We start from the raw sequence: 144,179 nt of genomic DNA on the forward strand, positions 1-144,179 counted from the left end.
TAAATCCAGGCCCGGTAAAAATAAATAACAACTCAGCAGCATCTGAGCACAGATCCCTCCTGGACTTACCATCTCACCGTATGTAGTAACCTACATGAGATGTACACCCCCTCGAGCACTTCTCCCGTGACATGTCTACAATTATCAAAAACTTTTTTTTACTTTTTCTCTCACACTTTTAACTCCATCTAGGAGATAGTAAGCAACCATTTGATACCTCATACAAGATCAGGGCTCTCATTCTCGAGCTTGTGGGCTGGATGGGGGGGGGGTTTGCACATCTTTTCACCCTCCATGTCTGAACAAGGTGTCTCATACAATGTATAATGTACATGCCGACAGAGTGCATTATCGACAAATATGAAGCTAGCCATTTTTCAATTTCCGTAGAATCTCATGCTCATTAAGGTTTCATTGCTCGGATCGTTTTCCTAGAAGTCATATATTTCTTGCCGCCATTGGTTTCTCATTGTGACACATATAATTGTTTCAAAGAAAACTGAAAAACATTTTGAACCACTCAACCTGCTTTCCTTTTTAATGTAATCAATTTTTCCCTTTTTCAAAAGAAAGTCTGAAAAGGCGCAGCGAGCAGTGACAGATGAAAAAGGCTTGTTTTCTGCAATCAATGAACACTGCACAAATATCAAATGTCAACAAAGACAGTACAGTACAAGTAGTCTTAACAAGCGGTCTGAAGGGAAGAAACAAATACTGCCAAGTGTCTTTCATTGATAATAACTCCGCAGATAAGCTACAGCGTATCGGCCGCCTTTGTCAGGAAATTACACAGTTCTATTGTAGCTCATTTCCTTTATTGACATTATTTGAGAAGAAGTAGGATTCGACTAGATGAAAGGAAAGCTCAATTAACTGAAATCTTAATTAAAGTCACATTTGCATTGGCAAAAGAAACAGATAACGTTAACAACATGGCTACACGAAGTAGATGAGCAAAATAACAAGTTCTGAGTCGGGAGGGGATTATGGTTAGCTCTATGGAGATTCTAAGTATTAAAGAGGATGTACCACCTGGTACATCATCTTTAACCTAAACCCACTGATCGAACGGCGCCGGCACGGGAAAGCCTCCCCGGTTCTCCGGAATCGGCCGGTGCTTCCCCGTGCCGGCGCCGTTCGATCAGTGGGTTTAGGTTAAAGAGGATGTACCAGGTGGTACATCCTCTTTAAGGTGGTAAAAAAAGTTTTTTTTGTTTTCATTTAAGTTTAACAGTTTTATAACTTATTTTTTATATTAGATGGAACCTGTCAAGAATGAACGATTATTTACTCTGAAACACAGCAGGATTTCAGAAAAATCATAGTTTTAAACCCATTCGGAAAGTCTCTTTCTGTCTCTTTCATGCTGCCCGAACCAAAAGAATACCCCAGGCAAAACTTGACTTTTATGGTTGGGAATCCATCACACTGTTCTACATTTCAAAATGCACATAAAACATGCATATTTCAAGTGTTAATGGTGTTTTTGACATTTTGCACATTTTTCCTACAATTTGATGAAGCTCTATAGAGAAGCCTATGGAGTCATATAGTAACTCCATATAACGTAGATTTTTTTGGCAGTGTAATTTACGATGATGAAGATGAAAATAATGACCACAAAGTGAGGGTCAAACAGCAGAAGGTGAGCTTAATTCTAGCAGTATGGATGGTTAGAAAGATGCAAAAACCCAAAATAGACATAGGATGGGGCTTGTGGAGATCTTCTGGTCAGCTGTTCTCTAGAGATGAGCGAACCGGATTCGGGTTCGAGTCGATCCGAACTCGAACGTTCGGTATTTGATTAGCGGTGGCTGCTGAACCTGGATAAAGGTTGTCTGGAAAATATGGATACAGCCAATGACTATATCCGTGATTTCCACATAGCCTTAGGGCTTTATCCAAGTTCAGCAGCCACCGCTAATCAAATGCCGAAAGTTTGGGTTCGGATCGACTCGAGCATGCTCCAGGTTCGCTCATCTCTACTGTTCTCCTCTCTCTACAGTACATAGCAGGGAAGGGTGAACCATTCCGATGTGGTATCCTGCTCTTGCAACAGATGAAAACTTCTTCAGCCACAGGTAATCAAACACCGCACGCTCGGGTTCACTCATCTCTAGTAGTAATCTTATAAATGCCCTTCAGGCAACAAGTTGTCTTTTAGGACACTGTGTTATGCAGGTATTTTGTTTACAAGGATTTTACAAACTACAGGTATACTGTTGATAACTAGAACAGATTGTACATTTTATAATTAGAGATGAGCGAACCTCGAGCATGCTCGAGTTCATCCAAGCCCGAGCGTTCGGCATTTGATTAGCGGAGGCTGCTTAAGTTAGATAAAGCTCTAAGGTTGTCTGGAAAACATGGATACAGCCAATGACTATATTGGCTGTATCCATTAGAAGTTCCATCATATACTCTTTATGTTGGTCTTCCTTTGGAGAGGACAAACCCCACCCCCCTAGGCGGCCATTGTCGCTGTCATTGTAGGTGATCATTTCAAAGAGACGCTGAGATTCGGCATTCGGCATTTGATTAGCTGGGGCTGCTGAACTTGGGTAAAGCTCTAAGGTTGTCTGGAAAACATGGATACAGCCAATGACTACAGTATATCCATGTTTTCCACATAACCTTAGAGCTTTATCCAACTTCAGCAGCCACCGCTAATCAAATGCCAAACGATCGGGTTCGGATCGACTCGAGAATGCTCGAGGTTCGCTCATCTCTATTTATGATATCATAGGTGTCTCTTTGAAATGATCACCTACTGCTGCAGCCGGAAGTAAACGAGTGCCGAGCCGGGGACGGCGCCATCTTGGAGAGGTCCCCGACCGGCAGCACACACGGAGATCGCTCCTCCGGGATAACGTACCGGGGGAGCGATCTCCACCACTAGACACCAGGGATAAGCTGAATCCGGTAATCGGATGCAGCTGTCATATTGGACAGCTGCATCTGATTACTGTATTAGTGGGCATGGCGATCGGACCGTGCCCGCTATTACCGGCGGTCCCGGGCTACAAGCGGCACCCGGGACCGCTGCGAATCAGAGCGGGGTCGCCGCGCGGCCCCGCTCTGAACGCCCGCACCCGCGCGAGGATGTACAGGTACGTCTTCGTGCGGGAAAGGGTTAAGACTAGCGTATGATTACACCGGTCTTAAAAAATGTCCCCCATTGAGTGTCTACAGCTAATTTAACCTTAAGTTGACAGTAGTTATCACTGTGTATGCTTGAGCCTCTTTTGCTTCTTTATTTGTCCATTACAGTAATAACACAATTGTTCTGTGATGGATCATCCTGAACTAATGTTTGTTTTAAAATGTGGACTTTGTGTGAGGATAATCATTATTTTCCTTACTTCTCAGGAGGTTGATAGACCTGTAAAACTACACCCTGAACACAGTAATAACAGTAATTACCAACTGAAATAATTTCAGAAACACTGGAATGTTTATCTAATAGAAAATTATATGAAGCTAATTCAAGTCTTTTCTAGAAAGACCAACATAATATTTTATAAGGATAAAATACTCAGGAAAAGTATATTATAACCTATAAAAAATAAACAAAAATCAACACAATATTAGGAACCTTTTAAGTAAAATGCGACAACAAAATGAAACAAATTTATTTATACTATTTAGTTTCTGAACAGTTTAACCCCTTCAAGACTAAGCCTATTTGGGCCTTAATGACCAGGCTAATTTTTCAAAATCTGACCTGTCTCACTTTATGCGCTCATAGCTCAATGATCCTTTAACGTATGCTAGCGATTCTGAGATTGTTTTTTCGTCACACATGGCACTTTATATTAGTGGCAATATTTGGTCACTACTTTGTGTGTTTTTGGTGAAAAACATCAAAATAACATGAAAAATAAAAAAAAATTCCATTTTATGAACTTTTTAAATTCTCTGCTTCTAAAAAAAGAAAGTCGTATCACATAAATTAGTTACTAAGTCACATTATCAATATGTCCTCTTTATTCTGGCATAATTTCATAAACATATTCTACTTTTTTAGGGTGTTACGGGGCTTAGAAATTTATCAGCAAATTATCACATTTTCGTGAAAGTTTCCAAAACTGATTTTTTTTTAGGGACCAGTTCCTTTTTTAAGTTTATTTAGGAGGCTTGTATACTGGAAACCCCCATAAGTGACCCCATTTTGGAAACTAGACACCGTAAAGAATTAATCTAGGGGTATAATGAGAATTTTAACCCTACAGGGGCTGGAGGAAAGTATTCACCATTAGGCTGTAAAAAAATGGAAAATTAAAATTTTCCAATAATATATACATTTAGATTAAAGTTTCTCATTTTCAAAAGGAACATGAGAGAAAAAGCACCCAATAATTTGTAACGCAGGTTCTCTTGAGTACAACGGTACCCCATATGTGGGCGTAAACTACTGATTGGGCACACAGCAGGGGTCAGAAGGGAAGGAGCGCCAATTAGCTTTTTCAATGCAGATTTTGCTGAAGAAGTTTCTGAGCGCCAAGTGCGTTTGCAGTGCCCCTGTAGTGTCAGCAGAGAGAAAAAAAACCATAAGTCACCCCATTTTGGAAAGTACACCCCTCAAAGAATTCATTTTGGGGTGTGGTGAGCATTTTGACCGCACAGGTATTAGAGGAAAGTATTCAAAAGTAGACAGTAAAAATGAAAAACTCGAATTTTTCCAATAATTTGTTCCTTTAGTTTGAAATTTCTCAATTTCACGAGAAACAGGAGAGAAAACTCACCCCACAATCTGTAACACAGGTTCTCCTGAGTAGAACGGTTCCCCAATATGTGGGCATAAACCACTGCATGGGCACACAGGGGGGCTCAGAAGGAAAGGAGCGCCAATTAGCTTTTTCAATGCAGATTTTGCTGTAGAAGTTTCTGAGCGCCAGGTGCGTTTGCAGTGCCCCTGTAGTGCCAGCGGAGTAAAATCTCGCCATAAGTCACCCCATTTTGGAAAGTGCACCCCTCAAAGAATACATCTTGGGGTGTGGTGAGTATTTTGGCCCCACAGGTATTAGAGGAAAGTATTCAAAATTGGCCAGTAAAAATGAAAAACTCGAATTTTTCCAATAATATGTTCCTTTAGTTTGAAATTTCTCAATTTCACGAAGAAAAGGAGAAAAAATTCACCCCAAAATCTGTAACGCAGGTTCTCCTGAGTAGAACGGTACCCCATATGTGGGTATAAACCTCTGTATGGGCACACAGGAGGGCTCAGAAGAAAGGGAGCGCCAATTAGCATTTTCAGTGCATGATTTATCTGAAGAATTTTCTGAGCACCAGGTGTGTTTGCAGAGCCTCTGTAGTGTCAGCAGAATAGAACCCCCCCAAAAGTCACCCCATTTTGGAAAGTGCACTCCTCAAAGAATACATCTTGGGGTGTGGTGAGCATTTTGGCCCCACAGGTATTAGAGGAAAGTATTCAAAATTGGCCAGTAAAATTGAAAAACTCAAATTTTTCCAATAATATGTTGGTTTAGTTTGAAATTTCTAAATTTCACAAGGATCAAGAGAAAAAATGTACCCCAAAAATCTGTAACGCAGGTTCTCTTGATTACAACAGTACCCCATATGTGGGCATAAACCACTGTATGGGCACACAGCAGGGCTCAGAAGGGAAGGAGCGCCAATTTGCTGGAGCAAAACCGCAGCTAGTAATAGTTATTAGAATAGCACAGTTACTAAAATACAATAAAAAAAATGAGATTACAGGTAATGCGGGGTGGTTACGGACAGTCTGGGGTGGTTACGGGCAACCTGGGGTGGTTACGGGTAATCTGGGGTGAATACAGACAACCTGGGGTGGATACGGGTAATATGAAGTGTATAGGGAAAACCAGGGGTGGTTACGGATAATCTGGGGTGGATGCGGTCAACATGGGGTAGTCATGGGCAACCTGCTGTGGTTACGGCAACCTGGGGTGGTTATAGGCAACGTGGGGTGGTTACGGATAAACTGAAGTGCTTATAGGTAGTCTGAGGTGGGTACCTGTAATCTGGTGTGGTTACGGGCAATCTGGAGGGGGCCATTGGCAATTTGTGTTGGTAAGAGGCAACTTGCGGTGGTTAGAGGCAACGTGCGGTGGTCAGTGGCGACGTGCGGTGGTAAGTGGCAACTTGCGGTGGTTAGAGGCGACGTGCGGTTGTCAGAGGCAGCGTGCGGTGGTTAGAGGCAAAGTGCGGGGGGGTAACGGGCAATGTGCGGTGGTTACGGGCAACCTGCGGTGGTTACGGGTAATCTGGGGGGGGGGGTTAGGGGTTATTTGGGAGTAAACTGTAATTATTACTATAATAAAAAGTGTATGTTTTATTTTTTTGTGTGTTTTTCACTTTTTGTACTTCGCACATTCATTTTCACTGTATTACTATGATTACTGTGATATTTTCTATCACAGTAATCATAGTTCAGTGACAGAGACCAAATTTTAGTTAGCCTAGGCCATTGTAAGAATTTTTGCAATTTATACCAAGAAGCAAAACTGAACCGTTTTTTAAATAGATGCAGGTGAATGTCCCCTCAGAGCTGCTTTTTTTGCTCTAAGTTACTTGCTCAATCCTGTCCAGCACTCCTTGAAATCTGTACACTGCCTAAGCAGCAGCCCCCCTCCCTTCAGCCCTCCCCCTACTAAACATAGAAACATAGAAGATTGTCGGCAGAAAAAGACCACTGGGTCCATCTAGACTGCCCTTTTAGTATTCTCTTTCTTATCTTAGGATAGATGTATATTCAGTGTTTAAATTCTGTTATTGTAGATTTACCAACCACCTCTGCTGGAAGTTTGTTCCAGGTATCTACTACTCTTTCAGTAAAATAATATTTTCTCACATTGCTTCTGATCTTTCCCCTAACTGACCTCTCACTGTGTCCTCTTGTTCTTGAGCTCAGTTTTTTTTTACTAAAAACACTTCCCTCCTGAACCTTATTTAGGGTACAAACCCACTTGGCGGGTCTGCAGCGAGTCTCCATGCTGCGTTTTTGCAGCGAGACTCGCTGCAGATCCCGGCCTATACTTTTAATGGCAGACAAACACGCAGCAGGGATGTACATCCCTGCTGCGAGTTTGTCTGCAGCCCACCCCATTAACCCCCCGGCCGCCGGAGCTGATACTTCACCTGATCCCGGCTCCGGCGGTTCCCGATGTCTTCAGCAAGCCGGAGCGGGGACCAGGTGAAGTATATGCTCCAGCCAGCCGCCCGCAGCCCCGGCCGCCCGATCGCCCCCCCCGCAGCCCCGGCCGCCCGATCGCCCCCCCCGCAGCACCGATCGCACGCCCACCCGCAGCACCGGGTGGGCGTGCGATCGGTGCTGGGGGGGGGGCGATCGGTGCTGCGGGGGGGGCGATCGGGCGGCCGGGGCTGCGGGGGGGCGATCGGGCGGCCGGGGCTGCGGGGGGGCGTGCGATCGGTGCTGCGGGGGGGGGGGGGGGGCGAACGGGCGGCCGGGGCGGCGGGGGGGGGCGATCGGGCGGCCGGGGCTGCGGGCGGCTGGCTGAAGCATATACTTCACCTGGTCCCCGGGATCAGGTCCCCGGGATCAGGTGAAGTATCAGCTCCGGCGGCCGGGGGGTTAATGGGGAGGGCTGCAGACAAACTCGCAGCAGGGATGTACATCCCTGCTGCGTGTTTGTCTGCCATTAAAAGCATAGGGCGGGATCTGCAGCGAGTCTCGCTGCAAAAAGACAGCATGGAGACTCGCTGCAGACCCGCCAAGTGGGTTTGTAACCTAAGTCCTCTAACATATTTAAAGGTTTTAATCATGTCCCCCCTTTCCCTTCTTTCCTCCAGACTATACAGATTCAAATCCTTAAGTCTTTCCTGATGGTTTATGCCTCACACCCTCCACCATTTTTGTAGCCCGTCTTTGGACCCGTTCTATTTTATCAATGTCCTTTTTTAGATTAGGTCTCCAGAACTGGACACAGTATTCCAGATTTAGCCTCACCACAGCGTGAACCATAGCAGTGCGGGAACCTTGCCCCTGTCCTGGGCACTGTTGTCCTTGCTATATTGTGGGTTGGTTACAGGCAACGTGGGGTGGTTACGGATAAACTGAAGTGCTTATAGGTAATCTGAGGTGGGTACCTGTAATCTGGCGTGGTTACGGGCAATCTGGAGGGGGTCATTGGCAATTTGTGTTGGTTAGAGGCAACGTGCGGTGGTTAGAGGCAACGTGCAGTGGTCAGAGGCAACCTGCGGTGGTCAGAGGCAACTTGTGGTGGTTAGAGGCAACGTGCGGTGGTCAGTGGCGACGTGCGGTGGTAAGTGGCAACTTGCGGTGGTTAGAGGCGACGTGCGGTTGTCAGAGGCAGCGTGCGGTGGTTAGAGGCAACGTGCGGGGGGTAACGGGCAGCGTGGGTTAGGGGTTATTTGGGAGTAAACTAATTATTACTATAATAAAAAGTGTGTTTTATTTTTTTGTGTGTTTTTCACTTTTTGTAAATTACACATTCATTTTCACTGTATTACTATGATTACTGTGATATTTTCTATCATAGTAATCATAAATCAGTGACAGAGACCAAATTGGTCTCTGTCACTTTAAATTTTCAGAGTTGGCTGCTTCTGGAGCGCATGCTCACTTCAGAAGCAGCCTGGACACCGAGGAGGAAGGGGCTCCCAGGATCAGGTAAGTATAATGGGAAGGGGGGGGGGGGTGACTGGGGGACAGGGGGGTGACTTGGGGGGGACGGAGACTAACACTTTTTATCCCCTGTCACCAATCATTTATGGTGACAGGGGATGAAAAGTGCGGGTGGCACATGGCACAAGCGATCGGCGGAATATAGTATATACCGCTGATCGCTTGTACCGGGACCCCACAGGGGGGTCCCCGATCACTGCCCCATGCTCTCCGCTACCTCCGGTGGCGGAGAGCATGGGGCTTTGATTATTTATTTATTTTCCATTGCTGTGAACAGACATAAGTCTGTTCACATTGATGGCGGTGGCCATCTTGGATCCGATGGCCGCCGGGGGAGGGAGCGGGTTAGTGACCAGCCTACTAGGGGGGGCTGATCTGGGGTCTGATTGACCTATTTCATCTCCCCCCGCCGTGGATTCACGGTGGGGGGAGATGAAAGGCACTGCAGCGCCGGCCCATTAGTGACCGCCGTATCGGCGGTCACTAAGGGGTTAACTGCCGGGATCCGGGCACGGCCCAGATCTCGACAGTTGCGGCGAGGGCCCGGCTATCACTGACAGCCGGGCCCCGCCGGGGATGACAGGAGTGCAGCTCCTGCGACCCTGTAATCCCAAGGACGTACCGACACATCCATCTGCAGGAACGGGCTGCAGATTTGGACGTGCCGGTACGTCTTTATGCGGCAAGGGGTTAAAGAGAAATTATAAAAAAAATTTACAATTTATTTTTAGTTAGCCTAGACCATTGTAAGAATTTTTGCAATTTATACTAAGAAGCAAAACTGAACCGTTTTTTTAAAACATGCAGGGGAATGTCCCCTCAGAGCTGTGTTTGGCTCTAAGTTACTTGCTCAATCCTGTCCAGCACTCCTTGAAATCTGTACACTGCCTAAGCAGCAGCCCCCCTCCCTTTAGCCCTCCCCCCACTGAACATAGAAACATAGAAGATTGTCGGCAGAAAAAGACCACTGGGTCCATCTAGACTGCCCTTTTAGTATTTTCTTTCTTATCTTAGGATAGATGTATATCCAGTGTTTAAATTCTGTTATTGTAGATTTACCAACCACCTCTGCTGGAAGTTTGTTCCAGGTATCTACTACTCTTTCAGTAAAATAATATTTTCTCACATTGCTTCTGATCTTTCCCCTAACTGACCTCTCACTGTGTCCTCTTGTTCTTGAGTTCAGTTTTTTACTAAAAACCTCCTGAACCTTATTTAGTCCTCTAACATATTTAAAGGTTTTAATCATGTCCCCCCCTTTCCCTTCTTTCCTCCAGACTATACAGATTCAAATCATCAAGTCTTTCCTGATGGTTTATGCCTCACACCCTCCACCATTTTTGTAGCCCATCTTTGGACCCGTTCTATTTTATCAATGTCCTTTTTTAGATTAGGTCTCCAGAACTGGACACAGTATTCCAGATGTAGCCTCACCACAGCGTGAACCATAGCAGTGCGGGAACCTTGCCCCTGTCCTGGGCACTGTTGTCCTTGCTATATTGTGACTCATCTGCAGGCTTCTCTGTAGGCATGTGGGCACCAGATGCTGCTACTTTCTCTTCAGGGCTACCCAGACAGTGTTGCTGCTCCTTGCGGTGGCCCGCAACCCCCCTGACCCCCCCCCCCCCGGATCGCTGCTCCTTGCGGTGGCCCGCATCCCCCCTGACCCACCCCCCCCGGATCGCTGCAGGTGTCTCTGCCACTGCTATAGCCCGACCTCCCCCCTGATTGCTACCCATGTGTCTCTGCCCCTGCTAGTGACTGGCCCCCTTCCCGATCGCTGGTCGTTGTGTCTGGCTCCCCGCCCCAGGACAACAATCAGTATAAATGAATAATATCTGCCCTCCCTGTGGCTCTAAAGCTGTGATAAAGTGAAAACTCCCATCATACTGTGACAACTAGTGGATTTTCAGGGTATGATGGGAGCCGTAGAGTGACAACATGTGTAGGGATAATGGAAACGGCCATATATGTATGTAAAAATATATGTTTAGAAAATAGAAAAGTCACTATTAGAGCAATGATCAGTCTGCCCCTGAGTGTTAGAATATGTGCTGTGACATGTAACCTACTATCTTGTTTCTTTGGTACACTTCAATAAAAAGCAGGTATTTCAAGTTCAGTTATCGGTAATTTGTATGTTCATGAGTGAGTGGAGGGCGGGGTAGGAGAGGAGGAGGGAGGAGATAAGGAGGGAGGAGGAGGAAAGGGGAGGCCACGCCCACTTTCTATCAGCCAGGATAAAAATGTATTTATTCTTCTGAGCTGAACAACTGGGGATATCTCAGCAAGCGCACAAGATATCCACACAATTTACGGATCTTTTTAAAGGGTAACACTTAGGCTTTTTAACTGAGTAATTTCATTTTTTGGTTATCTAAATTATAGTTACGCTTTAAGTATGCAAAATTATAATGTATAGCACAACAGATGCAAGGGAAAGCCAACTATATCACATCATACAGTATTGATAAAGTTGGTGCAATTTAAAGGCATCTTTTTCAATCGTACAGAGTATTTTAAAAATGTTAAACAGAATTCCTTGTTTCAATTTGTCAGACATTTTATACACAGACCTTGTGTGAGAAGAGTTAGATAGCCTGCAACTCCATGACACCATATTGCAAATCGATAAGAGTTGAAATGAAGGGAGATAGGATAGGAGGCTATAAGGCTCACAATGTTCAAACACAATCAACTGCAGGAAGTATTGTCTTGGTAGTTTTTCTGATTGGAAGCCTATAATTTTTTTTATTGTCTTATTTTTCTCTTCGACCTATTTTTCGAAAAACATGGTATGCTCCTACACTGTACCCCACTCTATATGGTAGTATAGGTACTGTAGGTCTCCCTGTTGTATGTTTCCTGTACTATAAGTTTCCCTGTAGTTAGGACCCCATATAGTTTACCTTCCTCTCCCCCCTCTGTAGTTCTTCTCCCATACTGTATATATCCCCCTTTGTAGTTGTTCCCCCATACTGGATACCTCCCTATGTAGTTGTTCTCCCATACAGTATACCTCCCACTGTTCTTTGTAGTTGTTCCCATTACTGTATACAACCCCCCCCCCCCTGCAGGTAGTCCCCATTCTGTATACCTCCCTCGCTCCTCTGTAGTTCTTCTCCCATACTGTATACATCCACCCTCTGCTGTAAGGCCCCCCATACTGTATACCTCCCTCCACTATTTATAGTTGCCCCCCCCCCCCCACACTGTATATATCCACCCTCTGCAGTAAGGTCCCTTTGTAGTTGTTCGTACATGCTGTATACATCTCCACCTGAAGGTATCCCCCATAATTTATACCTCCCCTCTGTAGTTGCCCATGTACCCTCCATCTCCCCATATTTAATGTCCCCTATTGTATACTTACCCCTCCTGCAGCATATGTTAAGAAGGTGGAGGGCGGAGCATAACAAGTCTGGTACTGATTGGCTGATGCTCAGCCACCAATTGTCAGGGATCTGGTCAGCTGACTGGGGCTTATTTTTGGAACAGGGCTTATAATTCAAAACTACTCCAAAAAGCCTGCAAAATGAAGTTAGGTCTTATTTTCGGGATAGGTATTATTTTTGTAGAAACTTGGTACATTGCATTACATGTGAATGACCGTACCATAAACCTATATGGCCTGTTAATGGCAGGGATAGAAGCAGCTGTGCATGCGCCATTATGTGGGTAACTGCATGCCCAGCCATACACAATAAGCAATAGAAAAGTAATAGGCTGAACCTCCATTATAAAATATGGTCATTGGATTTATCATGACAAATTTATTGAACTCGGATATCATTTTTGGTAATGAAAAATACAGCAAGAAATCTAACAGCATCATAGAAAAGATGTTTTATTAAAGTTTCAGAATTGTACAAATGATAAAACAATAAAAAAGCTGTACACAAATAAGAACACATATTGTACAATGATATTTAAAGAAACAATTTGCCGTAATAACTACAATATTCAGAATACTCAGTAGTACTGACCAGCTTACATCATACACTGTAAACTGCATTCCCTATAGAAATTATTGTGCTTTTACCTACATAACCAGTACTTATAACAAGAAATGTGCAAATATTAGAAAATTAAAAAAAAGGCAAAAAAGGCTCATCGCTTATTCAAAGGCTATCAGTTTGCGTCCATTTGCTATCAACTTAAACTTAGCTACATATTAGATTATTAACAAAGATAAAGAACTGCTTTTCTTCAGAGTAAAAGATCTAATTTCCACACAAAATGAATGCAACATTTTACATTACATTTACTAAACATAGGATATGGTTTCAGAGTGATAACAGAATTTTTTGTATGGTGTTTGAAAGAAAGATCTACTTGCAAAATTTGGATAGAAAAGAGCATTGACTATATGCTAGAATATGTGTCAGTGGAGGCAGTGAAATAAAGTATGGTTGACTGCATGACAGTGGTAATTTATTTGTACTCCAAGTCAACCCAATGTCTAAAAGGACAAACTATCAAGACCATTTTTATTTATTTAATAAGCTATGTTGTCTGTAACATTCAACTTTCAGAGTGTCAGTGACAGTCTACAATCTCATCCAATGCTACATGTATTTACAGAGTATTAGGATCACATTGTATTGCGATTCCATTATACAGTATCTAAATTTTGGAATTTTTTTTTATATCTGAGTAGGAGGTTACATAGGGTGGGCACATTGTTCATATTGTGGGGTCACATAAGGCATAAAATACAATTCATAATGTATATAACTGGTTTTGCTGGGGAACAGTGTCTACAATCACTGACAGTCAAGTACCCAGTTACAGTACACGTAACAAGAAATACGGAAATTATTGACACAGTCATTATGCCACTTCCATGATATCAAAGGGATCTTAGGCATTTATGGCATATCCAGAGGACTAGTCTGGGACTCCCATCTGGTGGGAGAATGAGGATCGGGTGATCCTGTTTACTGATCGCCAGCCACCAGTTTCTATATACTTTAACAAAAGATGGATAAGTCCAAATCTTTCTGTAACACTCATCAACTTCAATGGATCGGGCCACATAAGTGCAGTCACCTCTATGTGAAATTTTGAAAACTAAGGCAATTTTTGAATAAGGGTATAGTAAATGCTGGTATAGTAAATGCAGGGAGAGGGGCAGCAACTAGTCATGTGGGCGGGGAGCCGCTAATGGCTAGTCACGACTCTCTGCCTGTCAGCACGTAGTTGGGGGAATGAATGACGGGCAGAAAGACTCATTTGTGGCCTCTCCTCCCGTCAATAATCCTCTCACTGCGGGCTGACAAGCAGAGAGCCGTGACTAGTCACAGGGGGCTCCCCGCCCACATGACTAGATGCCTCTCCCTGCCTTGCGTGGCATAATAACATTTCCTTTTTTGCTTTGTACCCCTACTGCTGCAGCTGGTATGTTCCGCAAGCTGCACAGTAGATCTATACTCTGCTGCTGGGAACCATATCAGCACAATCGTGATGACTGGTTTCTTTTAAATTACATTACCACTTTAAGATGGTTGTACCCCTCTTTGACACCATCACAAAAAGTCTTACAAAGGTTTAGGTCCTCTGATAAAGAGCTCTTCTGTAGGTTTTCACATTTTTCTAAGCAAAGTATTCTTTTTGCTCACTACTTTTGATTCTTACATTTTTCTACTTTTTTTTGTCACGTAAAGTCAGAATTAGGCTAAGTTCACACGGCCATCTTTCATAACAACGGCCGTCATTGCGCAAATTTAATGTCAGTTATTTTTTAAATGTTTTGCACAATGAGGGCCGTTGTTATGCCAGACGGCCATCATTTTTACATGATTTGACCCTTACCCTTACAGTGATGCACAATGTATTTCTGCAGATTGGGACACATAATATATATAGTAACAGTCTTTTGGTTGTGGGGGATGAGTGGGAAAATAATAGGGTCATTCAATATGAGTCTTCACCACCCTGAACTATCTATTGAACACCATTCTGATTTGTCAGTAGGTTGGCACTGTACAGTACTATTGTACAGTATAATAGTACATTCAAGTAAGCTGAAAGCCTTCTTTCTACTAGGAGTAGAAGCTGAATGGGCAGAGATAAAAAAAAACAAAAAAAAAAAACTAGTTTCTACAGGAAAGTCACCCTTTTGTACATTAAATTCTACATGTATTGACTAGAGATGAGCAAACCTCGAGCATGCTCGAGTCGATCCGAACCCGAACTTTCGACACTTGATCAGCGGTGGCTGCTGAAGTTGGATAAAGCCCTAAGGCTATGTGGAAATCATGGATATAGTCATTGGCTGTATCCATGTTTTCCAGACAACCTTAGAGCTTTATCCAAGTTTAGCAGCCCCAGCTAATCAAATACCGAGCGTTCGGATCGACTCGAACCCTGTTCGCTCATCTCTAATATTGAATTTTGAAAATGTTCCCTGGTAAAGAAAAGATTTTCACAGTTTTCAGAGAAGTCAGGGTGGCTTAAAAATATAGGCCACTTACTCGCCTGATCTCCTGCAGCTACTGCCAGTCTGATGATGCCCAGGTCCTCACTATTCACCATTTCCCAGTGACTACCTATACACAGGAAGTATCCAGACAGCCAATCGCTGATTGCAGCAGTGCCCCGCACTTGCCCGTGATTGGCTAAACAGAATTTCCTGCCTGTCAAGAATTCACAAGGACAGAGTGTGCAGTGGGGACCCAGAAACCATAGGAAAACATCTGTGTCTTCCTTTTTTTTTTTTTTTTTTTTTAAACTTAAGCTACCCTCACTACTTTAAAAACATTTTTGTTCACCTGATAACCCCTTTAAGCTACTTATTTTTCATTTAAACCCCTTCAATGCATTGCAGTGTGAAAATATGCAAAACCCCAAAACAGTGTGTGCACTTCTGGTTATTATCCGTAATTGGAATAGCATTGACAAAATATAAAGCTTGAAAGTAAAATGGGCTTATAAGCTATTTACTTATGTAACGTGTCCTACAAACTATCTGTGATAATACCAAACAAGGAAAATTGTGCTTTGGTGAAGATCAATTAAAAAATGAGTAAAGCTCAGAAATTAAAGCAAAGATGAAAAGTCCCCGCATCAATTTAAAGATTATCATCTGATTCAACCCGACATCTATCATATCTACAGTACATTCTTATTACAAGCCAGTCATGTGCAAACAGCATTGCTAATTTCTATAAAATCACATTATCACATCATTTAGTCAAAATAGAATATCCCTGTAATAAAGGAATATATGCCATAAATAAAAGGAGGAGGTGGACAAATCCCAGGAGCCAAATAGCTACTGTTACCTAATATATTGGGATGTATATTGCTTGGCCCCTACCTAGTTATACTGGTAACTTGTCTGCCCCCATCGGATGATTGTTGGACATCTTTAGGCTATGTTCACACAACGTTTTTTTCTGGTCCATTTAAAATTACGTCCATCATTTTGAGTGCAATGAAGGCTATTGGTACATTATTCTAGTTATGGCAGACTAATTGGCCTTTGGATTTGTTTTTAATTGAAAAGTCCATGGAATTTAATAGTAAAAATGGTGAAAGGATGGTGAAAAAAGAAAGACTGTGTGAAAAAAAAAAATAACGTCCGCTGTTTGCAATAGACATCCGAAAATAATTGAATGAAAGCGTGGAGACAGCACTCAGGTGAAAAAATGTGTGGTTTATTCACATCCTACTTCCCGCAACGTTTCGGCTGACACTCAGCCTTTCTCAAGCGTGTCAGCCGAAACGTTGTGGGAAGTAGGATGTGAATAAACCACACATTTTTTTCACCTGAATGCTGTCTCCACGCTTTCATTGGATTTTGTCCGGATGGTTGGGATCCCGTTTGGTGAGACACCCTTCTATTTTTGACTATTTTGTGCCTAACCTGTGCTGTTCCAATACTAGTTGGATTTCATCCGAAAATAATTGACATGATAGTTATTTTGACGTCCGTGCAGACAACAGTCGTTATTTTATACATTGTGTGCAATGGATGTCTTTCATCCCATTGACTTCAATGTATCACATTAAAGTAAATCAAATCATGGCAATAATGGACGTCTTTTTAAATAGAAAAAGCGAAAGCCTTTTCTTCGTTTAGGACGTTGTGTGAGCATAGCCTTTATTTGTAGCTGTCATCTGTCAAATATATTCTACTATATTATTTTTTTTTTTATTAACATGTAATGTAATATGCTCTACCTAAAGAGATTGCCCATGACTAGAAAACAGGGTATGAGTTTATGGTTCAACAACAGGGCAATTGACATGAATGGGCTATGTCTGGTATTGCAGCTTGAGTTAAAGGTCCTTATATACTTTTATACAAAAGTCAACTGACTTTTGTAAGAAAGCCGCCATGTTTTTCTAAGCCTGGATCTTAAATAGTGCATGGCCACCTTTAGATTCAGTAGATATTTTAAGTAATCTTAGGTAATCTTTTTAATACCGAAGTTAGCACATGATTTTAAAAGATAGAAATACTGAATTTTCATGCAAATATGTCTACTATGCTTATACATGCCATATGCAAAACCACTAATGAATGGGCAACTTTCGTGAAATGCCAAATATTTTAGAGAAGTGTGAGGCATCCTGGGAAAATCATGACACCAAACTGTAGATGTGAAGCAATGTTGTTTATAATTTGAAAAAAAAAAAAAAAAAAAGTGAAGTTGCCGATAGCAACAAGTCAGATTATTAACAGAGTAAGTTTTCTTTTTTATCAGATATCGGATCAACCAGATATTTTTAAGGTGATCGGCCCGGAAATGGCAAATAATTTTGCGCAAAACAAAAAGGAGAGTATTACTGATTTCTACAATGTAAGTCGTTTTTATGCTGTTATAAAAAAAAAAAATATTATAATAAGAATATGAAGAATTAGGAGATTCAGCTGAATCCTATTGCTACGCTCTCACATGGTTTTAAATATACCTGTATTAGTAGTATATCATTTATATATACCACAGAGGATAGGGGAAGTGGAGAAAATGTTCATATTCAACTCTTAGGGTTATTTAAAAAAAAAAAAAAAGTGTGAACATGTCATAAGGACATGTCAAAAATTTTGATCAGTCGAGGTCTGGGTGCTGAGACAGGAGGTGAAGGGCTCAGCTGAGTGCTTCTCTTATTCTAGCAATCAATAGACATTTTAGCACCCAGACTCTGACAGATCAAAACTTTTGATATGTGTCTAAAATGCGTCAAAAGTTTTTTTAAATAACAGTTAGAAGGAGAATTCTAAAAGAATATAAATGTCTGCTTGGATAATTTTATAACTTCTGTCATTTGTTATGTTTCTAAAGTCCATAAATTAATAATTAAGACAAACACGGAATCATATAATGAAGCCTGAGAAATTAAATCTAGAAGTTTCATTCTTACTAAAGTCATTCTTGGTCCTCAACGGTTCATAGGAGATAGTCATTAAACACCTAAAAAATAAGATACAATGGTGGAGAATCCCTTTCACTGAGCTTTTAAATAATATTAATTTGGATTTTTTTAAATTATTTTTTTTTCCCTAAATGTAGACACTGAACAAGTAGGCAGCGCTGAGAGCTCAGTACCTACAATTTGATAATGCGAATGTGGCGATGGTTTGTAAAGATCTTGTTAAGAAGCAGTTTTATGTTTTTCCATACATGCACTGACTTACTAGATCTATGTTTTATATCTGTTCTGGAACAGTTGTGTTTATAGGAAAAACAAATCTATAAAGCCAATCCTTTAGTAAATATGCATTTATGTGGAACAATATGGACACAAACCCATTGCTCCTCTTTAATATTTAAATAAACACTTAAAATGTGATAAAACTCAATTCAAAATAGAATAGTATCATAAACATAACTGATATATATAGATATATACTTCAGCAGCATAGCTTTGCAATACTTAATGTACATTAGATTAAAAAAAAAAAAAAATTAAAGAACACAAATATACGAAATCACTGAAATCTTTGGTACCAAAATTAAGGGCACCTATGTTTGGTAACAAAACGTTCTGAAATCACACAAAACTTAGAAATGTATTTGCTGCTCTACAGTAATACCAAGGCCGATCTGAGGATCAGACAGCACTAATGACTTTAGAACGGCTTCAAGCTCATTCCAGTACATTCCTTCTGTATTTCATAGAAGCCTCTTAACACTGAAATGTACAATTAAAACTAGAATCCTCTGTAAGGTGGACGGGTCACCAGCACTGGATGCAGAATTCTGTGGGCGAGTAATAGACTAAACATGGCTGCTGTCACAAGTCCCCTAATATGTTAGCGAATTAGCGGCCCACAAAATGTCTCCAATGCAATCTACTACGCTTGAAGATCCACTGTTGTATTGTCAGATGTTGTGGAGGTTATAACTAACTAATCTACCATTGTTTCATCTTATTCCCTTCTTCAAATCCTGCCCTTATCTGATCAGTCGTCCGCCATTTTATTCCGAATTACATGTTCTACGCATGGCAGAGTCACTCATATGTTACGTATCCACCTCTACGATCATGCTAGAGTTTACATCAAGTGACTGTCTGTCTTTCCCTTTCCGACATTCTTTTTGTTTCTACTTTACAAAAATGTTTAGAAAAATTACAAATTTATAATACAAGGGCAATCAAAATGATGGACCTAACAGCATTAAATGAACCTACATGAATACTGATTGAGAGGTGAATGTAAACTAGGTGCCTTAAGTTTCTTTAAATATAATGTTCTATCACTTGCACTTTCATCTCGTAACGACAGACGGCCTTCATCCTTCCAGTTCAAGTGATTGTATTTTCAGGTCTTGTAAACACTAGTAAAACATTCGAGTTTTCAACTCAGTGGCACTTACTCCGAACCAAGCATCTTCCCAAAATACTGGTTAATAGCACCTTGCAACTGGAACCCATCTGTGAGCTGGTTTTCTAAAATGTCACACCATTCTCTTCCATTTAAAAAGAGCACAGCTCTAAACATATCCCAAAAATATCTCGACGGAGATGCTTAACCGATTGCATTTTAGTAAACTTTATTGCTGTTCACATTTTCCGGTAGTGAGTTTTAACGCCCCTTTGTTATGCAATAAGTTCAGTGTCTTGAATTCCAGAGGCATCCTGTGTGGCCCGGCACTAGAGAAATATTTGTATTTCAGCTCATCGTAATAATGATATTTTACTAGGTTTCCATAAACGTCCTTGGGGAAAGGCCAAAATCCATAAAGGTGAATTTCATCACAAAACCGAGTCGCCAGTGTGTACATCAGAAGGCCAGTGCTGGGTCTCTTGATTTGAACCTTGTTTGTTAACCAGTATCTGGAAAGAAGAACAAAGAGCAGATATTGAATACAGACAATTGACTACAAGACCAGTCTATGCAGACATTCATGTTACTGTGTAGCTGCCTCCAGAGACCCCACAATTCCCTGATCTACGGTACTAGCAGACACAGTTTTTCACTTAGGATCAAACAAATACAAAACACATACAAGCAAAGTATTTGCAAATAAATTCAACATCCTACGTACATTTACACTGTGCAATATTGGGATTTTATTGTATGAAAGTGGAGCTTCCTATTATAGGGTAAAAAGAAGAAATATGGTACAGAATATTTGTGCCACCTATTCCGATACATTACTCCAAGCTGGACACTTTGGGTTTTATAGGAATAAAATAATCATCTCACTAAAAAGAGGAAATAAAACCTCTCAAAGTTTACAGTTTACACTAGGTCTACCTTGTTCTTTCTCTAAGCCGAAGCTCCATATAGTCCCAGAGCTGCAATTTCTAAAGGAAGCATAATTACCATTGTATGCAATATCATACATAGTAATAGCAAGATGCAAGCTGCGTAATGTGTTCCAAGAAGTTGTGTCAGCTAGCGTACATTATTAACAGAGACATATGAGAGTTTAAAGATCATCACTTCCTGAGTCTATGAGAATTTAAATGCATTGCTATACATCTTATACATGTTTAATCTACAGATAGTTCCTTAAGTCCCTCTCCACACACTCTCTTGGACCCCCCTTCTTGTCTGCTATGGCTCCCAAATGTCTACCAGGCTACAGTAACACTGTTCCCATAGTGATGTAATGTTTTAAAGCTGCCACGAAACATTAAGCCACTATGAATTAAGTAGGTTGATAGAAGAGCCTGGCACTCACCAGAGAAGTTATGCCTATTTATTCAGGTGCAGCATGCATCACAGGGACAGTAAGGATGTGTTTTGGCCAAGCATGGCCTTCATTAGCTTGTCTGGTGAAGGCCATGCTTGGCCAAAACACGTCCTTACTGTCCGTGATGCATGCTGCACCTGAATAAATAGGCATAACTTCTCTGGTGAGTGCCGGGCTCTTCTATCTACCTTCTACTGGATCTTTCCACGACATGCACTATCCACGTTTGGAGTGCTGTCCATTCTACCAATACTAGTATGTATAAAGAGTCACTGAAAACTAAAAATGTTGGGTTCCAGACAAACCTTTAAAGCGACTCTGTATCCACAATCTGACCCCCCCAAACCACCTTCGGATAGCTGCTTTTAATCCAAGATCTGTCCTGCGGTCCGTTTGGCTGGTGATGCAGTTATTGTCCAAAAAACAACTTTTAAACTTACAACCCCGTGCCCTATGGGAGTATCTGTGCCCTAACTTTGCACCACCCCTCTGTCCCTCCTCATCATTAGGAATGCCACTGGAACATTTACTCCATGCTGAACATTGCACAGGTCCTTAACGATCCAGCCCATGTGCCGCGCTGCCACAGGTGGGGAATAGGAGGCAATCTGCCTGGAGTATTCCTAATGATGAAGAGGGTGGGGAGGAGGGACAGAGAGGTTGTGCCAGCCTAATGCATACACAGTTTAAGCCACGGCCGTTGGGCACAGGGCTGCAAGTTTAAAAGTAAATTTTTAGCACAATAAGTGCATCACCTGCCGAATGGACCGCAGGACAGATCTTGGATTAAAAGCAGCTATCTGAAGGTACAAGCGGTTTTAGGGGGTCAGATTGTCGGTACAGAGTCGCTTTAAAAGTGGCATAGTGCATGCTAATAGGAAGGAGCAGGAGGGAAACTGGAGAGTTATGGGGTCCAAAAAGTAGTTTTCAGTGCTAAAATGCATAGTTATTGTCACTGCAGGAAATCTAGGTAGGCTTTTTGCCCAAAGCCTAAACTCAGTTGCCTTTTAAAAAACCAAGGCCTCTAGGATTAGCGACCATTGGCTGTCGGAGAGTGACACACATACACATAGGTTACGTATATAGAACCTTGCAGCTCAAACTGAGAAAAACTAGTTTAAAAGTGTTATTTCACAGTCAACCAATTAAAATCAAATGCTAGTATATCAAAAACAGAAACAATGGGGGTGATTTATTAAACATGGTAAAAAGTGAAACATAGCTCAGTAGCCCCTAGCAACCAATCAGATTGCTTTTCATTCCTCACAGACCCTTTGGAAAATGAATGGTGGAATCTGATTGGTTGCTAGGGGCTACTGAGCCAGTTTCACTTTACACCATGTTTGATAAATCTCCCTCACTGATCTTATGTAGATTGTAAAAATGCAATGGGCGGAAACAAAGCTTGCGGTGGCTGATGATAGAGTTTTTAGTGTTGTAACCTAGTTGTAGCCATCAAAACTTGCACAATCCTTCCTCATTTTCTAACCATAAAATTTCCATTTATATTTTGTAAAAACTTGCTTATGAAAAGCCTTTTCACGTATAATATATACATATATGCCATGAAAAGTATAGGTTCTTTATGTTTTAGAAAAAACATGAACACCTTTCGACACTGAAGTCACTATCACATACATAAAAGAACATCTTCTGAGGTCTCCTTTCTCTAGGATTACTGACACAGATACAGTACAGTGTTTCTGCCCATAGGATGCCATAATTGCTTTCAGATTATACAGAGCACTGATCAGCCCTGGCTGGCCCTTTCTATAGAACACTCCATCCGCACTCTGCAGTGACACCACTCCAGCACTTGTCACTGCAAAGTGCTGCCACATTATTCATTAGAAGGAGCGGGCTGGCTGAGGCAGATTGGTGCCTTGAGGGTGGTAGTCCTTCCTCTGGTACACCAGATCACCCAATTAGCATATGGATCAAAGTACACGAAACTCTGCTGAAGATGGAGGTAAGAAATGTACCTTCATCCTCAGCGACCCGTGCACTATTGGGACATAGCATGTTAGATGCTTTTAATCTGCTGGTAGTTTCCCTTTAAGGCCCTATTACATGGAGCAATTATCTGACAAATCAAGCAGATATTTCCCTGTGGAATAGAAAGAATAATCTGCCTCCATGTAATAAGAGATGTATGGCCGATGGGCGAAGCAAAGATCACTTAGCCATGTACAGACCTTGTAAGCGACTGCCGATCTAGCTGATTGGTGTCTGCTTACAACATGCCTTGTGTTGTAAAACAGCCTGTATTGTTCTGGACCTCTCCCAGGCCTTCATGGGTGTTTTACAGCCATCCTCTGACTAGCTATATGTCTATATTGTAAGAGATAGTCCTTGACACAGTACTCTGAGGCCTGCTTCCCAAAAAGAGGAGCTGTCCTGGTGGAGTATATTAGGAATGGAGCCACTGTAATAATTTGGGGACCCAGGTAAAACTTAGTTTATAAATTCTGACCATAAGATTTCTTTTCTGCAACGAAGACTAGGTCAGCAATGTGCTGACAGAAACAGCAATAACTCGAAGCGAAGCTTTTTCCTACATCTCACTATTGTGCAGTCTTTTTCATATTCAGCAATACATCTACAAAGCACGAGAGCAGCAGATCCTCTGTACACCAAACCAGCAGGAGAGCATCATGGAGATGTGAGGTCATACAGCCTCCGAGAAACCAACTGAATATGACTACATTATAATTTATTATGGAATATGATATTAGTACATTTGATAAAGCATTTACAAATAATAATGCAGATAGGAAATTCATTATTAATTGCAGATCTATACCAGCGCTGCGGAATCAGCGCTATACAAATAAATATTATTAAATAATAGAGATGAGCAAACCTTGAGCATGCTCGAGTCCATCTGAACCCGAACGTTCGGCATTTGATTAGCGTTGGCTGCTGAAGTTGGATAAAGCCCTAAGGCTATGTGGAAAACATGGATATCATCATTGGCTGTATCCATGTTTTCCAGACAACCTTAGAGCTTTATCCAACTTCAGCAGCCCCAGCTAATCAAATGCCGAACGTTCGGGTTCGGATGGACTCGAACCTGAACCCGGTTCGCTCATCTCTATTAAATAATAAATTTATAGATAGACATGAACCACTTTAATTTAGCATATGAAAAAGGTCATAAAAGGGAGTTTTGGCATTTTTAAAAGCCCAGGTATACATGTATATCGCTAAGTCAATCCTCTGCCACTTCCTGACTGTTAATTTTTGATATGAGTTTGATGGCTATGGCATACCGTGCCATGTGCAGCATCGGGCTGTCACACCTACAGCTTGATCACGGAAAACACAGGAAATCACAGGAATCACAGAGAGCTGGGATCACACACTATGGGAAGCATGCAGAGGCTCCAACAGGGAACGTCAGGACAGGTGCTTATTTATAGGGTAGGTGATTGGTGCAACATCCAATTAGGGACTTACTGTCCCTTTAAATCTGTGACAGCTGGCGCACGCACCCTAGGTGACGTGGAGCAGAGAGGGCCAAAGCAGCAGTGCCGGCCCCTGCATGTGGGCTCCGGTGTCTGCAATAGGCAGCTGGGGGGAAGAGAACGGGTGTGGCAGCGGCCCGGAGCACGGGATGCCGCTGCAGCCCTGACACATATCTATGCTGACAGTTTTCTTTTATCGTTGCTGGCCGCACATAACCCTGTTTACACAGGACGATATGTGGCCAGTAACAAAATATTTAAAAGCCTGCTCTAAAGACACGATCAGCAGAAGATCAGGCGTTTTTCCTGACCTTGGCTGATTGGTGTTACTTTTACATGGGCCGCTTATCGGCCGCAGGAGCGTTTCTAGCAACACTCTTTGCCGATAATTGGCCCGTGTAAAAGGCCCCTTACCGTTCGATCCTTGTTATAAAAAATTTGTATGTTGGGATAGCATAACTTAATAGAAAAAAATAAATATGTACATACAGAAGAAAAAAACACAACAACAAAAAGTGCACATTTCTATGTCTAAACGCACAATCATTTTTTAAATGAGGGCATTTTGCATGGGTATCAGGTGCTAAGGAATTAATAGGTTCCTTAGGTACATTACCCAGAACATAATCATCCCCTGGCAACACTTCACATCTCTTCCACCCTTGTCTTATCTGCTTTTGCACCTTTACTAAAAACTTTCTGTACATGTATGATTATCATTTATATACAGAGACTGTGACTAAATCTAAGGGAAGGACATACTGTACAATAAAATTGAATGAGGGTGTTTTTTGTAGGGGCTTAAATCGATAAGATATGTTATACAATGTACACATTTGACATTGCTTTGCGTATTATTTTTTATGAGTAAATAGTAATACACAAGATAGCAAAAATACAGCAAAATACAGCAAAAATTTGGACATACTCAAATTTCTTCTGTTTCTAAAGATTTTTCCATATAAAAAAGGCCAACAAAACAAGACACACCGGTCATAGAACAGTTAATGGACATGTAGCAGGAAAAAAAAAAGTTAAAATGCCTGCGATCATTAAGCCACAATGAGAATATTAACAGAAGTGATGAACTGGAACAATTTCACACAATCCCTCGATATGGAGTTAATGCGGTTATCTGTGCTAACACATACACTTTTAGCAGAACATAAACGAAGATAGTTTCTTCTAGATCATCTTAAGAATTTCATTTACTTGCTGCCTAGAGAAAAATTCTTGACTTTTTCTAACATCCCTATCTTGAAAGCTTATTTAATGAAATGCCCTGAGAAAATGATACGTTTGTCTACTAAAAGGTGTAATAACCGACAAAAGGCATCTTTTGTACCCCAGAGTCTTTTCTTCCAGTTGTATGGTTACAAAAAAAAAGTGAAATTTAAGCTACATAGCTGAAGTGGGAAGAAAACAGACAACTGTAAATCCAGGAATAATCCACAGCGCAATACACAAAATTGAAAACATTAGCCACTTTAGAAGATGAGATAGCAGATAGTAGCATCAGGAAGCTCATCCTTTCACCCAGGGTATCGTTATATGTGATATTTGGACAAAGTTATCTCCGTTTTCCAGCTGCCAATAATTTTCAGGCAACACATGAAAAAAAATACCAAGGTTTATAAAACTCAGATTGGCTTTTATATACCTTTTCTAAACCTTACAGCCATACTCTCTCAACCTCTTGCCATAGTCCACATTTCTCGCATCTGTCCCAAGACAACCTAAATGTTAGTGTGTGCATTTATCCTAGCAGACTGCAGTGTCCTCCTTGGTCTACCAATAAAACGGACTAACAACTCCATCTACCATTGAAGCAACTGTGCACCTGTCAATTTCCTATTTCATAGACCTAAGCTATGTTCCTACGATAAGAAAATGACGTCCAGCTATTGACAATGACGGTCACAAATCATGATCATGAACATTAGTTGCAGCCGTCATTATTAGAGATGAGCGAACCTCGAGCATGCTCGAGTCCATCCAAACCCGAACGTTCGGCATTTGATTAGCGGTGGCTGCAGAACTTGGATAAAGCCCTAAGGCTATGTGAAAATCATGGATATAGTCATTGGCTGTATCCATGTTTTCCAGACAGTCTTAGAGCTTTATCCAAGTTCAGCAGCCCCCGCTAATCAAATACCGAACGTTCAGGTTCGGATCGACTCGAACCCGAACCCGGTTCGCTCATCTCTAGTCATTATCAATAGATGGAGGTCATTTTCCCAATGTGGGAACATAGCCGTAAGGCCCTATTCCACTGAATGATTATCGACCGATACGGCTGATAATCGTCCCTTGGAATAGAAGGCAACGATCAGCCGACATAGTCTGCCTTTCAAACATATTGAAAAACAAACAACTGATATAGCAGAGATCTGCTGCAGTCACTTTGTTGAATAGGAGTGGTGGCAGCAGACCGCCACTATCCTCTATGGGCTGCCCAGACAATCTAGCGATATGCAGCCTCTATATTCAAATAAATATGGGTGTTTGAGTATCTGTACTCTCTTTTGGGACATGTTTCAATGACATATCAATCAATGTGAAAGTTGTACACAAAATTAATATTAACATAAACACCCTTTAATGTCATCCGCCAGAGATGAGTGAATCTCGAGTACAATTGGATTTTTTTTTAAAGCTAAACCATTGGATGAAGAATTTGGATGCAAACCTAGAGAGTCCTGAAACCATGCCTATGGCTGTATCCATAATTCCCAGGCAGCCTTAGAGCTGCATCTAACTTCTCTAGCCAATGGTAATCAAATGCTAATTTGTTACACCATGGGTTGGACCACTGGAGGTAGACATTGGCCTCAAATTTTAGGATTTAATTATTCTACCTAAAACTTTAGACAACACATCATAATATCGCAATGAGATGACTTTGAATTCATAAAAATGCAATCTTAAAAACTTATTGTATTCTTTGAAGTAGGAAAAAAAAAAGTTATGAAAAGGCAGACTAAAAGTGAAAGAAAGCAAGCTGAGAAGGCTGTAATATAGCCACAGGTGGCCACAAGTCTGAAGTTTTCATCTATAAAGTCCAGGTTACCTGCAGCAGTAGTAGGGGGTGGCACTCAACATTTAGTGCTCACTTCCTATGCTATAAATAGAACCCATAACATTTACCCATAATATTAAAACCATTGACAAGGTGACATGAATAACAGTGATCTTCTCCTGACAAAGGCTCCAGTCAGAATGAAACCTATATATATCAGCAAGAGAAAAGTAAGTTTCTAAAGTTGATGCGATAGAGGCAAGAAAAATGGATATCAATTTATAAAGAAAACAAAACAAAAAAAAAAACCTAAAAAAAAAATATATATAGCTTTTTTAAAGATTTTTTTTCATAAATTTAAAGTATACACAAGACTAGATTGAATGTGATGAGAGTTGGTATAACTGAGGCAGAAGATGCAGTTCAGGAGGGAGACCTCTGGTGGGGTGTTTCTACCCATTGGGAAGCAGCCAAAGACCTACATAACACTAGATTTCCATTTCTAGGGAAATACATAGTGCTTGAAAAGAGCGCCCCTTTAACAGGGACTTCCTTTTAAGAAAAACTTTAACCCTGGGAACCGTCCCCTTAAGAGCGACTTGGGCTCGGTCCCTTTAAGAGCGACATGGGTCCCGTCCTTTTAAGGCTGCATTCACACGTTCCGGGAAGTTGTCCGTGCTCACGGATCCGTGCGCACGGACAATTGTACAGCCCATTGCTTTCTATGGGGCTATTCAGATGTTCTGTGATTTCACAGATCCGTGATCCGTTCCGTTGAAAAATAGGACATGTCATTACTCGGAACGGATGCACGGAAAGGATTCCCCATAGAAATCAATAAGATCCGTGTTTTTCACGGATGTGACATCCGTGAAAAACACGGATGTGATGTAATCAATGTCATTTAAAATGCTGTAAGACAGATCCGTGAAAAAAACGGACACTGATACAAAACGGATGCAAAACGGACTGTTTTGCTGCACGGATCACGGAGTCAGCTGCCGGACCACAATCACGGACCGGGAAAAACACTGAACGTGTGAATGCAGCCTAAGAGTGACTTGGGTCCCGTCCCTTTAAGAGTGACTTGGGTCCCGTGTCTTCAAGAGCGACTTAGGTACTGTCTCTGAAACGCAGTTTGAATGGAGTGAAGAGGTACAGTACTTCCTGAAGAGAGCAGTGCCCAGGTGGGCTGTGACTGTCCAGGAGGGCCCTTGGTGTGTTAATAGAAGGAAAGAAGTCTCAATGTAGATGTTTATAATGAAAAGTGGAAGAAGAGAGGAAATACAACATATATTTAAACCTAAGTACATACTGTTCTTGTAGGTCTGAATGGGCCTCGAGGGCTCGAGGAGCCTGCTGGTGGGACATCAGTCTGTGGGGATGTGGGGACGTGGCTGTGCTGTCCCGATTGGTTCCCAGCTAGCCAGCTGCCGTTTATTTTTAAATAACAATTCTAATTTTGATTATAATAGTAATTAGAGATGAGCAAACCTCGAGCATGCTCAAGTCCATCCGAACCCGAATGTTCGGCATTTGATTAGCGGTGGCTGCTGAAGTTGGATAAAGCCCTAAGGTTATGTAGAAAACATGGATATAGTCATTGGCTGTATCCATGTTTTCCAGACAACCTTAGAGCTTTATCCAACTTCAGCAGCCACCGCTAATCAAATGCCGAACGATCGAGTTCGGATGGACTCGAGCATCCTTGAGGTTCGCTCATCTCTAATAGTAATATAAACCAGAGATGGATTTGTGTTGGCGTCGAGGGGGAAGATATCATTAAAAGATGTAAATGGACTGTACTAGATATATTCTGAAGTGTAGAGGTTATTCATACATACAATGGCATATTTTATGTATTTATTATGTATACTTTAATAAAGTAAAAAAATTATAATAATTATATATATATATATATATATATATATATATATATATATATAAATTTAGCTATTTATTTGTCTGTCAGTATTTAATCTGACTGCATTACCAGTAAAGCTCTTTAAAAGCTTTACATTATGCCACAGCTCCGTGCTATTTACTCCTTAATGTATTACAAAGCCTGGATGGTGTTAAACAATACAAGTGGATCTATGATTACATACATACAACCCAAATGCTCATTATATATAGATCCAGCATTCCTAATAATATCAGAAAATGTAATGGAACAATGTATTCTGCAATGTTACCATCCGCCGTATAGAAAAGAAAACAACTAAAGGCAAAACTGCTTTGTCAGCTGAAAGGACTGGCTACGGCCTATGATTACGGGAGCATGCGAATGTATTCTCAGTGGGATGAAGGCTTTGAAGTTGGCCAAATGTCTGTAACAATGTTTGAAATTCTAAGAGACAAGCGCGGTTCTCTGCTCTTTCAGGCATGAGCTCCTTACTTTGTCAAGCATATCAAAATATATAGAAGGAATTTGAGAAAGAGGATATGGAACTTGTAGAGTAAATACACACATGACAGACAATTGTGGGGTATAGCTAATAAAGAATTTGTATACAGGAAGGCGACATATTGGATTAATACATGAGCCGTAGGGAAAGAACAGGAAACTGGAAGAGTATTGAGCCTTATTTCTTATCAATAGTTATGGCTGAATAATTATCAAGAATAAAAGGAGGAATAAAGCATTATGGGAAAGACTGATTTAAGTTACCATTTTGTTCAAGGTTCAACCAAACAGAAGGAACCAGAAGGCTTTTGTACGCATCGGAATCGGTCAAGACTGAGACATAAAGAACAGAGATTTTTTTTCCAATTTGTAACTTGTTATTCTTTGGCAGTATTGTGTTACATGTTATATGTATAAACCTTGAGATTCAGGTAATATAAAGATCATGAAACGAGCAGGGCAGTCTGCTTAAAGCGCACATTCAGAGAAAAATAAAAACTTCACAGCGCTCCTAGATCTTCATTTGAAGCCTTTCCCATCAAAGCTCAGCAGTTTGTGCTGCAGATCTCGCCCTCCCTTAAGTTACCACTGCCATATTATAGATACAGAGGAGAAGTTACTGTTATTACAAGTTGGATAGTGTATATTACACCTGCCCCTTCTCCCTCTGCCAATGCTGCTGTAATCTCAGGACTTCAACACCCTTGAAAGGGGTTGTCTGGGAGCAGAAGGCTTCAGCTTACTTCTTAATATTGCACGCCTCAGAAGTATCCCGTGGAGGGATGGGTCTAAGTTACGATCATCATCGACATTGCGACAACACTGTGCAGCTATTGAACATTGATAATCGAACCATTGGTTCAACTTTCAGTGCCTAGGAGCAGAAGGCTTTAGCTGTTATCTGCTCCCTAGAAAACCCCTTTAAAGGCCCTATTCCACCAACAGATCTGACAACAGATTATCTGCCAAAGATTTGAAGCCAAACCCAGGAACAGACAATAAACAGAACAGGTCATAAAGGAAAGACTGGATTTCTCCTCTTTTTAAATCCACTCCTGGGTTTGGCTTCAAATCTTTGGCAGATAATCTGTCGTCAGATCTGTTGGTGGAATAGGGCCTTTTCCCTGGGTGTGATATTTAAGTTACCTATTAGTAAGCCTGTTGTCCCCAGTAGCTGCTGCCACATTGGGTTACACTGCTCTGCTCCCAAATACACAAACTTCTGACCTTTAAAGGGCTAGGAGCAATAATTGCTGCCGTCAGACAACGTCCTGGTCACCCTACCCCATTACTTTGAGTAATAAGGTCCATTTGCTTCCTGCTGCCTGCAGGTGATCTCTGGCTGACAGGGTGTTAACAACTGGAAGCCCTGCCCATCAGCTGTTTAGTGTCTGCACTACAGTTAAAAGGGGTTATCCAGCGCTACAAAAACATGGCTACTTTTCCCCCTCTCTTGTCTCTAGTTCAGGTATGGTTTGCATTTAAAGGGGTACTCTGGGCCAGGGGGTATTTTTGAGGATCGCCGGGGAGGGGATAGAAATTGAAGCCGGAGGTCACCTACCTCCCCCATTCCAGTGCCCGCGGCCGCTTCCTGGTCAGAGCTGCCTTGAGACGTCACGTCTCATGCGGAAGCTCTGACCAGAAAGCGGCCGTGTGACGGGAGTACCGGGCAGCGCAATCCGGGGACCGGCACTGGAACGGGGGAGGTAAGTGACCTCCGGCTTTAATTTCCACCCCCTCCCCGGCGATCCTCAAAAATACCCCCCCGGCCCGGAGTACCCTTTAAGCTCCATTTACTTCAATGGAACTAAATTTCAAACCCCACCCAATCTGGAGACAAGATAGGGGGAAAAGTGGCCATGTTTTTGTAGCACTGGATAACCCCTTTAAATGAGGCCAATGTTTACTTGGCCTGCTAACAGCAGCTCAGCTCCTGTACACTTCTGCCACAGTAGTGTGACACCAGCACTATACAGAGAACAGAGCCAACTACTTCTGGTCCTGTGTAGGGTGCTAACAGCTGATCAGAGGTGGTACAAGGTGTTGGCACCCTACTCCCTGTGATTGGGCAATTGTCATCTGCCTCATAGGGGTTTTTGCCCTCCCCTGGATTAACACAGTACAATTTCTCTAGGTTGAACCTGATGGACTCTTGTCTTCTTTCAACCTTATTAACTATGTTACTGATCAGTGATTGATGGCCTATGTCCAGGATCAGTTTAGTCCAGGAAATCACTTTAAAAAGGAATTTAACTATAGTCCCTATTACACCAAGCGATTATGGGCGGTATATATGGCCAATTATCAGCTGTTACGGCCGACAAATCGCTTGGTGTAATAGCTCCTGTTAAAAGGCAACGATCAGCAGACATGCACGATGTTGGGTAATCCTTGGAGAAAAATTAGAACAGCGTCAGGCTGATGGTCGTCACTCCATACAATAGGAGCGGTGACAGCAGAGGACAGCCACTATCTCCAATGGGATCCCTGTATTATCTTTAGATAGGGCCCCTCCGGCAGTTCCCCGTGGCCCCTCAGCCTTACCCACTTGCTGCCGGTGGGTGTAACAGCAGCGGCAGACAGCGTGCCACGAGGACTAAGCAAACCCTGATCTGACAGGTCGGCGCTCGCTTAGTCCTCCAGATCGTCCTGTGTAATAGGGTCCTAAGAAAAGATTTATTAAATCAGAAGCTGAAGCAGCTGCAAAACTTTGGTAATTCTGTTTTTTTTTTTTTTTTTTTACATAATAGATTTTGGTATTTTTTCAGTTTTTGTAGCCGTAGATCTTCTTGCAAAACAGAAAGGGCAGCCGTTCTGGTTGTCACTCTGAATTGGCTTCTCAGCTAGGGACGTGTTACTGTCATTTTGTCAGCATCATCAATCATTAATGATCATTTGCCGAGAGGATAATTCACAGGTGACACCCAACATGGCTGCGCCTACTAATGTCACAAATGAGATTACCATAAATCATCATTTCTGCTGTATGATAAGGCAATTGCATTCACATTTATTAAGAACACGTTATTCCTATTAGCTGTTACTTTTCGAGAGCTACTAATGCTGCATTTAATTTCCAACCTTGAATTTTTCGTTCCCTACATACAGGCATTTCTAGCATAATGTTCATCACTGCATCAAGCCTTTAATCATTTCTGTCTTCTAGTCTTGGAGTCTGCATAACTTAACCTAAAAGCTATAACGCCTCATTGACGGGGATTGATCTGTAGTACAATAACATTAGATTACATTTACAATTATATTACTGCCAACAACAAAGCTTTATGCAAATATTACTGAAAATGCTCGGAATGTCTAGCAATTCACTGTACATTATTCCTGATACTCTTTTATTGTAGATAGATAGATAGAAAATTCTAATGCTCAGAATACAGCTGATAATACAAAAAAAGTGTCCAACCATGGATATTAGTGCCAAATACTTTTGTTATCTATATATCAGATATATGAGATTGAACCATTTGATAACTGGCCTATATGCTGCCATCATAACCTAGCAATATTTTTCATGGATACATTCCTGTCCAGAGCAGTAGCAAATCCCCATAGAAAACCTCTCCAGCTCTGGACAGTTTCTGTCTCAGACAGAGGTGGCAGCAGAGAGCACTGTGTCAGACTGGAAAGAATACACCCCTTAATGCAGGGCATACAGCAACTGATAAGTACTGGAAGGCTTCATATTTTTAAATAGAAGTAATTTACAAATCTGTATAACTTTCTGACTCCAGTTGATTTGAACACACAAAAAAAATATCCAGAGTACCCCTTTAAATATAAATACATTTTATTTGTTTTCGTGACTACTCATTTTTCTTTTACCAATAATTTTCTATGTTTTTATCTAATCAATTAGATGCCGCAGTTATTATTGACTGTAGCATCTCAAAGGTAAATGGGTGGGATTGGAGTTATCACCCACCCTAGCTTTTGTAATACATTTGGAAGACAAGGCCGCTTTCTTCCAAAAACAGAACCATCGCTGTCCTTAGGTTGTGTCTGATTAAAATTCAGCTTCACTCACTTCAATAAAACTGGGTTGCAAACCCCACACCCAAACTGTGTAGAAGAGAGGCTGGAAGAAAGCAGCCATGTTTTTCTAATTCAAGATGAGCTCTTTAAATCACTATACAAGTTCCACTTACAGAGTTAGATGCCCCAGTTAAGGGGAACTATCAGCAGTTTAGATGAATCTAACTTGCTGATAGCTCCCTATTGAGCATGGGGTGCTGAGGATGAAGGTATGTCTCTTACCTTTAACCTCAGTGTCATGCTCATGCAGTTTAATGTAAACCTCACTATGGCAAGGCTGTTTGGAACACTGCCCCGCCCCCAGAGTTCCAGTCAGGGGGAGTTCCGGTCGGGGGAGTGGTTGGTCGGAGATTGGTGCCTTGGGGGTGGGGCAGTGCTCCAAGTGGCCTTACCAAACAAAGGACTACATTAAAACTGCACAGGAATAGTGCAGAGGTAGGTAAGACTTACCTTCTTTTTTAGCACCCCCTATAGGGAGCTATAAGCAGGTTAGATTTATCTAACCCGTTAATAGTTCCCCTTTAAGGATCAATGGTACAAATGTATGCCACAGTGATGATATTGTGACAGACAGCTGTGCTTTGCAGCAATGGCAGATGCAAGAAATAACTCAGATACCTCTTTAACCCTACATATGCTGCTCCTTTTGCCCTACCATCCCAAGGATAGGAGCATGGTGCTTAATCAGCACTGCAGAATTCCCAAGACTGGTGGGGTCACAGAGGTGAGCCAACACTGTGCTATAGCCTAGCGCGATAAGTCATGGCTTCATGAGATAAGAATACCCCTTTAAGAGACAGCGGTAGAAATTATAATGAACTAATGAGAGTTTCTATAACTGTTGTTCGCTGTCTTTGCTTGAGGTCAGGAGAATCTTCGGAAGTGGGAATCTGTACAAGTCTCGGGTTTCCTCTAGAGTCCCAGCTATAGGAAGTGTGCAGTGTTTCAGCATTAAAGCTCCAGACTGAAGGAGCAAAATCAAATGTAATGGAGGAATAAGAAAGATGTATAATCTGACACAGTTTAAGGCTATGTTCACACAACATATCTTTTCGTAAAAATTGCAATCGGCAACAACAGCCGTGCTTTTTACGGAAAGATATGTTGCGCCCGTATCTGAACTCTGCGGCTGCAAAGATCATCCATCCGGTACTGCAGTGCCGGCCGAGATGTTCTTTTCAGAGACCGGACGTTCCATGACCCGTGGAACGGCCGGTCTCTTACGATGTGTGAACATAGCCTAATAAAGGAAGGTGAGACAAATAATAGGTATGCAGGAAACAAAGGGGTGAGGTACACAGGAATGTACTTACACACAGAGGGAAACACAGGTTTATAATGTGCTATATATTCTACTGGTTGTAGACTCATTTACAGGAAATAGTTAAGATATAGTACAAACAGCCTGCAGCCAGTCATTTTATGGGTTTTCGTACTGGCAGCAGAATTAGGTATGATGAATCATTCCATCTATCTTATCTGTGTATGTATATTTTAAGAAAGCGCTATTTGCCCACATTCCATATGAGCAATGGTAGAAACAGAACTTTTGGCAATTAAAGAAGCCAGCAAAATTCTCCTCTCTCCATTAAATATGCTAATCTCCTGGTATGTGTAGTGGCCTTGTGATTAAGCTTTTCATTCCCATTAGACTAGTGTCAATTGGAGTCCACAGCATTGGTTCTCCATGGGGCTGATGAGTTGCTTGATGTTTTTAAAATTGTTTGTAGGCTGTAGTTTAGAGGACTGGTACCTTAGAGAGTCCTCCTTGGTACTGCTAATGTGGTTTACTAACTTAATTTTACCCCCTCCCCTCCAGTCTTAAAGTGTCACTGTCCTTAAAACTTTCGAAATCTAAAACAGTATACGTGAAATAAAGCAAATTTGCAACTTACATTCATTTTTTTTTTTTTTAGTAATCATGCTTTATAACAAAGCTGAACTTATGTAAAACCAAAATCCAGTTTCCTAAAGCTTTTTAGACTTGTGCTGGTTGAAAAAAAAAACAGACTGAACACAGATATTCCGGCCAGTACAGAGAGTCACGGTCCAATGTGTCCATTAGTCACATGGTCTGTGAGCGCTCAGATGGCCTGGGGAACACTAGACTCTTTGAAAAAAAGAAAAAAGACTAAGCACAGGAAGTGCCTTGTTTTTCCAAATAATAATAATAATAATAATAATAATAATAATAATAATAATAATAATAACAACAACATGTTAATTGCTTTATATCACTTTTATCTACTTTTGACTTGGTTTTGAAAGTTATAACAATAGGTACACTTTAAGATTCCTCCAAGATGCAAATCCCTTGAAATTACATGCCAACTATATTTTATTTTGGTCAGTAAACTAATGAAATACAGGAACTGTACATCTCAAGCCTTAGGCCACATTTACACAATGTATTTTTAATTTAAATTCGTTTTTTAAATCAAAAAATACATTGCTTAGATTTCAATGGAATCTCAGCTGGAGTGTATACACTCTTTATACACTCCAGCCGGGATTCCTTGCGGCCACACAAAAAAACTGACGTCAGTTTTGTGCAGCCGCTATTCACTGATTTGCGGCCGCACAAGACTAACAGTGCAGACAATGTAAAGTGCGGCTCCGGCCGCACTCTACATTGTCTGCTATGGTGAATGGGAATGCAGGCACACCAGAATGTGCCTGCATCCCAATTTAAAGGAAATTAAGTTAATCTGGTCAGTACCGCAGTACCAGCCAGGATGGACTTTACAGACACTGACCAGTCTCTGACCCTGCCGTGTCAAAGAATGGCCAGTGTCATTCTATGTTTGAACCTGGCCTTATACTGTGAACTGATAGGTTTTTCATTGATATATTCTCAAACTTTGAAACACCAACAAAACTGTCTATATATGTTAGGTATGAACTTGCATCATATTGAATGTGTCACTGTTTAAATGCTGTATATTCAACAAAGGACAATTGCTTAAGGGTATGTTCAAAATGAGTAAATGAGAGTCCCGCCTGCCTCAGTGTGCCATAGCCTGTCTATGAGAGGGCTCACGTGCCTCCGCTCCAGCAGCTGCAAAGAATTGACATGTCAATTCCGCCACATTTACTAAGTGTGAACATACCCTTATTGTGGACAGTGCATGTTGAGACCAAGCAGGTCTTTTCTTCATGTCCATGCACAAGCAATAAATATCCATCTCAAATAACCCTAAAGACTGTTCAAAGGTGTTCTAGAACGTCTTACAGTTATTTGCAACTTGCAAATTTAAGTGCCCTGCTATGAAGCGCGCTCTGCTCCGGAGCGCTCTTTATAGCTCCTTAGAGACCCATGGCATACAGTTACGTCCAGGGTCATCAAGGGGTTAAAGGGATATGCAGGCTTGGAAAAACAAGGCTACTTTCTTCCAAAAACAGCACACTCTTGTCTCCGGTTTGGATGGTGTTTTGCAACTCTGTTCCTTGAAGTTAATGGAGCCTAAATGCAAAACCTCCCCTGAACTGGAGAGAAGAGTCAGGGTATGTTTACACACCACTGTGTGAACATACCCTCATGCTGTTTCTGGAAGAAAGTGGCTATGTTGTTATAATCCTGGATAACCCCTAATAATCCATCTTATTCCGCAACTGTTTCTTTTAGTAAAGCCACTCAAAATCCACAACTAACAAGCAATATACATTAAAAAAAATGTCCTGTTGAACCAGCATGTCCTGGAAGTAGAAGATGTGTGAGCTGCAGTCTTGGCTCAGTTCTGTTACATTAAGACTGTTCAATGCCTCTAAGCAGTTATCATCCCGTCATTACACTGCCAGTAAATATCAGTGGATACATTCTGCATACTGTGCTTACTTCCTCATCCCTGAGCAGCACATTATCCTGTGCTTACACCCTAGGCCCTGATAACATAATAACACATGAAACCCTATTACTACTAAAGAAATAAAGATTCATTGGCCCATTTAGTTTGCCCAATAATGTGTTTTCTTTCTGTTTAATGACTCTTTACTATTTAATCTGAGATAAACTATATCCCATGCTGATGTATAAAACTTACATAAAAGTGCAAACTCACACAATATAGATTGGGAGCATAATGTATACACCAACTTGTCACCATCAAATTATTGTCACTATGTACCTGATCCACACCTATAAGCTGTGTTAAATGTGGAACAGTAATGTCCACATCGACTAGTATATGGGGTATGGGTTATATTTGTTGATAAAACTTTAAATGACTTGGTAAAATACAGTATACAGTGGTGCAAATAAGTATTTAATACACTGCCAATGTTGCAAGTTTTCCCTCCTACAAAGAATGGAGAGGTCTGTAATTGTAGGTACACTACAGCTGTGGAACACAGGTGGGAAAATGTGCAAAATCAGCAGTACATACTAATAAATACTTCGCGGTTTTTCATGAACATTATTTTTGGCTGTCAATATCAATAGATGGACATTATTTTGGGCTAAAATCCTGTAGTGGGAACATAGAGGGAGATTTATCAAACATGGTGTAAAGTAAAACTGGCCCAGTTGCCCCTAGCAACCAATCAGATTCTACCTTTGATTCCTCACAGACTCTTTGGAAAATGAAAGGTGGAATCTGATTGGTTGCTAGGGGCAACTGAGCTAGTTTCACTTTACAACAGGTTTGATAAATCTCCCCCATAGTCTTAAGCTGTTCTGTACACACAAGCAGATGTAAACTAGCACTTTAAAGAGACTCTGTCAGTAGGTTTTAAAGGAGTTATTAAGCGCTACAAAAACATGGCCATTTTTTGCCCCACTCTGGTCTCCAGCTCAGGTGTGGTTTGCAATTAAGCTCAATTTACTTCCTCTCCATTATGTGTGTGAGCCTAGTAGTCCTGGATATTCATGAGAAGAAGAAAACTCCCCCCACCAGCTGCTGATTGGCAGTTATCTATCCATGCTGGGGGGAGGGGTGTGGCAAATATCCTATTCTCCTGCATATTAGGAGAACAGCTGAACAGAATTATGTAACTAATACACCGATCTGTTCAGCATTTCGGTCACTAGTTGCCCTCATTTAAGGCATCATAAACCTAGCAACAGATTCCCTATAATGTACTGTATCCAAAACTGACTAGCCAAAGGGAGATTTTCTCTAGTCATGTGAGCCTTTGACCCTTTAGAAAGCTCCTCCCAAGCCTTAGAAACAGCCACATGAGTAAACTGCAGAAGTGAGCCGGTCTGTAGATGACATTTAACAAACTATGGCATTTCATGCTTTGAAAGGCTTTTGCTCCTGTTCATTGAGCGATACAGGTCAAATCTAACATCTTTTAAGTGGCTGATTTTTATCTTCTTCAAAAATGCTCTATTAGTTCAAGGTCATTAAAGCTCTGTGGCTTGCTTACTGGAATTACTTTGTAATTATTTTTCCTGGCATCAACTAGAGAGAGAGAGGCAAATGGTTTTAATCAATTACAGCCCTCATTTCAACTCCGTAAGTCTCAACTGTTATATTGTGAGACTGATTATCTGGCATATCTGTTTCTTTGTCAATACATCTGCATTTACATGAAAACTGTGAAAAAAAAAGAAGCAATTTAGAGTGATGCATGATAATGAGAGCAAAAAGCTACAGGAGAATGGCTCATAGATAAGCTAACACTCTACTCTATAACAATAGAAAAAGCACTAATTTCCTTTCCCCGACCAATAAATCCTAATAATTCTCCCCATACCCAATGCCACAAAAATATGAATACAGTCATGAAGATGTTTGATAGTTCCAGAAGATATTTTAGCTTTCATTCAGGAGAATTTACAATAAATACATCCTACTATTTATTTATACATTTATTGTAATTGCATAATTGAATTGTAATATTAAAATGAAAAAAGGAAAAGTAAAATTTATTATGGCCGTTGTGTGAACATGGCCTTACTGTTATTTTGGAAGCTAAAAAGAGGTTTATAATCCAGAGCTGTAACTAATCATTAGATTAAAGGAGAAGTCCCAACAAAATTAAAAATCCCACACAGGTAGGGGGGGTGCAGGAACATAATAAAGAAAGTATACTTACCTGTCTCCATGCCCCTGTCGCACCCACTCTCACCTGGTGTTAACAAGCGCCAGATGTCGTACTTGGCCAGCAGTTCCCCTGCTCCCCCAGATGCAACATCATGGCTTGGCTGAGGAATTGACCGCTCAGCTAGTCAGTGACCTTAGTGGTGTCCAGTCCCAGACACTGATTGGCTGAGTGGCCAATCCATCAGGTGGGTACGGGACGTTGCAACTGAAAGAAATGCAGCACCTTCCGCCTGCCTGAGATTTTTAACTTTGGTTGGACTTCTCCTTTAAAGTGTCATTATCGTTTGTAAAAACCTTTGACGTGTCAAGCACAACCTCTACTGGCCTGTTGGTGCACCCATTGGAACCCAGCAGATAAGGAATATATCTTGCCAGCCTCCACTGCATGGTGTTCATTCAAACATACACACCTACCACCCTAAAAACTAGAGAACAGTAAGTTTTAGGCTCTGTTCCCTCTACGGCCATCTTATTGTAGCCACAAATAACGCTCATGCTTTTAATTTGCCGCCATCATTATTAAAATATGCCGTTGAATGATAGCCGCCCAAAAACTAGCTGACATTTCAATGTTGTGTGAACATTAGGCTGACCTTACAGCAAAGTTAAACCTGCAAATTCATGCTAACCAAACTGCAGACAGCTCTTGGCAGGTACAGAGTCCTTTATTATAGCCATCTATGATTCACTCCATAACACGGAAGCATTTCACAGAAGTGGTAGTTTAAAGGGGCGGTTCATGCCTGCTTTCTTCCAGAAACAGCACCACTCATGTCCATGTATATAGGAGCACGGTCTGTCTCGGCCGGGCCAACAAAAAAGGACCGCAGCACCGTTCTATTCATGTGCAACACTTAAAGCAATGTACCTGATGGTACATTCGCTTTAAGTAACTCGCTAATATTGTTTATGAAGGCGATCTGTTATAATAAATACAATGACTATACTTCCATTTATTTTATTATTTATTCTAATTATTTAACTGTGTATTATGTAACATTTGTACTGTATAAATTAAAAAAAAAAGCTCTGCGGAATCTGTTGCGGCTATACAAATAAATATATTATTATTCCATTACTATAAACAATGTATGAGTCTATTTATACATATATATGTACTGGAAACAGCAGACACGGGTAATTTTTTTCCTTGTCCATTATGAATAATGTGACTCATATTCCCAAACGCTTTCTCATTTCCTCATCTAGAAGTCCCCCTCCTATTTCTGCTTACAAATAGGGAAGGGAAAGCTGGTGGGGAATACGCAGAATTTGTTAAATAAAATTGTTAGCCGCCACTGCTGTCTGGAACATAGCTGACATATTGAAGGCAGGTATAGGTGCTATAGGATTCTGGGTTATTCCACATTCATTCCATACCAGGATATCATGTTAACCTACCACAATGATTATAATGATCAGCAATAGTCCACAGTCAAGTAGCTTGACCACTGTCATAGATTTTCACTGGTCGGAGCCAAATGCTCTTTCACACAAATTCATTAAAGGACAACTCCGATGATTTTTTTTTCTTTTAAATCAACTGGTGTCAGAAAGTTATAAAGATTTGTAATTTAATTCTATTAAAAAATTTCAAGTCTTCCAGGACTTATCAGCTGTTTTATGTACTGCAGGAAGTGGTGTATTCAATCCAGTCTGACACAGTGATCTCTGCTGCCACCTCTGTCAGGAACTGTCCAGAGCAGTGGAGGTTTTCTATGGGTATTTGCTACTGATCTGGACAGTTCTTGACATGGACAGAGATGGCAGCAGAGAGAATTGTTTCAGACTTGAAAGAATATACCACTTATTGCACGACATACAGCAGCTGATAAGTACTGGAAGGCTTGATATTTTTAAAATAGAAAAAAAATCAAAAATCTATATAAACTTTCTGGTAACAGTTGATTTGAAATATTTTATTTTGCCAAAGTACCCCTGACACGTGAGTGGCCACTCTTCTGTTCTAAGAAGTAAAGCAGCACTCCAGGAAAACTTTCATGCAACTTTATCAACAATTTTATGATATACAAACTCTATTTGGTCATATCTACAGATTCTCCATGATCTATTGATTTATGTCATTAAGTTTAACGTAATACGTAAGAGTCTTCAGCGTAATGTTAGACAACATAGCATTGAAGCACGTAATAGGACAGTACAACTAGAAGATAACAAATCCAGCTTTTAGATGAAGGGGCAAGACACAAAGAAGAGCAGTCTCCCATCTGTTCCACAATCTGTAGTGTATCTATAATTTACAGAAAAAAAGGCTATACACTAAAAGCTCAATGTTAGTCACTGACTAGATGTTCATCTAGTATATTGGCATTTTGCAATATCGGAATAAAAAAAAAAAACTTTATTTTTTTTTAACAGCTGGAAATCACCTAATAAATCCCACAGACTTCCCCTTTAAGAAAACAACATTTCACTAGTTTTGATTTAAGCCGATCTACCTTGTTCCGCTTGAAAGGATGAACAGTTATAAACAGGGAAGGTCAAACAAACCCTTCTCCTGCATGTAGAAGTGAAGGAATGCCTGCGTCTCAGTCCGGCTGTAGCTAAGTTCAGTAGTAATGCTAAGTACTCCCCTGATGACTTGTACAGTATTATGGTATCAGAAAGAGCAGCTGGCACAGACACACATGAGTAGTGGCCAAGAAGTCATTGAAGCAAATATAAAATTCAAATCTTAGCACCGTTCACTGCCACAAGAACACGAGCCCTGTGTATCACACACGGAAATAGCTGCAGAATGTGTACACGGTCCAGCCCTGCAAGTTCCAGCTCACATCTCATTGTTGTGCATGATCCAGGTACACATGCTCCCTATGTATATACCCCTGTCTATAGGGTATAATGAACCTATGGGCCCTATTCCACAGGACGATTATTGGTCAGACTATCGTTAAAGCGTTCGAATCTAAACGATAATCGTGCGTTTAAATAGCAGTTAATGATTACTGACCGAATGAGAAATCGTTGATCGTTTAATAAGACCTGGGCTTATTTTTATCGTTGCTCATTCGCATTGAATGAGATGTCGTTCGGTCGCTCGCAGTAGTGACGAACGCAATAGCGACGACAAGACGACTGCATGAACGATCATAAGTAACGACTATCCTTCAATGTAAATGGGTGAACGATTTCAGGTCTTTGGCAATAGCGGTCATTTGGATCGTTTATTGTTAATGATTATGCGAACGATAATCGTCCCGTGAAATAGGGCCATATCAGATGCTAACGTATACTTTCTCGATACTGAGTGGTATACACCGGGAATATGATCAATGCTATTATGCAGTTAACATGAATTTTGGTTGCTATGGATAAGAGTAGTCATGCAGTGTTTCTTAGGATAAATTTCTCTCTTTAACCCCTTCCAACCCTCAGATATTTGGCTCATATTTTCTTACTCCTAAACCCATAATGTTTTTTTATTTTTTGAGGGGGTAATTAGTTGCGGTTGCGCTATTACTCTTTGTTTTAATATATAATATATTGCAAAGTCAGAAAATAACTTTTCTAATTTTGCACCTATGGAGCGGTGTGAGGGCTAATTTTTTTGCACCGGGATTTGTAGTACAAATGCATGGCTGGTGTAAAAAAAAATTCAAAATTTATCAATCTTTTCAATCAACTGGTGCCAGAAAGTGCCATAGATATGTAATTTACTTCTATTAAAGCGACTCTGTACCCACAATCTGACCCCCAATACCGCTTGTACCTTCAGATAGCAGCTATTAAAGGGGTTATCCAGCGCTACAAAAACATGGTCTTTCGCCCTACTGTTGTCTCCAGCTTGGGTGGGGTTTTGAAATTCAGTTCTATTGAGGTAAATGGAGCTTAATTGCAAGCTGCACCTGAACTGGAGACAACAGTAGGGGGAAAAGTGGCCATGTTTTTGTAGCGCTGGATAACCCCTTTAATCCAAGATCTGTCCTGGGGTCCGTTCCGCAGGTGATGCAGCCCTGTGCCCTACGGGCATGGCCTAGATTGTGTGTGCATTAGGCTGGCACAACCTCTTTGTCCCTCCTCCCCACCCTCTTCATCATTAGGAATTCTCCAGGCAGATTTTCTACTATTCCTCACCTGTGTTAGCACGGCACCTGGGCTGGATCGTTTAGACACCTGTGCAATGTTCAGACAGGAGGAAATGTGCCAGTGGCATTCCTAATGATGAAGAGGTTGGGGAGGAGGGACGGAGGGGTGGTGCAAAGTTAGGGCACAGATAAGTTTAAAAATAGTTTCTTAGGACAATAACTGCATGTCAGGGCTGCGGCGGCGTCCTGTGCTCCGGGCCGCCGCCGCAACTCCCCTCTGTCCCAGGCAGCCGCCGGTGTCCGTTTGCAGGGACCCGGTGCTGCGGCTAGTGCGGCCCCCGGGGGCGCCTTACCTCGCCCCGCTCCTGTCTCAGTCTGTTGCGGCCCAGCTCCCTGTCATTCCTGCCCCGTTGCCCTAGTCCGTTGTTCCTGTCCACTGCCCTTGTCCGTTCTTCCTGTCCATTGCCTCTGCCACCTGCGGTTACGCCTAAGACCACTCTCTGCCTACTGCTCCTGCTCACCTCGCCTGCCGTCACTAGCAAACCAAGCCAGGGGTAGCGACCTGGGGGTCGCCTGCAGCAGCAAGCCCATCCCGCCTTGCAACGGGCTCTGGTGAAAACCAGCGGCCCCTTAGACTCCGCTCCCTGGTGCGGTTTATGCCATCGCTGGTGACGGTACAGAGGATCCACTACCCCAGTCGTGACACTGCATCACCTGCCAAACGGACCCCAGGACAGATCTTGGATTAAAAGCAGCTATCCAAAGGTACAAGTGGTTTAAGGGGGTCAGATTGTAGGTACATAGTCACTTTAATGAACCTCAAGTCTTCCAGTACTTATCAATTGCTGTATGTTCTGCAGGAAGTAGTACTCTTTCCAGCAGAAGAGGTTCTCTATTAGGATTAGCAACTACTTTGGACAGTTCCTGACATGGACAGAGGTGGAAGCCGAGGGCATTGTGTAAGACTGAAAAAATACACCAATTCCTGCAGGACATACAGCAGCTGATAAGTACTGGAAGACTTGAGATTTTTAACAGAAGTAAATTGCAAATGTCTGGCACTTGCTGGGACCAGATGACTTGAAAGAAAACATTTTTTGGTATTTAAAACGTACTTTTGAACTTACAGAAAAATTTTGAACTTACAGAATTTTTTGCGGTCAGGGTTCAGAGCCTTAGGCTATGTGCACACTACAGAATCCCGGCGTAAAACCCGTCCCGGATTCTGCAGCTCGCGGACTCTGGGAATATCACAAAGCCCGGAGTATGGAATGAAAGAGCTAAGAGTGTAATTTCCCCGCCTATACTTGCGATTGGTTGGAGTCTGAACACTCAGACCTCAATACTGATAAAAATTATTCGGATGTCTATATGACATCCACACACGTGGCAAAAGGCAAGGGATTTTTATTAAGTGCAATCCTCAAGAAGCACTTATTCCAAGTTTTACTGGTACAAAATATGCAGTTATTAATAAATGTAGGCCAATGGCTCTCATGTTGCCTTGATGGTGTCCTAGAGCCTTAGAGATAGCTATGTAGCAGGAAATTGACCTACTTTTACACACTTGCTTTTTTTTAATCTCCTTTCGTTGTGGAATAATATTCTTATAGAAACCCTCTACTGATTCTCATGGTAAATGTGTAGAAATAGTGAGGTTTATTAAATTATAGAAAGCAGTAAAGGGGTATTCTGGGAAAAATGTACTATACACAGGATAGGGGAAAAGTAGGAGATTCCGACCCCTGAACCCTCCGATGATCTCTGTATCGGACCCCACCATCTCTGTTATGACTAGAGCCCAGGGTCGGCACATGACCCATGGCTCTATTCGTTCCTTTGGAGCGACAGAAAGAGTTGAGTATGCCGAAAAAGCGCTGTATCGTTCCCTCGCTCCATAGGGATAAGTAGAGCCACGGGTCGCGCTGGCCCGGGGCTCAATTCCTAAGAGAGTCAGCGGCGTCTGATACGGAGATCCCCCCCGCGCGATGTCCTACTTTCCCCTATCGTGTGGATAGGGAAAGGTGATTTTTTTTTTTTCATGGAATACCCCTTTAAAAGCAGGAACTTTTTTTTTTTTTTTAAGGAGGAGGGGGAGGGGACAGTTTTTTGGTTGATGGCAAATACTTTTCTGCTGCAAATAGAGTTCAGTGACAAATCATAAAGAACTGGTGACATCCACTAGGTACAAGCTGTTCACAACACTGTGAAAATAATTTAGTAACAATATTGAAAAAAAGCCGATGAATATCTGAATCCTGTGACCAGTGTGGGACACGATAATGTTTTCAGTTAGTGTTATCAGAATGCAGCAGATACAAGTTATCACAGCAGTAATTTAGGAGGTTACACCCTCCCATCACACAGCGATGCTGGAGGATGGATATGTGTGTTCAGACCGTGAGAGCTTAGATACAAGCTGATGCAGAGCACAACACCCACAGTGCAGACCAGCCTCTTCATATCTGATTTTAGGCTATGTTCACACTATGTATTGAACCAGCAGTTCCGTGACCCAGGTGGGTCACAGAACGGCCGGTCTCTGCAAAGATCATCCCGGCCGGTACTGCAGTACCGGCCGGATGATCTTTCCAGCCGCAGTGTTCTAATGCGGGCGCATCAGTAAGCGCCCGCATCAGAACTCCTCATAGGACACAATGAAGCAAGCGCTCACTTTGTTCACTGAATTGCGGCCGCAGAAAACTGACATGTCAGTTCTTTGCGGCGCGTATGGGATCCCGGCCGGAGCGTATACTATGTGTATATGCTTCAGCCGGGATCCCATAGCAGATAAGGCAGTGTTCCACACTGTACAAAGTACGGCCATTGTTGCCAATGGCAACAACGGCCGTGCTTTTACGTAGTGTGAACATAGCCTTAGTCTGTATAGTATAAAGTATTGTATACTATATGTATAGTAGTTTAGTATAAAGAATAATATAATGTACAATGGTATATAGGCACAAATCATATTCTTAAAGTGACTGTACTCACAATCTGCTCCCCCCCCCCCCCTCAATCCGCTTCTACTTTCAGATATTTGCTTTTAATCCAATATCTGTTCTGGAGCCTGTTCGGCAGGTGATGCAGTTATTATCCTAAACCACTTTTAAACTTGCAGCGCTGTGTTGAATTGGCGTGACCTAGAGTGTCTGTGCCCTAGGCGTGCACTGTCTGTCTGCCCCTCCTCCCCACCCTCTTCACCATTAGAAATACCCCTGGGCAGGATTTCTCCTAGTCATCACTTGTCTGAACACTGCACAGGTGCCTTAACGATACAACACAAGTGCAGTGTTCAGACTAGTGATGACTAGGAGAAATCTTACCCGAGGGCGTTTCTAATGGTGAAGAGGGCAGGGAGGAGGGACACAGAGGTGTCCCAGGCCTAGAGCACAGACACACTAGGCCACACCAATATGACACAGGACTGCACGTTTAAAAGTTGTTTTTTAGGACAATAACTGCATTACCTGCCGAACAACCCCAGGACAGATTAAAAGCAGTACAAGCAGTTTGGGGGGGGGGGGGGGTCGAATTGTGGGTACAGAGCTGCTTCAAGTGAAGTACTGTAACTTTGTAAACACATCTTGCATTGATCTTTAGGGTGTGTACAAATAGACATTTAAGGGGTATGCCAGTGAAAACATTTTTCTTTTAGATCAATTGGTTTTAGAAAGTAACAGAAATTTGTAATTAATTTCTATTAAAAAGTACTAAGCTGTTGTATGTCCTGCAGGAAGTGATGTATTCTTTCCAGTCTGACACAGTGCCCTCTGCTGCCACCTTTGTCTATGACAGGAACTGTACAAAGCAGTAGCAAATCCCCATACAAAACCTTTGCTGCTCTCCAGACTGAAAAGTATACACGACTTCCTGTAGGGCATACAGCAGCTGAAAGTACTGGAAGACTGGAGATTTTTTAATGGAAGTAAATTACAAAGCTCTGACATTTTTTGACACCAGTAGATTTGAAAGGATTTTTTTTTCTTGTTGGAATACCCCTTTAACTGTTGGTCCTTGATGTGGAAACCATGTTCATATCCATGTCAAAAACCACATGGTTTCACCTAAAACAAACATCTCCCATTGTTTTTAATGGACAACTGTGCAGAAGAATGGACATCACTTCTTTCCATGCAGTGGAGCTTCAGGACAAGACTCCACGCAGTCATTTACATATCTTGCGTGCAGACCATTGGGCGGTGATTTCTCCACTGTGGGACCGGCTTTTGGAGCGGGACTAGTAGGACGGGGGTAAGTATGTGGGGCTCTACCGGGTGGGGTCGGGCAGGCTCTGCCCCAGGTGCCGGGATTAAAGGTTTTTTAATGGGAAAAATTAACCAATTTGCCATCCCACCAATGGTATTTACTTCCTAATTTACAGTAAGTGAGTTAAGGTCCTTAGATACAAAAGATGATTGGAGGGCTCTCACCATAAAACTTGACTTTTATTTTCAATTCATTAAAAACATTCCAGTCCAAACGAGGGACTCGGACGCCAGCACCATGTGGTAAACGTACGTGATAGCTGTTTCACATGCGTCAGCACGCTTCTCCTTGTGGTCTGGAGAAGCGTGCTGTTGCACACTTCTTCTGGTCTGGAGAAGCGTGCTGACACACGCGAAACAGCTGTCACGTACGTTTACCATATGGTGCTGGCGTCCGAGTCGCCCGTTTGGACTGGAATGTTTTGAATGAATTGAAAATAAAAGTCAAGTTTTATGGTGAGTGCCCTCCAATCATCTTGTATCTATTGTTATATGACTGGAACCTTTCATCATGGAGAGGAGCACCCTGTTATTGATTATTGGCAAAATTCAACGGGGCATACTAATAGGACTGTATTCACATTACGATAGTGCCAATCGCTCTATGTTTTGGATGAGTTAAGGCCCTATTACTCAAAGCGATTATCAGCTGTATTTAGCTGACTATTGGCCATTATAGCCGATAATCGCTTCATGTAATAAAAGGCAATGATCAGCCGATCGTTGTCTTTCAACATGTTGAAAGAGAAACAAGGTGGAGAGCAACGGTCTCGTGCTGGTGTCGTTGAGTATAATAGGAGCAGCAACAGCAGACCGCCTCTATCTCCTATGGGCTCCCTGGACGATCCCCCCACAACTCCCTGAGCCCCCCCACCGGCAGCGAGCGGGGAATGAGGCACAAGCGACAACTGACAAGGCACTCGCTTGCTCCCTGAGATCGCTGCGTGTAAAAGGGGCTTTAGTTTCTCCCTACAACAGATTAATGTACAGTGCCCATTTCAAACATGAAAAGTAACAGAATCCAAATCACCAAAGAAAGCTCTGGGCAAACATCAGGCACCAGCAAAGGATATGTATTCTGCTCTGAAATATATATGTATATATTTGTTTATATGACAGGGGATGGTGATTTCGGTTGTAGGGGCTGGTCAGAGCTGGTGGGCTAGAGCTCAGACACAAGATCCAGCCAAGCCTTCTGTGACGTTAGAGCATGATGGTTCGCCTACAGAGAGAGGGAGGAGTTGCTGGAGACAAAATACATTTTATAATTCTTCTATTTTCTACTTCCTGCCAGGGGTAAAGCACACCTTGTTCAATTGGATAGAAACATTTTCTGGGCATGTCCTTAGTGGCCAGAATGAAAACTGCAATATTTCAGGATTATTATAATGCAGATTGTTAAATGGGAAATTTGACAAAAAAAAAAAAAAAAAATTAAAAATTTTTGATGCCACATTACCTTAAAGGAGAAATCCGGTGAAAATTTTTATGAAAGTATTGTATTGCCCCCCAAAAGTTATACAAATCACCAATATACACTTATTACGGGAAATGCACATGAAGTGCTTTTTCCCCTGCACTTACTACTACATTAAGGCTTCATTTCCTGGATAAAATGGTGATGTCACGACCTGACTCCCAGAGCTGTGCGGGCTGTGGCTGCTGGAGAGGATGATGGCAGGGGGACACTAAGGGACACTGGGCACTGGAGGGACACTGAGCTTCCCCCTGCCATCATCCTCTCCAGCAGCCACAGCCCGCACAGCTCTGGAAGTTGGGTTGTGACATCACCATTTTATCTAGGAAGTGAAGCCTTGATGCAGTTGTAAGTGCAGGGGGAAAAGCACTTTATGTGCATTTCCCGTAATAAGTGTATATTGGTGATTTGTATAACTTTTGGGGGGCAATACAATACTTTAATTAAAAATTTTGCCAAACTTCTCCTTTAATTAGCAGAATTAATCTATAGGTAAATTAGTACACTGGTGTTGAGATACCATATAAAACTATTTTACCACTCGCAGTATATGGTGGTAGAAAGTATACAAACCAACACAGTTAAAAACGATCCTCTTCTAGTCTACCATTCGTGCTCATTTTTCAATGTTACATTGCTTTAGACCAGCAGTGTATCTAAGGCTACATTTTTGTACTTTATAGGTATAATAAATCATGTATCTAGGGAACAATGCTGTAGTGAAGGTAACGGGAAATATGAAAACTATGAGAGAAAATGTTAAAAATGAAGGACACATAAGGACACACGACAATAAAATAATGCGTGTGTGTGATGTATTCCATATTTCACTACTTTCACAGTCTTTCACATTTCAGCCAGACATAATGAATAGCTGTTCGGTCTTGCACGCTGTGATGTACCACAGAGAATAATTACTCATCCCATGTTGAATACACCTTAATATATTGAAATCTTTCGTATTATGGTCATCTTTCTTGAGAGAACGGCAACTATAATAAAAGGTTAAACACAAATGCACGGTATAATGTACCTTTATGGCACGGGTTCACGCGTTCGGCATAAATCATTACATAGCATTGTTCTCAAATGTAGAGTTATTCTACAAAATGAACACACACCACTAGTCAAATTACATATTCTTTTTCAAGCCTTGCCATAAATCATTCTTTTAGATAAAAATTTACTTGAGAAATCAATTGTCACAAGAGAGCCTAGTCATTTTCAGGTACTTACCCTCTGACAGCGTGAATGAGCCTTAGCGATGGATAGGCAGTTCGTACTCGGAGTTTGTTCTTGAGAATTAAAGCATTAACCCATTCGACATGCTTCTCTCCACCTTTAACCATGAAAGCTGGTATCCAGAGAACGCTGTCATTAAGCATAGAGAGTCTATGAACAAATTTTGCCCGGTCACTTTCATTGCGAAATCCTCCAAATGCTCTTTGCACTACGGATGGGTTCATGGTAATGAAGTCTGATTTGGTTCCGACGTCGGCAGCGAATTCGACTACGGGGGCTAAATTGCACCTATATGAATAAAAACACCAACAAGTATAAACATGCCGTCGTAAAAGTAACACTTTTCTTATTTCATTAAAAAGATTCAAGCAAGGCAGGAAGATTTTCATGCATATACATGTCTGTCTGCATGTGATTCTGGAGACCAAGCTTTACCCCTTGGTACTGGTATAGTAACCGCTGCATTTGGCATACATGCAAAGAGAGGAAATAGGGCACTTGCGGTGTAATGAAGCACTGTAATCTTTGCGGCACTGTAATGAAGCACTGTAAACTTTGCGGCCGCGTTGCTGTGTCATTACAGTGCCGTGAAGATTCAAAAACTTAACCCCCCCCCTACTACAGGGCTTCCCTATCCGTAGGATCCATGGATGGAATACGGGACATGGGACTAAGCGCTTACCCTGATGCCAAAACTATATGACCATGGACTTAATGCAAGAGTTACCTGTGGAAGGTTTTTTTGTTTTTGTTTTTGTTTTTTAAATGTCACTGCAGTTTTTGTGCCAAAGCCAGAATTGGATTCAAATGGGAAGGAAAATATAAAGGGAGGACTTGCACCTCTCTTTCCTGTTGGATCTACTTCTGGTTTTGGCACAAAAACGGTCATGTTTTTTTTTTATATATATATTGCTGCCCTGTTGGTAAACATAATAAACATATTATGCTTACCTCTCTGCACTCCACCAATGTCCTAATCCAGTGTCACCGGTGTCCCCAGCTTACTGCAGCCCTACTATTTCAGAGACAAACAGGAGTGATGGGGCAGAGCTGCGGCCAGTAGTTTGCTGAGCAGGCTGTCACTCTCAAGACGAGTTTCCAAAGGCCATATTGGAACATAGGGGGAGTGCGGAGAAGTAAGCATAACATGTTTATTATGTTTACCAACAGTGCAGCAATAGATAAAATTCTTGTGGCTGGAAAAGATGGGTGCAATCAAAGGATTGCCTGGAATACATGGTTACATCTTTTGCATTTTTTATGCCGTCCTTGGGCTGCATCCAACTTTACCAGCCCCTGAGATTCACATGCTGAGTGATCAGGGGTTTATGAACCTGAACTTGCTGTAAGTCTGCCTATCTCTAAGTTTAATCTGCAGAGATGGTCTAGTGGTCATAATGAAATGAGAAAAATGTCAGGAGAGAGCACTAATAATTGTAAAATATTATTACTGGTGGTTTGTTTGAAAGACATGCTATTTAAGAACAAAGGGCCCTCATATTGTACGTGCAAAGGAACCTTCTGTGGTTTGTTTATGGAAATAAATTTTGTCTTCCTTGTTAGAATATACGTTAAAATCAAACCATATGGTAAAAGCAGTAGAAGAGTAAAGTACGGATTCCTTTATTGCAAGAAATTATATAAATAGCTATGTAATTCACATTACAAAAGATTGATCTAGAGAAATAAGCAGCTTGGCCTGTTATAGAATTTAAGTGGACCACAGGAGGAGGTGCTTAAAGTAACTCTGTACCCAAAAACTGTCCTCCCCAAACCGCTTGTACCGTCAGATAGCTGCTTTTAATCCAAGATCTGTCCTGGGGTCTGTTCGGCAGGTGATGCAGTTATTGCCCTAAATAACAACTTTTAAACTTGCAGCCCTGTGCCAAACTGGTGTGGCCTAGAGTATTTGTGCATTAGGCTGGCACAACCTCTCTGTCCCTCCTTCACACCCTCTTCATCATTAGGAATGCCCCTAGAACAATTTCTACTATTCATCACCTGTGTGAACACTGCACATGAGCCAGATCGTTAAGGCACCTGTGCAGTGTTCAGACAGGTGAGGGATAGAAAAAATCCTGCCCGGGGGTGTTCCTAGTGATGTGGAGGGATGGAGGGGTGTTGCAATCCTAGAGAATAGAAACCCTAGGCCATGCCAATTTGTTTTTTAAGACAACAACTGCATCACCTGCCAAACGGAAGCCAGGACAAATCTTGGATTAAAAGCAGCTAAGCGAAGGTTCAAGTGGTTTGGGGAGGCATATTATGGATACCTGTCATTTCAGGTGACTTTTCAGAATAAGCTGCCTTGTGAGTACATGAGGTGCAGCATTATATCTGGCCATATAGATCTGCTTTGCAAGCGGAATCTGTCATTTTTAGTTCTTTCAGAGCTGGTGGACAGAGCCCATGGTGTCTGCAATACACAGAGGAGGATATCCTGCACTATCTTTGTGTACAGCCTAAAAAGAAGCAAGATGAAAGCCATGACAAAGCTGTAGTGAGCAATCTAAACCGCATTTAAGCCCTGGGGTGAGATCTCTTAGGGTGCGTTCACACTGTGGGTTGTTACCCCCCAGATTCCTTTGCTCGCTTCAGCGCACTCTCGCTTGACTCTCCACCTGCCCCAAACACTCCATTCTATGCTCGGGCAAATTCCGCTGTCCACCCAAAGAATGGACATAGGGTGAACGCACGATTACTGACAGAGCCGTCTCTTAGCTGTCTCTTACTCTCTTCCTCTGCCTGTGTACTCCCATTTTTGCCTTGCATATCCCTCCTTCCCCTTAATAACTCTGCCTTAAGGCCCTATTCATCGGAACAGTTATTGGCCGTATCCGGACGATAATTATCGTCCCATGTAATAGAAGGCAACAATCAGCCGACATCGTTCATGTCGCCTGATCGTTGCAGTCGCTTGTTTTTCAGCATGTTGAAAAACAAGCGACTGATATAGCAGCGATCTGCTGCCGTCGCTCCGAGGAATAGGAGCCTATCCTCTATGGGCTGCCCGGACGATCTAGTGATCACCTGGGCAGCCCCTCCTGCACTCACCCACTCGCTGCAGCAACGTGGAATAGTGGTGGCAGCGAGCGGGGATTGAGGAGCAAACGAGCGCTGATGGCACTTGTTTGCTCTTCTTCGTCGGCCCGTCGGCTTTACTTGTAACCTGATCCCTGAGCTAGTATGGTATGGAGTTGATTTTTATTATAATGAAAGATAGTCTAGGAGGGGGAGATGCGTAGTAACGGGGGCAACAACATTTTTTTCCTAATAAGACATTACAAATTTTGTTATATTCGCTTGTACTATTTATCAATGTAAAAGTTCACTACCAAATCCGAAAAAAAATGGGCACTAGACATTAAAGGGGTTATCCAGCACTACAAAAACATGGCCCCTTTCTTCCAGAGACAACACGACTCTTGTCTCCAGTTCAGATGCAGTTTGCAATTAAGCTCCATTTACTTCAATGGAACTGAGCAGCAAAACCCCACCCAAGCTGGAGACAAGAGTGGTGCTGTCTCTGGAAGAAAGTGGCCATGTTTTTGTAGCGCTGGATAACCCCTAATCATCTCTGAATATATTAGGCTATGGAAAATTACGTCCGTCTTTCTGGACGACCTTCATTTTAGCACAACCCCCTCCCTGCTGTCTATTGATAATGACGTCCGCAAATAATGATCATAGATTATCAATAGATTATCATTACATTTGGTGCTAAAGTAACAGCCGCCCAGAAAGACGGACGTCACTTTCCTGTTGTGGAAACATAGCCCAGCACTGTCTTTTTTATTAATTTAAAAGCTTTTACTTGATTAGTATTTAACATATGTTCATGCAGTACTGAGACGTCAGGTCTGTGGACAAATAATCTCATTCCCCTAATAAGGTTTAGTTATTAAAATAGGTAATCTGTTGGTCTGGCTCTTGATTGCCACTATTCTTCAAACTAGTAACATTTTGTAACTTTTAACTTAATTGAGTCATAAAATGTGAGCACAATAAATGAAGCATAAAAAGGCAGTTAAAACAGATTGAATCGAGCCGTTTATGTGCTACAGTTAATTGATAATTTACAGTGTGTTACAAAACGCAGATCCTTATTACTAATTAAAATGCATGGGACATCCGTATGGCATGATATGTTTCACAATATGCAGCAACAAGCTATTTGTATGAAAGACATCCTCCTTTATATCATTAAAAATATTGGGGGTCATTAAAGGAATGCAGGCATAGCACTAAAAGACTTAAAGGGGTATTCCACTCAAGCATAACTTTTGATATCTTGCTGCCCATGGTGAGACTAACAATTCATTCCATACTTGTTATCTATTTAGTCTCCTTATCCCAGTTCCGAGCTGCTGCTTTTTGCTGAAAACACAAACATCTGTGTGCGAGCTTTTTTCTCTGTCTCTCCTCCTCCTCCCTCCTTTCTGAGACAGTTGATGTAAACAAGTCCCTGACTGGCTTTATCTGCAACACTGTAGCTTCTTTGTAATGCTGGGAGGGTTACTCTGAGGTCAAGTTGCTAACGAACTGTGATTCACTCTCCCAGCATTACAAAGAAGTTACAATGTTGCAGATAATGTAATAATCAGTGACTTGTTTACATCAGCCGTCTCAGAAGGGAGGGGGAAGGAGGGGAAGACAGAGAAAAGCTCACACAGATTTTTTCGTTTTCAGCAAAAAGCAGCAGCTCAGAGCTGTGGAAGGAGACTGAATAGATAATAACAAGTATGGAATGAATTGCTAGTCTCACTATGGGCAGCAAAATATCAAAAGTTATGTTTAAGTGGAATACCCCTTTAATTTACACTTTTTGGCTATGTTCACACAATGTACATTTTCTATTAATCACTGCCATTGTTGCCAATTTGTGAGGGTAAGTTTATCAGCTGAGACCGTGGGGGAGACAAATACAAAGAGGGGCATTTATGAAGACCGCCATATTCGTGTGCTGGTCTTAAATTAGACCCCCACTGGATTCAATAAGAAGCAAATGCCTCTGCAGGTGCAGAAATGTACTCCTGCTCCTAAGCAGGTGTAGATTTCTGCCATGATTTACATCTGCGAGCAGGTGTTAATTATGGTAAATCTGACTCCAATTTGACCATCAAACATGGCAACTCTGTCAGCTACATAACTAAAGGCCCTATTCCACGGAACGTATATCGGCCGCTACGGACGTAAATCGTCCCGTGGCATAGAGTGCAACAATCAGCCGACATCGTTCATGTCGGCTGATCATTGCAGTCGCTCGTTTTTCAACAGACGCTGCTATATCCTATGGGCTGCCCGGACGATCAGCGATCACCCGGGCAGCCCCCGACGCAACTTCCACACTCACCCGTTCGCTGCAGCCGAAACAGCTCGTGGAATAGGGCCATTAATCGTTTCATATTATCTTTCCTTTTGGTTATCTAAAATTCTTATCTTGACCTACGTGTGGTGAAACCGTATTACTGCTATCTAACCACAATGGCTTCGTTTTATTTCCTGTTTTGTACCGTATTTAATAATAACATAAACCCTCTACTCACTTGTCATCTGTATTTAGTTGGTCACACAATGCAAAGTAATTATGTATCTTCTGTATATAAAACACACAAACGCACTAGATACATAAATACTAATTTTTTAGCCACGGTTACTAACACTGGGCAAGTTTGCTATAACCCAACATTTAAAAGCCATGTTTTTTTTTTCTTTTCATAAATGTAAACTGATTAATCTTTCCATCTGTTTCTAGCCTTGAATATTACATTCAAAATAATTATGCATAGATATTCTATTAAATCCTTCTTATGAGGACACCACCTGTCCATATGCCCTATCGGAGCATATGGACGTCATAGAGTGGGAGCTCCCCTTCTTAGAAACCCCTTTTAGAACCCCTGATAAGAACATTGCTAAAATCATCCACTCTGAATTTGGAGTTGTTTCTCTCGTCATAGCAGATGATCACAGGGGATCCCAGTGTTGTAAACCAACCCCCATACGTTAGATGTAACCATAGACTCCAATTAGCCAATTGGTTCCATCAAGGTTCCCATTTACTTTCTAAATGGAATAGTAGGGACTTCTATTCCATACAGTAAGTAGATCACAATAAAGTAAAGTAATATAGTTACTAAATAAAAGATAGGTAGTTAGGTCTCCAGTGGGTAACTAATTCCACCCATTAGGTAGATGCCCCCACTAGGCAGAATCCTTTCCCAAATAGGTAAATGCTCCTAGTAAGTAGGCAACCCCCATTGGGTAGAAGACACCAGTAGGTAGATAAACCCCACCCATGAGACACCTCCCCATCAAAATACAATACAAATCCCACTCACCGTCCCCTTGATCCAGCTCAGAAGCTTGGTTCCCCCATTATAGGGCGCAGCGGATTTCACGCTGTATCAGGAAAATCAGCTGCGATATGCAGTACAGTTATACCCTATAAGACTGCATTCTTGGAGCAAACTTTCAATGCATTGCGAGAATGTAGCCACGTCCTACTAAACTAATCTGCCTTTAAACAAGATAATACATTACCTGCCTGCGCTCCCGCCTGCTCCTCTGTCTGCTAGGTCCCTGACGTCCTGCTCAGCCAATCAGTGCACTGTCCCGCCACAACTCACTGATTGGCTGAACGCCACGTTGGTCACCTAGGAGTTGGAGAAGCAGGCATAAGCGCAGGCAGGTAATGTATTATCTTATTTAAAGGCCATAGGTCATACCTGTACATTTTGCTGCAAGATACACAGCGTGAAATCCGCTGCAAATGCAGTACGTGTAAATGCAACCTTAATGTGGCCAGAATGGGAAAAAAACGTAAGTGTACTCACCTCCACAGATCCCTCGCCACCACCATTCCAATAGTGACTGGCCCTGCTGTGCTAATTCTTCTTTTGTTGAACGTAACGCAATGTGTCCTGCTCAGCCAAAAAGTTTTAGAGTTGACCTGCCTTAGACGCTGAATTGCTGAATGGGGCAGTTGTGTTGAGACCAACTAGGAAGTACGGCACAGTGGGACCAAGCACTGTTGGAAGGGACCAAGGGAGGTGAGTACATGTTGTTTATTATTTTTCCCTAGCCTGACCACATTGAATTGTAAAAAAGTATTCCCAGCACAACTCCTTTAATTATAGACACGTAATTGGATTTCTACACGTTAGACCTGATGGGCTCATTTATGACACATCATATTGTTCACCATATGCTGTTCCTAAGTCTAATGATTTACCAGATGATCATTTATGTAGCAGTTATGGTTGATGTCCATGTGCTGCTTCTCATCGGTGACAATAATCATTTATGTCTTTGTTTGGCAAAAAAAAAAAAAATCTTGAAATTTAAAAAGTTAGGCACCTTTCATTTGTTTGAGATGTTTTACGAAGCCAGAATGATCTGTCATATACCTGACATTGGCTCAAATTTACTCAGATTGGAAAAAGGCCACCAAGTCCATCTAGTCTACCCCTTTAGTATTTGTATTTGTAGTATGTGTTGCTTTTGCTTGCAGATTGTGGCATGAATTCTGAAAAAAAAAATTGGTCTAAAAAAAAATTATAGCACCAACATTTATCAACAAACATGCGTCAAAATAGTAAATACACTGTATTATGAAAAAAATCATTCAGTAGTTATAAAACCACAGCGAATAGAAAATTCCTCTCGTTGTTTTATGTCACATATGATTTGTGTGCAAAGAAAAACAGAGGATGACCTTCTCTATATATGTGGTAATTCTATTATTTTCACCAGGGCTTGTAGGAACTTGCAGTTACAAGTTATAGTATATTTTGCAGTAGTAGTACTTCTAACCCATAATAGGAGAATTTAAATGGGTATTTTGGAGCTCGGATGAAGTCATGCAGAGTAAGGCTACACAACGTTCACACAACGTAAGACACCGGCCGCTCTGTGACCCGGCCAGGTCACAGAACGGCTGGTGTCAGTGAAGATCATCCCGGACGATACTGCAGTACCAGCCAGATGATCGTTGGCTGGAGCCACTCGCTTCATAGTGTGCACTGACAGGGTATTCAACAGATAGCGGCCGCAGAAAACGGACAAGTCAGTTTCTTGCGGCGCTGCTAGGGATCCCGGCCGGAGTGTATACATTCCGGTCGGGAATCCATAGACCGCAACGTAACGTATATTTTCGCATTAATCACGGCCGTTGTTGCAATCGTCAACAACGGACATATTTTTAAGAAAATATACGTTGTGTGCACATGGCCTAAAAGTGTAACAACAATACATCATCCTAAACATGTACAATAAAACATTGTTGCCCTCTATGTGCTCTTCCATGCAGCAGTAGTTAGCTTGGCTTCAGCAGTAGCACATGTGGGTAGTAAACAATTCCCATTGTGTACTGCTGACACCTACTCCAGGTTGACCTTCCCAACTTTTATTCCCTTGGTTGCTGAGGACAAAAGCTGGCCATACACCTTCAATAACGCACGGCCAAACGATCATTTAGCTATCAGTAATTTTTTTCTTATAGGATAACCGTCCTCCCCATACGCAGGAATGTTACTGTGTTACTGTGTTCTCTGTGGGGATGGTTACTCCGCACTCAGAGAGAGATTGATGTGGCTTATCTTTTAAAGAACAAAAGGGGTCAGGCTATGATTTTCCATCACGCCTGACCCCTATCTCCATTGACATCATGTCGGCGGTCAGTTGGGAGAGCCCCAGCAGTGGGTTGCAAACGCTGGGTATGGCCAACAAATGTATAAGGTATATAGGGACCTTAAGCCTTCTTTGTGCACTTGATATTGTACTCCCTTACTGCTGAGCCTCTAAAATTAGTTCCCATGTTGGGCTGTCTCATAGACATATAGCTCACCCTCCTGTAACTTCTGATGCTGCAACTAAGCCTGTACCACCAGGAAGCTAAAGCTGAACTACAAATCATAACCCTAGGCCATAAACATCACATTGTGGGGCATTACTGTGGTAAATGAGTCTATGGGACAATACTGAAAAGACTGAATGACTATATACTGAGGATTTCTACTTTATACCACACACTTTTACTAGGAGTCAATCTCTGTTTACAGGGAAAATCCCTTTAATGACTTTTCTGGATGAAGTGAGAACATGTTTTGTCAGTCAAGAAGAGAAGCGAGAACCTTCTTGTATACATGTAAACATACCTGTTCCTTCCTACTGTTCTGTGAGCTTTTAAAATTATTAGTGTGGCCACAGGGGGCTTTGAGAATTGTTGTCAAGGCAACCAACAGGCTGGCAAATCCCACGATTTTCTTGTTTTAACCGATTCGTGTAACCCTGAGACGTTGTTTAGTCTACACGTCGTTCCTATTCTCCAGCTTTCCCTATAGGGTTTGTATCCCATGTCTTTACTGTTATGGCTAACTGGGTCATATTGTAACCCCTTGTATGAAACAAATCATCTATGTTCAACCAGAAATAACATATATTTGTACATAATAGCAACCTAGGTAACAGAGAGCTATAGAGTGTAGAAGAAATCGCTTTAAAAGGAGAATTACAGGCAGGGATATTTTTTTTAACTGCCTGAGAGGAGGAGGATGAAAAAGAAAACAACATGCACTTAACTCTCCGGCTCCAGCAATGGTGGACAATAGGCTCTGCTCCGGCCCCCTCCGCTTTCTAGGCTAGAGAGGGAACTTGGGTTGTGGTGTTTCAAACCCCCTCAGACACCCACTGCCGCTGACTGGGCCTGACATGTAGTGTCCCAGGTCCCCACTCAGTGGCCAAGGACTGGAGTGGAGGACAATGGCCACTAGTGTAGGAGCTCAGGAGGTAAGTGCATGTTGTTGTTTTTACACCTACACTCTTCCTGAAAGTTTTGAGGATATATTCCATATCTATAGGGTATGACATGACATATATGATATGACATAATAGATACAGATCCCATTTCCAGGACCCATATACTGGGAGAACACCATGAGCACTATGGCTGACTTGAATACATTTTCTAATTGATGAGGGTTTTAAGCCCCTATTACACGGGACGATCAGTGGGAGCATGCGGGCGCCGACCTGTCAGGTCATTGCTCTCCTTATTCCCCGTTCATGATCATGATGATCCCCGATCATGATCATCAGGCATCGGACAAACACGGACAATAATTGCTTTATGTAATAGGGCCTTTAGAGGTGAAACGCATAGCTACCTGCTATAGTTAATGATATGCGGGAAAAAGAATGATCCATAGGGATGATTAAAAAGTGTCACGCTCAAAAGAAAAACTTTTGACATGTCGAAGATACACATCCAATGTTTTGATCAGTCAGGGTCTGTTGGGATCTCCACCGATCCTTAGAACAAGCGGCCAAGCACTGTTTTTTCTCTGTCTTTAACATTTCAAAAGTATTCTTTAAGTGTTTTTACATTAACTTCAGATCTGACACCTCATGTATTCACAAGCATACACATTATGAATTCTGATTTACTCATTTTAACACACATGTTGCTCTCAGCATTTTGCCTGCTTGTAGCTCATCTGCTGCGCTACAGTAGTTTTTTCCATTTCCGTTATTAATGAAATGAGAAGCTTCTGACCACAGAGCTACGGTTGACAGCTGACAGATTATTATTTAGTAGTAGAAACTTTCTTCTTCTTCTTCTTCTTCTTCTTCTTCTGTGAAGCTGGGTAAAATCTTTGGCAGTTTTGTTATTTCTTTATCTTTAAACAGAAATGTGAAGTCAACCAGTATACTGCACGGTCTATAGTGCTTACTAGCATATTACCAACCTAATTTATAAAAGCTGGTATCAGAAACCACCTACTCATTTACAGAACACAAACCCTGTAAAAATGCACATGTAACAGTATAGTTATATATCATGCAACTTTCCTTGTTGTACCAAGAACCAAAGATTATATATATATATATATATATATATATATATATATATATATATATATATATATGCGCAATTCTTTTCCCCCATGGTTCTGATCACCGTCTTGTTTGCCCTCTAAGCCAGTGGCGTAACTACCACCATAGCAGTGGTTATGGGGCCAACTACATCAGGGGCACATCCCTGCAATACACTAGGCCTCCTAAGATATCATACCACCAAGGGAGATACCTACCATAGGAGACAATATGTACTGGGGGAGGGGGATTAAAAGAGGAGATGTCTATTTTAGGGGACACTATGTACATGAGAGATACAAGGTGAGATGTCTACCACGAGAGACACTAGGGGAAAGGTCAACCATAAGGGGCATTATCTGCTGGGGGGGGGGGGAGAATACCAAGGGAGATACCTAAAAAAATGCTATCTACTGGGTGGAGGTCCAACAAACAGGGGGATTACCTACAGTGGGATGGGGGAGAGGAGGGGGGCCCAATCAAACATTTGCTATGGGACCCAGTCCCTTCTAGTTACCCCCCTGCTCTAAGCTGTGACCCTGCTGTTGCCATAAAACAGTGCACATACTTTCCCACAATCCCCCTTGCTTGCATGTGAAGTGGAGACCAACTGCCAGCACTAATAGGAAAGTCTAGTGGATGCCCAAAGTCTGGTCATTATCAAAGGCAACAGGTTATTAAAACAAGACAGGCACATGGGGGTTAGTAAGTCTATATCTCTCAAATGGTACATTCACAGAAATGTGTGATCATCAGTTGAAACATATTTATCTTTGTAGGGTTAACCCCTTGAAATTTATAGGAAATAAATACATCCTATAATAGTCCGACATCAAAAGATTAAAGGAGAAGTCCGGGGGATAATAAAATGCTGCAGCTGGCAGAGGAAGCTGGGAAATTGTTCACAAGTACTAACTTACCTCTGCCCGTGCCTGCAGTAAGCGTCAGAACAAGCAACAGGACCCCCACCGGAAGGAATTTCCCCCCAAGTTGTGATGAGGCCATGACTCTCGGCTGATGGACTAGCCGCTCAGCCAATCAGTGACTGGAGTGGCGTCCTGCCCTAGTCACTGACAGGCTGAGCAGCCAGTCCATCAGCCAGGTCGAAACATGTCAGCTCCGGAGATCCCGGAAACCGGTGGGGGTCCTGCGGCCAGTCCTGCTGCTCACCGCGCGCACGAGGTGAGAAAAGTAAGTACTTTTAATCAATTCCCCTCCTGCCAGCTACCAGATTTTATCATCTGCAGGACTTCTCCTTTAACGTGAACGTGCTTAAATATATGGTGAATTTTTTTCTTCTTTGCTCAGGAGAAATACACAGTGCCCCTTTAGGATATAGAGATTTGCATAACCTGGATTGACAGGTATTTTCCATTTTGTTTTGTTGTACTGAATTAGTTCTAGCATGCAGACTTTAGGCGTTTTCTGTAGTTTGTAGATAGGGTATTCAAGTTTAGAGAAAAGAAAGAGGAACATTGTAACAAAAATACAGTCGCTGTATATAGCACCATGATGCATGAACTTACATGAACCTAGACCCATAAACTTACATTCCTAGCACTTTAATCTTCTATTTGCTAATTTTCTGGGTAGTTTGCAGCATTTGTCACTCCACTTTTTTACCTTGCCATTTCTCTCTTATGCTACAAGGATTATCATTTATATTCCCCATTTCAGAGTTCCTCTTCAGCTCCCTGTGATTACATACCAGGCACCAGAGATCTCCTTGTCCTCTGCTTATTAACCCCTTTTTTTGTGTTGCAGCATGTAAGTAAACATTGGGTCACTTACATGCTGCAGTACATAAGGGGTTAAGCAGAAGGATGCCTACTCTCCTGGGCCCCCCTCCTGCATGGGCCCCAAAGCAGCTGCCTTTCCTGCCTCTATGGTAACTACGCCACTGCCAGGCACAAACATGCTGATGCTGCCAGCATATTCTAGTTAAGCCCTTCCTCAGACACTATTATTTTGGCAGTACACTATTTGAGGGCAGTGTTTGGGTAGCACTATAGGCACAAGTATTGGGAAAACCTAAAAACATAGAAGATTGTCGGCAAAAAAAGCCCTCCCTGGTCCATCTAGTCTGCCCTTCTAACATTTCCTTTCTTATTAGCTTAGGATAGACATATTTTTATCCCAGCATTCCCAGTTTATCCCAGCATTCCAAGCATCTACTACTCTTTCAGTAAAGTAATATTTTCTTGTGTTGTTTCTGATCTCTCCCCCCCACCCCAACTAACTTTAGATTGTGCCCCCTTGTTCTTGTGTTCAGGTTTTTTTTTTTCTTAATTAAATAAATACACTTCCTTCTTGAACCTTATTTAGCCCATTAACATATTGATAGGTTTTGGTCACGTCCCCCCTTTCCCTTCTTTCCTCCAGACTATAAAGATTAAGATCATAAAGCCTTTCCTCAGTGAACTATAGTATTTAGATAATGTCGTCATGGAATCCTAGGCTGGATAAGTCATGAATAGAATGCTCGATATTTGATTATCAGGGGCTAAAGAAGTTGGATGCAGTCCTAAGGCTGCCTAGAAAACAGTAATACAGCCATAGGCTTTGTTCAGACCTTGTAAGAGACCGGCTGTTCCGTGGAACAGCCGGTCTTAGAAAAGATCATACCGGCCGGTACTGCATCCCGTCCAGAGCATATACTATGTGTCGGGATCCCATAGACAGAAAGGTAACGTATATTTTCGTATTAATCACGGCCGTTGTTGCAATGTGCAACAATGGCCGTGGTTTTACGAAAATATATGTTGAGTGAACATAGCCATAGGCTGCATTCATGTTTTTCAGCGCTCCCTAGTGCTGCATCCAACTTCTGCCACCTGTCATCAAAAGCCGAGCGTTTGGGTTCAGACAAACCCCAAAGTGCCTGGGGTTCGCTCATCTCTAGACACACAAAGAAAAGAAAAAAAAAAGCGCGACTTTTTCTACTTTTCCCTGGATTTTGAGCCTGGATCTGCCCCTGGCATTTGCTGCAGCAGATAAGCTGCTGGAAAAGGACTGCAGGCTGAGACATGGAGCTTAACGTTGGGCTTGGCTAAAAAAAGAGGACCCCATAAAAGTGCTAAATATCTAGATAGATATATTAAAAGGCTACGGTAAGACATGGAAACATGACTTACATAAAACTATATGATTATGTATTGTAGCCTTGTACAGAAGTGACACCAGTACAAGTTCTGTCTGCATGTATATGTACCAAGAATTACAAGTTATCCGTTATTGAATTTTCCCTTGTATTTCCCTGCAGTCACTCTATTCTCAACCTCGGCATGTCCTTGAGCTTGAACATTCATTTCTACTCATAGAATGATTACTCTTATATCTTCGGCCCATCCTCTGTGGTGCATTTCCCCATAGTCTGAGAGCACAGAAGAATGCCCAACAGGCAAGGGCTCAACCATCCATACAGTATTTACAAGCGCTTAAGTGGAGATCAAAGAAATCAATTTGGGCTGAAAGCCAGAAAACCCCAAACTCCAGAGACAAATGAAATCACTTCAGTTCCAGAATCAGGACTTTGTCTGACAGCACAAAAGCATGAAAAGCAGAGATGTTGTATAACTATACAATGTGCCAAAAGCATCATCACATGGCATAGTATGATAACATCTCTATGAAGAAGTCTTATATCAGTAGCGGTATTGTATTGGGATTTGTGATTGTAGTTGTGATATACGTATGCAGGTGGAAAACTCATCGGTCACTATTGGTCAATGTGTTCATACTAGGGGAAGAACACACTTTATATGCAGGATTCTTATTGGATTATCTCCTCAAATTAACAGAATAATGTCAGCAAAAATGTTAAAAGGGAATGTATCCTCTGAGAATGATCTCCTTTTTTTTTATTTTGAACATTGTTTTTATATATTTTTGGAAAGAAGAAGAAGAAAAAAAAAAGATATTGAACAATACATACAGTTCATGTTGCGCAGGTTCCTAGTTTATAAATTGCCAATTTACATATAATCTGCAATTAGTGTATCCACCAATCCAACCAGAAGGTTTATCTCGCATGGAACTTACCTATACTACTGAATATAACATGTTCATGTACATCAGGATAGCGAGATATACATTAGTAAGACAAAAGACTTCAAAGAAATTAAGTATTCTTTCTACGTAAACCAATCCAACCCAACCAAGCCCATCCCAAACCTTCCCTCATTTCAGCTCATGTGTTCCTCACGTCTGGTAATTTCAGTTTCCCCAGGTTGTCCTTCAATGCCTCATAATTAGAGATGAGTGAATCGCAGATTTAAACAAAGCAAAGAGCTTCGTTTCATCACTGCTCCACTCCCTGCTTCTCCACCCTGGGTGCCCGGGGAAAGCTGGATCCTAGGGCTGGGAGAAGTTTTCCAGGATTGGATCCAGCTTTTTCTGAAATCCTGAAAGGAGTGGCAGGGAGCGAAGCAGTGCTGACAGCCCGGTGACTTGATGAGTGGAGTGGAGTGCAGATCAAACTAAGCGCTCCGCTTTGTTTAAAGAGACTGTACCCACAATCTGCCCACCCCAAACCGCTTGTACCTTCAGATAGCTGCTTTTAATCTAAGATCTGTCCTGGGGTCCGTTTGGCAGTGGATGCAGTTATTTTCCTAAAAAACAACTTTTAAACTTGCAGCCCTGTACCAAACAGGCGTGGCCTAGAGTTTCTGTGCATTATGCTGGCACAACCTCTCCATCCCTCCTCCCCGCCCTCTTCATCCTTAGGAATGCTCCAGGCAGGTGTTCTCCTATCCATCAGCTGTGTGAACACGGCACATGGGCTGAATCGTTAAGGCACCTGTGCAGTGTTCACTGCAGAGGAATAGGAAATATCCTGCCAGTGGCATTCCTAATGATGAAGAGGGTGGAGAGGAGGGACGGAGGGGTGGTGCAAGGTCAGGGCCCAGATACTCTAAGCCACGGCAGTTTGGCACAGGGCTGCAAGTTTAAAAGTTGTTGTTTTTTTTAGGACAATAACTGCATCAGCTGCCGAACGGACCCCAGGACAGATGTTGGATTAAAATCAGCTATCCGAAGGTACAAGTGGTTTGGGGGGGGACAGATTGTGGGTACAGAGTCACTTTAAATCTGCGACTTGCTCATCTCTAGACCTATTGTTTACATCAAGTTTTTACGTTAAAAAGTTAGTAATGTATTATTTTTTTAAATTCTCCATTTTACAATCTATACAATAAAATGATCCTGAAGTCTTGCAAAAAAAAACAAAAACAAACAACATCAAAATGCCCCGTAAAAATGGCAAACACAAAAACATTTGCATTTCATATTACCTTACAATCGGGCTATAGTATATTTGAACCAAAAAAAAAAAAAAAAGGACATGCCCCAATTTTTATTTGCATTTATCTCGAGGTGTGTGTGTGTGTGTGTCTGTGTCTGTATTTATTGTACCTAGTAGATGAGGGTCCCAACAGGCTATGTAAAAGTTAGATTTCTACCCTAGACAGAACAGCTGTGACCAAATAGTTTTGATTTTTACATTACATTATTCATAGTCATGTCAGGTTCTAAGTCAAATCACCTTAGCATCTGTTCTGCAATCATAACTCAATATACAGTTATATATCTAGCTTTCTTTTGTACAACTAATTCATGTTTCTATTTAACAGACAAAAATTAATTCCTGGCAATGATTGGAGCTAGTGGCCATATACTGTAAAGAGTATTTGTTTTTCCAAAATGTGAAAGTTACCAGGAAGGGCGGTAAAGTTCACACACTCCGAACCGTTTTCTTTCATTTTGATTTCTTTCACAGATAAAATTTGACAATTAATCTAAAGTAAAAAACTTTCCGTCATAATTAGAGGTCAGTAACAGATTAAATGGCATATGCGAGTCACGGCATTCTCTAACGGTAGTATATAACCATCCCACGATTAGAAAAGCACCAGACTGAGTCACTTCAACACTAACAGATCACATTTACAGTGAGAATTTCAAACATTTTCTATTTCCTTCTGTTCGTCCAAATATAGACAGACGTACGATTGGTCTAAATATAGCCTCTGGGAAATTATAGTAGTCATTTATTGCTAATCTAATAAAACATAGATCGAAGAGATGAGCGAAGCTGAAACTGGACTGACTGATGAGTTAAGCTGGTTTTGCTGCGAATTTAGCAAAACTTCAATTATTTAACAAAGTTAATTCTTGCTAAATTTGTTAACAAAATTTGTGTCCATGCTCTACCGTTCTCCTCTTCCGTTTCTTCAGCCGCATGCTCGGGCAATTACTAATTGAGGGACAGCACCACAGCCAGTGATTGGCTGAGTAGGCTGTCACTCTCAAGGCCTGCTTAGCCAATCAATGGCCGCGGCACTGACCGTCTTCAGTCAGTGATTGGCTTAGTGGAGTGTGAAAGCCAACTCAGCCAATCACTGACTGACTGAGCAGTGGCTGGCTAAGCAGGCTGTTATTCTCCACTTAGCGTAATCAGCTAATGGGGAACCTTCATTCCTCCTATAGAAGAGCCAATGATCAGTTGATAAATAAAAAAGTGTGTTGGCTGCAGGAATCATTGTTATTAGTAACACAGGGCTGCACAAATGAGGCAGCGATCCCCCACGAAGCCCAACCAGCATGGTCCCTGAACTGTGTATAGGCTCTTCTAACAAGTGCTGATCAAACACTGTGCAGCCATCAGTCCCTAATGCTCGCATGCTTTTAAAATAGAGTTATACTGTATATGTCTACCAGTTGGAGAGTTACAGTGGGGTGGGGGGGCCCAGGCTTGGTGAACAGCCCGGGGCCTATGGTAAAGTTAATCCGCCCCTGCCTCCCTCCTCATTATAAGGAATCCTACAGGCAGATTGCCTCCTATTCCCGACCTGTTTAGTTAAGGACCTGTGCAGTGTTCAGCATGTAGAAAATGTTCCAGTGGCATTCCTAATGATAGAAAGGGTGGGTAGGAGGGACTGAGGGGTGGTGCACAGATACTTTTAAATTTGAAGCCCGTGCCAAACGGGAGTATTTTTTTTTAGGACAATAACTACATTACCTGCCGAATGGACAACAGGACAGATCTTGGATTAAAAGCAGTTATCCGAAGGTACAAGTGGATTTGGGGGGGGGGGGGGGCAGACTGTGGGTACATAGTTGCTTTAAGTGTTTTTAAAGAGACTCTGTACTCACAATCTGCCCCCCCCCCCCCCAAACCGCTTGTACCTTTAGAAAGCTGCTTTTCTGAGATCTTTCCTGGGGTCAGTTCGGCAGATAATGCAGTTATTGTCCTAAAAAACAACTTTTAAACTGGCAGCCCCGTGCCAAACGGCCGTGGCCTAGATTGTGTATGCACTAGACTGGCACAACCTCTCTGTCCCTCCTCCCGCCCTTCTTTATCATTAGGAATGCTCCAGGCAGATTGTCTCCTATTCCCCACCTGTGTGAGCATGGCACATGGGCTGGATCGTTAAGGCAACAGTGTAATTTTCACTGCAGAGGAATAGGAAAAATGGAGGAGGGATGGAGGGGTGGTATAAAATTAGGGCAAAGATACTCCAAGCCACGGCTGTTTGACACAGGGCTGCAAGTTCAAAAGTTGTTTTTTAGGACAATAACTGCCGAACGGACCCCAGGATAGATCTTGGATTAAAAGCAGCTATCCGAAGGTAGAAGCGTTTTTTTTTTTTTTTTTTTTTTTTGGGGGGGGGGGGGGGGGGGGGGGGGCGCAGATTGTGAATACTGAGTCGCTTTAAGCTTGGAGGTTTTTGTCTAAGTATAATTGTTAATAAAGTATAATGATATTTTAACATTATTTTGGTTGTGCAAATCATACATAACAGTTTCCCTTTTCCTTTTGGTTGTTAGTAGCAGGTAGACTAGCAAGCCCTTTCGGTTATCTGTGGTGCCAGCCTTGACTTTTGGTGTTACACCGTCATCTATTTCCATCATGATTTGGTTTCTGTCATCTATTGTCAAATTCCACTTTTTTTTTTATTCACTACCTACTTGCATAGTTTTCATACATTTTTCCCCCTACACTTGTTTCCCTCATAGTGTGTGTATACATTGCAAGGTCTCTTCTGTCAAGTTACTGCATTACAGTATTGTATATATAGTACAGTAATACCTCGGTTCTCGAACGCTTTGGAACTCGAACTGCTTGGTATTCGAACGAAAATTTACCCAGAAGTAGTGTTTGGAATTCGAACTTTGCTCGGTTTACGAACTTTTTTCGAACGTTTTAGCGAGCGTGGATGGTGGGTTGTACCTGGCGAGTTAAGCAGTGGTGAGGCTTCACATACAGTACAGTGCTGTATAAGAATGCTGGAGTACATATACAGTGCAGTAGTAGTACGGCAGTGCACCACCATCTCCCATACATTACAGTGCTTGGATGGGGGGGGACGCTATACAGTAAAGGATGGGTGAGGAGTTGGTGACTACTGTACTATAATTGCTGGTTCTGATGAACATTTCTTATGTTTAATGTCCTGTACAGTATAGTGCTGTACTGTACTGTACTGTAGTGATTATACTGGGCACTTAGTGTAATAAATGAGTATTGTAGGAAATTATTGGTGGCTGCTGGAACCAATTAATCACATTTACATTATATTCTATGGGAAGACACTGCTCGGTTTTCAAACTGCCTTCCGGGAACAATTAAGTTTGAGAACCAAGGTACCACTGTATACTATAATAAGACCTATGGAGGGGGCTTGACCTTTTTTTAAACAGATATCAAATATGCCAAGAATGGAGATATCTATATCATAAAAATGAAAGTCTGTCTGTCTGTCTGTCTGTCTGTCCCATATAGACTTACAAACGCCTGAACCGTTTGACCCTAAATTTGGCACACAGATACATTGGGTGCCCGGGAAGGTTTTATCGAAGGTCCCGTCCCCGCCAGATATACAGGAGAGGAGGGGGAGGGGGAAGAGCGGCGCCCCATAGAGATGAATTGGAAAATCTCCACACTGCACACAGGAGATATAATTAGCTGCAGCTGCCCAGAGAAAACGGCAGTTGGGAGCCTTAGCAACCAATAGGATTTCTACTGTCATTTTCACAGGGAGTTGTGGTTGCTAGGGGAGCTGCCTCAAACAGGACCTCCTACTCCATCTATACAGGACATGTATACAGGACCTCCTACTCCATTTATACAGTACATGTATACAGGACCCCCTACTCCATCTATACAGTACATGTATACAGGACCCCCTATTCCATCTATACAGTACATGTATACAGGACCCCCTACTCCATCTATACAGTATATGTATACAGGACCCCCTACTCCATCTATACAGTACATGTATACAGGAGCCCCTACTTCAACTATACAGTATATGTATACAGCATCCCCTACTCCATCTATACAGTACATGTATACAGGACCTCCTGCTCCATCTATACAGGTATACAGAGCAGTATTACCAGCTGCTGCTGCCCTAAGCACTAAACCTGAGGATGCCCCATCCTCACTCACCAATTAGCATCAGGACTGGTAGGTAATAGCTCCACACGTCACATTTAACACCGCCACATCAGACCTGACCAATACCGCCATACTGTGACTGGATAACACTGCCATACCACACCTGACCAATACCGCCATACTGTGACTGGATAACACTGCCACACCAGACCTGACCAATACCACCATACTGTGACTGGATAACACTGCCACAGCACCTCCATCAACTCTATACTACAGGTATACAGAACCCCAAACTATACACTACAGGTATACAGGACCCCCGAACTATATACTTCAGGTATACAAGACCTCCACCAACTCTATACAACAGGTATACAGGACCCTCTATACACACTGACACCTTATATCCGGGCAGCACCAGGTACATTTTCTAGTGGTGAATAAAAGTATAAAAGACAAAACACATTATATTACAATTTCCTTTGCATTAAAAACAATGGGTTTGTATTGTGAAAATAAATAGTAAGCTTTACAGTAATTCTGAACCAATACTCGAAAGAATTCATCAAGTGCAACGTAGTCTATGAAACAAATTTAAAAATTCTCTAGGAATAACCACATATATCACTGATGTTACTGATCCCTAGGGAACGGATAGGCTGCGTTCTGAAAATAATTGCTTTGCCCACAAAATAGCTGTTTACACTTTGTGTAGGCGCACAATAGACTTTAATGGATATTTAATGCTACAGAGAGAGATGTCAATCTGGATACCGCAGCATTTTATACTTTGTTTTGCATTTTTAGCAAAAGCGATATAATTAAAGTGCTATTCCAGGGGGCTCCGGAGATGCGGCACTGTTTATAGGTGATAATCACATTCTTTCACGTATATTACCATTTGAGGTCAGTGTTTTTCTCTGTTTTCCCACAATTTCATATCCTGCAGCATATCCTAATCTAGGTGAACATCAATCACAATGTTTATTATGCAACTCCTGATTCATACATAAAAAATGCCAGACATGCAGATTTAGGCTATGTTCACACTACGTAAAAGTATGGCCGTTGTTGCCCTCGGCAACAACGGCCGTACTTTTCGCGGGGTAGAACAATGCCTTATTTTCAATAGGATCCCAGCCAGAGCATTTACACATCGTATACGCTCCGGACGCGATCCCGTGCGGGGCCACAAATAACTGACATGTCAGTTTTCTGCTGCCGCAATTTAATGAATTGCGACCGTAGGAAACCCTGTCAGTGCACACAATGAAGCAAGCGGCTCCGGTCGCTTGCTTCATTGTGTGGTATGGGAAGCTCTGATGCGGGCACGCGCTAATGCGCCTGCTTCAGAGCTCTGCGTCCAGAAAGATCACCCGACCAGTACTTAAGTACCGTCCGGGATGATTCGGGCAGAGACCGGCCGTTCCGTGACCCGGCCGGGGTCACGGAACGGCCGGTCTCTCACATAGTGGGAACATAGCCTTACTATAAAACTAAGCCATCCTTTTTCTAGGTCCTTCTCTGGAGGAACATCTGGCAAGTCTTCTTTTTGAGAGTCCACGGATCTCCCTGAGATCAGTGATCTGTTTGATCTATGTTGGTCTACTAGGCATTGCTCCCACCTAGCCAGAATCCTGCTCTACACTGATGAGGGGCAACACCGCAAAACAGCTGTCTGTGGATGGATACCTGGCTTTGGTATTTCCCTGGTCATATCATCAGATTTGTAATACTGACTGAACCGGCCATGGTGGTTTTGGTGGTCTCCGTAAAGAAACCATCCTTTTGCTAGGAACTTCCCTGGAGGTATATCTGGCTAGTCCCATGTTTTGTGACTCTTAACTGATGCTCTGCGGACCTTTCTGCACTACAAAACTACAGTGCTCACACCTGCATTGTAACCCCCTATTGTAATAATCACAGACATCACAATGGAACTTGATGGACCCTAATAATTCAATGTGGACCCCATTATAATGGTATGATATCCTGGTATCCACAGAATGGAGTGGGCACCATGCCATGGCTTTTGTTATATATGAAATCACAAAGCAGATGTGAACAGTGTCAGATCAATAGAAGAAAAAGAATGGTAGGGGAAATATTACTCTATGTACCGATATAGATTTACAAGCCACTTAGGGTCCATATGGCATGTAACAGCTGCCAGAACAGGGCACCTTTGAAAATCCACCATCTTTTAGATCAATAGAGAATATTAAAAACTGCACTTATGAGGATTTATAGTCAAGTCTGTCATTTTTGTTAAGCTAATGTGTGATGGTTTTCATGCTCAGGATTTCTAACTACATATTGGTCTCAGAGCTAAGTTCTGTGGGACCACCGAGAGCTATAAACACAGCAAAGTCCTTGCAGCATAGATATGCCGCTATCTTTTTCCATTTAAAGGGGTTATTCAGGATTAGGGGAAAAAAACACAACTACTTTCTTGCACCTACACAGCATCACCCCTGTCCTCAGAGTGTGTGGTATTACAATTCATCTCTTAAATGCACAGAGCACAGGCTTATTATATGCCATGGAGAGTCCAAAGTACAGGGTAGGTCTATCCTGGCATGAGGCCACCTTATCATGGTGGGATGGTTTACACTATTTTCAAATGGTCAACATAAGCCTCATTATTCTTATGGAGATTTTTTTGTATGAGTCGGGGGGGGGGGGGCTGTTTTCAGTGATTTTCATTTCATCTCTGTATTGGTTCTGTATCTTGCCATTAGTGGTGAGCTGTTGCCTTTTTTGTGGTTTTTGTGCGATTACAATTCAGCCCCATTCACTTCAATGGAACTGAGCTGCAAAACCCACACCCAAACTGAGGAGAGGTGCTGTTTCTGGAAGAAAGCAGCCATGTTTTTCTAAGCCTGGATAACCCCTTTAACGCACAACAAGATCAATCATAAGAAAAAAAAAAAGTGATTTAAAAATAATAATTCTACTTTAATTTGTTTTAAACCCTATGATTATAATACTTCAAGTAAACCTGCCACAAAATGCGGCACTTCTGAAGGTGAAAAATAGCATTAAATACATCACTTCATCTAGTCCAGGTTCTTTTCATTTTGTGACTTTGATATATCATCGTCAAGCGCCAGAGACTGATAAGCTCCTATGATACATATGAAGCGATAATCTCTAGAAACAGACAGCGGCTCACCTTATTACAAAGTCATGGCTGTCAATCTCCTTGCCACATCCACTGTTGAGAAGGATTCCAGAATTACCCACGACTGCACAGGTCTGAAAGCGGCGGCTCTTCATCGGTGATACTTCGGGCAAAAGACTGTGCAGATTCTGGGAAATATTTAGAGTACGGCGTCTATCCAGAACATAATGGATTACGTCCCCCGGCTTGAAGCTGCTTTTAACTACAGATACATCTCTCTCTGCATCCAGAAATCGGAGGATATCTTTCCTACAAGAAAAGAAGAAAAAAAAATAAAACCTATGATTTAAGGCAGGCAATACCTACACCAAAAACTCCATCGGAAAAACAATGCAGCTATTTTATGTTAATTTGACTTGGTTTATGCAGACATTAGTTTAGCTCGCGCCATCACTCATACTAATACCTGAAATACGTCGCAGTTATCTTACTGATAGCACTGAACAAAGAAAAATTATTTTTGAAAGCTTCCTGTGCAATTCCTTTAAGGATTACTGGACAAATAGAAAAAAATTCCAAATCAACTGGTGCCAGAAAATATATAAAGTTGTAAATTACTTATAAAATAAACCTATAAGTCTTCCAGTACTTACCAGCTGTTGTATGTCCTGCAGGAAGTGGTGTATTCTTTCCAGTCTGACATGGTGCTCTCTACTGCCACCTCTGTCTGTGTCAAAGAAAACTTACCTAATTCTCAACAGTTCCTGAAACAGACAGAGGTGGCAACAGGAAGCTTTATGTTAGACTGAACAGAATATTCTGCTTTTTGCAGGGCATACAGTAGCTGATAAGTATGCAAAGGCTTACTTTTTTAAACAGAGGTTATTTATAATTCTGTATAAATTTTGGGTACTTATTATTTATTTTTACAAACTACCACGTATAAGCAGTAGGGATTTTCTACTGCTCCGTGCAGTTCCTGACACGGACAGAGGTGACAGCAGAGAGCACTGTGTCAGACTGGAAAGAATACATCGCTACCTGTAGGACATACAGCAGTTGATAAGTACTGGAAGGCTTGAGGTTTTTTTTTTTTTTTAAGAAATTTACAAATCTGTATAACCTTCTAAGACCAGTGCCCTTAACCCATTTGCATGAGGAAAATACATTCAATATTTAAAAATCTTGCAATCTAATTTTTTTTAGCACTCCTGAAAATCTGGGATCATGTCGTCAACAATATTGTATCTGGCAAGTTTTTACAAATTAAAGTGATCGAAATCAGTGTACAGACACATAGACACTGTAAGAAAGTGAGCGTTCTGTGACATGGCCGTGAGCCGTACTTACACAGTGAATAGCGGCCGCACAAAATGAACATGTCAGTTTTCTGTGCGGCCACACCCAACAGCAGCCGCAGTGTATACAGATTGTTTTCTGTGGAACAACAGCCATAGTGTATACAATGTTATTTCAGACTTTCAATAAATAGCGGCCGGGGTTACAATCTGCAACAATGAATGTAATTTGCTGAAAAAAAAAAATCATTGTGTGAACAGGGTCTTAAACTTGTGGCCAGCACGGTGGCTCAGTGGTTACCACTGTGGCCTTATAGCGCTCGACAAATAAAAGTATTATTAATATTATTTTTATTATTATCACCATCATTGCTATTATTATTACTTTAATTCTTTCTGCTCTAAAATCACTTCATTTCCCTCTCCCCGGCCCCAAGTCCCGTAAACCCCCCCCCCCCCCCACCAAGGTGACACCGGTGAAATTAAGCCATTTTTAAGCAGAAAAAATATTCAGTCAAGTGTTATACAGGTATATATAAAATGTATGTACATTAAGGGGAGGGGTGACAAGTTATAAGGCAAGCTATGAGACAAGGGAGCAATAGACGCAGCTCAGAATAACTCCCTTGCCCTTTCCCTTAGGTGGTATGAACCTATTGAGCCTTTTAAACAAAGAAATGGAGAAGCCTATTCTATTATAGATGAGGACAAGATGCAAACACGCATGTGCTCACCTGCCTAGGGACTGGGGTTCTCCTACTCTGTGGACCCTATGTACACACTTTTATTCCAGGTACAATCTCTTAAAGTGCAACTACAAATACAGTGGTACCTTAGTTCTCGAACTTAATTGGTTCCGAAAGGCAGTCTGAGAACGGAGCAGTGTCTTCCCATAGGAAACAATGTTAATGTGTTTAATTGGTTCCAGCACCCACCAATAATTACTTAAAATACCCATATATTACATTAAAAAGTGCCCAGTTTCATCTATACAGTATATTACAGAGCAGCACCATATACTGTACAGGACATTACAGAGCAGCACTATGTACTGTGCAGGACATTATACACAAGAAACATTCAACAAAACCAGCAAGTATAGTACAGTAGTCACTAACTCCTCACTCATCCTTTACTGTATAAAGTCCCCCCCCCCCCCAGCACTGTAACAGATGGGAGATGGTTGTGCCCTGACTGTACTACTACTGTACTGTATATGCGCTCCAGCAGTCTTATACAGTACAGGATGGGAGATGGTGCACTGACTGTACTCCTACTGTACTGTATATGCACTCCAGCAGTCTTATACAGTACAGGATGGGAGATGGTGCACTGACTGTACTCCTACTGTACTGTATATGCACTCCAGCAGTCTTATACAGTACAGGATGGGAGATTGTGGTGCTATGACTGTACTATTACTGTACTGTATATGCACTCCAGCAGTCTTATACAGTACTGTACAGGATGGGAGATGGTGGTGCCCTGACTGTACTACTACTGTACTGTATATGCACTCCAGCACTGTAAGGGATGGGAGATGGTGGTGCACTGACTGTACTCCTACTGTACTGTATATGCACTCCAGCAGTCTTATACAGTACAGGATGGGAGATTGTGGTGCTATGACTGTACTATTACTGTACTGTATATGCACTCCAGCAGTCTTATACAGTACAGGATGGGAGATTGTGGTGCTATGACTGTACTATTACTGTACTGTATATGCGCTCCAGCAGTCTTAGTACAGTCAGTGCACCACAATCTCCCATCCTGTACTGTATATTACTGTACTATATATGCGCTCCAGCAGTCTTATACAGTACAGGATGGGAGATTGTGGTGCTATGACTGTACTACTACTGTACTGTATATGCACTCCAGCAGTCTTATACAGTACAGGATGGGAGATGGTGGTGCCCTGACTGTACTACTACTGTACTGTATATGCACTCCAGCACTGTAAGGGATGGGAGATGGTGGTGCACTGACTGTACTACTACTGTACTGTTTCCTGATTCTGAGGAGTGAATGAAAGAAAGGAGAGGAGGGGGGACCTGGGAAAAGGCTTTTTTACATAATGGCATATTTGGCTAATAAACCCAATTACCAAGTTTTTTAAAATCGCCTGGACTATTGATTTCTGTAAAAAAAAAAATTAACGACAGTGACACTTAACAGTACAGGATGGGAGATGGTGGTGCCCTGACTCTACTACTACCGTACTGTATATGCACTCCAGCACTGTAAGGGATGGGAGGTGGTGGTGCACTTACTGTACTACTTCTGTGCTGTATATGCACTCCAGCAGTCTTATACAGTACAGGATGGGAGATGGTGGTGCCCTGACTGTACTACTATTGTACTGTATATGCACTCCAGCAGTCTAATACAGTACAGGATGGGAGATGGTGGTGCACTGACTGTACTACTACTGTACTGTATATGCACTCCAGCAGTCTTATACAGTACAGGATGGGAGATGGTGGTGCACTGACTGTACTACTACTGTACTGTATATGCACTCCAGCAGTCTTATACAGTACAGATATATAGATAGATAGATAGATAGATAGACAGATAGACAGACAGACAGAGACAGACTACTAGAGTATTCTCCTAAAAGGCAAAAAGACCACCTGCTTATTTATTTATTTTCCAGTTTGGGTTATGAAATTCTTCAGAATATGGCAAGAAAGTAAAAAAAAAAAAAAAAAAAAAAAAAGAAGAAGATGATTATATATACATTTACGGCTTCTCAGAATCAAAATAATATGATCCACATTTAATGATGTTATGGATGTAGAGGTTTTTAGACTAGGTGAGCATGTGCTCAGGTTTCGCCTACCTCTTTCATCTATACACCCGATGGCAGCGTTCAATCCCGCATGACAACCTATAAGATAATTGGATGGGACTTGTTCCATCACGGCAGCTCCCTCTGCCTTTATTGTCAGACAGTTGCTTGCAGCAGGGCCAATTTCTGCTGGAGTACTGGTGCATGCCGGGTGTTTGCTGTGTCTGGTTCTGGGTTATGCCCTGAGTCTATTTGAGGGTCCTGCTACGAACCTAAGATACTGAAAATATTGAATGCTAGTCGCTGCTGCTGCCATAGCTGTTGGTCCTGTTCAATCTGTTTAGTTTTTGAGTTCTTCTGTTCTTGTTGTACTGATGTGTTTTTGTTCTTGTAATTATCCTGCAACACAACCACTACTACCTGCAGGACTACGACCTCCTATAGCCAGTGACATCTATGGGGAGTTGTCTTTTTTTGACTTTTGATACTAGCCTGAATGATTTCTTTTTAGGAACTACTATGTCTAACTTTTCTGCCCTATCATAGGGGATCTGAGTACCAGGATCCATTGTTACGACCTTGGTGATGTGACTACTAATGGTGAAGCCTACAGTATTTTTCCAGTCTAGTGTACGGCCATTGTTGTTACACCTAATATAATATGCAAAGTCAATCTACTATCTCTTTTTATTATACTTCTAATTAAACAAATAAAAAAAAAAAAAAAAAAAACTAAAAAAAAAAAATTATATTTCAACGAATAACAAATGCACAGTACAAACCTGACTTGTTGGTCACCAGATCTTCCAGCTGTTGAACGGCTTATTTTCTCTGTGCCTTTGAATAACGTTTTGAACTCATAAATGGATTATATTATATAAAATCCGATGAGAAATATCACCTTTAGTCATTTTAGATGCACATGACAATGTAATTGTTATCTGTTTGCATCAGAATTGGGAACAGACGGCAGAGCAAGCGTGAAAGGAAAAAGGTCCCAAAGGAAATATTTGAGAATATTTTTGCTCTTTTGTCCCGGGAACCATTAGCATTTTTTAATGGAAAAAGAGACAGTATGGAGAGTGGATCTCTTATTCATAGTGCAAATTCGATTGCTGCCACAGTATCCATATAAAGTGTAACACAATGTTAGTAACACCTATGTTAGGACACAAAAGTTACTTGCGGGCACAGCCAAGCTCCTACTGCAATGGTTAGGATCAGAGAAACATTGGTTTCTAACCATTTACCCCTAAGTTTTTGCAATCAACAGTGAAATCTAAGTTTAGATTGGCAGAGTTTAATCTGCCACTATCAGCATCCCACTGGTAGCCATTGAGGGCCCCATGGTCAGCTATCCTTGTACTTCTATTAGGTCTTGGCAGACCTACTCAGATATTATCAGTGCAATTGAACATATACATATACAAGTAAGTATTGTTAAAGCGACTCCATACCCACAATCTGTCCCCCCCAAACCACTTGTACCTTCGGATAGCTGCTTTTAATCCAAGATCTGTCCTGGGGTCCGTTCGGCAGGTGATGCAGTTATTGTCATAAAAACAACTTTTAATCCGGCAGCGCTGTGTCTAACGGCCGGGGCTTACATTTGTATATGCATTAGGCTAGCACCACCTCTCCGTCCTTCCTTCCCACCCTCCTCATCATTAGAAATGATCCAGGAACATTTACTGCTTTTTGAGCTTTCACAAGTGTATTTACGATCCAACCCATGTTCATTATACACACAGGTGAGAAATAGGAAGCAATCTGCCTGGAGTATTCCTAATGATGAGGAGGGTGGGGAGGAAGGACATAGAGGGTGTGCCAGCCTAATGCATATACAAATGTAAGACCCGGCTGTTAGACACAGCGCTGCCGGATTAAAAGTTGTTTTTATGACAATAACTGCATCACCTGCCGAACGGACCCCAGGACAGGTCTTGGATTAAAAGCAGCTATTTGAAGGTACAAGCGGTTTGGGGTGGGGTGGGGGGGGGGGGTCAGATTGTGGGTACGGAGTTGCTTTAAACACTTATTAAAGTGTTCCTGTCATATTGAAAAGATATGTCACAATGTTTGATCGGGTGATTTCTGACAGCTTTAAAATGAGTCACCAGTGCAACCAGGCTGCAGAAAGCAAATCACATGCTGGGCTGTATAGCTAGAGGTATAACCAGTAGGAAGAGGGAGATTGTAATCCCGCTGTATAGAGCTCTGGTGAGGCCACATCTGGAATACTGTGTCCAGTTCTGGAGACCTCACCTACCAAAGGATACTGATAAAATAGAACGAGTCCAAAGACGGGCTACAAAAATGGTGGAGGGTGTGAGGCATAAACCATCAGGAAAGACTTAAGGATTTGAATCTGTATAGTCTGGAGGAAAGAAGGGAAAGGGGGGACATGATTGAAACCTTTAAGTATGTTAAGGAATTAAATAAGGTTCAGGAGGAAAGTATCTTTAGAAAAACTGAACACAAGGATAAGGGGCACAATCTGAGGTTTAAAAACAACACAAGGAAATAATACTTTGCTGAAAGAGTAGTAGATGCCTGGAACAATCTTACAGCAGATGTAGTCGGTAAATCTACAATAACAGAATTTAAACATGTCTGGGATAAACATACATCTATCCTAAGATAATAAGAAAGGAAATACTAAAAGAGCAGAGTAGATGGACCCTGTGGTCTTTTTCTGCTAACAATCTTGTATGTTTCTAAGAAGGCAAGTTTGCAAAATGAATGTATTTGCACATTTATTTAATTTTTGGGGGAAAAAGTAAAATAGTGACACGGCCCACATTGTTTTGTAAGAATGAACTTCTAATTCCTCCACTGAAAACAGAAGCACTGTCCTTATCAAGTTATTACAAATGACTGAATTAATTATATTATATCATGTTGCTACTTTATCTAAATTGAACTAATAAAAACTGTCAATATTAATTATCAAGCCCAGTCAAAAAAAACTATTTGTGTGAACCGAGAATAACAAAGGAAGTGTAATAGCTGCTGGTGGCATGTAAACATGATCCATTCTGTGTTAATAAGAGATATAATGGAATCGCTCACTGTTACTTTTCACTCATTAGCGCCATTAGATTCTGTTTGCTGCTGAGCGATAACACATTGCATACAAAGCTATAAATGTTACTCTCAGAGATGCAACATGTTAATAGGATGTGACTTGATGGAAATATTAATGAGGACATTAAAATGCCATGCTCGGGTCTCTCTTCCTGGCAAGAACACATTTCAAGATACTGTAAACTTAACATGAATGTTAGACTTCAAGGTTCTAGTACTTGGTTTCTAAGGGATGATATTAAAATTGATGTCCTTAGGATGGGCCATCATTAATATACAGGCAGGACAAAGCTGCCCAGACACTACTGAAATAACGGGGCTGTGTAGTACCAACCAATGTAAACAGTGAAGAGGTTATAATTTTCGGTCTATATAACCATCTCTATATATTTTATAATAAGCTTGCTGCTATGGGAACTGATGACAGTACAATAATACCTCAGTTTTCGAACGCAATGGGTTCTGGAAGGTTGTTCCAGAATACAGCAGTTTGAGAACAAAGCTGTGTGTTCCCATAGGGAACAATGTAAATGTGTTTATTTGTTTTTTTGCACAGCACCCGGCCCACAGAGTGTAAAGAGTTAAGTGATGATGCAATAGCATCACCACTTACCTCTTCTGGAGTAACAGTTAGTGGTGGTGCATCATGCACCACTACTTACTGTAAAGGAGCGGGGAATCCTGTCATAATGACAGGAATCCACCACTCTAAATTGGTGGGTGTCAGCCAGAGAACGGCTCCCCTCCAGGCATTTATGATGTCCTAGAACTCCAGCATAGTGATGTCCTCCCTCTCCAGGCAGTTGGCGCGCTCAGCTTCATAGGTGACAAGCCGGCTGCCTGGGGAGGGAGGATGTAACTGTGCACAGAGCTTGGGTCACCCCCAATACACAAACAGCATCCACCAAATGCATCCCTCTTCTTACTACCAGCAATCACATGCAGGAGGAGAATGAGAGCAGCCCAGGAGCTCCTGCACAGTGACATCCTCCCTCTTCAGGGGCCGGCGCACTAACCTGCATAGGAGATGCTGTTGGGGGATGCCATTTGTGTACTGGGGTTGACCCAAGCTCTGTGCACAGTGAGGTTCTTCCTCCCCAAGTGACAAACATGTCTCCCATGCAGCTGAGGATGCCAGCTACCCGGAGAGGGAGGACATCACCTTGCAGGTGCTCCAGGTAAATAGAAATGCTCGGTGGGAAGACCCTCTCTGGGTGCAGTCCACATGTTTAGAGCGGGGATTTCTGTCACGGGAATCCCCGCTCCTGTAACCTTGGTGCCTGAACATCTTAATAACTTTTAGCTGAATAGTTATCTGATTTTGTTGATACCAAACAATGTTCGAGTACCAAAAAAAAAACTTCAGGGGGGGAAATGTGGTTCGAATACTGAGGTATTACTGTACATGCATATTTTGTCTAGCAGTTTCAGAAGGAGGATCATTGAAAATCATTGAAGTGTGTGTGAACATGGTCCTAAGGTGATTCCCTAGGGCAGGGAATGGCAATTTTTCAGCACTGTAGCTTGTCTTAAACAAAGCTTGCAGTCTATAGATGGTGCAAGGTCATTGATACCAGTCTACCATGGTTAAGACACAAACTGTAAAGGGCAGACCCTGGCAAGTGATGGTGAAATAACAGCAATATACTGTACATAGCGGTGCCAATGTAAGTGGTTATAATCTCAAATCGGTTGTCAATGTTTATTACAATTGCTATGTCCCGTTTTATACGGTATTGTGTCCTGTTTTTATAATATGTTAATATTAAAAGGTTCTATGAAGAATAAGATAAAATATATTAAGGCTGTGGCTACCACCTTCCATTTAAGCCACATAAAAGCCTTTCATCACAGGTTTTCTGTCAGAAACAGAAGATCATTGGGATTTTGATAAGCTGAAACCTGCTGGTGAATAGCAGCATCAATGCTCAAAGCTTGACGGTCACCCATTAAAATCAATTTCCGTCATGTCCAGGGAGTCTAAACAGATGTTAGTGATAATTTACAATTATAGTCACTCAAGTTAGCCTGAACCAGTTCTCCATGGGTCATTTCTCCCACCTTCATCTGTTACTGATGCTTTACTGACAGTTCTTTTCTGTCACTGTTCTGCTGCTTTTATTCCTAAACATGGATGCTGAAAACTCTTAACAATAGGGTCATGTAGGGGCCCTACTATTCCTCCATATACCTCTATTATCATATGAATCTGAGCTGAAGATTTTTCTTGGTTTCTATAGAAATCTGATCAGTGTATGTGTCTTGGAAGGCTCCACTCAATGCCACCCAGATCACATTTTTCACTTTAGCCATAATGATCCCATTAGCTTGAAGCACTATGGCTGCCCGCTACTCTCCCACCCCTACCACTGTCACAAGCTTATGCGAGCTGGCGGCATCTTCGAATCCCTTTATATAGTGACAGAACCAGGTCCTGTCATTGCAATAGAAGCATCATAGGAGCCTCTATTGCAATGACAAACGATCGGGTTCAGTCATTGCAGTACAGAATTTAAATATGCTGCCAGCTCAGGGGAAGGTGTGACAGCAGCAGGAGAGAGGGGAATGGGCAGAGATCCTGGCAGTGCTTCTCAGGTAATAAGATAACCTGAAGAGGACTGCCACAGTTTCTGCCCTCCACTCTCACCCCTTCCGATCAGCTTCCATAGCAGTACATCAGAGACCTCAGTGAGGCCTATGATGTCCATGGCTAGAGGATCAGGATTTTGTGGTCACTTCACAGATTTCTCCCTCTGTCCACACTGCTAGATGCTGCAGTTGTGGGGAGGCCACGGGGAGCTGCAGGACGGGCTCCCCGGATGATCTTTAGATCGCCCAGGGAGCCCATAGGAGATAGTGGCAGTCTCCTGCCACCGATCCTGTTACACAATGGTTACACAGCAAGTGGGTAAGAGTGGGGGGCCTTTGGGAGCTGCAGTAGGAGACCATAGGAGATAGCAGAGGTCCTATTACACGGAGCAATGGCAAGCAGACTGCCATTATCGTTGTAATACATGGATCAGCAGACATTGTGCATGTCAGCTGATCATTGCCTTTCAACACTAGCTATTAAACCAAACGATTATTAGCAAATAATAGGGCCTTAAAGGGGTACTCCAGCTAAAAGCTTTTTTTTCAGTAATTGAAACACATTACAAAGTTATATAACTAAGTATTATGCTTTAATCACCTATCTGCCCTCTTACCTATCTTTTCCCCCCTCAATCCCCCACAGGAAGTGAAGAAAACTCATTCTTACCTAATGACTGTTAACCCCAGGCTGCTCTGTGGCAGCCATTTTGTGACAATGACATCATCAAGAGGGAGGCTGGTCTAAGCCCTGTTAAGCCAACCTTCTTTTGTCACATGACTCAGGTTGCTCAGCTCTGATTGGCTAAATAAGATGTAAGCCATCTAACAGTTCTACAGAAGCAGTTAGATATCACAGGAGTGCATCATGGGAAAGCCCAAACCAGGAAGTAAAGAAAAAATGAAGCCATCAACTGGAGCTTCAGGGACCTGCAAACAGCGGGAAATTTAAACGGAGACAGACTCAGGAGGGATGGTAAATGTAAAAACTATGTTTATGATTGATTGATTATCAGCGCAGGAGTACCCCTTTAAGTGTTGTCCTTTTTTGCCTTTGGACCCCCACTGATTACTCATCAACTAACCTGCGTATGTTTTCCGGGCACACCCCTATAAAGCTAACAGATTTCGTTTAACAGATGTAAGACAATAAAAATTCATGTTACCGTATAAAGAATTTGGAGAAGAAAATAATCCATCTTTTATTTCTTGGCCATAGAAATACCATCCACTTACAGATATCCATCATCAAGATGATGTGCTAATAAAAAACAACTGCACATAGCGGGATCATATAGTAAAATGCATCTCTAGTAATACTACAGATATAAACGAAAAAGCTGCCTAAGCAATAAAAAAAAGGATAATGTTATTAAAAAAAATGGTAACTTGCTCCATATGTTCTTTATGTCAGTGCATTAGCTGGAAAACAATTCGCATGTTCAGACGACTGAAATTCAGACATCAGCTTTCACATATGCCCAGGATGGCAGTGTTACAATAAACAAATCATTACGTTTTTCATGCACCCACACACAATGCATACAGCGTTAAATAATAAATGCACGTCGCTCCCATGCACAATATTACAGAATAAAATGGCCCTGAAGACGTTTCTATTTTTATCGACCCCACTGCCACCGAGACCTTTCAGATCTTATTGTTATGCAGGTTCATACAGTGCACACTTCTGTACGGCTTCATAGGTTGTCTGTAAAATTGTATTTTAAGACTTTAGTGAAGTACTTTTCAACTTCACGTAAATCTTGCTCTTTAAACACAATCTTAAAGGCTTTTCCCCATCTTAGATACTGATGCCCCTGTTTTTTTTTTTTTTTTTGCATATAAGACTACTTTTTAACTCAGAAAAATCTTTTCAAAAGTCAGGGGTCGTCTTATACGCTGAGTGTTGTCTTATAGGGCGGGTGCTAAAAAAATTCGGAACCAGAAAGGAAAACCTGTGGTCGCCCCATACGGTGTGGGGGGGGGGGGCTCAAAAAAGGCCACATCCCCGCTGTATGCGGTGACCGTATGAAGGGCAGAGCAAGCTGCAGGTGTCCGGGGTATGGAAAAAAAGACGGTAGAGTGGCGCTGTGCCCAGAAAAACACACCTCTTTCACCTATCTGGCTGCCCTTGTATCCTGCCGGTATTACTGGACCTTCTTCTTGGCCTCTCAGATCTTACTGCTGTCTGATGCTTTTTATTAATTTTTATTTGATGTGCACGGGAACAGCAGTAGTTTTATATGGCGAGTATATTCCAAATTCTATATTTTAACTGGAAAAGTTGGGGGTCGTCTTATACACCCAGTTGTCTTATACGCTGGAAAATATGGTACATAATAAAGTAAATGCCCGATAAGTGCAGGCTAAGACTTTCATACACATTTGATATGTGATAACCGAGCCCAACTCTCCAATGACAAATAATGTCAAGGAAGAGAATGGTTGGGCATGCAGAATTTTTTTGTTGGATCGCTTTGTTCTTGAGGATAAAAACCGCCACCAGAGGACACTCAGAAGAGATAGCAGTTAGTTATAGCTTTGGTCCAGAGATCCCTGTTTAGCAGTACCTGGCCACTGCAATTCCCATAGACTTTAGAGGTAAGGTGGCTGCACTTGGCTTACAGAATGAAAAGAATAATGATTGCATGTCTATGGTGCTGATAAGTAAAGAAAATGCAAAAGGAAAATTCCTCTTTGCTATTATATAATGAATTGCTCTACTTTATTTTCTTCTTACAATTTGAGTCAATAGGAGGCGTATGCAACTGTACACCTTTGCCTGCCTGGAAGTAAAGGCCATTGTGAACTAAACCTCAGATACACTCATCCTTATTAGATATAGAGGTTATTCATAGTAGATACAGTAACTACTCAGTTTGAAAGAAAAAAGGCACCTGCACAGAGATTCTATCCCTCTGTATAGTTAAGCCCAGGATTTTGATTCCTTTAAAAGACATTGTAGTCAGACTTCCAAGGATTTGCGCTGCATAGAAACGTGTGAAAACTTCAGAGCACACGTACAGTCTTCTAGGCTTCCATGTTAGGTACCAGTAGACTTGCTGCACAGCTCCTGTTTTTTCTTAAAAGGAGAAGTCCGGCTAAAATTTTTATTAAAGTATTGTATTGCCCCTTAAAAGTTATACAAAGCACCAATATTCACTTCTTACAGGAAATGCTTATAAAGTGCTTTTTTTCCCTGCACTTACTACTGCATCAAGGCTTCACTTCCTGGATAACATGGTAATGTCACTTCCTGGATAAAATGGTGATGTCACGACCCGACTCCCAGAGCTGTGCGGGCTGTGGCTGCTGGAGAGGATGATAGCAGGGGGACACTGAGGGACACTGAGCATCTCTCTGCAATCGTCTTCTCCAGCAGCCACAGCCTGCAGAGCTCTGGGAGTCGGTTTGTGACATCACTATTTTATCCAGGAAGTGAAGCCTTGATGCAGTAGTAATTGCAGAGAAAAAGCACTTTATAAGGATTTTATTGTACCAAGTGTATATTGGTGATTGGTATAACTTGGGGGGGGGGGGGGGGGCAATACAATACTTCTCCTTTAAGGAAGCTTCACACCAAGGTTGAGATTCTTGGAGACAGTATGAACATAACAATCTATGAAATGAGTGCTTTATAAACTGCTTTATGAAACAGAAGTCTTGGGAAACCCCTATCCCCATCTAAACAGGGGTACAAACAAGCCTATGGCTACATGGAGTTCTCAGCAGGATTCTGGGTGTAATTCTGTATCTCCATAGTATGCACGGCTCAGAGATGGCCGGACCATCTCTTTTTGTTCATCCTCATTCATACACATTGGAGAAGAAAACACAAATAAGGACTAAATTTAGCCTAATCCATTACCCATCACTAATAAGTAGTTTTCTACTATGGTAAAACTTTTTGCTTTACTTCTCTGAGAACCAAGGGTGGAGGGAGATGAGGCACCAAAACAGGACAACAAAGTTAATTTACAGCTACATCACCGGGCTATCTCCTCTGAAGTCTGCACTGACCTCTCTGACCTCTGAATACCGGCTTTCACACAACTCCCACTGTGTAATCCTTTGTTCTCTGCTGGCGACTAATCTCCCCCCTCCCCTCTCCATAGGTTACACAGGGCTTGACTGATGTAAAAGAGTGGAGATTTCCTGATAATGAGCAGTGAATGAGGGCGAAGGTCCTGGGGAAAGTCTTTTTGAATGCAGATAATGGCATATTTGCCTAATAAACCCAATTAAAGTTTCTTAAAATTGCCTGTACTATTGATTTCTGCAAAAAAAAAAAAAAAAAATACGACAGTGACACTTTAAACACTTATAATGCATAGGTCATTATTCAACCACCACCTCTCAATACTTGTTCTAGATTCACATAGATCATGTGCTATATATAACTGCAAAAAAAACAAAACACCAATGTACCAATGTCTGTAATACTGTAATTTATCTAGCTATTACCACTTTCACTACTGTCATGTGAGCTTGAATAGTTGCCTCTGGGCTTTTATTATATAATACAACAAAAAAAAAACCTGACCTAATAGCGAAATTAGGAAGTTTGACTTCTTTTGACGATGGTGCTATATAAACATGACCACAATAATTCAGGAAATTAAAAACATAGAAAAAAAGTTTCGCAAATTGTGCGATTAACATCCAATTCTGTAATATGTTAGATCTGTGATGATCACAGCTTGCTGTAAATACTATAACCTTGTATGCCTTTATTTTTTTCTCAATGATCTTAGCCGAATTACAGTATAAAAATATTTTACCACAAAAGCAATGCTCACCATATGGCAACATACAAAGTTCGATTGGTAATCGGAGGAGCAGTGCCATTAAGGAGGGGCCTAGAGCATCCATGCCTGAGGCCTGTGACACCTCTTAGGTCTTCCTCTGCATCTTCCTTGTCTTCAGCAACGTGCCTGGATGGGATTTCTCATCTTAAGTGCTTATTGTTATGGTACATCTGCACAATTGAAACAGCGCTTCAGAGGAGAATCCCACCCAGGGGTGTTGCTGAAGACAAGGAGGGTGGAGAAAATGGAGTGAAATAGAAAAAACAAACAGAAGCGCTCAGAGACAGACACTAGTCAATATAGTGAGATTCTTGCAAAAAGTGATAAAGTCCACTTACTTCACTATGGGGGAAAAATCCTGAGTAATGATCTGACCCCCTCCAGGACGCTTGTCAGTATATATGCACCAATGAACCGTAAGCCGTCATGAGTACCAAAGCGGTTTTATTTCCAGAATAGGATGGCAACGCGTTTCGGTGGGTATTAGATCCACCTTTTTCAAGCCAACAGTACTTATCACAAACCTATTATTTATAACAACAATAATTACTTACATAATCAGGAAGGAGCTGTGCGGATCTCGCGCCGGACCGGAAGTGACGCGACGCACGACAAAACCGGAAACGCCATGCGTTCCACGATGCGTACCACGTCGAATGACAAGACCGGAAATGTCCTGCGTTCCAGCGTGCGCTCCACCTCCGACGCGTATCTCCATCAGCTAACAGGAAGGGTATAATACATATAAATTAAATGTCTACATAATTGTAAAAAATTTTTAAATCTAAATAACGAATAATTCATAAAATGCATATACAAATATAAATCCACCGGGAATTTATCCCTAATCTAGAATATTAAGATTATGTTTAAAAACGTTTATTAAGGACACTTATATTATAAATAAATTAATTAATTAAATTAATTAAATTGATATATATACGATATTATAATTTGAATGGGGAATGGATACAGGGGAGGGGGGGGGGGGGGGGGGGGGGGGGGGGGGAGGGGGGAGGGGATAAAAGTAAGGGAGGTAGCGGAGGGGGGGAGGGGAGGGGGGGGGGGGAAGGGGGAGTGAGAGAGGGGGAAGGGAAAGGGAAAGAAGATGAGGAAAGGCGGAAAGAACAAGGGAAAATAATAATATCTAGGGATGATCGACATACGACTCATATCGTAGGTGTTATTATATATAGTCCATCTTCCAAGTTAAGTCTTTCTACTAAAATACCTGTTCTAAGGTTTCATTTAGCCCGTGTGGACTCAACGAATTCATTCTAAAAATCCAAAACATTTCTTTGTGACAGAGGGTCTTATGATCTCCACTCAAAATCTTCTCTATTGGTGTAACACGTAGTAGTTCATGGTTACTATTATGTACTTCAGAGAAATGTCTAGACACACTGTGTAATAGATATTTGTGACGGATATTAAATCTGTGTTTATTTAATCTTTGTCGTAATGTGTTTTTTGTTCGTCCTATGTATTTTAAATTACACGGGCATTCTAACATATATATCACAAAGCTTGAATTACATGTCAAATGTTGTTTGATAGTAAATGGAGTGTCCTCTTCAGGGATTGTGATACTTTTCCTGTTATGTACAATATGAGTACAACATTTGCAACGAGTATTGCCGCATTTATAACTACCAGATGAGGTTAACCATCCACTGTTCGTCTGTGTATAGAGATTTTTCTGGATTTTAGGAACAGATGGAGCAATAAGATTTTTTATCGTTTTACTACGCCGAAAAACACATTGTGGTCTAGCCTCAACTAAATCTTTTAAAATGGGATCATTCATTAAAATTTCCCAATTTTTATTTAGTACTTTTTTGATCTCCTTATGTTGAGCATTATATTTGGTTATAAAAAGAGAATCTCTGATTCTCGAAATACCTACCCAAACCCATACACCAGTGTTGAAATCCACCAAAATGACCAATTACTTCAGTCCCAAAGTAAATCCTCTGAAAAGAGGAAATCCAATCGAAGAGGCCACAGAGGAGGAAAACGAATTAAAAAGACTAAAACTGAACATCTGATATACCCCTATACTGATGACCCCAGTAAACTAACGACTAAAGGAATATTTAACCTTTCCCAACATAAACTAACCACCAATGAAATTAGTGTCTTGAGTAAAGGTCTTTCTTTTTGCCCCACCAGTGGGCCTAATCTGTTTGAGCTATTTGTTGATCTGAATCAATTTATTCGTAAACTTACCCTAAAAAGACATTTTGCACTTAAAAACACTGAAAACAGGATCTCCACTGTTCCAATTATTACTAACGATGATCCTGACATACATCATTACGTTGATTTGGATGACATTGTTAATGCTATAGAAGAAGACCCTATAACCACAGATCTAAAACCTAGATCTTCATTTTATCCAGTTCAAAGTAAAGGTCCTTTTTTAGAAGCCTTTTATAGTAAAGTGATGGGTGATTTTAAAAAAATGGGGAAAGAAAAACATAGATTTTTAAAAAACTTAAACAAACATCAAATGGAGGCTCTTACTAACCTTACACAAAATAACAAAATTGTTATTAAAGCTGCTGACAAGGGGGGGGGTATAGTCCTTATGGACTATGACTATTATGATCGGGAAGCTTCACGTATATTAGCAGACCAGAAATACTATAGACCCATTGGTGAGGACCCTACTAATATATTTAATAAAAAATTACTTGAGTTTTTAAATGAAGCCTTGAGTAACCACTGCATTTTAAAACGGGAAAAAAATTATATTTATATTGCTGAACCCAACACCCCATATTTTTATTTTTTACCTAAAATCCATAAATGTAGAAACTCTCCCCCTGGTAGGCCCATCATTGCCAGTATGGGGTCGGTGACTGGTAACCTCTCTGAATACATTGATCGACAACTCCAGAGATTTGTTGTATCATTACCAGCTTACCTCAAAGACACCAGCCACCTCCTTACTCTTTTAAAAAACATTAATTGGAAAGATAACTATATTTGGGCGACATTAGATGTAGCCTCCCTCTATAGCAACATCCCGCACGAGAAAGGTATACAAGCTGTTGAATCTTTCCTGATAGATGATCCCCTTATGCCTAATAGACAGAGAAATTTTATACTAGAAGCCATTTCATTTGTTTTAACTCACAATTACTTTATTTATAATAAAAAATTTTTTATTCAAACATGCGGGACGGCAATGGGGACAAAATTTGCCCCGTGCTTCGCCAATTTGTACATGGGTGCATTTGAGAGACACCTAAATCATGCCAACATAGTCTTTTACAAACGATATATCGATGATATCATTTTAGTGTGGGAAGGCGACCAGGAAGGGTTAAATGCTTTTATCGCTAACCTTAATATTAATGATTGGGGTCTTCAATTTACCAGCCACATTAGTAATCATGAAATAGTATTTTTAGATTTAAATATTTATATAGAGGATTTTATGATACATACTGCTACGCACTTTAAAGATGTGGATGCTAATAGTTACCTTGACTATAATAGTTGCCACCTAAACAGTTGGAGGAGAAACATTCCATTTGGCCAAATGAAAAGAATAAGGCGGAATTGTAGTACTAATCCTAAATGTGAAGAACAACTATCTACACTATGTGATAGATTCATAGAGAAAAAATATCCCCGCCCACTTATAGACGGAGCACGCGAAAAAGCATTTAGTTTGAGCCAAGAAGCTTGCCTAATTCCAACATCCAATATAGAGAAAAGTAAAAAAGGAGATTCTCTTTTTATAACCAAATATAATGCTCAACATAAGGAGATCAAAAAAGTACTAAATAAAAATTGGGAAATTTTAATGAATGATCCCATTTTAAAAGATTTAGTTGAGGCTAGACCACAATGTGTTTTTCGGCGTAGTAAAACGATAAAAAATCTTATTGCTCCATCTGTTCCTAAAATCCAGAAAAATCTCTATACACAGACGAACAGTGGATGGTTAACCTCATCTGGTAGTTATAAATGCGGCAATACTCGTTGCAAATGTTGTACTCATATTGTACATAACAGGAAAAGTATCACAATCCCTGAAGAGGACACTCCATTTACTATCAAACAACATTTGACATGTAATTCAAGCTTTGTGATATATATGTTAGAATGCCCGTGTAATTTAAAATACATAGGACGAACAAAAAACACATTACGACAAAGATTAAATAAACACAGATTTAATATCCGTCACAAATATCTATTACACAGTGTGTCTAGACATTTCTCTGAAGTACATAATAGTAACCATGAACTACTACGTGTTACACCAATAGAGAAGATTTTGAGTGGAGATCATAAGACCCTCTGTCACAAAGAAATGTTTTGGATTTTTAGAATGAATTCGTTGAGTCCACACGGGCTAAATGAAACCTTAGAACAGGTATTTTAGTAGAAAGACTTAACTTGGAAGATGGACTATATATAATAACACCTACGATATGAGTCGTATGTCGATCATCCCTAGATATTATTATTTTCCCTTGTTCTTTCCGCCTTTCCTCATCTTCTTTCCCTTTCCCTTCCCCCTCTCTCACTCCCCCTTCCCCCCCCCCCTCCCCTCCCCCCTCCGCTACCTCCCTTACTTTTATCCCCTCCCCCCTCCCCCCCCCCCCCCCCCCCCCCTCCCCTGTATCCATTCCCCATTCAAATTATAATATCGTATATATATCAATTTAATTAATTTAATTAATTAATTTATTTATAATATAAGTGTCCTTAATAAACGTTTTTAAACATAATCTTAATATTCTAGATTAGGGATAAATTCCCGGTGGATTTATATTTGTATATGCATTTTATGAATTATTCGTTATTTAGATTTAAAATTTTTTTACAATTATGTAGACATTTAATTTATATGTATTATACCCTTCCTGTTAGCTGATGGAGATACGCGTCGGAGGTGGAGCGCACGCTGGAACGCAGGACATTTCCGGTCTTGTCATTCGACGTGGTACGCATCGTGGAACGCATGGCGTTTCCGGTTTTGTCGTGCGTCGCGTCACTTCCGGTCCGGCGCGAGATCCGCACAGCTCCTTCCTGATTATGTAAGTAATTATTGTTGTTATAAATAATAGGTTTGTGATAAGTACTGTTGGCTTGAAAAAGGTGGATCTAACACCCACCGAAACGCGTTGCCATCCTATTCTGGAAATAAAACCGCTTTGGTACTCATGACGGCTTACGGTTCATTGGTGCATATATACTGACAAGCGTCCTGGAGGGGGTCAGATCATTACTCAGGATCTTTCCCCCATAGTGAAGTAAGTGGACTTTATCACTTTTTGCAAGAATCTCACTATATTGACTAGTGTCTGTCTCTGAGCGCTTCTGTTTGTTTTTTCTATTTCACTCCATTTTGTTACTACCGGAGTGGTAACACCCCGGGATTTAAACTTAGCGCCCTCCATATTTGGATGTTCCGGCTGGGACGGAGAGTGACACTTCTTTACGCACTATCTTGGATATTTGGTGGAGTGGGTAAGGAATATTCCATGCCCACATACACCGGGTGAGTGCTATCGTGATTGTTAAAATTTGTATATTGGATGAGCGCTATCCCCTACCACTTTACCAAGGAGGGTGGAGAGGAAGACCCGAGAGGAAGACCCGAGAGGCATAGATGGGCAATGTAGGCCCAGCCTCATTGACACTGCTCCTCCAGATCACACGTGTTTAGATGGCACCAGGACCGATTTGAACCCCACAATGGGAAAGGACTTGAGGTCTGCTAACCAATGCTACCTGTGGTTTTGGGGTTGAAGTTGTGGGTGGGTACAGATGAACTTTTAAGGGGATTTGCCATACGGCAAGATAGTGGTTAAAAGCAGCATCACAATCCTACCTGTACTTTAAAGCGACTCTGTACCCACAATCTGACCCCCCCCCATACCGCTTGTACCTTCAGATAGCGGCTTTTAATCCATGATCTGTCCTGGGGTCCGTTTGGCAGGTGATGTAGTTATTGTCCAAAAAAACAAAACTTTTAAACTTACAACCCCGTGCCTTACGGGCGTATCTGTGCCCTAACTTTGCACCACCCCTCTGTCCCTTCTCCCCACCCTCTTCATCATTAGGAATGTCACTAGAAACATTGCACAGGTGTCTTAACGATCCAGCCCATGTGCCGTCCTCTCACAGCTGACAAATAGTAGGCAATCTGCCTGGAGCATTCCTAATGATGAGAAGAGCAGGAAGGAGGGACAGAGAAGTTGTGCCAGCCTAATGCATACACAATCTAGGCCACTCCCGTAGGGCACGGGGCTGCCAGTTTAAGTGCTGTAGATAAGTAACAACTTAGAATCTTAGGATAACGCCTTCAAGAGTGCTTTATTTTGTACTTGGACTATTTGCTACTTATCCTGATGCACAATTACATTTGTTTTGTATCTTTTTTTTTTGTTTTACTTTATAAACCCTCTACAATACTTTCACCCCTCTGTCTAATGTGCTTTAGAAATGAACGATAGGAGATGACACATCACTTCCTATGCTTATTTTGCAGCCAAAGTATCGTATATGAGATACATAACACAAGTCTCTGAATAATCACCCACAAACCACATGGCAGGTATGAAGCAGGCTGGGTATACCTTCTTAAAGCCACAGGATGCTGTCTAGAAGGACTCCTTTTGTGAAATTGCTATGAGGGTCACATATAAAAGCAGGAAATTTATTTCAAAAGAAACCCCTCTCCTTTTGTTGTGCATATGCAGGCAAGCACAAACCACTAGAAAGCAAAGTTCTTTCCACACACCGCTGGCTGTACTGGATTATCTGAACCAGAAGCAGAACTTCTGAGAAGACTTGGGGTTTTGTACGTTCAATCAGCAGCTCACGTGTCTAACAGGTCAAACAGTTGTGATGGCTATCTCATCCCAAATCAGACTGGTATAACGTCTGCTATTCTGATGGGGATCTTAAAAACCGACCATTGTTTTAGATAAGATTTGCGTTCAAGATATTTATACGGCTTCCTTTATATTTTAGGGCTAGCTTTTGTTCTATATATACACACACACACACACACACACACACACACACAACCAATTTTTTTGCTTAAAAAATGCCTGGAAAAAACTAAGAGGCAGATTAATCAAAATGGTCTGCCCATAGCAACCAATCACAATGCCGCAGTTTTCATTTTATAACAGAATATGAAAATTAAAGCTTCCTTCTGATTGGTTGCTCAGGTCAAGAAACACAGTTTTTCTTTTAGACAGTTAAAAAAAAAAAAACCCTTGCTTTTTCCTAAACACACAGCTGTGCTTCTCTTAAAGGGGAAGTCTGGGCAAAATAATTTTAAGATATGTTATTGCCCAACAAAAGTTATGAAAATTACTAATAGACACTTATTATGAGAAATGCACCTATAGTGCATTTTCTCTGCACTTACTACGTGTTGAGGTGTCTGTAAAGTTAGTGATGTCACGTTACATAAACTGCCAACTCTTGCTGCAGTGGTGGGACAAACTGGAGCAGCAGGAGTTGGCAGTTTATGTGACGTGACATCAGCAACTTTATAGAGACCTGAACACTCCATGCTGTAGTAAGTGCAGTAATAATGCACTATAGGTGCGTTTCCCATAATAAGAGTCTATTAGTAATTTTCATAACTTTTGTTGGGCAATAGCATATCTTAAAGGAGACCTGTCACCCCCCGTGCCAGGGTGACAGGCTCCCGACCCCCCTATACTCACGTGATCCCGCCGGGTCCCGCTTCCTGAGCCGGTCGGGTCACGGAGATATCAGCGCCCGAAGCCCGGCGCGCGCGCTGACAGGAGAGTCCGACGATCAGAGAATGAATGGGGAGTCCGATGCTCCCTCATTCTCTATGGCCATCGGACTCTCCTGTCAGCGCGAATGGAAGATTCAGACGATGTAGGGATATGCCCTCGAGATAACTTAGAAGGAAGAAGGAAGAAGACAGAAACGGCACAAGGAACTTTATAAATATGATCCATAATTGTTATTTCACATCACAAGGAATACAGTTATTTACTATTAAAGACTTCTGGAACGTTATTGAGTCCTCTTGTTTTCTGGCCAGGTCTGTGCCATCTGTAGTACACCACTCTGGTCCCTGCTGTGCAGCTACTTTTAGGATTGGGGACATAATGTAGCAGGCTTGTACAGACATACAGTCGCTGAGGCTGGACACCACTACAGCCGCTGAATGGCTGAGAGGGCCTTCTATGTTAACTTTGCAAACCTGGAAGCAAAGTGGGGCAGCATAGTACAAATAAAGCGTAGGAGCCAAGAAGGTAGGTGTATGTTGTCTATTTAACGCACCCTCTACACAGATATAGGGCTTAATAGAGTCCTGACCAGACAACTCCTTTACATAAGGTTCCCTTTTTTTAAACAAAAAAAGACAACATATATATTTTTTTGTCATATATTTAAAACAACATAGCCTACCACAAGTAGGCTAGGTTCCCACTTTGGGAACCTATGGGGTGACAGCCGCTAATAATGTTCACAAGCATTATTGTCAGCTTTCTATATAATGAAACGCCACCTTTGCCCAATATGTTTCCGAAGTGGGAACATAACCTAAAGGTGTATTTTTAATTTAAATACCAGAGTGTGAAGGGTCCAACCCCTGGAACGCCCCACAGTTTCCAGAACAGGGCCCCCCCAACTGATTGCAACTTAACACCCCATACATAACAAACACTCAGGGTCCCATTCTGGAGATACGAGGGGTCCCTCTAGTTGGACCCACAATGATCTGACATTCATTCCCTATCCTGTAGATCGTGAATCAATTGATTTAACTTGGAATACCCCTTTAGGGTGCCTTCACACCTAGCGACTCGCAGATCACTTTCACTACATACACGCAGCGGTCTGAACGACCGCTACGTGTATGTAATTCTGCCGGCCCCTTAACCCCTTCAGCTGCTGCCCGGCTCCTGCTTCCCTCTGTATACATTACCTCTCCTCGCTGCACGGGTCCCGGCGTACTACTCTCCCGCCCGGCCAATCAGTGTGTTGCCCTGCCGGAGCCACTGATTGGCCAGGCGGGAGAGCAGTACGCCGTGACCCGCGCAGCGAGGAGAGCTAATGTATACAGCGGAGTGGGAGTGGGAGTGGGAGCCAGGCGGGAGCTGAAGGGGTTAAGGGGCTGGCAGAATTACATACACGCAGTGGTGGTTCAGACCACTGCATTGTATGTAGTGAAAGTGATCTGCCAGGACCTGACAGACTCGCAGCGTAATGTCGCTAGGTGTGAAGGCACCCTTACTCCATTATGTGCAAAACCTTAAGTCAAGAACTGTTCTAGAGGTCCAGAGGCATCTAGTGAAAACAGGGACTTACAATTGCAATGTTGTAGTGCAAAAAGGCATACAAGAAAAAAAGCAAAAAAGGGTTCCCTGCAGCTCCAGCTCCTCTCATCTACAACTTAGAGCATTTCTCAAGACTTTTTCTTTCAAATCAGTTCCTGTCTCGGACAGAAGTGGCAGCAGAGAGCACTGTGTCAGACTGCAAAGAAAACACCATTTCCTGCAGGACATACAGGACAGCTAATAAGTATGGGAACACTTGAGATTTCTAAATAAAAGTAAATTACAAATCTACATAACTTTCTGAAACCAGTTGATTTAAAAGAAAAAAAAGATTTTTACCGGAGTAACCCTTTAAGAAGTTCCCTTAAACAGTGAATGTTAAGCTACTGGGGGCTGTTAAGTATGAATGATGCCCCTTATAAATATACAGTTTCAATATTCACAAAAAAAAAAAAAACACAACAAAAACTATAAATAATAGCTACACTATAAGATTGCTCCAATAGCCCAGAAAGTAATGGTAGCCTGAAACTTCTATTGAAGAGGATGACTTTAATAGAAAGAACTGCAGTAAAATGTTTATAGGGCATGCTGATAAAGAAATAAATAAAAGCTCTCCTCCGCTCAGAGAGATTTCCGGTACAGCACGGCACAGTCTCTCCTGCCATTGTTCTTTTTGATATGCAGTGTTGCAATGCCCTGTGCTATATTTCTAAGTGGACTAACTAATAATAGAACCGGCGGGAGGCAGCTATCTGATCTGAAATAAACAGAGGTGTAGAGCTCTTAAGAAACTGTGGTTAAAACAAAAAGTAGGTAATGTAACGAATGCCCCATATTAGGATCTGGGCTACAGAAAGAGAAACTGCTTTCATGAAACTAGCCAGATCCTTACCCAATTCTTTCTATAGGAAACTACTTGGCGCAATCAAAACAAGATCACGCAATGTCTGTTGTGAAACTCGCTACGTGTCGAAAACTGAAGCAGCTTGCTAAATGTCTCACACCTCCAGAGCTGCAATAGTATTGTGTGAAAAAATACTTCCCTCTCCAATAGCTATAGTGAAATCACTAGGAAAATTCCCTCTACTGTTCACACTGTGATACAATGCATATTGTTGGCAGATATTTAACCGTGTACCATAATGGCCAATGCTATTCTAAAAAGAGTATTGATGAGCAGATGTATTGAGTAAATGTACCGTTACATCATGTTTATACTATGTTGGCTATGCGGGTGTGCCCCTTCTGGAAATTGTAGTTTTTGTTTCTATTCTAAAAAGAGGCGGTCAATGTCTAATTGGTAAGGGGTAGTGCGGTCTAAGACATTTTTTCACTAAACACACATTACAAAGTTATACAAGTGAATGGCCCCCTTCCCCATGTTCCCCCACCCCCCACCCGTGGACCCGGAAGTGTGACACACTATACTTACGGAATCGCTGTTGACCCCGGCCGCCATCTTGGGACAATTACGTCATCTTCAGGAGGCCGGCCCCCTCCAGCACGTCATCAGCTGTTTAGCCGCAATTGGCTGAGCACTGTTATGCTCAGCCAATCGCGGCTGAGCAGCTGATGATGCGCTGAAGTGGGGCCGGCATAAGGGAGGGCTGGAGCAGTCAGACTGGCCTCCTGAAGATGACGTGATCGTCCCAAGATGACGTCCAGGGTCGACAGTGATTTGTAAGTATAGTGTATCACACTTCCGGGTCTGCGGTTGGGGTTGGGGGTGGGTCTACATGGGGAAGGGGGCCATTCACTTAAAATAACACACATTACAATGTTCTATAACTCTGGAATGTGTGTTATTTAGTGAAAAATAAATGTCTTAGACCGCAGTACCCCTTTAACCGATGAGACCGACCATTACTACTACAAGTGAAGTGGACAAAGGACTTCATGTTCTGATACTACCAATACCAGCAAAGATGAAGAAGACAAACTTTTCTACTATAGTTGCCAATTTCTTCTAGTGGATCACAGTGTTGATTAGACATTTGTGGCATATATGAGCACGGATGTCTTTCACACATCAGTCATTTGTTTCAATTTTTTCTTATGAAGCTCTGCTCTGCTGGTGCCAGACACCACTGCAATGGCAGCAAGGGGGGAATCGGGCAGGTGAGTATAACTTATTGTTATTTCTAAGCAGCCCAAACCTATGACCAAAGATTATGTACTGCTGGACATCCCTTTAAGGGGGTCGTCTCACCATGACAAACTTTCAAGAGAAACCACAAGGTCCAGGTAAGTGGTAACAGCTGGTCTCCAGCAATTAGCCATCACTATTGTGAAAGGTTATACATTTTGGGTGAGATTTATCCCCTAGCAACCAATCAGATTCCACCTTCCAAAGGATCTGATTGGTTGCTAGGGGCAACTGAGCCAGTTCTACTTTATACCACTTTGATAAATCTCCCCCTTTGTCTGTAAATCGCCACTGTAGTATTATATAATTACCATTGTGTTCATGGCAATCTGTGTAATTCAAGAAAGGGCCAGGTCCAACCAGAGCTCTTATAGGAGGAACGGTCTTAAATAGGGATGGGTCCTTCTATGACGTCCATATGTCCCAACACACCAGGAGGTAAATCTAGGGCCACACTGCGTTTTTGCTGTCCATTTAACATATTCATTTAAGGGGTAAAAACAAATGATAGAAACGGATTTAGGATCAGTTTTTTGTTTTTTTTTTAACGTGCACAAAAGCCTTGACCACGTTTCTCGGTATGTTAAAATAAATGGTTACAGTGAAACTGATGCAAAAACGCAGTGTGAACCTAGCTTAAAGCGACTCTGTACCCATAATCTGACCCCCCCAAACCACTTGTACCTTCAGATAGCTGCTTTTAATCCAAGATCTGTCCTGGGGTCAGTTTGGCAGGTGATGCAGTTATTGTCATTAAAAAAGTAATTTTAAAATTGCAGCCCCGTGCCCTATGGGCGTATCTGTGCCCTAACTTTGCACCACCCCTCCGTCCCTCCTCCCCACCCTTTTCATCATTAGGAATGCCGCTGGAACATTTACTTCTGTTTGAACATTGCACAGGTGTCTTAATGATCCAGCCCATGTGCTGTGGTAACACAGGTGACTTCGATGCAATGCTGCCCCTGCAGTAAAGAACGGCTGCCGATCCCACTGCAATCAGCGTCCGTTCTTTACTTAAAAACAACAATGTGTGAACATAGCCTGATTTTGGTTGCAAAAAAGACTGACGGTTGCAAAAAAGACTGACGGTTGCAAAAAAGACTGAACATAGACGCTGTATGCGTGTATTCCAAACCATAGTTGAATTAAAAAAAAATAAAATAAATGCAGATTCAAAAACATAACTAAAATCACATTGGGGCAAATCAATCCCCTTTTCTTTTTGGAAATGTGGGTTATGAAGTCAGTAAGTGGGTAAAACACATGCAAGTTCAGTGACTTATTAACAATAGCATTAAATGATATGCATGATGCTCAGTCCTCACATCACAGGATGTGATTTGGTAGGAAGCTCTTTTAAATATTACAACCACAAGCTGTCATGAGGGTGAAGAGTAAGCACATCTGAGAACGACGCTCAGTCATGTAGATATCTGATGTCTCTCTGTGTCTGGTGCTAATAAACTCCTGTTCTAAGAACAAATGGGTGACAGAGGTATCAGTGCTCTCATACCATATACTGCCAGAAAGTCAATAATCACACAACATAAAGCAAGATACTTCAGAAAATAACACTGGTCTGAGCCTATTAGCTGCCAGCTAACCAATACCCTCTATATGGATTTATATTCCTGTTTTCCCCTTTCAGGCCCTTTTGTCCCCTTCAGACCCCTCTGTCTACGCAAGATCCTTATGCCCCCCACCCCAAACACTTCTGCACCCCTTTGGACCCCTGTTTTCCTCTTCAGACCCCTCCAGACCTTTGTCCATATCTTTTTCCATGCCCTTCTGTCCTCTCCAGACTTCTTTATTCTCGGTTGATCTCATCTTTAAGGCAGACTTTAACATTTATTTTTATCGGCCGCACATCTCCCTGTGTAAACAAGAGATGTGCAGCTGATAGCAATGGAAAACTGACAGCACGGATTTGTATACATCCACGCTGTCAGTTTCCACATAACCTAAGCCATGCATACTTACCTAGTGCACTGCTGTGTAATCCGGCATCCTGCTCTCCGACTCTCCCGTCCTGCTCTGTGCTTCTTTATCTTCAGGCTCCTCCAGAATGAGTGACAGCTAGAGGAGCCAGGAAAGGGAGAGTTGGAGAGCGGGATGCCGGAATACACAGCAGCGCTGAAAGTATGTATGTATTGCTTGTGTCATCTGGAAACTGACAGCACGTATATATACATATCTATGCTGTCAGTTTCCATGGCCACACAAATGATACACGGAATGTTCGTGCAGCCTGGCCACTCAATTAATCATGCAGTTTGAAAGGCACTGTAAACCAGCACTAGTCTTCCTGATCTGCGCTCATTTGCAAAGCTCCATGTTGGGCCATGTAAAAGGACCCTTAAAAAATATGGTCAGTTTCTTACTGAAATAGCACCACTGTTGTCTCCAGTTTGAGGCCATGTTCTCACGTAGTAAGACTCCGGCCGTTCCGCGACCGGGCCAGCTATGGAACGGCCAGTGTCAGAGAAGATCTTCACTGCAGCTGAATTTCCTGCTGCGCACAATGGAGCATGCGGCTGGGGCTGCACTGTGTGCACTTACAGGTTTTCTGCGGCCGCTAGTCACATATCAGTTTCTTGCGGCGCCGCTAGGGATCCCGGGCCGGAGCGTATGTCATATGTATACAATCCAGGCGGGATTCCATAGAGGGCAGCACTATGTAAGTTACGTAGTAATCACGACCGTTGTTGCAAATTGGCAACAAAGGCTGTGATTATAACGTAATTTACATAGTCTGAACATAGCCCGAGTATGGTTTTGCATCTCCAGGTCCAGTTTTCACAAGAAAGTAGCCGTGATGGTCTAATCCTGGATAACCAGCCCCTTTATTGTAGATACACTTAGAAGTGTTTAAATTCCCTGCAGGGTAAGATAATACTCTTTGTAGCAGCTCTCCATTGTATTTAATCAGAATTCCATTAAAAATTTGTTGTCTTGCCAGACAACCCCATGCTCCAACAATATAAATCCACAGGTTTAAGTTTGATCTCCAGGTTTCTACGCATGAGGGGCTGCAACCACAAAGACAATATTTTATACACTTCATTCATTGTAAGTTCACACTTTGGGTCACTCACCTTATTTCCAAAGCCAATGAAGAATTGATCTTCCAGCCTGCTCCTGCATGGTTAAAGACTGTTGACCCTTCTTTTCTTAGGACCTTATCGGAGCTGTTTACCATCAGTCTACCCAACGTGAGCTCACCATCTCTGGAAGGTAACAAAGACAAGAGCTCATTACATTCACATACATAGTTTTTATGCACTGAAACAAAAGTGCTTTTTTATTACAATCAATAAATTAAAGATTTTGGTGATTAGTCAATGAACGAGCAAACATTTAGTAGTATGAGTCAATGTTCGTTAGTGCGGCCACTATTGCTTAGGATTCACCATTATTTGCAGGCAAGACATGAACTTGCTGCAGCTTAAAGGGGTTGTCCAGCGCTACAAAAACATGCTCACTTTCTTCCAGAGACAGCACCACTCTTGTCTCCAGTTTGGGTGTAGGTTTTGCAACTTAGTCCATTGAAGTGAAAGGAGCTTAATTGCAAACCGCACCTGAACTGGAGACAAGAGTGGTGCTGCCTCTGGAAGAAAGTGGCCATGTTTTTGTAGTTCCCCGCTCACTGTCTGTGCGTGTAATGCTGTGCGTGTAAGTGCTGTTTTATTTCATTTTTTATGTTTACATGCTACCAGGTCTCTTAAAGCAAATGTACCATTCGCTTTAAATATTACCCATGTATAGAACAGTGCCAGCAAGCCCGGGTTCTCGTATACGGAGCAGTTCTTTTCACGGGTACCAGGCCGGGGGTAAAGCACTGGAGGCAGGCCGGCCTGCCCCCAGTGGGAGGAAACCCCCTCCCCTCTATGACGCAGCTTCATTAGAATCAATGAAACCGCGGTTAATACTTGTGAGCTCGGCTTCCTTTTTCCCCACACAGGAAGAGAAGAACTCATATGAGCACTTCTCTCTGCTTGACTATTGCAAAAATGGGACACAAACACACCTTTTATTAAGCTGAAATATTGTACTGAAGCATCTCTTCTCACTTAACATTTAGCGATAAACAATGGTGCATATACTATAGTGTAAGCATCGCCATTCACGTACACTTCTGTATTACTGCAGTACCAAGATGCTTGGCTTCTGTGCTCAAACTGGCAGCAGCTACATCCATATATATTTTTCTGTGATTTTATTCAATATTTTTAGATATTTTCCTCCAGCTTAGTTCTAGTGATTCCTCAATGACAAGAAACTCCCAGCCTGTTATGTGGCTTTAGCATCTCCTTCGTTTTGCTACAGCAGATATGGCGGTAACACTTAATATTACAGATAATCACAACAAAGTAACAGTAAACACACTAATGAAAAAAGTACATCCCCCCCCTTATATACAGTACCAGCCAGTGCAGGGAAACCTCAGTGTGAAGAAGAGGGCTTATAGATTATCCCAGACAAGTATCTGATTGGTGGGGGTCAAACAGCTGGGACCCCTCATGAGGATGGAGGTCTCTTGTCCTCCTAGTGAATAAGGCAGCAGCCAAGTATGCAAACAATCAGACCCTTACAGATCAGATACTTATCCTGTGGATAGGGCATCTTAATCGTCGGATAACACCTTTAAACAGCTTTTTTGTATAAGAAAATACTGATTTAAATAGAAAACGATATATATCCCTGATCTCAGCACTCTAGATAGGGTAGCACAGGAGACCTGGAGTGTCGCTCATCAGAGTCCTCCAAGCAGCAGTGTGCGGAGTGTCTGCTTAAATAAATCATGTTGAAAATGTTATATAAAACAATATAACAAAAAAATATTTAGTAAGTCAAAGTCTCTGTCATTTTAACCTCTTAATGACTATGGGCGTACATTTACGCCCCCACTGCCTGTGCCTTAATGCAGGAGGGAATAAATGTACACCCCGCCAGTGTCCCGGGCTATGGAGCGGGCTCACAAGCTGAGCTCGCTTCATAGTCAGTGAGGACCGGCTGCTATCTGTAGCCAGGCCCTTACTCTCAATGGCGGGCCACCATGGACGTTTAAGTGTAAGTGAACGGAGCATCTCCGGCCGCTTAGCAATCGGCACCCCTGCAGCGTGTCTGCGGGGGTCTCTCACCCTCCTCTGTGCAGTCAGGGTTCCATCTTCTGATTCAGTCTGCCACAGGCAGGCTTAATCAGAAGATCACAGATAACACTGATCCCTGCTATGCTATGGCATAGCAGTGATCAGTGTTACTGATCTAATGTATTAATGTAAAAGTCCCCTTTTAAAGTGTAAAAAAAGAAAATTAATAAAAGTTTTAGAAGAATGTCCTTAGGCCCCTCCCCCAATAAAAGTGAAAATCCCCCCCTTCACATTTTATACATAAAACACATAAAAATAATAAAAATTATTTAACATTTAATATACCATAGCGTGCGTAATCGTCCGATCTACTAAAATAAAATAATACTATTCCTGCATGGTGAATGGAGTGAACAAAAAGTGGTAAAAAAACGACAAGAATGTTTTTTTATGACATTAATAAAAAGTGATCAATACATTTGATCTAGAATAAAAAATTTTACTAATAAAAACTAGAGATCATGATGCAAAAAATGACGCCCTATACAACCCTGTAGGTGAAAAAAATAAATGCGCTATAGGAGTTACAATAGGGCCATTTTAAATACACCTATTTGCAAAAAAAGTTTTACTGCTAAAAAATATAAATAAAATAAAAATTAAAAAATAGTAAGTATGTAAGAAAACCTGGTAAACATGCTTATTGCTGTGTTCTGACTGAACTATAGAATAAAGAAAAAATGTCAGTTTTACAGAAAAGTGCATTACGCAAACATGGAAGCCGGCAAAATTTGTGGAATCTCGTTTTTTTTACCCAAGTTCACCCCATAAATTATATTTTGGGGGTTCCGTCAGTCATTGAAAGATGCCATTACAAAAAAAAAAAGCCCTCACATGGTCCTGTAGGTGGAAAAATAAAAGCCTTATGGGTCTTAGAAGGCAAGGAGGAAAAAACGAAAATGCAAAAGTGACAATTGGCCCGGTCCTTAATGGGTTAAACAACTTCCATTCGTCTGAGTAATTTCTTTGATACCAGAGGAGATGCCTACCATGGGGGACACTACTGGATGTGATACCAGGGGAGATGCCTAACATATACTATCTACTGGATGAAGGACTAACAAAAAGGATGCTTACCTACAGTGGGATGGTTGGGGGGGGGGGGGCAATCAAAAGTTTGCTATGAGGGCCAAGTTACTTTCTAGTTACTCCCCTGTATAATATATAATCCCTTCCTTGCTGTGATCTACTCTGCTGCTGTTTCAGCTTCATTTTTAGAAGTTCCCTGCTTTGACCAGGGCTGCTTTTGTTATGTAACCCCTTTCCTTGCTGTGCTGCAGTGCCAGTCTGATCAGTCTATTGCTTTCTTTAGCACCAACTATGCCATGAAATATCAAAGATAAGGAGGGCTTGTGAGTAGCTGCTGTCCTGTCACTGGCCAGAGAAGTAAGGTAAAGGACATCCAGATGTGAGTACTGCTGGCAAACAGCCACAGCCACACTAGTGCTCTTTGCTGAAATGAAAGATTGAGATATAGCTGTACAGTATGGAGGGGGACTCTCAGTGGTTAATATAAAAAATCCATGCTTTTGAAAGTACAGGTACAACAAAATATGTTTATGTACCGAAGACTTTATATATTTTTTTTTATAACTACTAAGATGGAGAAACCGGATTCAATTTTCAGCCAAAATGTCTTTTTATTTGATAAATTGTATACTTAGCAACCCTAAAATGAAGAAGTTGATGTTCTGTTGAAATTATTTGTAGACAAGATTTGTCTTATTTACACCACTGTGTTACAACTCTATTTTTTACATGGTCTTCCTGTTTTTTATTTCCTGTGTTTTCCCCAAAATGGGGTCCCATCCTGTTTTTTTGTATTAAATACTTCCTCAGAAAGACATTATGCAGGTGTAAGTTCTGAAGCTGGCAATCTTGCCTGTTTTAATATGCCATATGGGTTATCTATTACAGTCAACTCCTTTAACATAGCTGTCAGGTCCTCTATGATATCCTGTCTCATACAGTAGAGCTTGGGGATATTTTATATAATATGATTCAGTTCATGTAAAAAGTTATAGAAATGCTGCCAGGACTTATAGAGAAAACCTAGGAGTCCAGCTTTTCCCCACCCACGCATAGAGATTGACTGCTCTCTACACATACAAACTCATAACAAGAAAAGCTTCTATCACTCTGCTGAGCAAAAAAAGAAGGACTCCTTAGACTTCTCATTGAGTCCTGGCAGCATTCAAAGCTGTTCTGTCTGATGGTTTCACATCACTGTGCCAGGTAAGGGTTGGAAGCTCCTTTATAGTCCCGCTCAATTATCAACTTCTGCTTACGAGTTGGGCAGTCTGTTTTTTCATAAATGCAAATGAGCAGCAAGTGTCTACAGGGTGGGGCTGTATGCTTCAAGTGCCTTGCCTATCCATCTCCTACAGCACAGAGGCTGTCAATCAAACATAGGAGGAAGGAGAAGGCAAGGACCAATAGGGGATGGAAATACAGGACCCCTAATGGATCATTTGTATATGTACAAAAAACAATCCTTGGCTCACAAGCAGAAGTTAGTCAATCAAAAGGTATACCTGTCAATGCACTTCCAACTCTTACCTGGCACTGTGATTAGTTACACTATGTAAAACCATCCAACAGATTCCCTTTGAATATCTATGTGCATGAAAATACTAAACAGTAGATCAATCAATATATGTGATGTCCCACTGTGGGTGTTGCTATTCTTTACTCCCCTTGTAAAAGTCTGTACTTGTCTGTGGTCTTGTTATAACTGTAGTATTGCCAAAGATGACCACTAGATGTAGCTGTATAATATAACTAAGGTCTAGAAACTGCACAGCTGAAGTATGTCAAGGGTTATTTGTATGTGTCTGTACCAGATTTTGTTAGCCAGTAGGATCACTCCTTTCTTCTACTCTATCCTCTCTTTCTTTTCCCCTTTTGCACTTTACACGCACGTTGGACAGGAAGGGGAGAAGTTCACGGGTTAGTGTTCATTCTTAGTCAGTACCCTGCATGGGTTGGACACTGGACGGACGCTTACAAACTTCCTTCTTGAAGCACCACACCTGCTGTGTGATGCACTGTTAAACCCTTCAAGAGAGGACTAGCCTACAGATCACCTTAACCCATGCCAAGTACAAGGAGTAACTACAGGACAGTATCTGCAAGAAAGCCAAAGAGCTAGGAACTGATCTGGGTGGAGCAAAGTTACATAAAGTCTATGAATTCCATCTCACAACGCGGGTGTACTTAGGAAAACCTAACCATTCCGCTCATCCCAGGTAACAGGGTCTGGGGACTGTTTCACCCATCAGTACAGTTCAGCCAAAGCTAGTGGGCATCAGGTGTGAAGACTATAGGAAAGGTCAAAACACAGGCACAGGTTGTTTCTTCTTCTTCTTCTACTACAAGTATTCTTCCAACCTCCCGGCAGAGCACATTACTACTTGGATTGAGACTCTTATGGCACTCTCCTCTTTACTACCCTCAGTACAACCTTATCAACTCTACTACATCCTACTCCGCACTTATCTCACAGATCTGGTGATTCTATATATATGTATTTATTGGAACTGTATCAAGTGTATTTCAAGATTCGTTGTATTACCTGCTGCACATTAACAACTACTAAACCAAGTCAAAGGTAACAACTGAGTCTGTGATTACTGGCTACCACCTGCACAGCACTTACACTGCAACCTTGGGACATTTCCCCTATCTGTGGGTGGCGGGTCCTATCACTATTCGGGAGGGTTACTACACCGCTCTGATCACCTGTGACATAATCCCAAGGGACCCTGCAGAAACCCGACAGGACACTCACCATAGGGGAGAAGGGTACAACCGGCCTTACACTATAAAAGCATGCGTGCCGTCACAGCTGTGTGCCCACCACGCACTGGCGTCACTTGACAAAACCCTTAAGGTCCGGCTGTATCTCGGCCATCCACCACAAGTAGTGGTGTCACACTTCCACCTAGCAAGTGAACGGCCGTCCCACCACTACAACATCACCCGGGGGATACCACATATATACCTACCAATTTTGGTAGGTACTGCCCCCTGCATACTGGTGACACACCACAAAACCCACCATTGTGGAGATGCTCTAACTCATATGTCTTGCCATAACAATTTGTCACAGTCACTTACTACACACTCACCGGACACTTTATTAGGTACACCATGCTAGTAATGGGTGGTCTTCTGCTGCTGTAGCCCATCTGCCTCAAAGTTCGACGTACTGTGCGTTCAGAGATGCTCTTCTGCCTACCTTGGTTGTAACGGAGTCACGGTTGCCTTTCTATCAGCTCGAACCAGTCTGCCCATTCTCCTCTGACCTCTGGCATCAACAAGGCATTTCCGCCCACAGAACTGCCGCTCACTGGATGTTTTTTCTTTTTCGGACCATTCTCTGTAAACCCTAGAGATGGTTGTGCATGAAAATCCCAGTAGATCAGCAGTTTCTGAAATACTCAGACCAGCCCTTCTGGCACCAACAACCATGCCACGTTCAAAGGCACTCAAATCACCTTTACTGATGCTCGGTTTGAACTGCAGGAGATTGTCTTGACCATGTCTACATGCCTAAATGCACCGAGTTGCCGCCATGTGATTGGCTGATTAGAAATTAAGTGGTAACGTGCAGTTGGACAGGTGTATCTAATAAAGTGGCCGGTGAGTGTAGGTCCCTGTAACTATAGACATAGCAGCTGCTATGGGGTCCAAAGGTTTAGTGGGCCCTCTGAAGTACAAGAGTATTGTACTTCTAGTTCAAGGAATAAGACGTAAGCTTTTTTTTTGGCGGCTTTTTGCTATATAGCACTAAAATATGGGTTCTCCGATCTATAGTGATAGTATTCATACCTGCCGTTTCATTTTCCTATCAATAGGTGGTTGGGAACCCATCTCATTTGGCTATGAGGCCCTATGCATTCTAGATACACCCTTGTCCTCACACTTGCCTATTTTGCTTTTTTTTAATACATCAACTTCAAGAACTGACTATTCACTTGTTAATACATCACACTGCCCTCTTTGACAGGTGCCATTGTGACAAGGATAATCAAGTTATTAACCGGTCAGTGGTTTTACTGTTATGGGTGAATACTGTACACATGGGAGAACATAACACTCCCACAAAAATTTACTACATACACATTGCTTAGTGATTCACTACAACAACAAATCATACAATACTACAGAATACACATGGAAGAAATTAAAGAGACTCTGTCAGTAAGTATATGCTGTCCTATCTCAGGGTAGCATAAACTAGTGACAGAGAAGCTGAACAGGATGATGTATCACTAACATTGTTCTGTGCAGCCTCCTATCCTCCTGAATAACATGGACAATAAGTAGTCCTCTCCATTATGTGCATGAGCCCAGTAGTCCTGGATATTTATGAGAAGCAGAAAACCCCACCCACCAGCTGCTGATTGCCAGTCATCTTTCCATGCTGTGTATATGCAGTCAACTGTCAATCAGCAGCTGGAGGGCGGGGGAGGGGTGTGGCAACAATCCTATTATGCTGCGTATTAGAAGAACGCCTGTAAAAAATGATGTAAGTAATACACCGATCTGTCCAGCGTTTCTGTCACTAGTTTATGCTGCTTTCATTTAAGAAACCATAAATCTAGTGACAGATTCCCTTTAAAATACATTATGGAAGAAATATTTTATAGAAATAAACTTTACATGAGAATGCTTTCTCAGCCCTATCCTGATTTCCTTTTTACAGTATTGATAGAAGTTACTTTATCAGCTCCTACAATTTATTATTGGAGCACAAGATCCACATAAAGCATGATCCAATAAGTGAACATAAATTACTAATGTGGATATGAGCACACCAATAAAAGCAGAATAAAAGAAGATAATTGAAGCATCCAAGCAATTTTCCTGTCAGGAACTGAAAAAAGATACAGACTAGTAGCTTTTAAGAAGTCTCGAATAAACGGCAAAATCCCAGCACACGTAACAAACATCACTACCTAAATGACAAGGCCTTTGTTTTATAGGGCGTATGTAAACCGAAGGCTGGGGAATTTATTGCCAAGGTGGTGGTAGCCATAAGTATTGGATACACAAGACATAAGTCTGACCACCAAAAGAAAGTTTTTACTGTGCAATACCGTCTATGCTTTATACTTTATGCTTCAAAACTATTTACAAATTTGTAATAAATCACATAGATTTGTATTACACGGCCTGATATTAGCTGTAAGCGAGCACCGATCTGCTAGATCAGCACTCGTTTACAGAGCCAAATACACTGCTCGATGATCGTGTAGCAAGGGCTGTATATATATTGTAAGTAATGTCCGTGCACTCCCTGGTGTACGCCTGGCTTCTCCCCGCATCCACCGTTGACATTTCTCTGCAGTAACAAGCTGTTTAGCCAATACCTGGCGGAGACAGGACAGCGCTGTGGCCAGCAATTGGCTGAACGGTCTTTCACTTCCGAGATTGCCTCAGAAGCTTCAACGGCGGATACAGTGAGCAGGGAAAAGCCAAGAGGAAACCAGGGAGTGTGGACAGGTAAGTATTACTTTATTAATTTATTATTTATTTTCTATATACTGCTTTATCATCTACCGACTGCACATCTATTACACAGAGAGATTTGAGGTCGGCGGACAATGATTTTATAACATGCTGAAGGACAATGATCAGCTGATGATTGGCTCCTCAGCTGATCATTGTCTTTATTACAATCAACCCGATTGGGCAGATAATCACCTTGTATAATAGGGCCCTAAGATAGAAGGATAGTTCCGGTTGCGTTTTTCTGCAATCATCCATCATACACACATCTCCTATTACACAGGGAAAAAGTACAGCTTGTAGCCAGTTATTTTCCAGCAAGTAAAAAAAAAAAAGTCTGATCAGCCAACAAACAAGCATTTGCTCGATCATCGACTAATCGCTAGCTCTTTCACACAGAGCGATATCAGCCTGTTCAGCTGATAATCTCCCCATGTAATAGAGCTCTTAGAGTAGGTCACTTGCAGATACTGTAGTTACACTGGTCCCTTAAATTATAATGGCCTTAGGTTACAATATACACTGTATCAACATAGAGTGGTCTTTCTTGAAACTATATTCCACATACAATGCATACAAATCTATCTTTATTTCCGAATCTTTAAAACTTGTGTGCAGGGTTGTGGAGCAGACCAGGACGCCAGCATCTGGCTGCATGACAGCTGTTTCGCACGATTACTGTGCTTCATCAGACCAGTCTGCTTCATAACAGTGCCGCAGAGATTCAGTTTCCCAGCTACAAGCATAATATAGATATAGCATGCCAAGCGGAGAAACACTCCACTACAGGGCTTCCCCGTCCGTACCATCTGTAAAATATGGAACGTGGGAATAAGCTCTTACTTTATTTTGTTTTTTTTCTTTAATCTTTAACCATTAGGCTCCATTAGAATCAATGGAGCCACGCCCCGAGGGGAGGAGATATCACCACACAGGGGGTCAGTGGGTCTGCCCCTAGTGCTCCGGGGCAGGGCTTGGGAAAAGACTGGCACTGAGTGCAGGAAGCAGGCAGTGTTTAAAAAAAAGAAAAAAAAAAAGAATTCGCCATCGCTGATCGATTAAGGTAAAAAAAACAGCAGAAATGTACCTGATGATACATTCGCTTTAAGACTAGTTTAGTTTCAATTTGAACCAATTAATATTGTAACTCAAGGGATCACTGTACTTAATTGTTTTTTTCACTCTTCAAAAGAATCTCAGTTTGGCTCAACCAGTTTTTTTTTTTTTTTTTTGGAGGAGTCATTAGGAGTACTGACCTAAAAACTAAAAAAAATTTAGTCTTTTAAAAGTTTCTCTCTCAACTTTTGTCACCTCTTGTCTGAATTGTCCCTGTGTCTTTACAGTCATTTTAGTTGACCACACACCCCTGGGAAGCTTCACTACAAACCTTCTTCAATTAGATATAATGGCTCCCACTGTGGTTTGATGGAAACCCAAAGCCTTGTAACCATTCAGTTTTTTGTAATCTTGTCCACATTGGACACAAGCTGTTTGTGAATGCGTGTGTCTGAATTTAAGCAGTCCAGTATAGAGGAGGGGGTTATAACAGGAACGTGAGACATCACTTACAGGATGTGATCTGATGCATTTATTGCTGCACTGGGACTCTATGCTTCCTCCTGCGAGCAAAATCTAATCATATACAATATATATTTGTACCTGTTTTTACTGCCTTAGACCAGCACTGGTGAAGTTGAACTAACAGTCCAAGCAGTGATTTGATTATACACAGAATGATATCTGCAAAAAGTCCAAAGTCTGCGTGACTTTATAGGCCTGATATGCAGTGTTTTCTTGGCCCCTGGTCCTTTAAGTACATAATAGACTAAAAGCAGAAAAACTAAGACAGTAAATGCAAATATTAGAACAAGGCTGAACAAAATATGGTCACTAAGTCACAGAGGCGACCGGAGTTTGCCCCCTCTCCTCCATTCATTAATTCAATGGCAGAGTGTTTCCATCCACTGACGAATGCATGGAGATATATGCCGTCACCTCTTCCTAGGATAGAAAGCATATGATGGTTGTGTGAAAATGGTCGGCAAAAAGTATTATAAAGCAGCCGAAAGTAGTCTTCTATGTAGCCTCCTAACAGAGGAAGGTGCATCGTGGAAGCATAATGGCGTATTCTAGGAAGGATAAAAAAAATTCCTGAAATTCATATCAATTACTGTATATATTACAGTCTGCTGTTATGAGTACTTGTTGAGGCAAAGGATGAAACCCTGCTGTGAAGAGTAGGGGTACGTTAAATAACTAGGTTGGATCACACAACTACAGGAACCTGGACCTTCGCAAACTGGTACTGCACACAGGTGTAGTACAGTACAGACCAAAAGTTTGGACACACTAATTCAAAGAGTTTTCTGTATTTTCTTGACTATGAAAATTGTAGATTCACACTGAAGGCATAACAAGTATGAATTAACACATGTGGAATTAGATACTTAACAAAAAAAGTGTGAAACAATGGAAAATATGTATTTTATTTTAGGTTCTCCAAAGTTGCCACCTTTTGCTTTCATCACTGCTTTGCACACTCTTGGCATTCGCTTGATGAGTTTCATGATGTAGTCACCGGAAATGGTTTTCACTTCACAGGTGTGCCCTGTCAGGTGTAATAAGTGGGATTTCTTGCCTTATAAATGGGGTTGGGACCACCAGTTGTGTTGTGCAGAAGTCAGGTGGATGCACAGCTGATAGTTCGACTGAATAGACTGTTAGAATTTGTATTATGGCAAGAAAAAAGCAGCTAAGTAAAGAAAAATGAGTGACCATCATTAATTGAGGAAATTAGGGTAAATCAGTCCAAAAAAATGGGAAAATTTTTAAATTGTCCCCAAGTGCAGTTGCAAAAACCATCAAACTATACAAAGAAAGTGGCTTACATGAGGACTGCCCCAGGAAAGGAAGACCAAGAGTCACCTCTGCTGTGGAGGAGAAGTTCATCCAAGTCACCAGCCTCAGAAATTGCAGGTTACCAGCAGCTCAGACTAGAGACCAGGTCAATGGCACACAGAGTTCTAGCAGCAGACACATCTCTACAACAACTGGTAAGAGGAGACTCTGTGCCGCAGCCTTCATGGTAAAATAGCTGCTAGGAAACCACTGCTAAGGACAGGCAACAAGCAGAAGAGACTTGTTTGGGCTAAAGAACACAAGGAATGGACATTAGACCAGTGGAAATCTGCGCTTTGGTCTGATGAGTCCAAATTTGAGATCTTTGGTTCCAACCACTATGTCTTTGTGCGACAGAGAAAAGGTGAACAGATGGACTCCACATGCCTGGTTCCCACCGTCAACCATGGAGGAGGAGGTGTGATGGTGTGGGGGTGCTTTGTTGGTGACACTGTTGGGGATTTATTTAAAATTGAAGGCATACTGAACCAGCATGGCTACCACAGCATCTTGCAGCTGCATGCTATTCCATCCGGTTTGCGTTTAGTTGGACCATCATTTATTTTTCAACAGGACAATGACCCAAAACACCTCTCCAGGCTGTTTAAGGGCTATTTGACCAAGAAGGACAGTGATGGGGTGCTACACCTCCACAGTCACCAGACCTGAACCCAATGGAGATGGTTTGGGGTGAGCTGGACGGCAGAGTGAAGGCAAACGGGCCAACAAGTGCTAAGCCTCTCTGGGAACTCCATCAAGACTGTTCGTATGAACCTGAACTCTCGGGGTCTGATTCTCGCTGTCTGCAGCCTCCGTGAAAAGGGTGGATACAGCCTTATGGACTGCCTGGAAAACTGGGATACAGACATTGGCATAGGCTGTATCCCAGTTTTCCAGGCGGTCCTTAGGTTGTATCCACCCTGTTCACGGAGGCTGCAGACAACGAGAATCAGAAGCCGATAGTTCAGGTTCATATGAACCCGAACTTCGGCAAATTCGCTCATCTCTAGTCACCATCTTTGACATCTTGTCTTGTGCTGAATCATGTCTCAGAAAGAGCAGACAGACAGTGAGCGCAGCAGGTGCTGTAGCCTCACCAATTGTGTGATAGTCTGCTGTCGAATGAGATATTCTGCAACAGCTCTGGGGGAAGAATTGAGTGATGTGGAAGGGTAGTAGGCAGGGTGAAGGGACTAAGGGAAAGCAGTGCATTCTGAAAATTGTAGTGCCAAGAAGTACAGCGGATAAACTAATAACTTCTATCAGATATTGATCATTTTTATAAATATTTAAAACTAAAATGAACAACAGTGAATGATGCTCGAAATTGTCCACTTTAGCCAATGTATTTGCGAAGTTTATGGCAACACTTGTGAATACTCTAGAATAGCATCTTTTAAAGAGTATTCTAAATGTAGAGCAACATTCTGATCCGAGTTCACCACAAGAAAGAAAATCAGTCAACATATTCTTGTGGTTTTTCCACATGCTCCATATATCATGGCCTTGACAGCATAGGTGGCCCAGCAGAGAGATTAATAGGCCTATATGTCATTGCTCAGAGCTGATGGATTTCTCAAGTTGTTTTAATTTAAAAGACAAAAGGAAAATGAAAACTATAAAAAAAAAAAAAAAATCCTTATCAATGATTTTATCAAAATGTGTGCTCAGATAACTACAATTTTCTGCTAAGAAAGTTTGAAGGGATATCCAGTGCTACAAAAATATGGTCACTATTTTCTAGAGACAGCGCCACTCTTGTCTCCAGTTAAGAAGTGGTTTGCACGTAGTTCCATTGTGGTGAATGGAGCCTAATTGCAAACCACACTTGAACTGGAGACAAGAGTGGTGCTGTCTCTGGAAGATAGTGGCCATGTTTTTTTAGCGCTTGATAACCCCTTTTAAAAGGTGGACTTAGAGCCTATTATCGTCCGATTATCGCTCCATGTAATAGAGACAGCGATCTTTACGATCTTCGGCTGATCGTTGGTTTAGGTTTTGACCTAAAATTGTCAGGCTCCGACATGAAATAGCCCTTGCTTGCTCCTTGTTCCCCGCTTGCTGATGCCACTATTACACATGTTGGCAGCGAGCAGGTGAGTATAGGGGGAGGCTGACCGAGTGATCGCCAGATTGTCTGGGCAGCCCATAGCAGAGGTCTTCTGCCATCGCTCCTATTCCACAGAGCGGTGACAGCAGATCGCTGCTATACTAGTTGTTTGTCTCTAAACATGTTGAAAGGCAAACGACTGCAACAATCAGCTGACATAGTTCATGTCGGCTGGTCGTTGCATTCTATTACACAACACGATTATCGGCCGTAATAGCCATTAACGGACGAATACGGATGATAATCACTTTGTGTAATAGGGCCTTAATGGTCTGATTGCTTTGTCCACTGGTTCTTCTGGTTAATGAAAACTTCAGATAAATACACTGAATGGCATGAGAAAACTCCTAGTGGTCTCTTGAATATACACTGGTAAGTTTTCTGTAATCCAACAAAGGAAATACTTTTCTAATCTCATCTCAACTAACATACTGTAGTTATACGTGTACTTGTAGGGCTTGTAGTTACATACTTTTGCAAATACATTCATGTAGCAAACTTACCTCCTCGTCCTGATATGCCTGCTTTTTCCTGAGCATTTCTGACATTGTCTAGGTTACCGATCACCACTCTACTCTAAAAGCAGTGGTCTGAGATATATATATAATATATATACACATACATACACACACACACACACACACACACTATACTATACTATACATCTACACTATGTCATATATATCAGTCTCATTACTGCTTTTAGAGCAGAGGGGTAGTCGGTCACCAAGACGAGTCAACAGTGCATGAGAAACAGCAGGCATATCAGGAGTACTGTAGTATGCAAGTTTGCTACATGAATGTATTTGCAGAACATTTTAGGTTGATGAGTCCTACAAGGTTTGCACATTTAACTATATAAGTCAAGATAGGAATACCCCTTTAATGGTGCCTTCACACGTACCGGATCCACAGCGGATTTCACGCTGCAATTTTCATTCCGCTGCAGATATAAGACCCGGCCCCTTTAACCCTCCGCCGCCCGCAGCATACATTACCTGCTCGGCGCCGCAGCTGTGTGTGAGGCTCCTGGCTCCCCTCGCTCCTAATCAGCCAATCAGTGCTGCCGTGCAATGATTGGCTGATGGAAAGAGAGGGGAACCGGGAGCCTCACACAGCAGCGGCACCGAGCAGGTAATGTATGCTCTGGGCGGCGGAGAGTTAAAGGAGCCGGGTCACATATCCGCAGTGGAATGAAAATTCTGCTGCGGGTATGTGACCCCATAGAACTTCACTATACCAGGATCCGCAGAAGATTTCGTTGCAAATCGAAGCGTGAAATCCACTGCAGATCCGGTACGTGTGAAGGCACCCTGAGGTGACAACTGACTTTTGAGATTTAGCATAATAAGATTCCTTATAAAGTTAGGTATGATATCCAGTAATATTTATATATCGCTGTCAAGTCCGGGAAGACATCAAAAGATATTTCATGTCTGCACACTTTACCACCAATCCATATTATTTTCGCTGACATTTAGTATGCAGATCTTTAAAAAGATAACTGTAAAACTATATTGACCCACAAAGCAGTTACAGGAGGTGTGCCAAAGTAGAAATATTGGAAAACCAATTTCACCGCCTCGAAACAATAACAGTAAATGGTTTCAGATTCTTTTGGCATGGAATTAAAGAAACAATTGGTATTCCGCATTCTCCTAGTCACGATACAGTGCTCACATTAAAAAAGTTTACGAACTATAAGTTCCAGCCAAGTTTCTTAACACAGAAATCAAGACTCCCATTAGTCACTTCCATGACTTGGAAAAAAAAAAAAAAAAAACAATGATTGTAGCGTCGATGACTTCCTATAGCAGGACACAGATGTGTTGTTCTAAGTCGAGGACAAACAAAACCCGTCATGTTACGTACGCTTCCTTTGGAAACAGAAAACATGGCTGCGATAATCAATATGCATGTTACATAGTTGCATAATACGGCCCCAATTACTTTAGGAGAAAGCAGAAGTGTTGTGCTAATTACCATAGTCACAATCTGGATTGGTAGAAATGTGCATGGTGGTGTCTGGAGTAACCTGGAGAACGTCCAAACCTCGTTCTGTAAGAACCCGGCGAACGTAATGGGCTTAAGATGGAACTCTTTATAAAATCCTAATGTCCCTCGGAGGTAGTATACTTTTATAGCTGAACATTTGTGGTCTTTAGCTTTAAACACAAAGAACAACAGACGGCTTTAGACTTGGAGTGCGACCAATCTGTCTCAGGCCACAGCTTTGTAATTGCTGAACTTAATTATTACAGAGGGTACGGTAGCCGAAACTGCACAAAGACAAAAACCATCTGGGGCTGGGACCTGGGCATGGGTGCCCTCTTCTCGCTCTTGAAATCACATGATGCAGAAATAAGGCTATTAGAGCCGAGAAGTGAGATCATGGACAATTACAGACTTAATGGCAGTAATCCCATTGTCTTGATACCATCTCGCTTCCCATGCCAGGCCACAGCCCCTCTCCCACCTGCCTTTCCTGGAGTGACTGACAGCTCCGCTTAATGTCAGCCAACATGTCTCACACCTATCTCACTCGTCTTTTCAGACATGATTGATCCATTATGTTATACAATGACTGTCTGCCTGTTGTGTTCTACTCATGGATTCCGGTCATTAGAATTCGCCAGGCTTTCACTTTCACGGCCGGCAATATGATTCTTGATGCACTTGCGTGTTGTATATATCCCTGCACCTTCCTCCTTTGTCTTGTAACACTCTCTCCCTGGGAGTGCAGATAGCCAAGGGTGGCCTGCTTTATATCTAGTCACCTTATGGCCTGCCGCTTTGTCTATCCAGGTCTTTGTTTCTCTCATTCTCTATGCACGTTTCTTTGTCTGTGCCTACATGTTGGGCTCTTCTAGCTTTGTGCTTCTCCCTTTCTCTCTCCCCATTCAGCAAGTGCCGGTCTCTTTTATTAGCCGGCTCCCTATTTTCCAGCCTCTTGACTCCTCTGACCTTCCATTTACCCCCATCTATATTTTCCTTTTTGGGTTAGATGTGTTCCCGGATTAGGATTCAGTATGGCACTTTATTTTTCTCTTCTCCGATATGAACGGCATCGATAAAACCCGGAGATAAAGTGTTGCGATCCGACCATTTTTCCTGCCACAGTCAATCATACGTTGGTGCTTTATAGCAGTATTACATCTTAGTTCAATGGAAAATTACAGTACTTAGCTAATGTACCTGTTTTATTGCGGCCCCGGCCAGCAGGAGCTTCACTTTTGAATCTGTCACTATAAAGACTGCACTATAAAACCCCCATGAATTACTAACCTGTACCAGATATCCATGTTACTGTACACTAACTAAGCCTGGAAACCTTTCATTATAACCTATGGGGGCAGCAGGATCCCAACCAAGTCATGTACCATATACTGAGATGGTACTCTATGAGTAATTACCATTGCACTGTACAATGTGAATCTGGATATTATAAGTAGCAATAGTTTTCCTTTAAATCCTATACTTTCTAACTTATCCAATTACTTCATCCACAAGACAATGGGTTGCAAATAATACAGACAACTGGATTGTACAGTACGAGAAAATCCACGACTTCAACGTGACTCACCGTAAATTCTACTCACGACTCTAATCGCAGCGCCAAAAACGTGTTACAACTAATGAACTACGAAGAAAAGTCTAACGTCTAAGGATTCCGACCCATCTGATCACTTTATTGGTGATGGACGCAGAATGGGAAGCGGTTACTTTTATATTGGATAGATGAGGTTACATAGGATCAACTAGTACAGGAGTGTGATCAGTCATATAGAAAAGCAGGGGAAAAAAAAAAAAGTTAGAGGAAGTGTGCAGGGTATTAAAGGGCAGCACAATGAGCACATCTGCATACTAGTGCTGATACAATGACACATACTAATGTGGAAATCCTCAGCCCTAACACAAACACAAAGCAATGACAGCCAGGGGGAAAGTTGCCCTTTGTTAGCAGCTCCCCCAGCACAATAAGAAGCAATGCTGCTGCCAGGCACAGTGACAGCAGCTCAGGGCACTGTTCACACTGCACACAGCACTTTGACATTTACCCATTGAGTTGGGAATCCTGGTGCTCATCAGTCCTGGCGATCTCGGTGGTTTTATAGAAGATCAGGAGGATGCTTATGGTGCAGATAGTCCACCTCTTCCTTATAGAACGCATGTCTTATAGTCCCTGGCATACAAGAGCTCCAGTCCCTTAGGTCTTCCTTGTTGTAATAAGAAATGATGGGAGGGATGAAGTGAAGGAGATGCCCGGGTCTCCTGTGAGCTGCAGCCTCCTTGGAGATGGCTGGCTGGTGCTCAGGCATAGAGTGGCTGCAGCTGAGGTCCGTGCACTCACCACCAGCAGCAGCAGCAGCAGGTTCCCTCCTTCACTTCTCAGACATGGACACGCCCTCCAGGCTGCTGTGGCCACGCCCCCTCTGTCGGGATGGCTTTGTGTGACGTCACCAGAGAGCGGTGAGGAGTATCTCCTGTGTGAGGAGGATGCTGGCACTTGTAGTCCTCCTTCAGAGAAGGCGGCTCTGCTGCATGCTGCTGTGAAACATGGACAAGGGGAAAGAGCTAGGAGGGAAAGAGACGGGCGCAACTGAGTGAGTGAGTGAGCTGCTCCCAAGCCTGAAACTCCTTTTCTTGCAGGGTTTCTTTATTGTTCGTCAGGATTTTAGGCTTTAGGATTTATTTGTACAGCTTGAAATCTTATATATATATATATATATATATATATATATATATATATATATATATATATATATATATATATATATAGAAGTAAAAATGTAACTTGACTCCCCTTAAAGGGGTTATCCAGCAAAAATATTTTTCTTTCAAATAAACTTGTTTCGCAAAGTTGTACAGATTTGTAATTTACCTCTATTTAAAAATCTCAAGTCTTCCTGTATTTATCAGCTGCTGTGTGTCCTGCAGGAAGTGTTGCTTTCTTTTCAGTCTGATACAGTACTCTCTGCTGACATCTGTGGCCCAGGGCAGCAGCAAATTTCCATAGAAAACCTCTCCTGCTCTGGACAGAGGTGGCAGCAGAGATCCCTGTGTGAGACTGAAAAGAAAGTAACATTTCCTGCAGGGCATACAGCAGCTGATAAGTATGGGAAGACTTGAGATTTTTAAATAGAAGTAAATTGCAAATCTATATAACTTTCTGAAACCAGTTTATTTGAAAGAAAAAGATTTTCGCTGGATAACCCCTTTAAGGTACACCTCCAAGGAGGTAGTCCAGTACTTATCAGCTGCTGTATGTCCTGCAGGAAATGTTGTTCTCTTTTCATTCTGACACAGTGCTCTCTGCTGCCACCTCTGTCCTAGACAGGAAATGTTCAGAGCAGCAGCAAATCCACATAGAAAACCTCTCCTGCTACTTGAAGATTTATGCTACCTTTATGGATAATCTTAAAGACATACTATCTGAACACAAGTTATTTTATGGTTTGTTGTTTAATATATATATATATTTTTTTTGCTTTTCATTATACCTTATCTACATAACATGTTATATTTGTTATATTTCTCGTTTGCAAACATTTTTGCTTTTGTTTGCTTTTGTATGCAAAATTATATTGAAAAAAAATCAATAAAATAAATTGAAACAGAAAACCTCTCCTGCTCTGGACAGTTCCTGTCTCGGACAGAGATGGCAGCAGAGAGCACTGTGTCAGACTGAAAATAAAACACCACTTCCCGCAGGACATACAGCAGCTGGTAAGGACTGGAAACTTTTGAATAGAAGTAAATTACAAATCTATATATCTTTCTGGAACCAGTTGATTTGAAAGAAAAAGATTTTCGTCAGAGTACCCCTTTAATACAGATAGGACTTCTGTGATGTACTTACACAGCTCAAGCAGCCCGGAGTGGGTCACGTGACCTACCTGGCTAAGTTTTCAGAGCTTCTGCTGACTTCTCGCTCCAATGAGGCGTCCAGACACTCATGGGTACGGCGACCTCAGCTCTCTGCTATTCTGAAAGATAGGAAAGCTCCCTGGTGCATGCGCCCCCCCTTCCTTATAGAAGGCCTCTCCCTCCCCCCCTTATAGATTGCCCCTTCTCTCCCCCCCTCCCCTTATAGATGGCCTCTTCTCCCCCCCTTATAGATTGCCCCTTCTCCTCTCCCCCCCTTATAGATTGCCCCTTCTCCTCTCCCCCCCCTTATAGATGGCCCCTTCTCCTCCCCCCCCCTTATAGATGGCCCCTTCTCCTCCCCCCCCCCCCCTTATAGATGGCCCCTTCTCCTCTTCTCCCCCTACCCCCATTACAAAGCAGGTTTAAAAAAAAAATTCACCTAACAACGCGCTCCCCCATCGAGACTTTGTTTTCCTGCAGCCTCTGTCTGATGCGCGGCTGCTGGGGGTGTCGCGTCCTATCCCCGGCAGCGCGCGTATCATAGAGCTCTCTGTCTGCCGGTGGCCGCGACTTCCGGCACAGTAAGCGTCTCTGCGCCGGAAGTCGCGGCCACAGCACACGCCCACAGAGAACTCTATGGTACGCGCGCTGCTGGGGATAGGACGCGACACCCCCGGCAGCCGCACATTAGATGGGGGCCGGACAGAGCACTGTGGGACGGTCCCGTGCTCCTCCAGGCCCAGTGACTCGTTTTCCCTATGGTTGGGGAAAGGAGTCGGCGGGTCAGGAGTGGCACGGGACCGGCCCCTGTGGCATTTGCCAGAAGTGCCCTATGGTCAGTCTGGCCCTGGGGTGCATTCAGGTGTGCCCGCACTCCAATTTGCCATAGACCACAATGTAAGTACGGCCGGGAGCCGTTATTGTTTATTGAAAAAATACAGTATGTGAACATGGCCTATGGCTGGGTTCACACTTAGTAAGACAGCGGCCATTCTGTGACACGGCCGCTGTCAGTCAACCTCACTCTGGCAAAAAAAAAGAAGTTAAAGGGTCCATTCACACATACAGGATCTGTAGCAGATCTGCAGATATCAGTGTAACAAAATAATGGAACACAGCATCAAATCTGCTGCAAATCCTGTAAGTGTGAATAGACCCTAAGGGTATAAACCCACACACCGTATATGCAGCAGATATGCAACAAATACGCAGCAGATTTGTTGGTACAGATTTGATGCTGTGTTCAGTTATTTAGATCTAATCTGCTGCGATTTTGCTGCGAGTTTGCTGCGAGTTTGCTGCGTATCGCAGCAGTAAATACGCTGCATATACGGTGTGTGGGTTTATACCCTTAAAGAAGAAAAAGGAAACCCTGCATTACAGGAGATAAAGGCTTCCTTCACTTGTGATTGCAGCCGGCTACATCCTGTCCACACTCACAATGCGATGGTCACAAGCTGTGCCTGTTTCTTTATGTCGCTGGTCATTGCAGATGCCCCTTGTTTGCAGGCACAGATAATGCTAACACAGGACTATGCTTCACACCAGCTCGAGCTCAGGTCAATGTATGTGTATTCTCGCTGTGTGTTTGGTGCGATTTTTACATGAGAGTTTTGATCTTCACATGATTTTCACAGGCAAGTTCAACACCACAAAAAACGCAGCTACTTTCATGCAAGTTTGATGCGAGTTCTGTGCAAGTTTTACGCAGCGAGTCTGTACGTGTGAACAGACCCTTAGTGTGCTAAAGGAGGACTACAAGCTTCAACCAAGCTTCCATGAGCATTGCAGGGGCTCTCCGCACACTTCATTGTATCTCTGAACAGCAGGCACACTTTACTACTTTCAGCTTCAATACATGGAGGAGCCGGCAGCCGGAGAACATGCTGTTAGTGTGATGTGCTTATGCTGGCGGCAAGGTAATAGGCAGAGAGGGGGGCGTTCAGCAGAACTTCCAGGACAGGACCTCAAATTCTGAATTGTCCCTCTAACTCGAGAACGGATGGAAGATCTCTCTACAGTTACCACTAAAACCTACTAGGCTTGATATTGTTGGGTCAATAGCTGGACTTTAAACATTACATGGAAATTAACATTACAGGTGTAGTTTAGAGGTATTCCTGTCACAGATATTTGTCTCATTCAGCTTCCGCCTCTGTGACCCGCACCTATCTCCCTGTTCTAGATTTGGAATTCGTAGTCCAGTAGTCCAGTCCGCGATCACAATACGAATGTGCATCTGTAGTGCTCCGTGAAGCATCATGCATCATTACCCCAGCGATCCGTGCCGCAAGAAAACGGTCGCATTACAACTAGAGATGAGCGAACCTGCCGAGGTTCGGGTTCGTATGAACCTGAACTCTCGGCTTCTGATTCCCGCTGTCTGCCCACTCCGTGGAGAGGGTGGATACAGCCTGAAGACCGCCTAAAAAACTGGGATACAGCCTATATAGGCTGGGTTCACACTACGTATATTTCAGTCAGTATTGTGGTCCTCAAATTGCAACCAAAACCAGGAGTGGATTAAAAACACAGAAAGGATCTGTTCACACAATGCTGAAATTGAGTGGATGGCCGCCATATAACGGTAAATAACTGCCATTATTTCAATATAACAGCCGTTGTTTTAAAATAACAGCAAATATTTGCCATTATATGGCGGCCATCCACTTAATTTCAACATTGTGTGAATAGAGCCTTTCTGTGTTTTTAATCCACTCCTGGTTTTGGTTGCAATATGAGGACCACAATACTGACTGAAATATACGCAGTGTGAACACAGCTCAAAGTGTATTTGAGGGGCCTGTATGTTAGAAAGCCTTACAAAGCACCCCATTTCAGAAACTGCACCCTCCACACTCTGCAAAAGCACATCCAGAAAGTGTTTTAACCCTTTAGGGGAGTCACAGAAATAAAAGCTAAGTGTGTAAGAAATTTGAAAATTTTAATTTTCTGTGCAGAGATTTTATTGTAATCCAATATTTTTCATAATTATAAACCTATTACCAGAGAAATGCACCACAAAAATTATTGCCCTGTTTCTGCAGTTTATAGAAATACCCCATATGTGGCCCTATTGCGCTATTTGACGCAACCACAAGCCTCAGATATAAAGGAGCGCCTAGTGAATTTCAACGCCTCTGTTATACTTGATCATTTTTGACTGTACCACTTCAGGTTGGCAGAGGCTCTGGGGTGCCAAAACATAAAAAACACCCCTAAAGGGACACCATTTAGAAAACTACACCCCTCAAGGAATGTAACAAGGGGTGCGGTGAGCATCTGGACCCCACAGGTGCTTCACAGATTTTCCCAACAATATGGCGTGAAAAAAGAAAAATTTATTTTTTACACTAAAACATTGTTCTAGCCTTCAATTTTAATTTTCACAAAGGGATAAAAGGAAAAAAAAAACACAAAACGTGTAGCGCAGTTTCTCCTGAGTACGGAAATACCCCACATGTGGACATAAAGTGCCAAGCGGGCGCAGGATGAGCCAAAGGAGCGCCAATTGGCTTTTGGAAGCTGGATTTCACTGGAATGGATTTCAAGGGCCACGTCGCATTTACAGAGCCCTCGTGCTGCCAAAACACTGGACACCCCCCACAAGTGACCCCATTCTAGAAACTACACCCCTCAAGGAATCTAATAAGGGGTGCAGTGAGCATATGGACCCCACTGGTGACGGGCACAAATGTGGAATAATGTGACGTGAAAGTGAAAATTTTCATTTTTCACTTTCATGGCACAAATGTGCCCGTCATCAAGGGGTCCATATCCTCACTGCACCCCTTGTTAGATTCCTTGAGGGGTGCAGTTTCCGGAATGGGGTCACTTTTGGGGGGTTTCCACTGTTTTGGCAGCACGGGGGCTCTGTAAATGCGACATGGCGTTCATCATCCATTCTAGCCAAATCCAACCTCCAAAATCCAAATGGCGCTCCTTCCCTTCGGAGGCTTGCCCTGCACCCACATGGCGCTTTATGTCCACATGTGGGGTATTTACGGACTCGGGGGTAATTGCTCTACACATTTTTTTTTTTTCTCTTTTAACCCCTTGTGAAAATGATAAATTCAAGGCTAAACCAACATTATAGTGTAAAAAATGTAATATTTCATTTTCACGCCAAATTGTTCCACATTTCTGCCCGTCACCAGTGGGGTCCATATGCTCACTACACCCCTTGATACATTCCTTGAGGGGTGTAGTTTCCATAATGGGGTCACTTGTGGGGGGTTTCAACTTTCTTGGCAACACAGGGGCCTTTTGAATGCAACATGGCCCCTCGAAATCCATTCCAGCCAAATCCAGCCTCCAAAAGCCAAATGGCACTCCTTCCCTTCGGAGGCTTACCCTGCACCCGCATGGCGCTTTATGTCCACATGTGGGGTATTTCCGTACTCAGGGGAAATTTCTCTACACATTTTGTGTTTTTTTTTTTTTATCTTTTAGGCCCTTGTGAAAATGAAAAAATCAAGACAAGATCAATGATTTAGAGTAAAAATTTTAAAAAACTTACACTAAATGTTGGTCTAGCCTTGATTTTTTTCCATTTCCACAAGGGGTTAAAAAAGAAAATAAATGCAAAACGTGTAGAGTAATTTCCCATGAGTACGAAAATACCCCACATGTGGACATAATGTGTCATATGGGCACAGGGCAAGCCACCAAAGGGACAGGGCGCCATTTAGAGGCTGGAATGGAGGATGGAGGCCATGTCGCAATTACAAAGCTCCTGTGCTGCCAGGACAGTAGAAACCCCCCACAAGTGACCCCATTATGGAAAATACACCCCATAAGGAATCTAACAAGGGTTGCAGTGAGGATATGGACCCCACTGGTGACCGGCACTTATGTAGAACATGTAGTGTGAAAATAAAAAATATTTTTTTTTTCATTTTCACGGCACAAATGTGCCCGTCACCAGGGGGCCATATCCTGGATGCCCCCCTTATTAGATTCCTTATGGGGTGTAGTTTCCAGAATGGGGTCACTTGTGGGGGGTTTCTACTGTCCTGGCCGCACAGAGGCTTTGTAATTGCAACATGGCATACTCTAATGGAAATGGCGGCCATACCTATTTAGCTGGGGAAAAGGGACAATTATTGATTTATTTGGGGGTATTAGGCCAATTATTAGTTTATATGGTTGAAAATGACAGGTGTCCATCAAATTCAACCTGTGTTGATCCAGAGGAAGGCAAAAAACCCTCGTAAGGCAGACGACAATAGCTTCATCACAGGGCAAAAATTCCTTCCCGACTCCATAATGGCGATCAGAATAATCCCTGGATCAACGTGACCCCTGAAATAGGAATAAGGGACAGAATTTTGAAAATGTAGAACCCCAATGACGTGTGGTGCGCCTTGAAGCGATCCTGTATGCAGAGGCCGGGGTGATCAGGACAGGTGTCACACTGGAAAATTATGTCCTGCCTGATCCCCCTGTTACTCCACACTCTGCACTTCTTCTGGGGTCTCCTGTTTTCCAGTGTGGGGGACGTCACCTGGAAAATATTGCCCTGGTGCGATACGGCGTCCCTCTTATCCAGAAGCACTGGGTCCGCTCCATGGCTGCTGTGATTACTGCTTCTGATATTTTCGGATCGTGCCGCAAGCTACAGTAGCTCGGGCAGCGACGGACCAGAAGAGGGGGTGCTGGTATAAAAGTTATCCCCGTACAGGTGGTAACCTTTATCCAGCAGTGGGAAGATCAGTTCCCAAACGATCTTCCCACTAACTCCGAGGATTGGGGGGAGGGGGCATCTGGGGGCTGGATTCTGGTGTCCCTTCACACCTAAAGCCAAAAACGCCAGAAAAAATGCCAAAATAATCTTTGTCAGTTTTTCTGGCATTTTTTGGAGGCTGGAAAAAGCCACACAAAAGCTGTGTGTGAAGCAACCCTAAGGTTAGAGAGACACGTAGTAGAAATGTATATTTTCTGAAGCAGAATGGGGAAGTCAACATTTCCATGAAATTCGCAGTATTGCAGATTTTGTTGAGACCAAAAGTGGCCGTTGTTTAAAGTAGACTGTGAAGTGTCCAGGGGTAGCATTTACACCAGACTGTGGACTGTCCATGGGCAGCATTTACACCAGACTTTATGTTGTGCTGCTTCTTAGCTGGACCTGTTGTGCAAAGTACAATTAGTGGCACAAAAAATAAGGGCTCATGTGGGTTTCTAGGTGAAAAAATGCAAGTGCTATGGCCTTTTAAGCACAAGGAGGAAAAAACAAAAGTGAAAAAATGGAAATTGGCTGTGTCCTTAAGGGGTTAAGTGAACAGGAGCTGATCAGTTACTGGTGACCTATCCCGTGGATAACTCAATCTATTTTGCCAGAAAATTCATTTTTCGGCTAATAAACCCAATTACAACGTTTCTTAAAATCGCCTGGACTATTGATTTCTGCAATAAAAATTTTAACAACAGTGACACTTTAAGCCTATTTGAAACCAGTCTTTACTGTTTTTCCACCATACTTTAGAAGGATTTGCTACATTGCATTTGGAAATCTGCCCCAAATCCTTTAACCCCTTTCAGGACCTATGATGTACTGACACATCAGGACAACCTGAGACCTAAGGACCCATGATGTACTGGTACACCATAATGCTCAGCAGCTCTTTAAAGCGAGCTCAGGAGCTAACAGCAGCTGGTCCTCGCAGTCCATGACAGACATCAGTGATTGCACTGCCACCCACCTTTAACCCCTTAAATGTGGCATTTAAATGTCTGCGACAGAAGCGGCACCTCTCACGCTGTGACTGCAAGGGTCCAAATTGACTGCAGAGGTATGATACTTACCTCCATGAGGTCCGATCAGTGATCTTCTGTTCAATTCAATAATACTGATCAATGGCATAGCATTGAACAGTATAAGCAATATAATGATTGATTGTATTAGTCTCTTAGAGAGATTTGAAAAGTTTTAAAAAGTTTTCGAGAATATTCGAAAGCCCCTCCCCCAATAAAAGTTGAAATCACCCTCCTTTTCCATTTTATAAATGAAAACAGGAAAAAGAAATAAAACATATTTGATATCATAATGTTTAAAATTGTGCTACGTAGCGAGCAGTGTAAACAAAAATGGGGGGGAGCCACAATGGCAGATTTTTTTGTCACATTATATATAAAAAAAAAAGCTGAGGATTTCCCCGCAGATTTCTTTTGAAATGTTTTTGAAGCTAATCTGGTCCATGCCAACTAGTATTGCAAGTATTGTGTAACGCATTTCCTGGAAGGTCACACTGGAACAATAGCAGAATGTTTTATAATGTGACTACAAAAGCACAAATAATTGTACAGTTCAATGGGAAGCCACCAGTACATATAGAGCTGTAACGCCCGGAGTAGTGGATCCACTGGACCGGCACCAGCGATGGCACAAACCTCACCAGGGAGCGGAGTCTAAGGGGCCGCTGGTTTTCACCAGAGCCCGCCGCAAGGCGGGATGGACTTGCTGCGGCAGGCGACCCCCAGGTCGCTACCCCTGGCTTGGTTGCTGGTGTCGGCAGGCGAGGCGTGGCAGGAGCAGTAGGCAGGAGATGGCACTGGCAATGGTCTGCAGGTGAGAGCGCACGTGACAGGCTGAACGCAGGAACAGATGGAGTGACAGGGAAACAGGAACCAGGAACAGGGACTAGGGACCGGGTAACGGATAGGACTCAGGAACAGGGACTTGGGACCAGGTAACGGATAGGACTCAGGAACAACAGGGGGCTGGGCCAACGCTATGGGAAGCATGTAGAGGCTCCAACACTAAGGACAGGGCATGCTGGGATTTATAGGGGAGTGATTGGTGACACTAACCAATTAGGAGCGCACTGCCCCTTTAAATCTGAGACAGCCGGCGCGCGCCGGCCGGCACAGACCGCGACATGCACGGAGGAGAGGTGAGGCGCCCCAGGGGCCGAAGCAGCAGCAGCGCCGGGTCCCTACACAAGGACCCCGGCGGCTGCACGGGACAGGAGGCGGTCGCGGCGGCAACCCGGAACGCGGGAAGCCGCCGCGGCCGTGACAAGAGCAAATACAGGTAGATGTAGGGATCCTGTAGCCCCAACTATTTATGGAAGCCTGTTTGTATTTTTCGATACACCTGTATAAAAGAATCTCATGGTATACATCTCTTTTAAAGTAGAAATCTGGCGAAAATTTTTATTAAAGTATTGTATTGCCCTTTAAAAGTTATACAAATTACCAATATACACTTATTAAAGGAAATGCACATGAAGTGCTGTTTTCCCTGCACTTACTACTGCATCAAGGCCTCACTTCCTGGATAACATGGTGATGTCACTTCCTGGATAACATGGTGATGTTACTTCCTGGATAACATGGTGATGTCACTTCCTGGATAACATGGTGATGTTACTTCCTGGATAACATGGTGATGTCACTTCCTGGATAACATGGTGATGTTACTTCCTGGATAACATGGTGATGTTACTTCCTGGATAACATGGTGATGTTACTTCCTGGATAACATGGTGATGTCACTTCCTGGATAACATGGTGATGTTACTTCCTGGATAACATGGTGATGTCACTTCCTGGATAACATGGTGATGTTACTTCCTGGATAACATGGTGATGTCACAACCCGACTCCCAGAGCTGTGCGGGCTGTGGCTGCTGGAAAGGATGATGACAGAGGGATGCTCAGTGTCCCTCCAGTGCCCTGTGTCCCTCAGTGTCCCCCTGCCATCATCCTCTCCAGCAGCCACAGCCCGCACACCTCTGGAAGTTTGAATCACCCCCCTTTTCCCATGTTATGAATAAAAATAAATAAATAAACATGTTTGGTATCGCCGCGTGCATAATTTCCCAAAATATTAATTAATCACATTCCTGATCTTGCATGGTAAATAGCGTAAGCGCCAAAAAATCCCAAAGTGCAAAATTGCGCATTTTTGGTTGCATCAAATCCAGAAAAATTGTAATAAAAAGCGATCAAAAAGTTACCAATAGAAAGTACAGATCATGGCGCAAAAACTGACACCTCACACAGCCCCATAGACCAAAGGATAAAAGCGCTATAAGCATGGGAATGGAGCGATTTTAAGGAACATATTTTTGTTAACAATGATTTGAATTTTTCAAAAGCCATCAAATAAAATAAAAGTTATACATGTTACATATCGTTGTAATCGTTACGACTTAAGGAACATATATAACAAGACAGTTTTGCCCTGGCTGTCTTGTTATTTATGTTCCTTAAGTCGTAACTATTACAACGATATGTAACATGTATAACTTTTATTTTATTTGATGGCTTTTAAAAAATTCAAACCATTGTTAACAAAAATATGTTCCTTAAAACGGTGTAAAAACAAAAACCCTCCAAATAAAAAAATTTGTTGTTTTTTTTTTCAATTTCATTTAATTTTTTCCTGCTTTTGCAGTGTACTTTATGAAAAAATTCAGCCTGTCATTGCAAAGTACAATTAGTGGCGCAAAAAATAAGGGCTCATGTGGGTTTCTAGGTGAAAAAATGCAAGTGCTATGGCCTTTTAAGGAGGAAAAAACGAGAACGCAAAAATTTTAATTGGCTGTGTCCTCTTAGGGTTAATGCTAGTCTTTGGCAGATTTATACAGCTATACCTGTGGCTGTATAATGACGAAGAACATTTCAAACTGAACATGTGGTTTCAGCTGAAGCATCACCATTTTATGGCATCTGATCTTTGATTGTTCTTTATTTGTACTAAGACATTACTAGATTTCTAATAAACAATAGGTGCCACAATAGATCTACACTGTGTTTTCATGTTCCAGTTTTATTCTTATTTTATGAAGTCTGCATAATTTATGAGATTTATCGCTTATTCTGCATTCATAATGCATCTATATGTACAGAACTAGGCCTTTTACATGTTATTTTATTCTACCTTTCCTAAAATTTTCCAGCATGTATGGCATAAGCAGGTAGATGATAACAAGAAGGGATATTGGTGGGATAAATTAGTTAATTTGCTATACATTCTCCCGAAAGGTACACCCTTTGGATTCTGCGATTTTATGTATTGAGACATAATAAAAAAAAATCTGGTCCTTTGAAGATCTTAAAATTAAGTAAATACAACCTCAGATGAACAACAACACCCAGCAGATTCAGCCATGTCAATATTTTGTTAATGAATTCTAGGACAAAACGGAGGAGCAGTTGTGAAAAAAAACTTAAAGAAGCTGAACAGGATGATGTATCACTTACATTGTACTGGGCAGCTAATCCAGAGATCTGCTCCTGACTAACATGGACAATAAGTAGCCCTCTCCATTATGTGCATGAGCCCAGTAGTCCTGGATATTCATGAGAAGCAGAAAACTCCGCCCACCAGCTGCTGATTGGCAGTGATCTATCCATGCTGTGTATAGGCAGTCAGCTGTCAATAAGCAGCTGGAAGGCGGGGGGAGGGGTGTGGCGAGAATCCTATTTTCCTGCATATTAGGAGAAAAGCTGAACAGAATGATGTAAGTAATACACCGATCTATTTAGCATTTGTATTACTAGTTTATGCTGCCCTCATTTAAGGCAACATAAACCTAGTGACAGATTCCCTTTAATGACACCCTAAGGCTATGTTCCCACTTTGGAAACATATCAGGTAAAGGTGGACGTCTTGTTAAATAAACAGCCGATAATAGTGATCATGATCATTATTAGCGGCCGTCTATGTTACAAGATGACTGCCTACAGTGCGAACATAGCCTAAGGCCTCATTCACACGTCTGTAGTTTTGTCAGCAATTGTGGACAGTGCTATGGACCCATTAATTTGAATGGCCCCATTCACATGTCCGTGCATGTCATGGGCCTGTCCATCAAAAAAAAAAAAATGGGCAGGTTCTAGTACAAACTCGCAATTGCTCACTAATCTTCAATAAATAGATCCATGCATTGCGGACAACTACACATAATCACTTCTGCTGTTGCAGACTGCACTATGGACATGTGAATGCGTCCTAAGGATCCATGCACAAACAATGTTTACAGCTCGCCTTTTCAGTCTTTAAAAAAAATTGCTTAAAAATTATTGGAAAACATTGTCTGAAGTTTAGACAATATGCCTAGAAATACCGGTAAAAAGAGCTTCTTTTAGGCTGTAAATGTCCATAAAAAGAGCATGTCAATCTATTGCGCCTGTAAAATTAATATGGGTGCACTAAAAAACAAAGCAAACAAAAAAAATCAGATTTTTGCTAGGTTTTTGGGCAGCACAACAAAATACCTTGGAGGACATACCTTTAGACTAGTGAAATATCCAGTAAGGATGCCTTCACATGTACAGTATAGGAGCAGATTTCACGCTGCAAGTTCCACAGCTGCACTGTTAGCAGGGCCGGACTGGGACTAAAAATCAGCCCTGGCATTTCAGAGCACACAGGCCCACTCGCCGTGCGGTGATAGGTTATGAGAGGATGTTGTGAGCGCAGCACGGCTACATGTTGTATCATCACGGCCATGACTGGAATTACAGATAATAACACAGTAAATGGGGTCAGACGCTTCTGTCTCTGTACTGTGTAGCTGAGCTGCAGTTACAGGTTGTCACCACTACACAGTGTACAGACACAGACTGCTTCCGGCCTTGGTCACTGTGCTCAGTTTAACACCACCAACACATACTGACTAATACCACCACATACTGACTAATACCACCACACACTGACTAATACCACCACATACTGACTAATACCACCACACACTGACTAATACCACCACACACTGACTAATACTACCACATACTGATTAATACCACGGCATACTGACTAATGCCACCACATACTGACTAATACAACCGCATACTGACTAATACAACCACATACTGACTAATACCACCACATACTGACAAAGACCACCGTATACTGACTAATGTCACCGCATACTAACTAATACCACTACATACTGACTGACACCTCCACATACTAATACCACCACACACTGACTAATCCCACTGCATACTGACTAATACCACCGCATACTGACTAATCCCACCGCATACTGACTAATGTCACCGCATACTAACTAATACCACCACATACTAATACCACCACATACTGACTAATACCACCTCATACTGACTAATGTCACCGCATACGGACTAATGTCACCGCATACTAGCTAATACTACCGCATACTGACTAATACCATCACATACTGACTAATACCACCGCTGCTACTAAATAACATCCACTGTACACATATCACTATCACCTCATACAGTCATATAGAGGTGGACGCAGTTCCACACAGGTTATGTACACCATATACATTACAGTGCAGTTACAGTGCATCCCTCTATGTAGCCCCCTTATAGATGGCCCCTCTCTCTTATCCCCCCTCTCTTATAGATGGCCCCTTCTCCCCCTTCCCTTATAGATGGCCCCCTCTCTCTCCCCCTTCCCTTATAGATGGCCCCCTCTCTCTCCCCCTCCCTTATAGATGGCCCCCTCTCTCTCCCCCCTCCCTTATAGATGGCCCACTCTGTTATAGATGGCCCTCCTCTGTCTTCTCCCCCCTCCTATATAGATGGCCCCCTCTGTTATATATGGCCCCCTCTTTCTTCTCCCCCCTCCTTTATAGATGGCCCCCTCTGTTATAGATGGCCCCCTCTCTCTTCTCCCCCCTCCTTTATAGATGGCCCCCCTCTCTCTTCTCCCCCCTCCTTTATAGATGGCCCCCTCTGTTATAGATGGCCCCCTCTCTCTTCTCCCCCTCCTTTATAGATGTCCCCCCTTTCTCTTCTCCCCCCTCCTTTATAGATGGCCCCCTCTCTCTTCTCCCCCCTCCTTTATAGATGGCCCCCTCTCTCTTCTCCCCCCTCCTTTATAGATGGCCCCCCTCTCTTCTCCCCCATCCTTTATAGATGGCCCCCAGTCACTGCAGCCCGCTCCTGTTACCTCCTATCACCGCAGCTCGCTCCTGTGGCCTCCTGTCACCGGAGCCCGCATCTGCCCGCTCCGGTCACCGCAGCCCGCTCGGTCCGCCTCCTGTCACCGGGGCCCGCCTTTGCCCGCTCTGGTCACCACAGCCCGCTTGGTCCGCCTCCTGTCACCGGAGCACAGCCTCTGCCCGATACAGTCACCACAGCCTGCTCGGGCCGCCCCTGACGTGCGCCGCTAATCCAATCAACGTGGAGCAGAGTGGGGCCGCTGCGGTGCACGTAACGCGCAAAAAATTCGCCGATCGTTCCGTGTAAACAGTCGTCACGCGATAGTCTGGCCTCCCTCAGCCCCGCCTGCTGCCCGGCCCCCCGCTCGCAGCCCGGCCCCCTGCGCCGGCTCTGATCGACACCCCCGCCGCCCCGATCGCCACCCCCCGCCGCCGCTCCCGCCGCCGCTCCGATCGCCACCCCCGCCGCTCCGATCGCCACCCCTACCGCCGCCGCTCCGATCGCCACCCCCACCCGCCGCCGCTCCAATCGACCCCCCGCCGCCGCTCCGATCGCCCACCCACCGCCGCTTCGATCGCCCCCACCGCCACGGTCAAGAGCATACGTTACCTGCTCCTCGCAGCAGGTCTTCGAGATCCCCGGCTCCCCTCTTCAGCGCACTGATTGGCTGAAGAGATGAGCTGGGCATTTCAAACGGCTCCTCTTCAGCCAATCAGTGCTCCTCTTCAGCACTGATTGGCTGAAGGGGAGCCGTTTGAAATTCCCGGCTCCCCTCTTCAGCCAATCAATGCGCGGCGGGGGGGGGGGGGGGGGTCGTTTGAAATTCCCGGCTCCCCTCTTCAGCCAATCAATGCGCGGCGGGGGGGCGATCGGAGCGCCGGCGGGGGGGGCGATTGGAGCGGAGGCGGGGGGGGGCGGTCGGAGCGGGGGCCAGGGGTGGCGATCGGAGAGGGGGGGGTGGCGATCGGAGCGGCAGCCGGGGGTGGCGATCGGAGCGCCGGGGGTTGCGATCGGGGCGATCGTACCGTCTAAACGCTGATCATTAAAAAAAAAAAATCGTTACTTCGAAATCGTTAAACATACGATCGGGCCAATAATCGCCTTGTGTAAACGAAGCATTAGGGTCCATTTACACAGAAAGATTATCTGACAGATTATCTGCCAAAGATTTGAAGCCAAAGCCAGAAACAGACTATAAACAGAGATCAGGTCATAAAAAAGAGCCTGAGATTTTTCCTCTTTTCAAATCCATTCCTGGATTTGGCTTCAGATCTTTGACAGATAAACTGTCAGATAATCTTTCAGTGTAAATGGACCCTAATGCTACGTTTACAAGAAACAATTATCGGGCGAATTTTCGCATTAACGATCGAATTCGAACGATAATCGTACGTGTAAACACGGCGAACGATCGAAAAATCGTTCATTTTGATCTATTAACATGTTCATAAATCGTCGTTCGCCGATCGCAAAAAATTCGCCGATATATCGTACCGTCTAAACGCTGATCGTTAAAAAAAAAATCGTTACTTCGAAATCGTTAATCGTATGATCGGGCCAATAATCGCCTCGTGTAAACTTAGCATTAGGGTGCCTTTACACAGAGAGAATTATCTGACAGATTTTTTTAAGCCAAAGCCAGGAATGGATTTGAGAAGAAGAGAAATCTCAGTCTTTCCTTTACGACATGTTCTCTGTTTAAAGTCTGTTCCTGGCTTTGGATTCAAAAAATCTGTCAGATAAATCTCTCCATGTAAAGGCCCCCTTACATGTGTCCCTGAGCCTAGATTTCTCTAATATAAAAAATTATTGTTCTATCTTTGCTTGCTGTCAAAGAATGCATGCATATGTACCTGTCTTTGTGTCACAGCTCTGTATATTGTGTCATGGATGTTCTTAGAGTTTGGATGGAGCTAGAATGTTTTTATTTGCAGTCAGCAAGCAGAGATCTAAATCTACACTTCACCCCCCCACCCCCAGTAAACAGATGCCCGTTATGTAGCACATAGCTACACCATGCCCGCGTCAGCTCTGCTACATCATCAGCTAGTATGGAAAACATACTGGGGTGATGTGATGCAAAATCAGTGAAAAAAACTTGTGTTTACTGTGCAATCCTATGTTTAGTAATGACAGCAGTGGGCAGGAAAGAAAGCTCAGGGGGCGAGTACACAAACAGACTAATCAGGGAGATGCATGATGGGAAATGTAGTTTTCTATCTTGGTTGTAGATCGGCTTTTAGAAAAACTTGTAACTCAGTAATGGAAGCAGCTAGAAAGACAGGAGATGGTTCAAAATACTCATGGGGACTTGGTGAGTAAGACTAGCTAGCATTTAATTTTTTTGCTCTTAGGTGGATAACCCCTTTAATAAAGGCCATATGATGGTCAAAAAGTTTCTTATCTCTGTGTATGATATACAATAAATTTCTGTGTGGACACCTACATCTGAACTGTAAGTGAATATTGTCTACATTGAGCATTGAAGCAGTTCCAGCCGTATTTCATACCCCATTGAGTGTTGTTGGACCTTGTTTAGCTTGAAACTAGTGCTGAGTGGATCTGTTCGGGTTTGGCAACATTATCCAAACCCGAACGCTTGACATTAGATTCTGTGCGGCTGCAGAAATTAGATGCCACCCTAGGGAGTCCTGGAAAACATTGATACAGCCATAGGCCTCTTCTCTATTCAGACAAGGCAACTGGGACTCCCATGACTGGGACTCCCCTGATCAGTGAGGTCACTGATAAGACACTTACCATTATCCAGTGAATCCAAATATGAAATGGGGTAGCCACTTTTTTTTTTAAATAAACATAATATTGCTAATAATATTAGACTAACTCATACAGTGTTGTTACTTCTGCAAATTCATTAAATAATGGCTGTGGTTGCCAACCTGCAACTACAGCCGTTGTTTAATGAATTTTTACGTTGTGTGAACATAGCCTTAAAAGGGAACTCCAGCAATCCCTTAAAAAAAAACACAGGACTAGCCAGATATCCCTCCGGGAAGGACCCAGCCAAGGGGCAGCTCCTGTTAGGAAACCACCAAATCCACCATATTAAGTGGCCCTATAAGTCAGTGTAATGACAAGGGATAAACCAAGGCTAGGTAACCATCCACATACAGCTGTTTCAGGGTGTTGCCCCTCATCAGTGTGGATCAGGATTCTGGCTAGGTGGGAGCAATGCCTAGTAGAGCCATAAGAGAAACAGATTGCTGAACTCAGGGAGACCAGCCAAACGAAAACACTGCCGGCTGCTAGTGAAAGCGCTCAATGCAGTGAAGTCCTAGGTGCATTACCCCTTACGAAACATGAATATGCAAAAGAGGAGTCCATGGAGCCTCATTGAAGAGTCTCAAAACACAGGACTAGCCAGATATCCCTCCGGGAAGAATCCTGCTCCACATTGATGAGGGGCAACACCCTGAAAGAGCTGTATGTGGATGGTTACCTAGCCTTGGTTTATCCCTTGTCATTACACTGACTTATAGGGCCACTTAATATGGTGGATTTGATGGTTTCCTAACAGGAGCTGCCCCATTGCTGGGTCCTTCCCGGAGGGATATCTGGCTAGTCCTGTGCTTTGAGACTCTTCAATGAGGCTCCACGGACTCCTCTTTTGCATATTCATGTCTCCCAGGGGGCAATGCACCTAGGAGTTCACTTCATTGAGCGCTTTCACTAGCAGCCGGCAGTGTTGTCATTTGGCTGGTGTCCCTGAGTTCAGCAATCTGTTTCTCTTATGGCTCTACTAGGCATTGCTCCCACCTAGCCAGAATCCTGCTCCACACTGATGAGGGGCAACACCCCGAAACAGCTGTATGTGGATGGTTACCTAGCCTTGGTTTATCCCTTGTCATTACACTGAAAACCCAGAAAACGATCTTAGACTCTGTAGCCCCCCCCCCCTACTCTCCGCACACCCCGCCACAGATGCTGGCAGCCCTGGCACATCCCGGAAACTCGCTTTCTTCGGTTGTGCTCTAGGACGGCTGAATGTCTGTGGAGGAAATCGAGAACCTCAGCAGATTTCATTAATTACAGATTCACCCTCAAATCTTATTACTCTGCCCTTCACCTTGCCAAACAATCTTATTTCACCTCCCTCATCTCTTCACTGTCAAAAAATCCAAAACGCCTTTTCGACACCTTTATTCTCTTCTCAAGCCCAAATCTCAGTCACCCATCACTTACCTCTGCACTGAAGATTTGGCCTCCTACTTCAAATCCAAAATTGACACCATCCGTTCTGACATCACCTCCCAGCCCCAAAACCCCATCCCCTCTCCCACCTTCTCTTCACTCTCTGCTTTTGATCCGGTGACAGAGGAAGAAGTCTCCAAGCTACTCTCCTCCTCTCGTCCTACTACCTGCCCTAGTGACCCTATTCCCTCACACCTCCTCCAGTCCCTCTCTCCTGCTGTCACTACTCACCTCACCAAAATATTCAACCTCTCCCTCTCCTCTGGTATCTTTCTCTCCTCATTCAAGCACTCTGTAATTACCCCGCTACTGAAAAAAACATCTCTAGACCCATCCTGTGCAGCCAACTATCGACCTGTCTCCAATCTCCCCTTCATCTCTAAGCTCCTGAAACGTCTTGTCTACTCTCGCCTTACTCACTATCTCTCTGATAACTCTCTTCTTGACCCTCTACAGTCTGGCTTCCGACCCCTTCACTCCACTGAAACTGCTCTCACCAAGGTGTCAAACGACCTCCTGAAGGCCAAGTCACAAGGAAACTGCTCCTTGCTGATTCTCCTGGATCTCTCAGCAGCGTTTGACACTGTGGACCACCAGCTCCTCCTCTCCATGCTCAGCTCTCTTGGTCTTAAGGACTCTCTTCTCTCTTGGTTCTCTTCCTACCTCTCCGACCGCTCCTTCAGTGTATCCTTCTCGGGCTCTACTTCTATTTATCCTCTCTCTGTTGGGGTTCCCCAGGGATCAGTCCTGGGTCCTCTCCTCTTCTTCCTCTATACAGCCCCCATCGGACAGACCATCAGCAGGTTTGGCCTGCAATACCATCTCTATGCTGATGACACACAGTTATACACCTCCTCCCGTGACATCTCCCCTGCCTTCCTGCAAAATACAAGTGACTGCCTATCTGCTCTCTCTAACACTATGACCTCTCTGTTCCTCAAACTTAATCTCTCTAATACTGAACTTCTTGTATTTCCTCCCTCTAACAAACCTAAACCCAACATCTCCCTCTCAGTCTGTGGTACTAGCATAACTCTTGTGCATCAGGCTCGATGTCTGGGGGTCATGCTAGACTCCGATCTATCCTTCACTTCCTATATCCAAGCTCTTACACGCTCCTGTCATCTTCATCTCAAAAACATCTCCAGAATCCATCCATTTCTCACCACTGATACCGCTCAGACTCTGACTGTCGCCCTGATCCATTCCCGTTTTGACTACTGTAACTCCCTACTAATCGGTCTTCCTTTCTCTAAGCTCTCCCCTCTCCAGTCTATCCTGAACGCAGCAGCCAGGCTAATCTTCCTCTCCAGCCGCTATACCGACGTCTCCCTTCTTTGCCAGTCACTGTACTGGTTACCCATTAAATATAGAACACAGTTCAAACTCCTCACCCTCACACATAAAGCTCTCCACAACTCTGCCCCTCCATACATCTCCTCCCTCATCTCCACCTACCATCCTTCCCGTGCTCTGCGTTCTGCTAATGACCTTACACTAACCTCTTCTTTAATCAGAACTTCTTCATACCCGCCGCCACCTGAGCTTAGAAAATGGCTTGTGACTGGCTCGCCCAGTCACCTATAGGCACTTAGAGATTCCATGTACAATGACTGGAACATTGACAAATAAAGCACTTGTTGCCTCTCGTGTTACTCCCAGTCATCCTAGTCTGTAAGCTCTTGAGAGCAGGTCAATAATTTGGCATTTTAATTTATTCATTGGATTATTTAATATATAACCTGTAATGTATTTATATATTTAAATAAGCGCTGCAGAATCTGTAGGCACTATACAAATAAATATTATTATTATTATTATTATTATTATTATTACACTGACTTATAGGGCCACTTAATATGGTGGATTTGGTGGTTTCCTAACAGTAGCTGCCCCTTGGCTGGGTCCTTCCCGGAGGGATATCTGGCTACTCCTGTGTTTTGACAGTCTTCAATGAGGCTCCACGGACTCCTCTTTTGCATATTCATGTTTCCCAGGGGGCAATGCACCTAGGACTTCAGTGCATTGAGCACTTTCACTAGCAGCCGGCAGTGTTGTCGTTTGGCTCTCTGAGTTCAGCAATCTGTTTCTTCTAAAGCCAAGGCTGCTTAAATGCTTTCTTGCATTGGATAATAAACGCAGGCAAAGCCTGTACTTGGACCTTATTCGTTTGAGCCTGTTGACTGCTGTTCACACTGTAATCCTGCACTCTACCGAGCAAATCCTCCCACAGCATATAGATGCAGTTACCGATCAACCACTCATTGTTTAACACCTTTCCCCACATGTCTATGCTGTTCCTAGCCCCAGATTCACACTTTTATAGATGATTCAAGTTCTATATAATTGTATCTGTCTGGGAAACTACTGTACATCTCTCAACATGCATTGCACCTCAGATATAGCTGCCAGGTACCTGCCCCTGGCTTGATCTGCTTCTACTTTGCACAGTAAGCACACTATCCATCTATCGATCGGTGGGAGGTCATTAGGACACTGGGATATATAGATAGGAGGACGTAGATAGATAACAGAAAGAGAGCTATGAAACAACAGTGTTTCCATTCCCCTTTACTACTCAGGAGAGGCTGTAGTTTCCCTGCGTTTGGTTAGGTTTTCACTGTGTTATTAATATCCTTCCGGCAGTGGGGAAACTCTTTGAATCTCTGCACAGCTCTGTCACTTTAGTGCCACAGATTTTCAAGCATTTTTCCCGCTCCTGGTATGATATTTATACATCATGCTGAGTGGGGAAAACATCCAAGACAGGTATTCACCATCTGTAGGTCCGCAAAATATGTGGACGTGTGAATGCAGCCTAATGGTACTTTTACATGGGATGATTGATCGTTCGTTTTTGCACGATAACGGTCAAATTCGAACGATAATCGTACGTGTAAACGCAGCGAACGATCAAACGACGAGCAAAAAATCGTTCATTTTGATCTTTCAACATGTTCACAAATCATCGTTGATCGTTCGCAAAAAATTTGCAGATTGTTCAGTGTAAACAGTCTTTCAACGATTTCCCCTATGTGTGAGATAGGCTTAAACAATCGCAAAACGATCGCATAGCGAAATTTTCTATTCGATGTATCGTTCCGTCTAAACGCTGATCATTATAAAAAAAACATTGTTCATTCAAAATCGTTAATCGTGCGATCGGGCGAATTATCGCACCGTGTAAAAGTACCATTAAACACTTTTTCAATTAGACAAGTGATAATACTCATGATCAATTACATCTGTGATGACACATGAAATGGGAATACTTTACATTCATTTCTCACTTTTCAGAATTTAGGATTATTCACACTTTGCATGTTCTTATTAATTAATCCTAATAGAAAACCTTCAGAAGCCACATTATAATATTCACGTGAAATTGTGCAGTGATTTAAGATGTAAAATTATAGGTGTTTTAGGTGTTTTTTACTGGTGTATTTTATGGTACCAGAACAGAAAGTAAGTCGTTTGGATGTGCAACTAGCCAGGGTGTAGAGTAAAAGGCGCATTTATAGACACTCTAAGAAACAGAGATGGTTACAAAAGGGGATGACAAGATTTGGAAGAACATACTATAAATGAAATGTACACACAGTTGCAAGACACTGTTATTGAAGGGGTACTCTGGTGATGGAAAACTTTTGACATATTGCTGCACATCCTTACAACATAATAACTATGCTATACTTACCTTACCAAACTCCCCCAGTGTCCTCCTGTGGTGTCTTGGGGTCCCCTGCTTAATGATCCTCCTGCCACTTCTGAGGCGGACTTGTCTCAGCAGTGACAGCCTGCTCAGCCAATCACTGACGGGACAGTGCAATAACCAGTGGCTGAGTGGGCTGCCAAGACAAGTTTTTTTCAATCACTGGATATATCGTTCAAAGTCTGCTGCCCAGGCGACCTCATTAAATCTACAGTAATATCTGCAGCCCCTGCAGATATTATCACCGGTCTTGACGTGCAATAAATACTTGAATCGACATAACTATTGATGTGCTGCAGATTTTTAATCCACACCTCAGATCCAGTGTGTGTGTGTGTGTGTGTGTGTTTGTTTTTTTTTCCACAGACTTTTAAAATCTCATTCACTTTGCAGGTACTGTAAATGCGGTGTATTTTCTGCATAGAAATTCTTTGTGGAAAATCTGCAGCATTTATGCCATGCCTTAAAGCAGGGGTGGGGAACCTTTTCCATGTCGAGGGCCGGTCGGGCATTAATAAAATCATTTGAGGGCCGCATACCGTGTGCGGCAGTT

The 144,179-nt window shown here is 42.4% G+C and overlaps 1 protein-coding gene across 1 annotated transcript; it reads right to left on the minus strand.

Moving 5' to 3' along the window:
• Positions 1 to 16,479: 16,479 nt before the first annotated feature.
• ST8SIA4 (ST8 alpha-N-acetyl-neuraminide alpha-2,8-sialyltransferase 4) lies at positions 16,480 to 121,316 on the minus strand. Its single transcript, XM_069964671.1, has 5 exons — positions 121,002 to 121,316; positions 103,365 to 103,496; positions 74,285 to 74,542; positions 50,823 to 51,116; positions 16,480 to 19,939 (listed from the first exon to the last, which is right to left on the minus strand). Exons 1-5 carry the CDS (start codon positions 121,112 to 121,114, stop codon positions 19,657 to 19,659), a joined length of 1,080 nt encoding a protein of 359 aa, XP_069820772.1. The 5' UTR covers positions 121,115 to 121,316; the 3' UTR covers positions 16,480 to 19,656.
• Positions 121,317 to 144,179: the final 22,863 nt, after the last annotated feature.

This window comes from Dendropsophus ebraccatus, chromosome 3 (assembly GCF_027789765.1).
Source record: "Dendropsophus ebraccatus isolate aDenEbr1 chromosome 3, aDenEbr1.pat, whole genome shotgun sequence".
Lineage (NCBI taxonomy): Eukaryota > Metazoa > Chordata > Amphibia > Anura > Hylidae > Dendropsophus > Dendropsophus ebraccatus.

Excerpts from the sequence above, each read along its gene's own strand:
- ST8SIA4 (XM_069964671.1), bottom strand. The coding sequence starts at position 121,114 with ATGCGTTCTATAAGGAAGAGGTGGACTATCTGCACCATAAGCATCCTC. Across the intron at positions 74,543-103,364 it reads TCATTGGCTTTGGAAATAAG|GAAAGATATCCTCCGATTTC; the intron begins GTGAGTGACCCA and ends CTTTTCTTGTAG. Across the intron at positions 19,940-50,822 it reads CTCATTCACGCTGTCAGAGG|ATACTGGTTAACAAACAAGG; the intron begins GTAAGTACCTGA and ends TCTTCTTTCCAG.